The sequence below is a fragment of the Spinacia oleracea genome, chromosome 6 (assembly GCF_020520425.1).
Source record: "Spinacia oleracea cultivar Varoflay chromosome 6, BTI_SOV_V1, whole genome shotgun sequence".
Lineage (NCBI taxonomy): Eukaryota > Viridiplantae > Streptophyta > Magnoliopsida > Caryophyllales > Amaranthaceae > Spinacia > Spinacia oleracea.
The window spans coordinates 14,077,327-14,199,222 of record NC_079492.1 but is presented as its reverse complement, the minus strand read 5'-3'; the positions used below and the strand labels follow the sequence as shown (position 1 = coordinate 14,199,222).

At 36.5% G+C, this 121,896-nt stretch overlaps 3 protein-coding genes, 2 long non-coding RNA genes and 2 pseudogenes across 18 annotated transcripts; 3 read left to right on the top strand and 4 right to left on the bottom strand.

The window, feature by feature from the left end:
- Window positions 1–22,208: 22,208 nt before the first annotated feature.
- Window positions 22,209–28,314, bottom strand: LOC110790715 (cysteine-rich receptor-like protein kinase 10; annotated as a pseudogene).
- On the top strand, window positions 28,314–31,106 carry LOC110790713 (cysteine-rich receptor-like protein kinase 44; annotated as a pseudogene).
- LOC110790717 (F-box protein At3g07870) lies at window positions 28,719–36,394 on the bottom strand. 6 transcript variants are annotated; one of them, XR_008923918.1, is made up of 5 exons: window positions 36,142–36,393; window positions 33,965–35,862; window positions 29,228–29,342; window positions 29,050–29,111; window positions 28,719–28,932 (listed from the first exon to the last, which is right to left on the bottom strand). XR_008923918.1 is itself a non-coding variant. In XM_021995490.2 (2 exons), exon 2 carries the CDS (start codon window positions 35,839–35,841, stop codon window positions 34,345–34,347), a length of 1,497 nt encoding a protein of 498 aa, XP_021851182.2. In that variant the 5' UTR covers window positions 35,842–35,862; window positions 36,142–36,394; the 3' UTR covers window positions 33,777–34,344. The 6 variants fall into 6 exon arrangements, 1 of the variants encoding a protein (XP_021851182.2); XR_008923917.1 differs by having other exon boundaries at window positions 29,228–29,325; XR_008923914.1 differs by having other exon boundaries at window positions 29,050–29,376.
- A 2,580-nt stretch (window positions 36,395–38,974) lies between these two features.
- LOC130462620 (uncharacterized) lies at window positions 38,975–50,254 on the bottom strand. Of its 2 annotated transcripts, XR_008923175.1 has the most exons (5): window positions 49,980–50,254; window positions 48,822–49,685; window positions 45,143–45,236; window positions 40,446–40,637; window positions 38,975–39,948 (listed from the first exon to the last, which is right to left on the bottom strand). It is a non-coding gene; the product is annotated as an uncharacterized lncRNA (long non-coding RNA). The 2 variants fall into 2 exon arrangements; XR_008923174.1 differs by lacking the exon at window positions 40,446–40,637.
- Window positions 41,379–44,360, top strand: LOC110790701 (putative cysteine-rich receptor-like protein kinase 31). 2 transcript variants are annotated; one of them, XM_021995478.2, is made up of 7 exons: window positions 41,379–42,266; window positions 42,572–42,721; window positions 42,823–42,941; window positions 43,014–43,224; window positions 43,312–43,549; window positions 43,642–43,795; window positions 44,043–44,360. In XM_021995478.2, the coding sequence occupies exons 1-7, from the start codon at window positions 41,444–41,446 to the stop codon at window positions 44,319–44,321; spliced, it is 1,974 nt and encodes a 657-aa protein (XP_021851170.2). In that variant the 5' UTR covers window positions 41,379–41,443; the 3' UTR covers window positions 44,322–44,360. The 2 variants fall into 2 exon arrangements, with proteins under 2 accessions (XP_021851170.2, XP_056687272.1); XM_056831294.1 differs by lacking the exon at window positions 42,572–42,721 and having other exon boundaries at window positions 42,134–42,266.
- LOC130462619 (cysteine-rich receptor-like protein kinase 44) lies at window positions 45,695–48,510 on the top strand. The gene is made up of 7 exons (XM_056831293.1): window positions 45,695–46,649; window positions 46,741–46,878; window positions 46,977–47,095; window positions 47,170–47,380; window positions 47,457–47,694; window positions 47,785–47,935; window positions 48,046–48,510. Exons 1-7 carry the CDS (start codon window positions 45,818–45,820, stop codon window positions 48,340–48,342), a joined length of 1,986 nt encoding a protein of 661 aa, XP_056687271.1. The 5' UTR covers window positions 45,695–45,817; the 3' UTR covers window positions 48,343–48,510.
- Window positions 50,255–76,868: 26,614 nt separating the features above from the next.
- LOC130462489 (uncharacterized) lies at window positions 76,869–81,514 on the bottom strand. 7 transcript variants are annotated; one of them, XR_008922789.1, is made up of 7 exons: window positions 81,321–81,514; window positions 80,890–80,943; window positions 80,109–80,274; window positions 79,560–79,681; window positions 79,337–79,475; window positions 79,078–79,228; window positions 76,869–77,595 (listed from the first exon to the last, which is right to left on the bottom strand). It is a non-coding gene; the product is annotated as an uncharacterized lncRNA (long non-coding RNA). The 7 variants fall into 7 exon arrangements; XR_008922791.1 differs by having other exon boundaries at window positions 78,441–79,158; XR_008922792.1 differs by having other exon boundaries at window positions 78,850–79,158.
- Window positions 81,515–121,896: the final 40,382 nt, after the last annotated feature.

The following is a 121,896-nucleotide window of genomic DNA, read 5'->3' as shown; positions in this document are numbered from 1 at the left end:
ATTTAAATTCATTCAAGGTTTAATTTTAGTAAAATAATTAGTATAAATTAAAATTTATAATAATTATAATAATCAAAATTAAATTCCGAGAAAACAATTTAAATTATTAATTTTAAAGTTAATTAAAATTATTTCCGAAGTGAAAATCTCAAATTAAAATCAAAACGTATCAATCGTCGCAAGACGAGGCACTTGGGCTTGCGCCCAAGCCCCATCAAGCCACGAGGCTGCTACGCCCCGCTCGATCGATCGCTGCACAAGGCACACACAGCCACACGCCACGCGCACACGCAGCCATCGCTGGCCACGCTGCGCGCAGCCCTGTGCTGTGTCGCGTCTGCTGCTGCTTTGCTTGGGCTAGCCAGGCGCGCTGTGGCGCAGCACCATCCATGCCCACACGCGTCTCGCTCGCCGCTTGTGCCTTGCCTCGTCGCCCTCGCCCATCGCATAGCACACACGGCAAGCATCAATGCCTCGCGCGCGCGCGCCATGCTATGTTGCTCGCTGCATTTGTACCGCACGGGCGACGAGCTCCCTTGCTCGTCGTCGCGTGCCCGCACTATACAACACCCCTTAAGGGTAACACGTAGCGACCATTTCTTTGTGCGTGCAACATTCATGAGCGATTTTAACGACAAATTAATAAATGATATTAATTTCATAATTTTAGGTCGAAAAATCGAAAATTTATTAATCAATTAATTTCCGATTAACATGGATTCAAATCGAGGCCATAGAAAATTAAAATTTATCACAAATTAACAATTTTTATGGTGGTTTTTAATCATGGATACCTAATTAAATCGTCAATTAATTATGAAAATCAAATCAAATTCTAAATTATTCGAATTTCAACAAATTAATTACAATTACAAATCAGGTTGTATAATTAACAAGCTTAGGCATTCAAAATTGTTAAACATATACAGTAGGTCAATCAAAAATTCAAGATTTAACAACAAGGATCGCAAATATTCAATTTAACATCTTAAAATTACAAACTTTTGCTTTCGAAAAACTAAAACCTCCGAAAAGTCATAGTTAGGCTTCGAATTTGGGAATTCTGGGTTTGGCCGAAAAATGGTAGTTTTGTCAAAATTTTAGAATGCCTTTTACATGCGAAATTGACACAAAAATCACTCGATTTGGTTGAGTAACGAAGAAAATTCCGAAAACCTGCGTACATATAATTAAATAAACGCAATTTACAATTAATTAACAATTACGAAAATTAATCACCCCTTTTTAATTCTTTGCAAATTTGTAAAATTTAACCATGTTAAGCAATAATAGATCATGCAATTAATAAGAGGCTCGTGATACCACTGTTAGGTTATGATACATATGAACAACATAAATCATGTGGAAAATCCTTAATGCCAGGAATCATATTAATTGCACATAATCATATAATTAGTCTAGGATGCATACACTTTGTAGCGTGCCCTCCCTAGTTGCGCCCGAACCGAACAAAAACAAGTCTTTAGGACTCTAAGTGTCGTCCCTCCGTAGAAAGTCCACAGCACGTCCGGATCCGCCTTAAGATTGACCAACTAGAATCGCCCTTAAGGTACTTAGAATTTTTTGCTAATAGGGCAACAATATGACTAAAATTTTGCTCTCAAAATGTCACTCTGAATACTTGAAAATCCATAAATTGTGAACCTAGGCACATATTTATAGGGCTATGGAAAAGGATTTAGAATCTTATTAGGATACTAATTAGTTTAATTAGAATTTCATTAAAACTCTTTTAAACTAATTCTATCTATTAGGATTAGGATTTAATCATAAAACGAATTCCATTAGCTTTAGGATTCGTATCGAATACAAACGTTGCACGAGCACGAGCACCGCACAGCCGCGCAAGCCTTGCGGCCCAAACGAGCAGGCGCAGCTCGCAGCCGACGAGCGTCAGCCCACCCGTGCGCGCGCGCCTTGGCCTTGCTGGGCCTGGCCTTGCGCTGGGCCTGACGTGGCCTTGGCTGCGTTGTGGTGGGTGCTTGGCTTGCTGGATGCGGGCCTGGCTTTGTGCTGGGCCTTCTTCTAGCAAGTCTCGTCCGATTCTAATTCGTACGATGCGCTTCCGATTAATTTCCCGATTCCGGAATTCATTTCCGATACGAACAATATTTAACATTTCCGATTCCGGAATTAATTTCCGTTTCGAAAAAATATTTAATGTTTCCGTTTCCGGAATTATTTTCCGATTCCGATAATATTTCCGATTCCGACAATATTTCTGTTTCCGGCAATATTTCAGATTCCGGCAATATTTCCATTTCCGATAATATTTTCCGACACGTACCATGTTTCCGTTTCCGGCAACATCTACGACTTGGATAATATTTATATTTCCAATACGATCCATATTTCCGTTTCCGGCAATATCATCGTTTCCGGAGTATTCATTGTTTGCCTTTGACGATCTCAGCTCCCACTGAAACCAAGATCCGTCGATTCCGAATATCCATAGTTGGAGTATTTAATGCCATTAAATACTTGATCCGTTTACGTACTATTTGTGTGACCCTACGGGTTCAGTCAAGAGTAAGCTGTGGATTAATATCATTAATTCCATTTGAACTGAAGCGGCCTCTAGCTAGGCATTCAGCTCACTTGATCTCACTGAATTATTGACTTGTTAATTAATACTGAACCGCATTTATTAAACTTAACATTAAATGCATACTTGGACCAAGGGCATTATTTCTTTCAGTAAAAGCCCTCAAAAATCTCCACCCTCGTGCTTCCCTTTTCGGTCTTACCTCCAAAACAATCAGACCCCCATCCCTTATTTCGTCCTTTCCTTCGATGAGTTTGCTGCTGCTTTCCTTGAGATTTTACTCCCTCCTTCACCATACCTTCATCGTCGTTCATCAATCATCCATAATCATCAGCGTCAATAATCATCAACCGTTCATCGTCATCAGCACCGTCCAACGGTCTCTATTGCTGCTGCTCCTCGTCATCAATGAAATCGCAACCCTTAATCTGGAAAACAATCGCTGCCGTCGAATTTCATTAATCCGTACACAAATTCCGCGCTCAATTGTTCGTCCGAACACAAAGGAAGTTCGACCGGACCTCAGACTTACAGGAACTTTTCTCATTTCGGGTACGGTCGAACCAATACGGTGAAGGAAATAATGCCCTTGGTCCAAGTATGCATTCTATGTTAAGTCTAATAAATGCGGTTCAGTATTAATTAACAAGTTAATAATTCAGTGAGATCAAGTGAGCTGAATGCCTAGCTAGAGGCCGCTTCAGTTCAAGTGGAATTAATGATATTAATCCACAGCTTACTCTTGACTGAACCCGTAGGGTCACACAAATAGTACGTAAACGGATCAAGTATTTAATGGCATTAAATACTCCATCTATGAATATTCGGAATCGACGGATCTTGGTTTCAGTGGGAGCTGAGATCGTCACAGGCAAGAAATGAATACTCCGGAAACGATGATATTACCGGAAACGGAAATATGGATCGTATCGGAAATATAAATATTATCCAAGTCGTAGATGTTGCCGGAAACGGAAACATGGTACGTATCGGAAAATATTATCGGAAATGGAAATATTGCCAGAATCGGAAATATTGCCGGAAACGGAAATATTGTCAGAATCGGAAATATTATCGGAATCAGAAAATAATTCTGGAAACGGAAATATTGAATATTTGTTCGAAACGGAAATTAATGCCGGAATCGGAAATATTAAATATTGTTCGTATCGGAAATGAATTCCGGAATCGGAAATTTAATCGGAAGCGTATCGTACGAATAAGCATCGGACGAGGCCTGCCGGACGAGGGCCCAGCACGAAGCCAGGCCATCGCCCAGCAAGCCAAGCGCGCCACACGAACAGCCAAGGCCACGCCAGGCCCAGCGCAAGGCCAGGCCCAGCAGGCCGTGGCAGCGCGCACAGCGCGCGCAGCGCGCGCAGGAGCTACGTGGGCTTGTAGCTCGCGTAGGCCTCGCTGCGTGGGCTGCTGCTCGCACGCACGCGCATGGGCGGCCCATCGTGGCTGCCGTGTGTGTGTGCGTAAGTGTTTGTGTTCATGCACGATTCCTAAAGCATGCAGAGTTCGGTTAATGATTAAATTCCTAATTCTATTTGATAAATTAATTAATTAGAGTTCTTGTAGGATTCTAGGTTTAATTAATTTGTATCTGAATAGGATTCCAATTCCCTTTCCATACCCCTATAAATATGTGGCCTGGGTTCACAATTTATAACGAGTTTCAAAGTATTCAAAAGTGAGTTTTTGAGAGAAAAATTCAATCACACATCTTGCTCAAAAGTGCCGAAAATTCTAGTACCTTAAGGGCGATTCTAGTTGGTCAATCTTAAGGCGGATCCGGACGTGCTGTGGACTATCTACGGAGGGACGACACTTGGAGTCCTAAAGACTTGTTCTTGTTCGGTTCGGGCGCAGCTAGGGAGGGCACGCAACAAAGAGTATGCATCTAAATTATGCTATATGATTATGTGTAAATAATATGTATTCCTGGTTTAATGGTTGTTTCCGCATGATTTATGTAATATCATATGTATCATAACCTAACAGTGGTATCACGAGCCCCTTATTATTTTCATAATCTAATTTGCATGAACATGGTTAAATATTACAAATTTGCAAGAATTAAAAGGGGTGATTAATTTTCGTAATTGTTAATTAATTGCAAATTGCGTTTATTTAATTATACGTACGCAGTTTTTCGGCAGTTTCTTCGTTACTCATCCAAATCGAGTGATTTTTGTGTCAATTCCGCATGTAAAAGGCATTCTAAAATTTTGACAAAATTAGTATTTTTCTGCCGAACCCAGAATTCTCAAATTCGAAGCCTAACTATGACTTTTCGAAGGTTTTAGTTTTTCGAATGCAAAATTTCGTAAATTTAAGATGTTAAATTAAATATTTGCGATTCTTGTTGATAAATCTTGAATTTTTGATTGACCTATTGTATATGTTTAACAAGTTTGAATGCCTAGCCTTGTTAATTATGCAATCTAATTTGTAATTATGATTAATTTGTTGAAAATTAAAATAATTTAGAATTAATTTGATTTTCATAATTAATTATAATTTAATTAGAAACCTATGATTAAAAACCACCATAAAAATTGTAAATTTATGATAAATTTTAAATTTTTATGACCTAGACTTGAATCCATGTAAATCGGAAATCAATTGAATAATAAATTTTCGATTTTCGCCCTAAAATTATGAAATTAATATTATTTATTAATTTGTCATTAATTTTAAAAATAAATTTTAAATTTTATGCGATTCGTTCATAAAACTTGCACGCACAAAGCAATTGACGCTTCGTGTTACCCTTAAGGGGTGTTGTATAATGCGGGCATGCGACGACGAGCAAGGGAGCTCGTCGCCCGTGCGGCACGAATGCAATGAGCAAGGGCGTAGTGCACGAGCACAAAGCAGCAGCCCTGCCTTGTGTCATGGGCCACGAGCAATGGACGAATGGGCATGGGCGAAGGGCGAGCCAAGGCAGTCGCGTGTGGGCAGCAAGCGAGCTGCGCCACAACGCGCACTGCCTCGCGCAAGAGAGCGCAGCCTCGCGCGCAGCCAGCACAAGCTCGCGTGCCACGAGCGCTGCGCCCAGCGTTGCTCGCGCGCACAGCGAGCGATGTCGCGCGCCCAGCGAGCGATGTCGCGCGCCCAGCGAGCGATGTCGCGCGCACAGCGAGCGATGTCGCGCGCCCAGCGAGCGATGGCTCGCGCGCACTGCGAGCGATGGCTCGCGTGCGACGAGCGCTGGCGCGCGCGCAGCAAGCACCACAGCGTGCGATGGCTTGCGATGGAAATGCAGCAGCTATGCGACGAGCGCATGGGCTGCGCGCACATGGCCAGCGATGGCTGTGTGCGAGCGGCCCATGGGCGTGCAATGCGTAGGGTGTTTGCGTTACGATTAGATCGTTTTGAATGTTTAATTTGAAAATTTCAGTTCACGTAATTTTAATTAATTTTAAAATTAATAATTTAAATTATTTTCTTGGATTTTAATTTTGAATATTGTAATTATAATAAATTTTATTTATTCTAATTATTTTACTAAAATTAAAATCATGAATTAATTTAAACACGACTGAAATTAAATTAAACTTTTGGATTCAATTATAAATTTATATGAGCTTTAAATTTTAATTAAATTTGTATGTTTCCAGTTAGACTAGAAATACATTTTTATGTTTAAAATTAGTAAAGCATATAAAGTTATTGGTTTAAGTGGGAGCGCTTTTTAGTCAAAAACTCTTGATTAGGTCTACAAATCCTTAAGGTTAAAACAACTTGGTTAGAATTAATAAGGACTGAATAATTGGTAGATTATTGGTGCCCTTGATTAATTGCTGCAAATGTTTACGTGATGCATAATGTGTTTTACTAACCAGCTATGTGGGCCATTCATGATAATGAATGGGTGAATGGTATATATTGTATATGTACTGTTTTGCAGGTTATGAAGTGACTAGTATGGCCCAAATAGGATAGAAAATATGGTCTGCGTACCATTAATTTGAATGTAATTGGTCTGAAGTACCAAAGTTATTTTTCAATTCAAATATGGTCTGCGTACCATCAAATAGTTGTAATTAGTTATAGCTTATCCTATTTGAAGAAAATGGTGCCTCCCACGGAGATTTTCAAGACGGACTTTGAAGTTAAAGCTTCAAGATGAAGTCGGGCCATACTAGATCACAAATATCTTATGCATGTTTTAAGTTATTTATTGCTTTTAAATATGTCTTAAAATGCATGAGATCAAAAGCTTGATTATGTTGCATGATTAAGGATTTTAGTTCACTTAAAATCTAACCAACATAGTAAGAGCCTTAAGTTCCAAACTTAAAAATTGAGTTAAAAGGTGCCATGCCAAAATATACACTTGCTTGGATATCCTTTACATCAATCTAGTAATAGTTTTCGCTCAGCGAGGTGTTACTTATTGGTCCTAAAGGGGCAAGGTACACAAATAATTGTGAGTACATGTTAGTTTTGGTGAAACTCAACGATATAAGTAAGGAGTCCTTTTATGTCGTGGCAAAATCGATAGGTCTACCTAATAAGTTCTTAGACGTACCTATCAACCAAGAATAGTTTCTAGACTATTAGCAAAAGGCTTTTGCTTACCTAAGATGTTTTAGAATTGAGTCGACAAACTGTGCTTAATTCTTCAATGATTTTAGGATTTTGGAATCATTTTATTCTCACCTGCCGGAACAATAAAATTGAATAAAATGCTAATAACTTGTTTGAATTGCATGGTTGCTTTAATTTCAAGTTATTATTCATGATAAATGTTTAGACTTTGCATGCTTCAATGTATGTTTTAATTATTGTTTATAATTAAATATCTTGCACTGCAATAAATCCTTTTAGAAAGGTAACAGTAAATTTCCTTGATTGGTAGTGAATCCAAGAACGATTCACGGAAAAGAGAGAAAGTGAGCAATTTAAAATGTACGTTTCTTATATCGACTTTTATGGTTGTTTTCGAATATCAAAATCGAATGGCAAACCAATTGGTGCTTGTAAATTCAAAATACACTGTAGTTTTGAGATCATAAAGCATTGAGCTTAAACGCTCAGCTTTACCAATGGTTAACAACCTAATATCTTTGTCCATTTAATTCTCGAATGAGTCTAGTCCCTAGACATTCGAATAGATCGATGCTTAGAGAACTTTAGAAGCTTCTGGTAAGATCATCTAGTTGAAACTTAATATTCAACATAAATTAAATGTTAAGAACCTTGTTGGGGTGACATTGGACATGTCTAACAAAGTATAAAAGTCAACACTAAAGAATTCAATTCTTAAGACTATAAGAAAGGGTACAACAAATAGGAAAACAAGGAACAAATGAAAGGAATTTACGATTCCGTTTCTACCTATAAGTTTATGTTTAAAGAGAAGTGACCTAGCAATCAAACTTCCTTGGTATCATATACCGCTTGAGGTTCTTACTTCGGTAATAACTCAAACAATGGAAGCTAGGATACACTAATGACCTACAAGTGGGAAATGAAGCATGGCAATGCTACATTTGTTGTAGGGTCATCTAGTTTGTTTTGAGTCCTTTCAAAGGCTGGAACTTAATGGCTATTTTGTTCCATAATCAACATACCTAAATTTCTGTTTTCAAACACAGAAAGACTCACATTCAAGAAAAACAAAAACAATGTTTGTTTGTTTATTTGAATGAAATGGTCAATTACAGGTTGAGTCAATATGCTTGATTAAAACAAACAACTCTTTAAAGAACTTTACTAGGTTCAAATCAACCCCTTGATTTGAGTTCCACTAATCTTTGGCATTGTTGCTTATACCATATCAACAAGTTAACATTGATAAGCTCTATTTTGATGGACTTTTGAAAATTGATTGATTTCTAGATCAATTTAAGACAACTAGTCTTATTTGTTGAAAGTAACAAAAGATATGAACTATTGTTAGAACGCCTAGACAATAGAGTTCAAAGCTAAAGAAAGATTTTATGACTTTATTATTTCACATGGATTTGAGTGAATATAGGTTTATTTACTCAAATGTGATATAAATTTGAATCTGTTTGGCTAGTTCAAAGATTCAGAAGTATAAAATCCACTTGGCAAGAAATCATAAAGATCTAGGTTAGATCATGTTCATGATTACTTGAGACCAAATATGATCATCAATGATTGTGTGTTCACAATCTAGGTCCATAAGATATGGCATATCTTAGTTGGGATAATCGAAGTCAATTAGTACTTGATTCGATTAATGATGAATCATAAAGACTTTTCCTATAATTTCTAAAACAAAATGCTCAACTACCACCAAACTAAACCAAATTCGTCAAAGCTATTGAAAAGTAATTTCAGGATATCTTTTCAATTAGTAATTGAAAAGTCAATTAGTAATTTCAGGATATCTAAAGAGTTGCTAAACTCAGTGGGAGCTTAGTGTTTGTTATTCAACAAACTAAGGCCCAAGTCTAGATATATGTTTCATTGTGATTTATTCAAATGAGACACAAGGGTATTGTTTCTACCACGAATATTTGAGAACATAATGTTTGTTTGCTCGAAATAATGTCCTTTTGGAGATTCGTTTCCAAAATGACAAGTGGGAGAAAATAGACCTCGAAAGTTTTCGAGGCGAACAACAAACATAAACGGACATTCCGGAGGCTTTTCGAAGTGCTTCAGAAAATCCGAACTTATTCTTTAAGGACTTTAGAAGTAGCTTTTAAAGAATAGACATCTCTTAGAAGACTTTACAAGTGCTTCAAGGAGAATAGAATATTCAAAGGACTCTCAAAGTGCCTGTTGATATTCTATTGTTTGATGTTCTATACCCAAGTAGGCATAGAGTTCAAGTCACTGGAACTATGAGATTCTTCTATTAGATAGTAAGGAAACATAGAGTTCTGGTCAATGAAACTATGAGATTCTTGTATTCGATAGTGAAGAAACCTACAACTTGCAGTCAAACTATTATCATGTAGATTAATGAGTTTGTGACTTGTAAGAAAGCTATGAAGAAACCTAGATTCCCTAAAATGGTTAGAGGCCATATATAGACTCAAATGTTTTAAATGGTTAGAGGCCATAAAACATACTCAATGTTTTGATGACAAAATTGAAATTTTGTTGATTTGCAAGAATAGTTTCACACCTATTGGTTGCAAGTTTGTTTTAAGGATAAAAACCATCAAACATGAAAGTGTGTTCACACACAAAGCTAGATTAGTTGCTAAAGGTTACAAGCAAATTCACGGTGTGGATTGTGTTGAAACCTCATGCATAATCGTAATGCTCAAGTCTATAAATCAAGCAATGATTGCATATTGGTACATATAGCAATTGGATGACAAAACGTATTCCTCAATCAAATGTTGGAATAAAATATGTACATGGTATGTCATAGGATTTGTGGATCCAAATAAATGCTTGAAAAGGAAAGCTAGCTTATAAAATCTAAGTACAGATTTAAGCAAGCAATTGGGAATTGGAAGTGTATTTTAGTGAAGCTAATAAGTATTTTAGTTTCATAAAATGTACATAAGTTCTTATATATGTATAAGAAGTTTAGTGGGAGTACGTGAAACTTAATTGGTCCTATGTGTATCACACACATATCTCTCTATTGTGAAATAACATTCAAATGCTATTAACTTAGGTTTGAAATTATTCATCAATGATGGACCAAGGAGAAACTTAGTACATAATGGGTATTAAGATCTATTTACAAAGATCTTATTTTAGATTAAGTAATGGCATTTACTAAATCAAACACGAAAGTCTCCATTGGAGATATTCGACCCATGTGAATAAATCTAAGTAAAGGATGTTTGAACTATGTATAAGCATTTACTAAGTTAAACATCAAAGGATCTAAATAAGATTCTTAACCTATATTATATGTCAAAGAATTTAGCTGAATTTAGTATCTACTGAAACTAGATAAGCTAAAGTTACATGAATAGAATTCAATTGGGAATTATTCTGCAAAAGAATTTATCATGTATGATATAATATGAGGATCGCCAAAAATGTATCGTATGACTTTAGGCATGACGAACATATACCAATCTCTATTGATCTAAGTGAAGATCAACTAGATTGAGATCAAGAATACTTATGGTACTTGAAAAGGTACATAGGAATAGTTCTTGATTCAAGGAAATAAAGATATGCTAAATATTGATGCTACACGCATAAACACTGGCAAAGGATCAAGCAAGACCCTTTGGAGTTAATCATTGATAAGAACGAGCTATAGAGCATCGTGTTTTGAAATGGCAACATGGATTGGAGACCATGAGTTGTTACGTGGGAAATTAAAATAATAATTTCTATGTTCTAAGATATAGTTGGAGAATCTTCCACATATCTATGAACTGCCTGGATAGGTAAATCCAAACAAAGCATCACTAGCAACCTATACAGTTGAAGTAAAAGTAATTATTGCCTAAGAAGCAATAAAACAGGGTTGTTTAAAGTTCTTCACTGAACTTGGGTAGATCACCTATCTGCTGGCTTGATGGTTCTTCATTGAAAAATGCGTAGAACCACTCTTGAAGCAAGAAAAACGTCTGCTAACTTGATGGTTCTTCATTGCAAAATGAGTAAAACCACCATCGAAGTAAGAAAGACTAGATCACATAATAAACAAACTCGAAAAGATCTTATCATCATATCTCGAAGAACATTCGATGAAAAGGATATTAAGATTGGCAAAGCATGATAACTAAACCTATGCAACAAGTGAGAAGCAACACTCACGTTGTAGCACTGGAAATCAAGCATAGCTTTGAATTCCATGAATTGTTTTAGAAGATGGGTTTGAGGCCCATGGTTATAAAACATTGGGGTTGAACATTTATCATATATGAAATGTATTTTCATATTCCATTTAATCTTGGTTTAGTATTAAATGATGAGTCCCTTCAAATTTGACGAAATATTCAAGATAGACTGTCAGGACCAGTCCTGTGACTAAGAAATGTCTATCAAGTGAACTTGAATGTCAAAGGTTGAAAATGGTCCCTAGTCGGAGTTTTCTATAAAATTGGACGCATAGAAAACGTTAGACGATTAGAATGCAAGATGACTAGTAGTTCTGTTTCTTGAACTATGTGGACATGGCAATGTCATAATCATTTGCATAGATACTTACTTTGGGAAGACTAGTATCGGTCAAGACCTATGAAACTTTACTGTAAGAGATGAAAGTCTGTCATAAGTAAATTTCATTAAATTATTAGACACTAAATCCTCAATACCTGAGTGATTTGAGATTACTTGTTTGAGAACTGGTTGCTTTGACGTTGACCAACCGTCGCACCGTAAAAGGAGGCTATAAAGGCAACGCTCAGGTAATCACCTATCAAACGAAGTCTAATCTCAAGATCGCAAGATTGGGATTGTCCTCCCATAAATCGGGATGAGATGCTTAAAAGTTGTACAAGGCCACTCGGAGAGCTAGAAACTGTGAAATGCATGGCCGTGCTCGGATGAATCATAGGCTATGATTATCTGTTTATTTGATCAGTTGAACTCTGAAACCGAGGAACACCTCTGGACATAATAAGGATGACAGCTCTTACCTTATGTTCAAGAGCAAGCATCGAGCGACAAAGGAATTAGGAAATGCACACTTGTCCCTAAGGACAAGTGGGAGACTGAAGGAAATAATGCCCTTGGTCCAAGTATGCATTCTATGTTAAGTCTAATAAATGCGGTTCAGTATTAATTAACAAGTTAATAATTCAGTGAGATCAAGTGAGCTGAATGCCTAGCTAGAGGCCGCTTCAGTTCAAGTGGAATTAATGATATTAATCCACAGCTTACTCTTGACTGAACCCGTAGGGTCACACAAATAGTACGTAAACGGATCAAGTATTTAATGGCATTAAATACTACATCTATGAATATTCGGAATCGACGGATCTTGGTTTCAGTGGGAGCTGAGATCGTCACAGGCAAGAAATGAATACTCCGGAAACGATGATATTACCGAAAACGGAAATATGGATCGTATCGGAAATATAAATATTATCCAAGTCGTAGATGTTGCCGGAAACGGAAACATGGTACGTATCGGAAAATATTATCGGAAATGGAAATATTGCCAGAATCGGAAATATTGCCGGAAACGGAAATATTGTCAGAATCGGAAATATTATCGGAATCGGAAAATAATTCCGGAAACGGAAATATTGAATATTTGTTCGAAACGGAAATTAATTCCGGAATCGGAAATATTAAATATTGTTCGTATCGGAAATGAATTCCGGAATCGGAAATTTAATCGGAAGCGTATCGTACGAATAAGCATCGGACGAGGCCTACCGGACGAGGGCCCAGCACGAAGCCAGGCCATCGCCCAGCAAGCCAAGCGCGCCACACGAACAGCCAAGGCCACGCCAGGCCCAGCGCAAGGCCAGGCCCAGCAGGCCGTGGCAGCGCGCACAGCGCGCGCAGCGCGCGCAGGAGCTACGTGGGCTTGTAGCTCGCGTAGGCCTCGCTGCGTGGGCTGCTGCTCGCACGCACGCGCATGGGCGGCCCATCGTGGCTGCCGTGTGTGTGTGCGTAAGTGTTTGTGTTCATGCACGATTCCTAAAGCATGCAGAGTTCGGTTAATGATTAAATTCCTAATTCTATTTGATAAATTAATTAATTAGAGTTCTTGTAGGATTCTAGGTTTAATTAATTTGTATCTGAATAGGATTCCAATTCCCTTTCCATACCCCTATAAATATGTGGCCTGGGTTCACAATTTATAACGAGTTTCAAAGTATTCAAAAGTGAGTTTTTGAGAGAAAAATTCAATCACACATCTTGCTCAAAAGTGCCGAAAATTCTAGTACCTTAAGGGCGATTCTAGTTGGTCAATATTAAGGCGGATCCGGACGTGCTGTGGACTATCTACGGAGGGACGACACTTGGAGTCCTAAAGACTTGTTCTTGTTCGGTTCGGGCGCAGCTAGGGAGGGCACGCAACAAAGAGTATGCATCTAAATTATGCTATATGATTATGTGTAAATAATATGTATTCCTGGGTTAATGGTTGTTTCCGCATGATTTATGTAATATCATATGTATCATAACCTAACATACGGGTTCGAACGAACCTATTTACTCTTAGCTCTGTTTTGGCTGCAATTTTTGTTGTGTTTAATGTTGTTGGGATGTATAGACTGCTTGTTGAGGTGGAGATGGCTTGCTGTTATGATTGGTTGCTGCGTGAAATGGTGGTTGCAGGTGGCGGCACGGGATTGCGTGTTGGGGTTGAAGATGATGGTGTTGGTGTGTTGCAGCGCATCATTGGCGAGGATAGGAGAGGGAGTTAGAGGTGTGGTGTGGGTTAAGAGGAGAGTGGTGTAGGTTAAGGTTTCCTTTTTGTCTTCACCAAATATGACAATCAACCGGTCTTGAGACTCGTACTCCGAAACCCGAACATGTACCTAACACAAAAACAAAGAAAATGAGAGAAACAAGACATAAAAAAAATAAAACGAAGGCAAATAATAATAATAATAATAATAATAATAATAATAATAATAATAATAATAATAATAATAATAATAGAAATAAAAAGACAAAATTAATAACGAAAACTAAAATAATTAAAAAATAAATTATAAAATAAATAAATTACGGAATTAAGATCTAAAACTAACAAAAATTGCCAAAAATGCTAAACTAAGCTATAAATAATCAAAATAAGAAATTAAGGGAAATAAAGATTAAAAAAATACTAAAAATAGGATAAAACGACTCAAATAATTGCCTAATCACTACCCTATGAGCGACATAAATGTCACACATCAAATTCCCCCAAACTTGAGCTTTTGCTCGTCCACGAGCAAAACAATGAAACACGAAGGGAAATAAGATAGAAATTTTGAGCAAAATGAGTTATTGAGAAACTAATCTAAGGAAACATAGAAAATAGAAATCAAGGAAGAATATACACTAACTCACTGTCGTAGGAATCACGATTGCATTTAAGCACATGCAACAAGCTCTTTAAACCCCTAAATTGCTCTAGAGGGCGAGTGAGATCTCGCAAGGGTTTCCAACAAGATTAACCCATAACTCTTATTAAGCACAATTAAGACAATCCGCCCAAAGTCATCTCATCAAGCACGGTTCACCAAACACGGTCGATTTAAACAAGCTTTCAAAGCATAACCATCTTAAGATGCATCCACAAATTAGGAATATAGGGGATAGACTAATCTAAGGTGCAAAAGAATCACAATCAAAGCATCGAATCATCAATTAGGTCCACTAAGGCATCAAAAAGTCAAAATTGTTCTCAAATAGATAAATATGATCACGACCACCTAAAATGCACATTGACTCCCCCAAACTTGACTTATGGTAAGAGAATCTTGGATTGTAAGATTAAGTAACTTGAGTAATGGGTCTAGAGTCTCGATTCTTGAGCCACAATGATATTCATCATCACTAGGGAAAACTTTACTTAATAAATCTTCAAGCTCCCACTCAATCATCTAAATTAACCCACTTTCTCAAGGACTTGTGGTATTTACCACTTATTGACTCTTTTTTTTTATCTTTTTGCAAGCTTTAATAGGCTTATTATGCCTTGCGGGCTCATTGGCGCCACTTATTGACTCGGACTTGACACTTTGGCTTTCTCCTTGTGGGCTCATTGGCACCACTTATTAGACTCAAAATATAAATCACAATCTTTTTGTTCTACAATCCAATTAACTCTAGCATTGGTCTTACCTAAGGGAATGAAGTGTGCACCAAAGGGAATTAAGGTAGCAATGAATTTCCAAAAGAGAACAAAATAGACTCTTTTCAACCTAAAGCTTATCATTTAGAATCATCGAAAACTTTTTCAAGTAGAGACTCAAGCAACAAAGATTAAGCTATCCCTAATCGCCCTAACTCACACATGCAAATATTCAACGGAAATACATCTACTCAATTATCCAAGTGACAAGTAAGGGAATCCACATTAAAAATCATCGAGATTCTTCCTTTGGACGAGCAAATCATTTTTAGTGCTTTTATACAATCACTTGGGGCTTTTTTTTTTGGATTTTCTAAACTTTTTTGGATTTTTTTTTTTTTTGATTTTTTTTAAAAGTTTGAAAGAAAAAAATAAATAAAAAGAAATTAATAAAGAAAATATTTTTGGATTTTGAATTTTATTAAGGAAAAGAAAATAAAGAAACGAAAAGAATGAAGCCTCCCCCAAGCTAGCAAAAAGCTATCCCCGCAAGCTAGAATTAAGCATTGTCCTCAATGCTTTAAACAAATACTCAAGGGAAGGGAGGGGGAAGAAAACACGAGAAAAAGAAATGGAAATGAAAACACGCATTCAACCAATATACATAGTTCCGCAAATCACAACACATTAGAGAAAGAGAAATGGAGGCAACCAAATCGACATTTCAACCATCCAACCTCATGCTCCAAAAAGTCATATGCCAATCATGTTAGGTTATAATACATATGAACAACATAAATCATGCGAAAAACCTATATGCCAGGATTCAAATTAATTGCACATAATCAAATAATTAGTCTAGGATGCATACACTTTGTAGCGTGTCGTCCCTAGCTGCGCCCGAACCGAACAAGAACAAGTCTTTAGGACTCCAAGTGTCGTCCCTCCGTAGAAAGTCTACAGCACGTCCGGATCCGCCTTAAGATTGACCAACTAGAGTCGCCCTTAAGGTACTAGTGATTTTCGGCTAATATGGGGCAATAATATGACTGAATTTTTCTCTCAAAAAGTCACTTTGAATACTTGAAACTCGTCCTTAAATTGGGAACCTAGGCCACATATTTATAGGGGTATGGAAAGGGAATTGGAATCCTATTAGGATACTAATTAGCTTAATTAGAATTTTATTAAAACTCTTATTAACTAATTTATCTATTAGGATTAGGAATTTAATCATTGAACAAATCCCTTTAGATTTAGGATTTGTATCGGACACAAACACACGCATACGAGCATGGCGCTCAGTCCACGCAAGCCTTGCGGCCCACGCGAGCTTTGCAGCCCACGCGAGCAGCGCAGCTCGCAGCCCGCCGCGCACGCGCCTTGGCCTGCTGGGCCTGGCGTGGCCTTGGCTGTGTTGTGTGGCGCACTGGCTTGCTGGACGCGGGCCTGGCTTCGTGTTGGGCCTTCGTCTAGCAAGTCTCGTCCGATGCTAATTCGTACGACGCGCTTCCGATTAATTTCCCGATTCCGGAATTTATTTCCAATACGAACAATATTTAATATTTTCGATTTCGGAATTAATTTCCTTTTCGAACAAATATTTAATATTTCCGTTTCCGGAATTATTTTCCGATTCCAATAATATTTTCGATTCCGACAATATTTCCGTTTCCGGCAATATTTCAGATTCCGGCAATATTTCCATTTCCGATAATATTTTCCGATACGTACCATGTTTCCGTTTCCGGCAACATCTACGACTTGGATAATATTTATATTTCCGATACGATCCATATTTCCGTTTCAGGCAATATCATCGTTTCCGGAGTATTCATTATTTGCCTTTGCCGATCTCAGCTCCCACTGAAACCAAGATCCGTCGATTCCGAATATCCATAGATGGAGTATTTAATGCCATTAAATACTTGATCCGTTTATGTACTATTTGTGTGACCTTACGGGTTCAGTCAAGAGTAAGCTGTGGATTAATATTATAAATTCCACTTCAACTAAAGCGGCCTCTAGCTAGGCATTCAGCTTACTTGATCTCACTGAATTATTAACTTGTTAATAAATACTGAACCGCATTTATTAGACTTAACATTAAATCCATACTTGGACCAAGGGCATTATTTTACAACTATTTGATGGTACGCAGACCATATTTAAACGCAATAAAATTTGGTACTTTAGACCAATATTACATTCAAATTAATGGTACGCAGACCATATTTTCTATCCTATTTGGGCCATATTAGTCACTTTCAATAACGTGCAAAACAGTACATATACAATATATACCATTCACCCATTCATTATCATGAATGGCCCACATAGCTGGTTAGTAAAACACATGTTATGCATCACATAAATATTTGCAGCAATTAATCAAGGGCACCAATAATCTACCAATTATTCAGTCCTTATTAATTCTAATCAAGTTGTTTTAACCTTAAAGGAATGTAGACCTAATCAAGAGTTTATGACTAAAGGCTCCCACTTAAACCAATAACTTTATATGCTTTACTAATTTTAAACATAAAATTGTATTTCTAGTCTAACCGGAAACATACAAGTTTAATTAAAATTTAAAGCTCATATAAAATTATAATCGAATCCATTTAATTTATTTTCAGTTGATTTAAATGAATTTAAATTAATTCAAGGTTTTAATTTTAGTAAAATAATTAATATAAATTAAAATTTATAATAATTATAATAATTAAAATTAAATTCCGAGAAAACAATTTAAATTATTAATTTTAAAGTTAATTAAAATTATTTCCGAACTAAAAAATCTAAAATTAAAATCAAAACGTATCAATCGTAGCAAGACGAGGCACTTGGGCTTGGGCCCAAGCCCCATTGAGCAACAAGGCTGCTGCGCCCCGCTCGACTGATCGCTGCACAAGGCACGAGCAGCAACGCCACACGCACACGCAGCCAACGCAAGCTACGCTGTGCGCAGCCCCATTGCTTCGTTGCGTCTGCTTGCTACACAAGGCAGCGCGCGCTGGGCGAGGGATCGCTCCCTGCATGCGCGTTCTGTCTTTCTTGCTGGGCGAGCCAGGCGCGCTGTGGCGCAGCCCCATCGCTGCCCACTCGCGTCTTGCTTGCTCGCTTGTGCCTTGCCCCATCGCCCTCGCCCATCACACAACCCACACGCCCAGGCGTTGGGCCTTGCGCGCGCGCCTTGCTTGTTGCTCGCTGCATTCGTACCACACGGGCGACGAGCTCCCTTGCTCATTGTCGCGTGCCCGCACTATACAACACCCCTTAAGGGTAACACGTAGCGTCCATTGCTTTGTGCGTGCAACATTTATGAGCGTTTGTCATAAAAATTTAAAAAAATTTAATTCAAAATTAATGACAAATTAATAAATCATATTAATTTCATAATTTTAGGGCGAAAAATTGAAAATTTGTTAATCAATTAATTTCCGATTAACATGGATTCAAATCTAGGTCATAAAAATTTAAAAATTATCATAAATTAACAATTTTTATGGTGGTTTTTAATCATGGATACCTAATTAAATCGTCAATTAATTATGAAAATCAAATCAAATTCTAAATTATTCGAATTTCAACAAATTAATTACAATTACAAATTAGGTTGTATAATTAACAAAATTAGGCATTCAAATTTGTTAAACATATACAGTAGGTCAATAAAAAATTCAAGATTTAACAACAAGAATCGCAAATATTCAATTTAACATCTTAAAATTACAAACTTTTGCATTCGAAAAACTAAAACCTCCGAAAAGTCATAGTTAGGCTTCAAATTTGGGAATTCTGGGTTCGGCCGAAAAATAGTAATTTTGTCAAAATTTTAGAATGCCTTTTACATGCGGAATTGACACAAAAATCACTCGACTTGGTTGAGTAACGGAAAAACTGCCGAAAAACTGCGTACATATAATTAAATAAACGCAATTTGCAATTAATTAACAATTACGAAAATTAATCATTAACCATGTTAAGCAAAAATTGATCATGCAATTAATAAGAGGCTCGTGATACCACTGTTAGGTTAAGATACATATGAACAACATACATCATGCAGAAAAACCTATATGCCAGGATTCAAATTAATTGCACATTATCAAATAATTAGTCTAGGATGCATAAACTTTGTAGCGTGCCCTCCCTAGTTGCTCCCGAAACGAACAAGAACAAGTCTTTAGGACTCCAAGTGTCGTCCCTCCGTAAAAAGTCCACAGCACGTCCGGATCCGCCTTAAGATTGACCAACTAGAATCGCCCTTAAGGTACTAGTGATTTTCGGCTAATATGGGGCAATAATATGACTGAATTTTGCTCTCAAAAAGTCACTTTGAATGCTTGAAACTCGTCCTTGAATTGCGAACCTATGCCACATATTTATAGGGGTATGGAAAGGGAATTGGAATTCTATTAGGATACTAATTAGCTTAATTAGAATTTTATTAAAACTCTTATTAAATAATTTATCTATTAGGATTAGCAATTTAATCATTGAACGAATCCCTTTAGATTTAGGATTTGTATAGGACAGAAACACACGCATACGAGCATGGCGCTCAGCCCACGCAAGCCTTGCTGCCCACGCGAGCAGCGCAGCTCGCAGCCCGTCGCGCGCGCGCCTTGGCCTGTTGGGCCTGGCCTTGCGATGGGCCTGGCATGGCCTTGGCTGTGTTGTGTGGCGCGCTGGCTTGCTGGACGCGGGTCTGGCTTCGTGTGGGGCCTTCGTCTAGCAAGTCTCATCCGATGCTAATTCGTACGACGCGCTTCCGATTAATTTCCCGATTCCGGAATTTATTTCCGATACGAACAATATTTAATATTTTCGTTTCCGGAATTAATTTCCGTTTCGAACAAATATTTAATATTTCCGTTTCCGGAATTATTTTCCGATTCCAATAATATTTCCGATTCCGACAATATTTCCGTTTCCGACAATATTTCAGATTCCGGCAATATTTCCATTTCCGATAATATTTTCCGATACGTACCATGTTTCTGTTTCCGCCAACATCTACGACTTGGATAATATTTATATTTCCGATACGATCCATATTTCCGTTTCCGGCAATATCATCGTTTTCGGGGTATTCATTATTTGCCTTTGTCGATCTCAGCTCCCACTGAAACCAAGATCCGTCGATTCCGAATATCCATAGATGGAGTATTTAATGTCATTAAATGCTTGATCCGTTTACGTACTATTTGTGTGAACCTACGGGTTCAGTCAAGAGTAAGCTGTGGATTAATAAGCTGTGGATTAATATCATTAATTCCACTTGAACTGAAGCGGCATCTAGCTAGGCATTCAGCTCACTTGATCTCACTGAATTATTAACTTGTTAATTAATACTGAACCGCATTTATTAGACTTAACATTAAATGCATACTTGGACCAAGGGCATTATTTCCTTCAAATCAACCCATGGATTAACGAAAAAGGGAGAGGGAGGACACTACCGGATAGTAGGTGGGTGTGAATACCCGCAAATGATCCAATTTCTCCATTTGAAGTCAACTTTATCCAAATTTGTGTTTTGCTTTTCTTATGCAATCGAGAATGAGCGCTTATTCCACTTAAGTACCTAAAACAAAATTAAGAATTGAAAAGAAAAATAAGTAAAATTCAAATGAAATAAGAAAATGAATGCAATAAAACACGGGTTGCTTCCCGAGAAAGGCTTGTTTAAGGTCCCAAGCACGACCTTTCTAGTAAATAACCCGACAAAGAACGCAAGAGTTTGTCAAATGCATCGTCACACATTTCAAGGAATAAAGCATATGCAATGCTCAAAAGAAAAGCATGCACAAAGATTAGTGTCATTCTATGCCAACAAGGAGAAGGATGCCGAAAAGAAGTAGGATCAAAAGGGAAAACAAGAAAATAAGAGGAAGAAAAATCAAAAGAATTAGAAAAAGAAGAAATAATCGGCAAACTCTCCTCAACCAACTCTTTTTGGGGGGGCAATCTCACTCTTTTCCTTAAACATGATCGAATTGGGAACTTTTAGAACAATGGAGGCAAGATGATCATCTAATGGAGATGGTTTGAGAAAAGAAAAAGGGTATGAGATGGGAAATGAGGGAATTAGGCCAAGCTTTCTTGAAAATGGAACATAAGGGGAAGGGGTAGAAACAAGGGCTTCACAAGCAACTTCTCCCGCATCACAAGACTTCAAAACATAAGCTTTTTCGACCAAAGGGTCCTCAATCAAGGATCTTTCCTCCAAATCACCATCATTTGCCTCAAAAACATCCTCAACCATCAAATAAGATGTCTTACTTCCACATTGACCAAAGAAATCACTCAAGGAAGAGGGGATATGAGAGGATGGGTGCTCTAAAGATAGCGGAAAGGGAGTGAATTTAAGGTCACTTGAGTTAGGAATAAAAGACTCAAAAATTGGATAATCGATCAACAAAGGCTCATTATTCTCTACACCATCAACTTTGTTGGATTTTGGCTTTGAATTTTCATGTTTGATTTCGTGGATTGAATTAGTTCGATTTGCTTAATTAGTTTCATGATTAGGATTCGTTTTAGTTTAATCTTAGTTTTAATCATGCTATTTGAATAGTCATAATTTAAAGAAAAGGGGTGAAGATTGGGATTAATTAGGGACTTTTGAAGGGAATTCATGATGATGTTGTGATTAAACTTTGATTTGGTAATTAGGATATCCATGTCTAGTTAGATTAGTAGTTGCAAATGCTAATTCTAGTTGGTTGATTGGAATGTTTTATGCTAATTTGTCAAGAAATTGAGGATTAGTATAGGCATATGGGATGAACTAGTTCTAATCGGCAGGTGCCTAGTCTAGAGGTCATGCGAGAGCTCTCCTTCGGATTAAATAACCCAATGCACTCTATCCGGGAGGTGGCGAATGCAATACTTGTTGGTTTTCCCCCTAATTATCATTTCCTTGCAATGTTGATTGATTGAACTTCGACCTTTCCTAATGAACCCAAACCAATCCCCAATTCCCTAGATTATCCCATTTACTTTTCTTTGATTTCAATAGATTCATACATACATACTTTCATTTTCCGCTTGAGCTAGCTTGTGAATACAATTAGTTCGAAAAATCGAACATTCAATCTCTTGGGACGATCCCGAACTTGCCGCTATAATCAAATAGTTGGTTAGTTAGGTGTTCTTATAAATCTTGTTTGATTATGTGGTTTTCATATAACGACACGAAAATCGCTTGTCAATGACCCAGTATGCAAGCGATGCAATACCAACCAAGAAGAGAGCCTCCTACATATGCTACGTGATTGTCCAGTGGCCAAAAGCATATGGGCTAGTGTGGGCGGTACAGCACTCTACCCTTCCTTTTATACAGGTGATCTCCAAGCCTGGTTGATTCGAAACATCAACGCTAAAGAGCTAATCCACTCTGAGAAATGGGTTGTGTGCTTCGCCAGTACGCTATGGTGGAACTGGAGATGGAGAAATTGCTTTAGCTTTGGCAGACATGCTGAAATTCCAGTGGATACAGGTACTTTCATTCGTAATCGAGTTGAAGAATCTTGGGAAGCCATCTTCACAGGAGACAACTTTAACACCTTGTTGAACAAACCCAAAACCAGAACAGAAGTGATGATTCGATGGCTAACCCGACATGTAGACTGGATAGCACTGAACACTGATGGGGCTTCAAAGGGATCGGCTGGCCTTGCAGGAGGAGGAGGAGTACTTAGAGATTGCAGGGTACATTCCTTCGTGGGTTTGCTACAAATTTTGGGGTATGCATCCATATCTCAGCATGTCTGTGCTAAAACCGGTTGATAATGTAGTATCCACCACATTCCAAGGTGTGCCATTTACCAGATTCTTCCAAGCCTATATTTGAAAAAATTAACAAAAATAAGAAGTGACATGAGTCATTCCTGATGTCTGTTTTAGTAGAAAGATATATACTACCTCCGTTTCATAAAGATTTTTACAGTTACTATTTGCACAAATATTAAGACAAAAGTCGAAAAGTTGGTTAAATATAATAAAAATATGGATAAAGTAAGAGAAATGTGTAAAAAGTGAGTGGTGTAAGAAAAAAATGAATATAGTAAGAGAAAATGAGTGAAAATTATAAATATTGTGTGGTAAGAAATGTAAGGTAGTAAATTTTCATGTCCAAAAATAGAATAAAGCAAAGTGTAAAGAACATTATAAAACAGACTAAAACGGAAAGTATAAAGATCATTTTGAAACGGAGGTAGCATAGATTAGTAGTGGAGCAGAACTTACAAAGCTAAGAAGGTTTTCGGGATTCTCTCTGAAAACGAGCTAATCCTTTGCCCGCTTACAATCTCTAGGACGAGTACACCAAAGCTGAAGACATCGGTCTTCATTGATACTTGTCCATGGAGCACGTACTCTGGTGCCATATATCCACTGAACATAGAAATATTTTAGTAGAGGATAATAAGGGTATACTCGTAATTGTATTAGTGTACGATATTATTAGTATTATTATTATTATTATTATATATATATAAACGAAAATTGATGTAGCTGAAAGTTCAGGACACTTACTAGGTACCGACAATTCTACTTGCAAATGTTTGAGTTTGATCAATGTTAAATAGCCTTGCCGTACCAAAATCTTTTAGGGTTAAATTCTTCATCTAGGAGTACATTCCCTGCTTTTAGGTCACGATGTATGATTCGTGTTCTTGACTCTTCATGGAGGTAGAGTAGCCCTCTACTAGTGCCATAGATGATTTTGTAGCGTGTTTCCCATCCCATAGACTCACGCTGCACAGGATCTAGTTAACATATCACCCAAAAAGACAAACCCAAGAACTTTATTAGGCATATTTAACTCGAAAATATCATTTTGGATAACGTTTTAATACATATTTCCTCCATTCTTATTTAGTTGACACAGTTTGACTTTAGCATTATTTATACACCCTAATTTGAATGAATCTTGTTAAATTCGTCTTCATAAACATTTACAAAATATCAACTTTTTATAACTTTTTTCTTTTACATAAACAAAGATATTTGTAATTAAAAAAAATGTGCATTGGCAAACGTACTACAGAAATGTGTGTCAGCTAAATAAGAACGGAGGAAGTATTTACTTACCGAATATGAAGTAATCAAGGCTTCTGTTAGCAACAAACTCATAGATGAGAAGCATCTCTTCTTCCTGAAGGCAAAATCCTAGGAGCCTCACCAAGTTCTTGTGTTGGAGTTTTGCCAGTATCAAAACTTCGTTTTTGAACTGTAAGTCTCCGTGCACTGAATTCCTCGACAACCTCTTCACTGCTAGCTCTTGCCCGTCAGCAAGAACACCCTGAAATTGTAATTAGGCATACACAATTAGAGTTCGTAATTATCTCCTTAACAATGTAGTTTTCACTAGGCAGTATTTGACAAACTTCCGAGTTTTACCTTGTAAACAATGCCAAATCCACCTTCTCCGAGCTTATTTTCATCCGAAAAATCCCATGTTGCATGTTTAATAGTCCCCAAACTGAATTGCAGAGATTGAAGGGTCTCTATTTCATCTTCTGCACTTTCCAAATAAGATAATTAAATACATTCATATGAAGCAAGTTACATTTGATGAGGAGGATTTTGTTAGATTTCTAGACTTACTGGTAAACTTCACCTTCCAGTAGTTGCTCAGCTTCTTTTTCCTTATTGTGATGCAAAGGACTACCGTGACAATAAGTGTTGTCGCGACAACAATTGGGATGGAAATAACACTGGGATTGATAGGTTTTGTGCTTCTCCTGGCTACAAACACAGAATTACATTCAAAAAGAAAATAAGAGATTATCTCCCATCCTAGAAAAACAACAAATCTAAGAATATACACAATCTTTACCCTGTCAAGCAGAGTAGGTTATATACTTTCTTACAACTAGACCCTTCCAATACTCGATTGTCTGACACAAACTCAAATTGCATCTACCCAAATTACTCGTATTAAACCTGGTTATTGAACAGGGTAGTCCACAAGGTCCGTATAGGGTTAGTGTGAAGTTAATAGGGTTCTTATTGTGCAGAGCTCTTATTGCACAAGGTCAATATAGAGTCAAACTTATAACACAAACTTTGAAAACCAAAATAGTTACGTAGTATGATATACGAAATTGTGTTTATAGATTCGTATTCACTTGCATTCGGCATACGACCTTTTGTTTCATTTTTTCTTGCTCATTTATTGAACCGCCCACTCACAGCCCGCTTAGACCTGTCCATAATTTACCCCTAAAATGTTTTTCCATTATCCGACCCGCACTAATCCTAGCTTGACCCTCCCAATAACTAAGTCCACTCTGTATGGCCGGATTTGGGTATATGATCTGACCCAACCAGACTTCAAAAGGCTGAATTAAATTGCCTATCTTCCACAAATAACTCGAATGGAATTGTACTGAACTGAACAACAACAATATCTTCAGAATGTTAAAGAAATGAAAGGGTTTCATATATACCTGTTGTAGTTGTTGTATTGCCATTGTTTGGCGGTAATGGAGGTCCTGGTGACGGAGGTAGCGGCGGCGGAGTTAAATCAGGCACATTTGCTAAGAAGTCGAAGAGTTCATACCGAACAAAGCAACTTGGAATGACAATGGTTACCCCTGAAGCAGTATAAGTCGGCTGAATACAACATGTTGGGAGCAGAGAAAATGACCCTTGAATGCATTGTTCACAACTTAGTCTACACAAATCTGGAGTACACTGCACAATCCCATATAACCTCTGACCTCCACCGCCGGTAAGATTAACCGCTCCGGTAGCAAATTTCAGCTCTGAATTACCTGAAGCAGCTCGATTTTGTAAGGAAACCATTAAAGAAGAGAGTGTTTGGTTAAACCCAACAACACCGGTCACGTTTTCGCTTCTCGTTAGATACCTGTAAAGAGTAAAAATTCACATGTGAGTATTAAACTAGTTATCGAAATAAATAAATAAATAAATAAATAAATAAAGTAGATTGACTAACAAATAAGATTGGTGGGTTGCTCCATCTATTATCAATTGGTTTTAGGATGGAACCCATCAGACTTATATGTGGTCAGTTTCTTCTCTTGTACTACCTACGTGTCATAAAGATTTTTACGGTTACTATTTGCACAACTATTAATACAAAAGTAAAAAGGTTGGTTGAATATAATAAAATAGGGATAAAATAAGAGAAATATGTGAAAAAGTAGATTGTGAAAAAAATGAATAAAACAAGATAAAGTGGGTGTAAAATTATAAATACCTTTGGGTAAAAAAAGATTAGTTAATAATTTTCATGTCAAAAAATAGAAATAAAACAAAGTGTAAAGAATACTACATTACATATGAACAAACTAAAACGAAAAGTGTAAAGATCATTTTGAAACGGAGGTAGTACAGGCTTGTTTATGAACCGGTGAGTTTATCCATACCATTGCGGCTCGTCTTGCACAATGCCATATATAGCGCGATTTGAGATATAAATTGTGCAGTATTGACTATACCCAAGTGCCTCTCTTTGGTTAGGACAACTCTGAGGGATTGAGCTAGCTGAGTCTCTTACACAAACCCGACACGTCCCTACTGGAACGTCGCCTCTGCATACGACTATGGAGTTCACTCGATCGAGGCCTCGGCCAGCGGTGAAGTTGTAGAAGCCGTACGTGATTCGATTGTCTGTGGATAGAGAGTTTAGGACTTGTCTGAGGTTGGATTGGTACGTGCTGTTGGCTGCGTAAGTCGCGCCGCCGCACCAACCGTGGCAGAATGCGAACTGAGGTGTGACTAATTTGGGGATCGAAATATTGAGGATGAGATATAGAATCAAGTAAGAAGTCTTTGATGGCTCCATTTCTTTGAGTTGCAAGTGAAGAAAAGTAATAGTATACAGAATAATTGAGGATTACCAACCGAACAAAAGGTAGAGTTGGTACATGAAATCTAAAAGAAATAGATTTGTAAAGCTTAGGACATGATATTGTAATAACGGACATGAAATATATTGTTTTTTCACATAGGAGGTGTTTGGTTATGACTTATGAGACAGGGGTTTTGGAAAAAAAGAGTTTTTTTTTTAAGTGAATTAGATATTTGACAATTTTAAAAGGTGATTGAACGTGTTTAGTTGTAAGAGATTTTGAAGGGAACTTTCAGATGAAAAATCTAATTTACAAAAAGGCTCAATATGTTACTCCCTCTGTTCCACATTACTTTGTTACATTTTCTTTTTTTATGTACTTTCAAATTAGGAATTATCCCACATCTATTATATTGTACTTCCTCTGTTCATAAATACTCGCAACATTTGGTATTTTTACACTATTCACATATTCCACTTTGACTATTGTTGGTGATTTATATCTATTATCTATTACTATATACTTAAATAGACACCAGAAATTACACGTGTCAATTCCTGGTACGATTTTTTCCCGCCAAAAACCACTTTCCCAAAAAAGGGTATCTCTGTTTTATTTTATTCTTATTGTTTACCTTTTTTTATAAACTATTTATGTGGAAACAAAATTTAGTTTATAAATTAAGGCAAAAATAGATACAACATAATAATAATTTTTCTAAATTGGTAATATTTTAGTCAAATCGCTACATTAATAATGGAAAATATATCACTTAATATTTTGGTCAAATTATCATATTAGCATTTTAAATATGCATATTAGATTAATAAATTTAAACGAGTATGTTAAAAATGTTATAACTATGCAATAGTTTGGGAGATATTGAGTTAAGTATTTTGTGAAAAAATAATCAAAATCCGTGCGTGCACATGATCTAATCTAGTGTCAAATAAAACATAGTCGTGTAGGATCTTGTTAGATTCGTCTCAATACGTATTTTCAAAATATCAACTTTTTATAATTTTTGCTTGAAGGGTATTTAAGATATGGACGATCTAAATCGTGCATTGGCATGCGTGAAACTGACAAACATTGCGAGTATTTATGAACGGAGGAAGTATATCTTATACCACTAACAAAAGTTTGATCCTCACAGCCTCTCTCATTCCATTAAAAATATATTTCATTAACTCTTATCACATCTACTTTTTCAATAAAATAAGAATTGATAAAATTTATAGAAATACAAGCACTTATCACCTAAAATTTTATGCAAAAGTAGGTGCAACGAGTAATGTGGGACAGAAGGAGTAGCTTTTATGCATTATAGATTTGAAAAAATTGGCGTAAAATAACAACTTTGTCCTAATATTGTCTAAAATTTCAACTCTTATCAACCTACATCACATTTTTTATTCTTACGACCTTCAGAGTTGTTGGCAAAGGAAATTAACATATAATTCACAGATTCAAACAAATAACACCATTAACAAAAGTTATCAAGAAATGGAGTTACCAACAAAACTCATATTATTAGTGCTCCAATTCATCCTCATTTCTTTCCTTCCAAAAACCTCAGCTCAGTTTCAATTCCTCTACAGTAAATGCGGAAACATCAGCTATTACACCCAAAACAGCACTTACCAATCCAACCTCAAAACAGCCCTCAACTCTCTATCCTCAACCCTTCGACTCACCAATGGCTACTACAACTTCACCGCGGGTCAAACTCCTAACAAAGTCAAAGCCATGGTCCTATGCAGAGGTGACGTACCTTACAACACTTGCCGGCTATGTATCCGTGACTCGGCTGCCACTCTTCCGATGTTATGTCCTAACCAAACAGAGGCTTTCGGGTACACTGACAACTGCATAATATTTTACTCAAACAATTTCAGTTTTCATGCTGTAAGAGAGAGACCAGGTTGGGCTCTGTACAATAACAAGAATGTTTCAAATATCACGGGGTTTAACGACACGCTTACTTTTTTGATGAGTACCTTGCAAAATAAGGCTTCATTGGGGAATTCTGAGCTGAAATCTGCTGCTGCACAGATAAATATTACTAGTACAAATCAAACCATGTATGGACTTGTTCAGTGTAATCCAGATTTGTCAAGGGTTGACTGTGTGATATGTGTCCAAATATTTTGTTACGCCTACATTTATTGCCGCAGGAGCAAGGGTGATTACACCTAGCTGCAATCTTCGGTATGAAATCTACTCCTTTTATGGTAATGTTAATGATGTTGGTCCACCACCTGCACCACCACCACAGCTACCAACGACACCTGCATCAAACAGAAGTACTACTGCACAAGGTACAAGGCACACAAAAGTTTTGAATCAAGCTTTTGTTTTGTTTCCAGATTTCTGATGTTTGCATGATATTCCACAAATAACATCAGTATTTCAAAATTCTCCTGTTAGTTGAAAAGAGGAAGAAGCCCAATAGCTCCATTGTCATTGTTATCCCAATTGTCAGGTCACTTGTACTCATCATGACTATAGCTTCAATCTGCATCTTACTAAGGAGGAAGAAACAGAAAAAGTCTACCACAGACCTAAACAGTAAGCCACTCCAGAATGTTAACTTTTTACTGTCAAATTCTTCTGGTTCCGTGGTTCATGATTATGTACTGTTCTTGTAGAAGAAGAAATGGAAACTCTCCGATCCTTACAATATAGCCTCGGGGCTATAAAGGTTGCAACAACCGATTTTTCTGATGACAATTATCTCGGAGAAGGTGGATTTGGCACCGTTTATAAGGTAACAAACATGTGTTCCAAACCTATGAAATAATTAGTTATGACTTCAAGTTACTGGATCGTCATCTCTATTGCAGGGTAAGCTACCTGATGACCAAGAAATAGCGGTGAAGAGGCTGGCAGCAAATTCTGTTCAAGGGGATGTACAGTTCAAAAATGAAATTCTGATATTAGCGAAACTTCAGCATCGAAATCTGGTGAGGCTATTAGGTTTCTGCTTGGAAGAAGATGAAATGCTTCTGATTTATGAGTTTGTGATCAACAAAAGCCTTGACAACTTCCTATTTGGTAAGTAGACGCCTTGACATGAAACTTCTAGAATGTTCTTAATTTGCTAAAAGATATTTCTGACATATGTGTAAACAGATCCTGTACAAGATTCACCTATGCAATTGGAAACACGGTGGAAAATCATAAATGGGATTTCTAGAGGACTTCTATACCTTCATGAAGATTCTAGACTGCGGATTATTCATCGTGACCTTAAAGCTGACAATGTTCTACTAGATTCAGATTTCAATGCTAAGATTGCAGATTTTGGTATGGCAAGGTTGTTTAACATTGACCAGACTCAAGCAGTCGCAAGCAATATTGTCGGAACCTAGTGAGTACCATCTATATCAGTAACTTCCTGCAATATACTTGATTTTGTATCCAATCTTTAACTTTGAGAATTGAGAGATGACACACTGTTATTTTGGCAGTGGATATATGGCACCAGAGTATGTGCTTCATGGGCATGTCTCAATGAAGCCCGACGTCTATAGCTTTGGTGTCCTTGTCCTAGAGATTGTAAGTGGTCAAAGGATTAGCTCTTTCCATATTGGAGAAAATTCAGAAAACCTGCTTACTTTTGTAAGTGTACATGATTACTTATTCTTGCATTCAGTACTGATTATTGACACAGTATACACAACCTAACCATGGAATTTTGATGTTACAGGCATGGAAAAACTGGCTAGAAGGCAAGGGTTGGAATCTAGTTGATCCTACATTATCTCCTGCATTTAGTACAGAGATATTGAGATGCATACACATTGGTTTGCTGTGTGTCCAGCATAACATGGCAGACAGACCTACTATGTCTTCAGTTGAACTTATGCTAAGTAGCTCTTCTCTTTCTCTACAAGTGCCTTCACACCCGGCATTTTTCACACGAAGCCATACAACATTGAATGCAACTTCCCAAGGGAATACCTCAGATCAATCTAGTAGTGGATTGCTTGCATGTTCAATAAATGAGGTTTCTATGACACAAGTTTATCCTCGATAATACTGCTTAATGTAGCTAATAATTAAACCTCCGCCATCAATATGAATGAAGTTTCAATTTCTCTGTCCATACCCCATACAACTATGAAACAACACAGTATGAGAACAAGAGAACGAGGACTTCTGGAATTGGAAGCCATTCACTTCAGAAATTTCAGAAGAACAGAAGCTATAACAGAAGAAGAAATTCAGCATCCATCTGGGGAAAATGATTTTGGCACATCAAAAATTGATTTTGACACACCATTGTGAGACACAATTTTCCGTGCTTTCCACAAAATGTGGTGTGCCAAAATCAATTTTTGGTGTGCTAAAATCAGTTTCCTCCATCTGGGGACAGGATCTGATCGGTTTATAAGATATAAACTTAGGTGTAGATTCTTAATAACCTTCTGTTTTTTAAGCATTTAAACAAAATAAAGAGAAGTTTATAAATGCAACGGTTCATTTGATCATAACTTAAGTTTTTGATATTTTTTAAAGGACGCGGTTTTCCGTACTTTACTGGATATGTGGTGTGCCAAAATCAGTTTCCTCCATCTGAGGACAGGATATAATCAGTTTATAAGATATGAACTTAGGTGTAGATTCTTAACAACCTTCTGTATTTTAAGCATTTAAACAAAATTAAGAGAAGTTTACAAATGCATCGGTTCATTTGATCATAACTTAAGTTTTTGATATTTTTAAAGGACCCTGTCATCGACTCAGATCGTAAATCTAAAAAGTAAGAACTGCCTGCATAATCTCAATGCAGAAATTCAGAATCAAAGATGCAACAAATAGAACTATAGGAGATAATATACTCTGATATACCCAAAAAAAACCCGATTTTTAAACAGGAAATATACAATGATGAAGTATTATTTTCTAAAGCAGACGTAATTTTACATCAAACAGAACACTTAATACGGACTTACGGAGTAATTGTAAAATGGAGGTAGCAGCCTCTACCTACTGAACATTTAAACATAAGCGTATCTAAAATGCATGTTTTTATGCCAAATACTTTAATTTTTCTAAAATTACACCAACTCCACCATATTCTCTCTTTTTCAATTCATATTTATATACTGTGATTGTTGTCTTTACAAAGGAATTTTTGTTGCCTAAATCACAACAAATGGAGTTACCAACTTTACTCTGCTTAGTCCTCTCATTGATCCTCATTTCTTTCCTATCTAAAACTTCTGCCCAGTTTCAATTCCTTCATAGCAAATGTGAGAACATAACTTACACCCCAAACAGCCTTAACAATCCAACCTCAAAACAGTCCTCAATTCTCTATCCTCCAATACTCATATCACCTATGTTACTCAGATACGGGTGTCGGTGTCGTGTCCGACACGGGTGTCGGAGTATCCGACACTCCGATTCAAATAATTGCAGACACTCCGACACGGTCAAAGGAGTGTCTTGACTTAATTTTTAGACACGGCTCCTATACAAAGTGTCGGATAAAAAAGCGACACTTTTTATAAAATAACAAAATTAGTTGTCAAATAAAAAAAATATGAAGATAGTGAGGTACAAAGAATAGTTATGTTTTTTTGAGGGAAAGGTACAAAGAATAGTTCTTTAAAAGTGTTACTACAAATTACAAAGAAATTAAAAAAAATGAAAAAGTTGACTAATGGTTGTCTGCAAACTACAGTAATGGAAAGATTCCCTTAAAAAAGTATTCCGTATGACAGATAGCACGTGGGTTTGTTTCCCACCTGGCACACCTCCCAGGCTCCCACACGGGCCACACTTACCCTTGTTTATTTTATTTTTTTTAAAGGTTAAAAAAAAAATTGTGCAATGAGTCAATGACCAGCAGTTTTACCATTTGACCAACAACCACAAAACAACCGACGGGAAAGAGAAACCTCTTCAGCCATGACTATGGCTGATTCTCAAGAAAATAATCAATGAAAACGAAAATTGAAGAGTTCATTATGCTTGTTTTTCCTTCTACAGCAAAAGCCCCAACATATTTTTTCTTCTCTCGCCTTCCCCGACCATCAATTGTTAGATCTAGGGTTTCGAATTCTTCAAGATCCATTGTTTTTTGGTCCGGGTAAGACTAATTTTATCATCTACTACGTATATCTTCATCTCGAATGCATTTTATTTTTATTTTTTTAGTTCTTTTCTTTTCTCCTCCCGATTTCGACACTGCAATTCGGACCCTTTTCCGACACCGGTGTCGACACCTCCCCGGACACGTGTCGAGTGTCGTGTCGCGGGTCGGGTCGTGTCGACACCGACACACACCTTCCACCGGAGTGTCGGAGTAACATAGCATATCACCCATGGCTACTACAACTTCACCGCAGGCCAAAACCTAGATAAAGTCGAAGCCATGGTTCTCTGCAGGGGCGACGTCCCAGAAAATACTTGCCGCCTTGCCGGGTTTGTATCCGTAACTCGGTTTCCACCCTCCCGGTGCTATGTCCTAATGAAAACCAGGCATTTGGATATACTGAAAATTGCACAATATTTTTTTTCAAATAACTCTAGTCTTCCTAGTTCCTACAATTAGAGATAGGCCAGTTGGGACTCTGGAATAATGAGATTTGTCTAGGTCTGATTCTGTTAAGTGTGTCCGAACCTAACCTTTAGCATGTTTCCCAAATACTTTTTTACGCCTACATTATCCTCGTAAACAACTGTAAGGTTAATCAGCTAAGAAAAATATTCCATATGACAGAAAGCATAGGAATCACATACTATAATTTGACACAAATTTGTCTAAAAGTACAAGAGATCAGTTTCCAGAACCCAAATTTCTAACCAAAGTCTTTCCACCCTCTCAGAAAAGGATTCTTAGTGCAAATACATAAATAAACTACTTGTAATTAGAACCATACTTACAAGCATAAGAGAGGATATCATGGACAATGAACAAACATGATCTTCCTTTACATCATCAGTGTAACGCCAGGTTCAGCTGCAAGTTACCAGATTCCAACTCCTGAATCAGAATGACAAAATCCGAGTTAAAACAACCCTCACACCTCTGACTGCACATCCCCAAAAGATCTCCTTGACAACTCCAATCCTGTTTTTGCTGTCTATTGTTACGCATCAACTGTCTACCACTTCCAAAAGACCCACTCTGTTTACTCCATGTAGTCCCAAAGAGAATTAAAAGATCCTAAAAGCAGTAATTGATCCATTTAACAACTCACTGATGAGTAATCATAGATAGAACTACAAATATAGTTCGATTGCAGAAGCTACAAAGAAATCTCCTATAAACTCAAAGTCAAATTAATGCCGCCACCACCATCTTCTTCATCTTCATCACCACCCCCATCATCATCGTCGTCGTGGTCATCACCATCATCGTCATCATCACTGTCATCACTATCACCCCCATCATTGTTATGGTCATCACCATCATCGTCATCACTATCAGCCCCATCATCATCTTCTTCTTCATCATCATCATCATCTGTAGCATCAACATTTACACCACCACTTACGGCAATCCATGGGCAAGGAGGAAGCCGAAAGCTCGTTCGAAGGCATGAATTCCCACCTGGTTGCTCATCATCATCAACAACAAAAGGAGAGGAAGGGGAAACAAGACTCCTCACATAACTGATCAACTTGTAAACCTTTGCACAATTCCCAACGATGACATGTGAAGGTGGATCCCAACTTGGGTCAATAAGCACAAGTCTGTCATGCACATTTAGAAAACAAAGAAGGCCACTATATGTGATCCCTAAAAATTGGGTGCAACGTCTAGCAATCTTTTCCTGCAAGTCAATGTTGTACAACTTTTTCCACGAACCCCAGTTGTTATATTCCTCTAACATCCACAACTCGAACATCCATTTATCACCCTCATCCCCCTCAGAGTCGTCATCAGATACTCTCTGGACGTTTTTCTTGGAGTGATGTACAAACCCAACACATAGACAATCATATTCTCCAATGACACTAAGATACGTCTGATATGCATTTGAAAATAATTCTGGCGCGAATGAGATGGATATCCTCTTCAAAGTCTCAGTAACCAAATCAAATTTAAATATGCATTGGCGACGAATGAGGTAATGCAGTGCTTCATCCATGAAAACTGAGTCAGATTGCGAAATGGAAGACAAATCTTTATCACATACACGAACTTCTTCCCATCTTTTATTCCTTAACGAGTATAAATACATGTGATCTGCATACGCCGGCTTATACACTGTGTAAACTAACAGGATCTTATAGTCATTTAAGGAGGGAAGAAAGCCAAACCAGCAAGAGTCTACCTTAACATAAGTTAAACTCCGTTCTACAGGCAATGAGATTTTTCTGGATTCGTTGGTGGTAGGGTTCCAAAGATACATCAAATCTTTGCCACGTTTCTTCTTCTCCTTAATGTAAAGACACAAAAGGCCATGACATGATCCAACAATAAAAAAGTAACACCCATCAAAAGAGTTGTCATCATCAAATTGTCTGTCCAATCCAATTAAGTTTACGCCCTTAGTAATATCGGTGGAACTTCTAAACTTCAGAGAGGAAATGGTATTATATTTCTGCATAGCAAGGGTTAAGGGTGGAGTGGTAGCGTTCGAAAAATTGAGACGAGATATGGCAAAACCGGGGTTTGAGATAAGGGTATCCAACTTTTTGGAGACACAACAGAGTCTTCCTAATGATCTTATGGTTGATCGAAATAGGATTTCAAGGATCAGATCTTCTGACAACCCCATTAATGGACCCTCTTCATGTTTGAGTCCTTTCATAGTAGATTAGGGTTTGTACTTCTGTCAGAAATTACAAAATTCTACAGTCAAGAACAACACTTTCACACAATTTCCCCCAAATTCACAACAATTTCACACTACAATTTTGAAGAAGGAAGCAAAAACTACAAAATTGTGTAATTGAAACAGAATCAAATAAATAAATTGTACTGCAATACTGAAGAATTAGGAGAATTACGCCTAATCATGGTGAAAGTTCACAGAAACAAATTGAAGAATACATATTAACAAATACTATAATTACATGAAAATAATAAAGGAAATGGGGGAAGATTTTACCTTCAGATCTGAACTTCTGATGGAAATAGAAAAGCGAACACGGTGGCTGCGCTAAGGGAGCGACGGGGAATGCGGTGGCCGGCGACTGAATGACACCAGTGTACAGTGATGTGTCTTAGGGTTTCACTGTTTGAGTGCGGTGTGGAACGCGCGACTAAAGATGGTAAATTGAGAAATGGCTTTGAAATTTAAAATTTTAGGGGGGAAGGTGGAGAGAGAAACCAACTAACCAAGGGTATATATTACCATCTGCCTTTGTTACATTTAAACAAACTGAAATAAGTGTTTAGTTTTGGTTATGGAGAAGGGAGTGTCAACCATTTAGGGAGGGCGTCAAAATCGCAGCCAGGCATGTATTATGAAATACATGTTATGGGTTTGTTTGTAATTTCTCAGCCATTTTGAAATTGTTGAATAGTCAACCCCGTTTGCCAACTTGGATCCCATATAGAAAAATTGAGTACCAATTTTGTAATATGAATACCATTTTAAAATATTTAGCACCATTTTTGTGATATTAATACCACTTTATAAAATTTAATACAAAATGAGTACCATTTAAGGAAAATGAATTTCATTTAAAAAATGTTTAGTACCATTTTTGTAATACCAATACCATTTTTGTAATACCAATACCAACTCAGCACTGCCAAATCACCACCCCGTTTTACAAATTTACAATTATGTTATACATTTCCCCCCAAAAATATTTAAGATTTACATTTACCTTTTTATTTGGGGTTGGCATGTTTTTGCAAATACATGACAGGCATGTATTTGGACTTGCCTAATAGACAAAGTGAATTTATAGTACTGAATGTAACTTGTGTCCAACCTTTTACAATTTTTACCGTTTAGGATTTATATATATTTTTTTTCATCTTTTGGGACCTACTATTCATTTTCCGGCCATAATTAATCAAAACAAACAAAAGTTAGTTCCTTGGTTAAAAATTGAATCCCTAGATTAAGGTTACACGTGACGTTGTTGCATTTGTTAGTTTGTTTTACTATGCAAGCCCAACAAAAAATGAGAAGAAGGGAACTAATGAGCAACATGAAGAAGAAAGCACATTCACCGGTTGTAATTTGAATTAGGGTAATTTTAGTTATAATCTATTTGATTTTAGGGTTACGAATTTTGGTTTTTCTGATTTTGATGAATTGGTATATTAAGAGTTTCAGTATAGGATTTTGAGTTTTGAAGGATTTGCGATCAGACTATATATGTCCCGTTTTGAGTTTCGAAGGATTTGTGATAGACTATATATGTTTGTCTTAAAAGACAAAGAATAGGAAAGAAAGACCAGAAAAAGAAAAAGAAAAGAAGGAATGCCTATACGGTGCAAAGATCAATGGAATGAGGTAAAACTTTACTACATTTTTTAACTTTGATTATTTTCATACTATTACGGAGTATAAGATTTACCAATAAAATTGAGTTTTGTGTTATATATTAGATTTAAAAAAAAATTTAAAAAAAAATCAGATGCAAATATTTCTAGTTGACACCGGACTTTCTTTTTTACATAAATGGTACAAACATATTTATAAAACCAAAACAATCCAATTATTCATTCATCCAACATAAATATTTCAGAGTATAAAAACTGTAATGTTTTAAAAGTGCTTAATGTTTTGTCCAACCTTCTCCAAAAGGAAATACAAAACTCTAAAATTAAAATGACAATAATAAATCAACTACATATCAGCATCTTCATAATCCATATCATCTTCAGATTCCTCATTCATCATTTCTTAATGCTTTGTCACATAGGTAACCGATAAGTCCCTCAAATCTTCAATCTTTGCTTGAAAGTAAGTAGTAGGTACTCCACTATAGTACAACAAAGCATCAAAAATTTGTATCAAAAATAAATATTACAATATATGACCAAATACTCTACTATATGTGGTCAAAGTACTCTATTGACAACATAGGAAATATCAACTGCTCTACTATCGTATATTTGTTATGAATATTACAATGTAGATAGAAGAATAGTCCAAATTCTACTTGAAACTACAGTAAGGCAGAGTAGCATAATATTATGCATCCAAATTCCATTTGAAGAGCATACCTACTATCAATATTACCAAGTACAGTAGATACATAATCAAACTTATAGCTTGGTCGATATTTGGTTCAGAATATTGGAATGAAATGGTATGGGAATCCCTTAGGTATGAATTGAAACTCTATTTGATGTCACTTGTTTGGCTGCAAATTTTATCATCCAAGTACAGATCCAAATACCAATATACCATAATTTGATTCCATATAGGTTGCTTGAAATTTTATGGTTTGCATATTTAATAATTTAAAGCCTCTTCTAAACAAGGTCTCTTCAAAGTGATCCTTATCGTTTCCTCCCTCTTCTATGTCTCACATCCTCTCCCCCGCCCGTCCTCTATGCTTTTAGAAGTTTTAGGAAAATTCTTTATATGTGTGCGATAATAAAACAAACGGATATTTCATGAAATACCTCCGAGTTTTGAAGTAATTCACCAAGTGCTCAAGTTCCAATAATTCACCAAATACTCCTGACAATTGACTTAATGCCCAAAATACCCTTACTGATAACGGTCCGTTAGTCCGCCGTTAGCCTAGTTTCATAATTCACCAAATGCCCCTTTTTTTAAATTTATTTCACCAAATACCCCTATTATTAAAATTATTTCACCAAATGCCCAAAACTTAAAAATGGTTATTCTGATGTTCCAACGGCTAGTTTTTTCGTTTGAAAAGTAGTCGTTGCTTATTGTTTGCTTATGCCTTCTTGATCCACTAAAGTCGTGATAATATCTAAAGGCTAATTATGAACAAACGTAGTAAGAAGAGAAAATAATAATGTTGATTGTGTGTTCCATTCAATACAAAGCTACGCAATTTATAGGTATCAAAATAACAAACTAAGCCTAACAATAAGGGAGAAAGATACTTATAGAAAGAATCCAAGCATCAAAGAAAATCAATGTTCTGATTAACGAGTGGGATATCTTGAAATGACAATTTGTACATTAAACCCAAGGCATAATCCAAAGAGAAGCTAGTAGGAAAACTTATTCCTGATTTACAGCTACGATGCCAATTATGAGCTATGGATATATTGATGTCACAAGGAAATTTGACAAGCATCGACTCATCGTACACAAATTCAACTCAACTGCTTCAACCCAGGGACAGGAAACACTCGAAGAGAATCTCAGAACCTGTTTCGAGCTCCTGTTCTAATATGGTCAGTGGAGGAACCAATCTCACTAATTCCTTTTCCAGCAGTTAATATTAACAATTTAACATTCCTGAATTTCGACAAGCATCAACCAGCAGGCCAGCTTGTACATCAAACTCTATACCAATAATAAGACCCTGCCCTCAGACTTCTTTCACATGTTGGTTGTCTCCCAAATTCTTTGCTAAGAGTTCTTTGAAGTCCTGGCCTTTTTTTTGCTAAAAGTACTTGCGTGCTCTCCTGAGTCCTAAGTTCTGCCTGTCCATCCCAAACCATGACATAAATAGGATTAGCCTTTCTTCATTACAAAATCAAAGCAAGATGCCTTGTATTGACATTACAGTATCAGCTTTTTCTTCATTTGCTTCAAGTGCTATTGCATCTTACTTTTTGCCCTGTTTTCAGTACTTTAACTCCTTCGTCTAAGCTTCCCCTGTATTGTCCTTCATGCTGTTGCCCCCTGTTTTCTTGCTCAACTACTCCCTTGCACCATCTCAGATTGTTGCAAGGATCACACTTGTAGTACAACCTTTGTGGATTGAGTGTTGTATCGGAGATTCGGATGGCAAATTTCCTACCACAATAGCAAAATTGGTTAGGTACGTACTCTAATATATTTGGACTCATTGTGTGTGGATGATGATTTTGAAACAAAACTCATAACACAAATCTAATGAAATTAGCAAAGCAAAACAACATCTAAATTACAAGAAACATTCAGAAAATGGGTTTTTATATATAGCCAAGCAAGACCAACGGCTACTTTTCAAACGAAAAAACTAGCCGTTGGAACATCAGAATAACTATTTTTAAGTTTGGGGTATTTGGTGAAATAAATTTTAAAAAAGGGGCATTTGGTGAATTATGAAACTAGGCTAACGGCGGACTAACGGACCGTTATCAGTAAGGGTATTTTGGGCATTAAGTCAATTGTCAGGGGTATTTGGTGAATTATTGGAACTTGATGGGCATTTGGTGAATTACTTCAAAACTCGGGGGTATTTCATGAAATATCCGTAAAACAAAATAAGGTTTAGTGAAAGGTATAAAGACTATCTAAAGCGAGAAAACCTTTTTATCTCTTGTATCTTGTCTGGCAACACTGGTTTCCATCTTTTCTCTCATACTCATAACAAGGCTTGCAAACTGGAAAAGCACATTCATCGTAAGCGACAAAGACACCATCATTCGAAGTAACTCCCACGGTATCCCCATAGATCTGATAGTTTTTTCCATCCAAATAAAATTCTTCAAAAATTTGAACTGCAATATATTTACAAAGCGGACGTTGATCACAATGAAACAAGGCTATAAATTTGGAGTGCAAGGGACTCATCAAATGACTATAAATTTAGAAAGCAAACGTTGATCATAATGAAACAAGGCTCACATCAATATATTAAAAAAATCATGAATTGACATGACAATGGAATATAATTCATACCTCCCTGGTATAGTGGTATGAGACTTCATACCATTCCATTCCAATTCAGCGAACCAAACAACCCCTTAATAGTTACTCCCTCCGTCCCGGAATCTTTGACATGTTTTCATTATCGGGTCGTCCCTTAATACTTGACCTGTTTCTAAAAATGGAAATATTCTAACAATATTATATTATTTCTCACTCCACCTCTATTAACCCACCTACCCCCTACTCCATACAAAAAATAATTAAAAATTCAACCCCTACTCTCCCCCAACTCCACCTCTTAACCCACATCCCACTAACTACATTAAAATAATACCCCACTATCAACTACTACCTATTAAATTAAATAAGTCAATTCAAGTCCCTTAAACTCTGTGCCGGTCAAACCGGGTCGAGTATTCCGGGATGGAGGGAGTAATACGGAGTAATTGTTAAATGGAGGTAGCAGCCTCTACCTACTGAACGCTTAAACAAAAGTGTATCTACAATGCATGTAAGCTTCCAGCTTTTGTCTTAATGCCAAGTATATTTTTCTAAAATTACACCAACTCCACCATATTCTCTCTTTTTCAATTCATATTTATAGACTACGATTGTTGTCTTTACAAAGGAATTTTTGTAGCCTAAATCACAACAAATGGAGTTACCAACTTTACTCTGCTTAGTCCTGTCATTGATCCTCATTTCTTACCCATCTAAAACTTCAGCCCAGTTTCAATTCCTCCACAGCAAATGTGGAAACATAACTTACACCCCAAACAGCACTTACCAATCAAACCTCAAAACAGTCCTCAATTCTCTATCCTCCAATACTCATATCACCCATGGCTACTACAACTTCACCGCAGGCCAAAACCTAGATAAAGTCGAAGCCATGGTTCTCTGCAGGGGTGATGTCCCAGAAAATACTTGCCAGCTTTGTATCCGTAACTCGGTTGCTACCCTCCTGGTGCTATGTCCTAATGAAAAACAGGCATTTGGATATACTGAAAATTGCATAATATTTTTTTCAAATAACTCCACTTTTCATACAGTTAGAGATAGGCCAGTTTGGGCTCTATGGAATAATGAGAACGTTTCTAATATCACGGGGATAAATAATACGCTTACTTCCTTGATGGGTACCTTGCAAAATCAGGCTTCATTAGGCAATTCTGAGCTGAAATATGCTGCTGGAAAAAGTGATCTTACTAGTACTAGTACAAATCAAACACTGTATGGGCTAGTTCAGTGTACTCCAGATTTGTCTAGACATGATTGTGTTAAGTGTGTCCAAAACTTAACCTTTAGCATGTTCCCTAAATACTTTGTTACGCCTACGTTTATTGCTGCAGGAGCCAGAGTGATTGCGCCTAGCTGCAATCTTCGATACGAAATGTACTCTTTTTATGGTAGTGTATCTGATGTAGCTCTACTACCACCACCAGTACCAGCATCAAACAGAAGTGCTACTCCACAAGGTAACATCAGGCATAATAGTCTTGAATCTACCACACCTACTACATAGTATTAGGTTCTGATTGGTTTGAAGGAAAATATTGTAACCCGAATTACATACCATAAAAAGTATATTTCAGTTCAAATTACTGAAACTAGTTTTGAAACTTCATTTTCCGTCCTTGGTTCCTTGGAAAAACTATTTTCAAACAAGAATGTTTACACAACAAACAAAGGAAAATGAGAAAGCTAGTTATTAGAAAATGATTTTATATCAAATGTATGCATGACATTACATGACATGTATTTTCCATTTTTCTCTTATTAGTTGAAATAAACCAGAAGTCTCATAGAAGTCATAGCACCATTGCTATTGTCATCCCGATTATCGGATCACTAGTACTCATAATAAGCATAGCTTCAATCTGCATCTTATTAAGGAGGAAGAAACATAAAAAGTCTGCAACAAACCTAAACAGTAAGAAAGAACGCTAGTTCTTCATTATTAAACTTTGTTGGTTTCAGGACTAATTAATTTACTTGTGTTGTTTAACCCTTAAATTCATGTAATGTATGTAGAAGAAGAAACTGAAAATTTCAACTCCTTACAATATAGTTTTGATGCTATCAAGGTTGCAACAAACGATTTTTCCAATGACAATTATCTTGGAGAAGGTGCATTTGGCGCTGTATATAAGGTAACAGGTTCTCCCAAAACCATTCGAAAAATTGGTTATGACTTCAACTAACTGATTATCTTCTCTTTGAAGGGTAAGCTACGTGACGAGCAAGAAATAGCGGTGAAGAGACTGGAAAGGAATTCAGTTCATGGTGATGTACAGTTCAAAAATGAAATTTTAATATTAACCAAGCTTCAACACAGGAATCTGGTAAGACTTCTAGGATTCTGCTTTGAAAAAGAAGAAATGTTGCTGATTTATGAGTTTGTGATCAACAAAAGCCTAGACAGCTTCTTATTTGGTTAGTACTTTTTAGCAGGCTGTTTAACTTTAAGCTTTCTTGCATATTGTTTTCTCAAAATATCTTAAGACATTTGTGTAAACACAGATCCTATACAAAGTTCATCTATGCCATGGGAAACACGTTACAGAGTCATTAATGGCATTGCTAGAGGACTTCTTTACCTTCATGAGGATTCTAGACTGCGGATTGTACATCGTGACCTCAAAGCTGGTAATGTTCTGCTAGACACAGATTTTAATCCAAAGATTGCAGATTTTGGCATGGCAAAGCTGTTTAACATTGACCAGACTCAAGCAGTGGCAAGCAGAATGGTTGGAACCTTGTGAGTATCTTTGTACCAATATCAACCTTTGATTTGAATGATTTTGTTTTCCATCTAACTTTGACCCTTGACTTTATTTTTGTTTCGGGCAGTGGGTACATGGCACCCGAATATGTTCTCCATGGTCATGTGTCAAGAAAATCTGATGTTTTTAGCTTTGGCATACTTATCCTAGAGATTGTAAGCGGTCAAAGGATTAGCTCTTTTAAGATAATTGGAGAAAAGCCCGAAAACTTGCTTACTTTTGTAAGTGTGATTAATCTTGCTTTTATGTGATACAAGGAATGGATCATTAACAATTGCAAGTTTCTAAGTACAACCAGTTGTACCTTGAGCATGATACCACCAAGTCTATTTCTTTGCCCATGTGCTTGTACGTTTTAAGCACATGGGCAAATAAATAGCCTTAGTTTTACCTTACATGTACAACAGTTTTACAGTGAAGACCCACATTAAAACCTAATTACCTAACAATGGGATTTCGATGTCACAGGCATGGAATAAGTGGCTAGAAGGCAAGGCTTGGAATATTGTTGATCCTACATTACCTTCTGCATTTAGCACAGAGATATTGAGATGCATACACATTGGTTTGCTGTGTGTCCAGCACAACATGGCAGACAGACCTACAATGTCTTCGGTTGAACTGATGCTAAGTAGCTCTTCTCTCTCTCTCCAAGTACCTTCACAACCAGCATTTTTCACACGAAGCCATACACCATCAAATGCGACATCTCAAGGGAATACCTCAAATCAATCTAGTAGTAGATAGCCGGCATATTAGTTATTAGGTTACTATGACACAAGTCTATCCTCGTCATTTATATGAATGAAGTTCCGATATATCTGTCCATGAGACTCTGAAATACTAGTAAGATACAACAACGAGACAGGAGCAACTCACTCACCAATATTTGTCATGAACGATTTATGGTTGTATTTAATGGCAGCAAAATTTTGATTGCCGAAACAAAAGAAAGTATACAAGCTAAGGTATTCTCGAACTTAAGTTTCCCCAAAAATAACCTTAATTATCTATAGCCCAGAAAGTAAATCAGCAGCTACTAGGGTAGAGGTTCTCATCAGTTTCTAAGAACTGAACTGTAACTGTAGGCTTTTAACAACCTTCTGTTACAGTTTAGGCATTTTAGAAAGATTTAAAGAAGTGTATTAAATATATTGTTTCGTTTTATTATAATCTAAGTATTCTGATATACTCCGTTTCAAAGGACCCATTCAATGACTGGAATTCTAAGTATGTATTGTAAGAAGCTAGCTACACAGTTTGAAACTTTGAATCAGTTGGGATGTAGTGAGAAGCATTCTAAGAATCTAAGAATAAAATACAGTAGTTCAATATCCAAAGATGCAGCAAACAGATGAAAACAACAAATCTAGAACTTTGATCATATTCTAAAAGGGAGAATGCTTATCTGTTAACCCTGAGACGGGATGAAGGACTTTATTTTTATAAGATTATGTCACTGATCAAAACAAGAATATATTCATGTACTTCTAAGTTCTAATCTAACCATTATATCAGATAAAGATAGAAATACATATAAAAAGGATAACAAAAGGGAAGAAAATAACCTGAATTATCTTGATTCTTTCCTAGCAGTGAGATATGAAACCAAATCTTGATGCATCGGCAGTGTCAAACAATCCCCCACATCTCTACACAATGCTACAATACACAAGCCAAATAGTGGATATAAGAAAATGCACTTTCTTTAAGTCCATGGGATGATGATTCCATCCCCTGCCTCAGCTACGGAATCAAAGAATTTAAACAACCTATATGAGAAATTGGGAACCAAAATAAACAACGTAACCGGTTGTAGTAAATTGTTTAAATAGCTAATCACGGTAGTTGGTTACGGAAATTTTTTAAACATGAAGAGAGCACCAAGAGGTTATATCAGCGAAGATGTGGCGTCCATGTCATCTATTGAACTTTGAAAATAAAAAATGCCCTTAGAGGCTTACACCCTAGTTAAAATAGACTTGCTAAAGCATCACCTACTTTACTTAAAGAGAGTACTCAAGAGTTGAGTTGCTAGTAGTCATAGCAGCCTCTACTGACCAAAACTAAAATCATATTTAAAACAAGAAATGTTAGCTTTCTAATTAAAGAATTCAAAGCAGCCCACCCAACTTGATGGCTCGATAATTCATATTCTATTTCATTTAAACACCTTCTAAATCTTTTTTTCATAGTTTCCACCAGAAGAATATTTGCAGCCTAAATCACAAGATTTACAACAGATGGAGTTACTAACTTTAGTCTGGTTAGTCCTCCAATTCATCATAATTTCTTTCCTTTCCCAAATTTCTGCACAGTTTCAATTCACCTCTAGCAAATGTGGAAACATCACATACACCCCAAACAGCACTTACCAAACCAACCTCCAAACAGTCCTCAAGTCAATATCCTCGGATACTCGAAGCACTAAAGGCTACTACAACTTCACTGCTGGCCGAAGCCCCAACAAAGTTGAAGCCATGGTCCTCTGCAGGGCCGATGTTCCAGTGAATACTTGCCGGCTTTGTATGCGTGACTCAGCCGCAAATCTCCCGGTGGTCTGTCCTAACCAAAAACAGGCCTTTGGGTACGCTGGAAACTGCTTGATATTTTTCTCAAATAACTCCACTTTTCATGTTGTAAGAGATTATCCGTCATGGGCTGTGTGGAATAACAAGAATGTTTCTAATATAGCAGGGTTTAACAATACGCTTACTTCCTTGATGAGAACCTTGAAAAATCAGGCTTCATTAGGAAATTCTGAGCTGAAATCTGCCATTGGACAGACTAATATTACTGGTACAAATGAAACTGTATATGGGCTTGTGCAGTGTAGTCCTGATTTATCAAGGCTTGATTGTGTTGCCTGTGTCCAATACCTAATCTTTAGCTACTTTCCAAAATGGCTTGTTAAGCCTACATTTATAAGTGCAGGAACGAGAGTGTTATCTCCTAGCTGTAATCTTCGGTATGAAATCTATCCCTTCTATGGTGGTATAGCTGATGTAGGTCCACTGCCAGGACCACCACCGCGGCCACAACCACAAGCGTCAAATAGAAGTACTACTGGACAAGGTACTGAAGTACTCTTTGATCTGTTCGAGATTTCTGGTGTTGGCATGATATTGGAAATATAACACAGGATTTCAATTTTGTATTCTGATAGTTGAAAAGGGCAAGAAGTCTCATAGAGCTATTGTTGTCATTATCCCAATCATCGGGTCACTATCACTCATCATAGTTATAGCTACAATATACACTTTACAGAGGAAAAAGCAGAAAAAGTCTGCTAAAGACCTTAACAGTAAGACAGAATGCTAATTTTTGTTTTGCAGTGAATTAAAACATTTTTATTTCATTTTTTTGTTATGTAGCTAACCTTTGTTATCTCTGTGAACTCAGAAGAAGAAATTGAAACACTCCAGTCCTTACAGTACAGTCTTGGAACCATCAAGGTTGCAACAAACAGTTTTTCTGATGACAATTATCTCGGAGAAGGTGGATTTGGCACAGTTTATAAGGTAACATATTTTCCTACAATCTATCAAATAATTTGTTATGACCTGAAGTTAATTGATCATTTTTTCTGGTTTAGGGAAAGCTACCTGATGGGGAAGAAATTGCGGTGAAGAGACTAGCAAGGAATTCAGTTCAGGGAGACTTACAGTTCAAAAATGAAATTCTGATATTAGCTAAGCTTCAGCATAGAAATCTGGTGAGGCTTCTAGGATACTGCTTGGAAGAAGAAGAAATGCTTCTGATTTATGAGTTTGTGATCAATAAAAGCCTTGACAATTTTTTGTTTGGTACGCAGGCACGTAGCATTCCTTTAAATACCAAACCTTCCTGCTCAACTACTATCTTACAGTTTTATAAATGCAGATACTATGCAGACTTCATCTATGCCATGGGAAACACGCTACAAAATTATTATTGGCATTGCTCGAGGACTTCTTTACCTTCATGAAGATTCTAGACTACGCATCATTCATCGTGACCTCAAAGCGGGTAATGTTCTGTTAGATGCAGATTATAATCCTAAAATTGCAGATTTTGGCATGGCAAGGTTGTTTAACATTGACCAGACTCAAGCAGTTGCAAGCAGAATTGTTGGAACCTAGTAAGTATAATAACAACAGCAAATATATTCAATAATAATGTTTGTTGTCATCTTTTTTTAACTTTGAGAGATGCCATTTGTTTTGGGTAGTGGATATATGGCACCCGAGTATGTGCTCCATGGTCATGTGACAGTAAAGTCCGATGTCTTTAGCTTTGGGGTACTTGTCCTAGAGATTGTAAGCGGTCAAAGAATTAGCTCTTTCCAAATTGGTGACAATCCCGAAAATCTGCTTACTTTTGTAAGTGTGCTTACTTATTGACTGATTCTTGCACTAACCTTATTTGATAAAAAAAAAACTAAATAATAACATGATTCAAACAACTGAAAGATGGAATTTTGATGTCACAGGCCTGGAAAAGCTGGATAGAAGGCAAGGCATGGAACCTAGTTGATCCTACATTATCTCCTGCATTTAACACTGAGATATTGAGATGTATACACATTGGTTTGCTGTGTGTCCAGCATAACATGGCAGACAGACCTACAATGTCTTCAGTTGATCTTACGCTGAGTAGTGGTTCTGTTTCTCTCCAAGTGCCTTCACAACCAGCATTTTTCACACGAAGTCAGACACCAACAAGTAGCAGACTTGCTGCTGAATGTTCGATAAATGAGGTTTCTATGACAGAAGTCTACCCTAGATAGGATTGATTGAAGCTGCAATCAAACCTCCATTTGTTGCATCAATTATCAATTCAAATGAGCTTCTAAAATAAATGTATAAGCCTTAATGAAATGATGCATGAGAACAAGACGGGAGGTAGTTGGCATGGTCAGTTGAAGAAAAAGTAAGGCAATGGAATTTGTTTTCTCCTTGTTTTTCTGCCATGTCATTCAAACTAATTTGATTTCTCTAACGAGATTATTTTGACTTCCCTTGTTTTCATATAAGCGTTCATCCAAAGCTATGTATTCCAGAAAATATTTGATTTTCTTAGAGGAATACCGACGCTCGAGGATTCATAATTTGTTTGCTTACCAATCACTCAATCATTAGTTCACAGAAAGAACATTTATGTAAGAGAACAATTCAGAGTGCCTTGTGAAAAACTGCTAGACAAACCATGGAAAGATCTATATAAACAATAGCAGTCAACACATATGTAACAAAACAATGCACTAACCTGGGGTATGTAAGTATGTTAGATCATTCCAATCGCATTTGAGTAGCTTATTTCCACAAGTTCTTCTTTATCTCAAGTAAGGAAGCCACCCAGGTCAACATTATATTAGCTGGATGATTCAACAATTCGTTTGACCATTCTGGTATTCGTTCTCAGCTTCTGGCATGCCACTGTTATCCCTCAAATGGATTCTCTCCTAGTGCCTGAAGCTAGGATCACCTTCCACCAAGTACAAATCACCCAAATTCAGCTTTCGCAAGTCTGAATAGGATCCTGTCAGAAGACACTGCAAGTGTGCAACACCTTCTTTGACTTCTGTGATTTCATTGGCACAAGGTATCCAGAGAAAGAACAATTAGCACCAAGCCTGCTAATTCAGGAACCATCTCAGCAGATCCCAAGTAAAAGTGAAGAATTACTCCATCAGGAAACGGCCCAATCACCTTCATCACACCAAGAAGTTCACCAAAGGCACGAACACAATACGGTAAACAAATCTACCGAACAGCTGCATAGGTTGCAAAGTGCAAACTGCAGACTCAAAATACTGTCTCAAAACAACTCTCAGGAACAGCATAAAGATGAGAGTCATTCATCTGCTTGACTAAATCCCAGTCCTCAGAAACCCCATTAACCGCGAAATGAGCAATGCCAGAATCAAAAGACAAACATATTAATCGTGGGGCGAGGCTTAAAATTCTCGGGCCGTGGAGGTCACAATCAACATCACAGAGTTTCATTGCCTCCCTCCAACTTAGACAACCTATCCTAATCACAATCATAATCTGCTGTCCTTAACAAATGAACTTTCTGCTTCCTAAGAAAGAATCCATCCAACTTGGGAAACTTGCTAGGAGTATTACACTGCCAATTAAGTTCAACAAACACTTTAATTACTTAATAGTTATGCGCAATTTAATGTAATGTAAATTATCGTCACCTAATTTTCAAGAAAGCAAAAATTAATTAAATTGAAACTCATCAGCACAATAATTATAAAAAAGAAGTTGAAAAACAAAAGCCCAATTCTTTATATTTGGGATATCCTTATATTTGGGACTGAACCAGAAATTTCAGTTCTTTAGCACACTAGAAATTCAGTTGATAATTGATTGAACTAGTTTACAGAAATTAAGCAGAAATAGGTGAATTTGATACCTGAGAAATCTACAGATGAATTGGAATATACTCGATGAAAATGATTTTCAGGAACAAGGACGAAAATCAGCCCTAATTTCAGATTCCCTTGTACACTCCAATTGATTGAAGGGAAGAACTAAAAAAGAAAATGGAAATATCGCCGTTGCTGCCTTGCTAGGATCGAACCGTGAGACAGCTCAAAAAAATTGGTGGAAGGAAGAACACAACAGAGAGAAATTTTGGGGATTTTTTTTTTTGGATTTTTGGCTCCAAATTAGTTTTATGTGGGAAAAGGGGAGGGAAAGAGGGTGTAAGTAGCAAATTGGGTAAGTTAAGTCTGAAAATGTTGGGTCAACGCCTTAAAATTCATTGAGGTTGTCTTTCGCAAATTTAATTTAATTTAAGGTCTGTTTTCGCAAAAAAATTATGAAAGGTTGTTTTTCACAAAAAAAGTGGTTATAAAAGGTTGTCTTTCGCAAATTTGCCTTTATTTTTTTTATCTAACTGTGAGTTAGTGACCTGAACTGACCGAACACATAACCGACCATGATCCGAAATCTTGCTAAAAAAACGATAATCGATTTTAACTCGATGTTGTATGACCCGAACCCGACATCCAACCGAAAGATGACCGTTAACCGAACTAACCCGACCGGACAATGACCCAAACCCGATTATATGCCCGACCCGACAATGGCCTTAAGCTGATTATTACCCGACATAACATGTTAGCAACCGACATGTGGAGTAAATATTTTACGCTTGAATATTTTGAGATGACCAAATCAGTTATTTACTCAAAATCCATATTAACTTTATTGTGTATTGACTTGACAAGAACACACGATGACCTTATTTGAATTAAACTCAAATTTGAAGTAAATTGAACAATAATTTTAAAATATAAGATTAAAATAATCGCAGGTTAAAATCTTGACCATACTCAATAGTTATCGGACCAGATCTTGGACCGTGTCGAGGAGTGAACATCCCCTGAATTTTGATCAACCCAATAATTAACCGATCCAAATTTGACCCGGACCCAAAATTATCTGCTACAAAATCGATTTAAACCCGACTAGATAAGACATGAACCCGAAATTGAACCCGACCTGTACGTAAAATGGAAAAACACAAATTTAGATTCCAAAGTTTTTCTTTTTTTACATAATCGCTAGATCAAGTTTTTTACATCTCGAATGGTATCTAAAAGCAGCATTTGTTCTCAAACCCAAAAACGATTGCCCACAACCTTCTAATTATCGACTTTGTTCTGATCGCCCGACTGAATCCAACCCGACCGAATCCGACCTGAACCTGGGTGACAAAGTGACCCGACACGACCAGGCCTAATGAAGACCCAAGACCCAAGGTGATCCGACCCGAACCCGACTCGTGTATGTAACCGTTTTGACAACTCTAACTATGGGACTCTATACCATATCGTCGATACGTCACAGGTGCAAAGTTTCTCATTTTCATTTGTACTTTCAGATTTTAATATGAGTTACACTTAGACCGACATAAAATTTTGAGTTGACTTTAATAAAACTATCCCTGTATTTAGCATAGAGATATTGAGATGTATACACATTGGTTTTTTTGTGTGTTCAACATGTTAGATAATGTCTTGAATCGGTCAAGCCCCTCACTGCAACGCCCCAGCACTGTCAACACATTGTTATTCTGGACTAGGGTTATCTGTTTTGGGCCTATTTTCTGGGCTTTTCCGCATCTGTCTAGAGAGTACTATATAAACTCTCTAGGTCATAACCTAGTTGTATTATGTAATATGTAATCCTCAAGATCAGTAAAACTTTCCTCCCCTCGCCTGTGGACGTAGCTAACACATTGTTAGTAAACCACGTTAAATTCTTTGCGTTCTTTATTACGTTATTTATTCTTTCTTTGCATCCGTTATAACAAACTGGTATCAGAGCCGGATCTGGTCTAGGGTTTGAAAGTTCGTTTGAGAAAGATGTCTGGTATTAACGTGAAGGTCGAGAAATTTATCGGGAGTAATAGTTTCAGTTTATGGAGAATCAAGATGCGAGCTGAGCCTTGTTGAAACAACAAGGACTGTGGGCGCCGCTTGCTAGGAAGTCGGCGGATCCAATCACCGATGAGATGGACGTTCTGGAGGAGAAGGCACACTAGACGATTTTGTTGTGTCTTGCTGACGATATCATCACCGAGGTCGCGGAGGAGGAAACCGCACAAGGTCTGTGGGTTAAGCTCAAGAGTCTGTATATGACAAATTCCTTAACCAATAAGTTGCTTCTGAAGCAACGTCTGTTCAATCTGCGAATGCAGGAAGGTATGCCTCTCCTAGATCACTTAGATCAATTAAACACAATTTTATTAGAATTGCGTAATATTGATGTTAAAATTGAAGATGAGGATGATGCTTTAATTCTGTTAGTTTCTTTACCATTATCGTATGAAAATTTTGTGCAACCGTTTATTGTTGGTAGAGATAATATTTCTCTAAAGGAGTTTAGATCGTCCCTCCATACTAGAGAATTGCGCCATAGGGCGACTGGTATAGGTACAGATAACCAGGCTGCTGGGTTAGTAGCCAGTGGGAGTTATGGGCATGGAAATTCGGGGAGAAGAAATTCAAGAAACCAGTTTCTAAGGGTCCTAAACCTAATGATGTCTGTAATTACTGTAAGGAGAAGGGACACTGGAAATCTGATTGTTCCAAGAAGAAGAGGCAACAGGATAAATCGTCAGGTACTGCTGCGGTAGCTGATACCAATTCCGGAGAGGATATTGCTCTAGTTGCTGATGAGCACACGCATCACAGTGATGTGTGGATCCTTGATTCTGGAGCGTCTTACCATATATGTCCGCGCAGGGAGTGGTTTACAACCTACGAGCAAGTAGACGGTGGCGATATTTCTATGGCTAATAGTTCTGCTTGTAAGGCGGTTGGAGTAGGCTCAATTAAAATTCGGACACATGATGGTAAATTCTGCACATTGAATGATGTTAGGCATATTTCACTTATGACAAAGAATCTGATATCTTTGAGTATGTTAGACAACAAGGGTTTCAGTTTTCAGGGTGAAGGTGGAGTTTTACATGTCTGTAAGGGTTCGAATGTGGTTCTGAAAGGTGTAAAACATGGTACCTTGTAATTTCTTCAAGGATCTACGTTATCAGGTTCTGTTGCTGTTGCATCCTCGAAGATTGATAAGGAGAACATGAACAAGTTATGGCATATGAGGCTTGGTCACATGAGTGCAAGAGGGATGCAAATTCTGTCAAAAGCGGATCTTCTTTGTGGTCACAAGGTCACGGATCTTGAATTCTGTGAACATTGTATTTTTGGGAAACTACATCGCAGCAAGTTCCCTAAAGGTATACACAGAACAAAGGCACACTTGATTACATCCATTCTGATTGTTGGGGTCCTTTCCGGGTGGAGTCTTTAGGGAGTCACAGATATTTTGTGTCAATGATTGATGATTTCTCAAGGATGTCTTGGGTGTTCATTATGAAGCCTAAAAGTGAAGCTTTTGAGAATTTCATACAGTGGAAGGCATTAGTGGAGAATCAAACATGGAAGAAGATCAAAAGGCTACAAACTGATAATGGTCTGGAATTTTGTTGGTCTGAGTTCGATGAGTTCTGCAAGAATGAAGGGATTGCTAGGCATCATATATTCAGGGATACACCACAACAAAATGGTGTAGCAGAACGTATGAATTAGAAACTTCTGGAGAGAGCTAGGTGCATGCTTTCTAATGCTGGACTAACTAGAAGATTTTGGGCATAAGCGGTTAGTACAACTTGTTATCTGATCAATCGTGGACCTCACACAGGTATACATCTCAAAACCCCTATTGAGGTGTGGGCTGGTAAGCCTGCTGATTACTCTAGTTTAAGAGCTTTTGGTTGTACTGTTCATTATCATGTAAATGAGGGTAAATTAGAGCCACGAGCTAAAAAGGGAGTATTTGTAGGCTATGGGGATGGGGTTAAAGGGTATAGAATCTGGTCCCCATCTGAAAAGTGGGTTATACTAAGTAGAAATGTAGTCTTTAATGAAAATTCTATGTTAAACCCTACTGTGAAGTCTATTGTTGTGTCAGAAAGTGATAGTGTTACGAAACAGGTGGAGCAGCAAGTCACTCTAGATGAGAGTGAACCACAAAATGAAGGTCAACAACCACAGTCAGAATCAGAACCATCAGTTTCTTCATTACCAGTAGCGATTCAGCACAGTTTGGCTCTTGATCGATCAAAGAGAGCTAATTATGGGATGCCTCCCAAGAGATATGGTTTTGAAGATATGGTGGCCTATGTGTAGGGGAATACAGTTAAACATAATAACATGCGCGGAACAATCCCCAAAGCCAGGAAACATGTATAAAGCACAGATTAAGCAAACTTACATTCGAAGCGTGTTTTCCACAATAATATGTCAACGAACACGAACAAAGAACTCCACTTGTCGTTCCTTTACTTGGTTCACCGACACGTTCAGATCCGTCTTGATTATCGTAGCTTAGACAATTATCAAGATACTTTGCCTTTTGGGATGAACACACTATGGAGGCACAGAGAGAATTAGGGTTCTCTGTTTTCTCCTAGGGTTGTGTGTAATCTGAATTGTGATTGTACTGAGTTGGAAAATTAGGTTGTAAGGTTATTTACATAACCTTACTAACCGACCAAGCCAAGAGGCAAGGCCGGCTAGCAAGCCCGCAAGCCAAACACACGGACACGCATAGCCAGTGGGCCGTGGGCCGCGCTGCTGCTGTGTCGTGGTCTCAGCCCGCACGCACGCGCACAGCTCCGCGCCACAAGGCCCTCGCTGCTGCTGCGTTTCTTTGCTTGCTCACCTAGTCGTATGCGCGCCCATGGGCCTCGAGTGCTCCGTGCACTCGGCTCATGGGCCGCTCCTCGTATTCGTGATTAAATATATTTCCGATATATTATTTATCGTTTCGTATACGACGAATCACCGTCATACGATACGATTTATTCGTCTCGCCTAGCTTACGAATATTCGCGATACCATATACGATTCTGATGCAAGGTCGTATCGTATAATACGTTTCCAACTTAAATCCCGAAAAGCTATTAAATGAATTTCCGATTCATTTAATTCGATGATCTGTTACATGCCATTGGTGTGACCTTGTAGGTTCAGTCAAGAGTAAGTTGCGAGCTTAATATTCATTAGAACTCACTGGTCGGAAGCATTGCTCCAGCTAGCTGTTCCGATCACTTGATCTCACTGAATTAATTGTTCGCAATTAATCTGAACCTTGGTATTAGACTTAATGCACCTTGAGTGAAGGACATATTTCCTTCAATCTCCCACTTGTCATTCAGACAAGTGTGCATCCACATTCCTTTGTCACTTAGTGTTACTTACTGAACATAAGGTAAGATCCAAGCCATCCTTATTAGGTCCAGAAGTGTTTCTCGGATTACAGAGTTCAACTGTCAAACTTTTGCAGAAGGTTAAGCCTAACCATTCTGAGCACGGCCATGCATTTTATAGTATCTAACTCTCCGAGAGGCCTTGTTACACAACAAACACCATATCCTATCAAAGATAGGAGGACAATCCACTCTTGCAATCTATGAATACTCACTTTGATTCATAGTACGCCCAATAATTGCTTTTATAGCCTCCTTTTACGGTGCGACGTTTAGCTAGTATCAAAGCGAACTAATTCTCAAACGAGCAGACATAATCGCTCATGTTCTGAGGAATGGTTCTAATCACCATTAATGAGAACTACTTATGACATGACTTAATCTCTTAAAGTGTTCTCATGGTCAATCCGATACAAGATCCAATAAGTATCTATGCAAATGATTTCTGACATCCAGTCCATCTAGTTCAAGAAACAGAACTATAAATCAACTTGCAATCTAATCTTCATTAGTCATTGGTTGTCCACCTTTCAATGACCTGGATTAGGGATCCTTTGTGACTTCAATATTCAAGTTCACTTATGGGTGTTTCTTTGTCGAAGAATCCATCTTGACATCCCATTTGAATGATTTGAATCACATGGACTTATCATTTAATACTAAACCAAGATTAAATGAACTATGAAATATAATTTCATAAATGATAAATGTTTAAACCAAATGCTTACCAATTTGTGGGCCTCTAACCCAAAATCAAGCATTTAATGTTTTTTACAGATATAGGCCTTTCACCCAATACTTAAAACATTCATGGAACTCAAACTTGATTCCATATCTGCATATGAATGTTGTGTATCATTCAATGCAGAGGTTTAGTTTATCATACTTTGCTATCCTTAGCATCTTTTCTATCGAAAGCCTTTCGATGTAAGATGAAAAGATCTTTGAATATGTTCTAGAATGATCTAGTCTTTCGTTGCTGTTTAGAATGATAATCATATCTAAAATAGAAAATCATCCAGGTAGCAGACTTGTGATCAACCTGAGTTCATTGAAGAACTCCCACTAAAAATAATTCCCTTTTATTGCTTCTTAGGCAACAATGAATTCATTTGAATTATGTAGAATTTAATGATGCTTCCCTTTTGGAATGCTCCAACCAATTCACATAGATGTGGGAGATACATCTTTCAACTGAGAACTTGGAAACTAATCATTGATTCAGTTTCCCATGCATCACGTATGGTTAAGAACCTATGTAACCACCTTTTAATCACGACGCCTAATTGCCCGCGTTTGTTTGTGGTTTGCCTAACAACAAGATTCAACTTTTGCTTAGGCAAATGCATGTAGCATCAAAACTTTAGTTATCTTCACTTCCTCTTATCAAGTGTTCATCCTACATCTCCAAATGTATTGGATGTTCTTGATACTGTTCCAATGATCTTTAATCCAGATCAATAGAGATTGGTATAAACTCGTCACGATCCAATGTTCACGAGTTATCTTGGCGATCTATATATCACATTATACATGATTGATTGTAATGCAAAAACCATTCGCATTTTAAAATCCATCCATGTGACTTTTAGCTTTATTCTGTTTCAAGAGATACTGAATCTTGCTAAAATCTTGGCATTGCCATGTGATATAAGGTGAAGGTACCTCTTCAAGGTCCTTCATGCTTAACTCTAGTGATAACAGCCTAGCTTTATACTTAGTTAAAGCATTCATAACTTAGACTTACTCATATGGGTTGAGAGTCTCTTTTGAGTCTCTCCATTGTGTTTGATTTAGTAATTACTTTTACAGAATCCAAACAACGCTTTAGATCCTATCCAATAGATCTTTAACCTAGTATGTTCTAAGTTTCGCCATGGTTCTAATATTGACAAATACTTTCAAATCTAACCATTTGAATGTCATTTTCAATAGAGAGATATGTATCTCATTATAGAACCAATAAACATGACTTAGATCCCACTAAACTCCTCATCTATAAGATGATCCATATTTTCATAAAGCTATGATTGCTCAATAGCCTTTTAGACAAATATTGTCCAATTCCCACTTGCATGCTTTATTCTACGAATAGATTTCTTAAGCTTGCTCTTTTATCTAGCATCCAAAACTTTTACATTGTGTGATGTACACAATTCCTTTCTACAAGTCCAATTGAGTAAGGTGTTTCGTTTTCCAATTGCCATATTGCCATATGCAATGATTGCTAGATTTATCCAAAATAGTTCAAGCATTCCGACTTGGTGAAAAAGATTTCAACATTATCAACGCCGTGAAGTTGTTTACAATCTTTTAGCCACCAATCTAGCTTCTCTTTTGTATGTGAATACAATATCATCTTTGTATGTTTTGAAAACATGTTTGCAACCAATGGGAGTAAACCCTTTATGCAAATCAACGTTGTATGTTTAGAAAACATGTTTGCAACCAATGGGAGTGAACTCTTTATGCAAATCAACCAAATCATAGATTTGATTCTTCAAGATGAAGGTACTTTGGATGAAATGACCTCAAACCATTTTGTATGGCCTCGAACCATACTTGGGAATTTTAATTCGTTGTAGCTAACCTGTAAGTCATATGTTTTTGAAGCACTTTCCAAAGTCTTCATAGTTTTCATTCCTCAAGATATCTATGTATCTATCTTGGTTGAATTCTATTTCTTATACGATTTACCTAGGTATTGAACATCAAACGTTAGTGTCTATAAAGACATTACTCAAGTCCTTTGAGTATTAGGATTCTCTTGAAGCACTTCTAAAGCCTTCATGAAGCTCTTCCAAAGGCTTCTAAATACAGAGCTTTTCCAAAGACTCCTAAGTATCCTACATTTGTTTGTTGCTTGACTCGAAGTCCATTCGAGGTCATTTTTCTCCCACTTGCCTTTCTGGAAATATGATAGTTTCCTAAAAGACATTATCTTAAGCAACAACCATATGTTCAGATTTGTGGTAGAATCAATACCTTTTGTTTCTATGAGTCGCTCATAAAGAAACATATATCTATCCTTGAGTTTGTTTGATGTAAACACTAACTCCCACTGGGTTCGACAACCCTAGATATATATGTACTGAAAAGATGTACTGAACCGAAGTTCAATCCTTATGACATCTTATCCTTAGCTTTGACAACCTTGTTTAGTGTGATAGTCACTTGAGAGTGTAATTAGAAACTATATAGGAAAATAGTCGTGATTATCGTTAATCGAAATAGATTCCGATTTCTCCATTTGGACATACCATATTCTTATGGAGCTTCGATTGTTATAATGCCATATAAACAATCTAGATAATCTTTCTTGGCTCATGCAAACATCACCTTGACCCAGCCTAGATGTTCCAAAATTCTTGCCAAGTTGATTTTATACCCTTTTGTGAATTACATTGAAGCATTTCACACATTTCACTTTGAGTAAATATAGCCATATTTTCTCAAAAGTCATAAAATCCATCTTTGGCCCATGAACTTCATTGTCTAGAAACTTCTAACAATAGTCCATTTCTATGTCATGTTCAACAAGCAAGACCCACGTGTCTTAAATTAACCAACTTTCAGAAATCCATGCCATGGAATCTTAGAATGTTGACTTGTTGATATGGTCGTATGACATTGCCAAAGATATGTGGAACACAAATCAAATGTTTGATTTGAACCTTCTGAAGTTTGAGTGTGAAGAGATTCGTTTGTTTATTAATCAATCATATGACTCAACCCATAAATGACCATTTCATTCAAATAAACACTTAACGAATGTTTTTGTTTACTTTGAATGTGAGTCTTTCCGTTGTCCAAACAGAAATTGATTATGATGATTAATGGAACATAATACCATTAAGTTCCAGCCTTTAGAAGGACTTTAAAACAAACATGATGACCGTACAGTTAATGTAGCATAACTTTGCTTCATTTTCCACTTGTAGGTCAATTACCAGACTTAGCTCCCGGAATTTGAGTTCTTAACAAGAGTTTAGAACCTCAAGCGGTAATCTAATACCATAGGAGTTTATTTGCTAAGTCGTTTCTCTTTAACACAAACTTTTAGGTAGAAATTGAATATTGAATTCATTTCTTTTGTACCCCTTTCCTATCCTTTCTAGCACGTTTTCTTATAGTCCTAAAGATTTTACTCTTTGCTTGATCTTCGTACTTTGTTACGCTTACAAAGTCCCTTTCTTTTGTTCATTTTGAATGCCAACATCCAATGAGTCTAATTCATCATCGAATCAAAAGAAAATTGGTTGTTAACCATTGGTTATACATGAGTCTTTAACTCAATACTTCATTATTTCAAAACTACCCAGTATTCTGAATATATGAGGTCCAATTGGTCTACCATTCAAATTCTAGTTCGAAAACAACCATGAAGATCACTATAAGAAAATAGCATTCAAGATACGCTCCCACTCTCCTTTTCTTTGAGAATCGCTCTCAAAATAGTTACCAATCGATCGAGGAAATATCGCAGTTCTATTGTCCGAACGCAATAAAGTTGAAGATTTACGCTTCTACAAAATGAACTAGCAAAGAAAAACATTTACCATACTTTAATAACTTGAAATAAAAGCATTCACGCAATCATCAAAGCTATTAAACATTTCATTCATGCAAAAAAAAAAAAACATGGTCCAAAATGAATGAAACGATTCCAAGACCCCAAAAGTCCTAAATCCTTAAGCAGCTTTAGCATGTCTTAAGTAGTTTAAGATTTTAGGTAAGCAAAACCTATTGCTAGTAATCTCCAAATTACTCTTGGTTAATAAATTAATGTCATAATTTATCCCATTGCCACAACATAATGCCATTGTTGTTTGAGTTGAAACCACAATCAATGTGCTCCTTTAGGACGCCCTACCACCTAAGTCAACTAAAATAGCACCTCGCTTTAGCGTAAACCTACTGTCTTAGATCCCTAGATTTTTGTAAGTGTTGATTTGGAAGGCAATTTTTAAACTCAATATTACTTGGACCTAGTTGTTTCTATGTTGGTTCGATTATTTAGTGAACTTAAAACTAATCGATTCATAGGAAACAACCTGTTCATGCAAAGCATACATACATTCATACATTCACGCATAATATATATATATATATATATATATATATATATATATATATATATATATATATATATATATATATATATATATATATATATATATATATATATATATATATATATATATATATATATATATATATATATATATTAAATTGCATAAATAAATGGTGATCTAGTATGGCCCAAAACATCTTGTCTTGAAGCATCCAATCTTCATCACCTCCTTGTTAGCTTGGAATCGTCTTGAATCTTCGTTCAAATGCTAACTTAAAGTTCTAAACTTAGAAATACTTGAAAATAATAAATTACATCAAAATTTCCATGGTACGCAGACCATATTTAAAACTTTACATTCAAAGATAGAACGGTACGCAGACCGTATTTAACTATCCTAAATTGGCCATACTAGTCACTTGGAGTACCTGCATTACATAAAATAGATATTCTATGCATTCACCCATTCGTGTGCTAAAAAAAATGGCCCATATAAATATGCAAGTATTTACGTGAATTAATTAAAATTCACGTTCACATAAACGCGTCCTAAAAGATTAATCAATTTCAAATTATTAATCCTTAGACTTTATTCTAATTAAAATTGAATTTAATTAAAATAATGCGACCTACGAAAATAATTAAAAAATAATTATTTCATTTTAATTTCATTTAGTGGCTCCCACTCAAACCAATAATTATTCCGGATAATTAATTATGAAATATTAAATTAAAACTCGCGGCCCGGCCCAAGCAAATAAAATATTAAATTAAATATCCCGTTAGCCCAAATTAATGCAAATATACAAAGCCCAACGAATTAAACGACTTTTAACAAAAAAAGTCCAATTACTTAGTCGGGCTAGGCTTGCGCCCAACCCTTGCCTTGCGTGAGGCCCAAGAGCGCACGAGCAAGGCTCGCACACCCCCAGCCCCATCGTGCTCGCGCGCCGCGTCCCTGCAGCTATGCTGCCCCTGCGCTGCGTGTTGTGCATCGTGTGTGTGCTGGACGTCGCAAGGCTTGCGCCTCGCTTCGTCGCAGCCCCGCAAGCTCCCGCGCCTGCCATTTCCTCGCCTAGCGCGCACGGGGCACGCAACATAGCTGCTGCTGCCCGTGTCGCATGTCTCGGCCTGAGCATAATGGCCTCGTATGGCTCGAAGAGCCATACTTCCACCATGCTCATGTTCGTGCCTTTGGTTCGTAATACGGACCAACTTAATTAAAATTAAATTTAATTCACGAACTTGCATTAATTTTATTTTTCAAAAAATTTACGATTTTTATTTTCGAAAAACAACGATTTTTAACGATTCAATAAACTTTAACGACAATCCAATTTCGTAAAATTATTAAATCAAGGGCTAACAATATTCAAACTTTTAAGAACGATCGAATCAACATTAAAGTTTGAACTTTTAATTAATAAAATCCGAAGCTTTAAATCGTTCATAAACAATTAAATTTCAGATTTTTAATAATTTGGTTTAAGTGCGATTAAAATTAACGAAACAATTCAAAATTTTAATCCAATAATTTTTACAATTATCCACTGACCCATGAAATTATATCCCCTTTCCCAATTAACCGAATTATTAAACCAAAATTAATTAAAATTCAATCAGGGTTTCAAATTTTACGAATTTGGGAAAGGCAAAATTAGGGTTTATACTTATTGGAAAAATCTGAAAATTTTACCATAGATCAAGCATGTACCCAGAAACATTGTGTCAAAATTTCAAGAAATTCCGAGTAGTTTAGGTCGACCTTTTAATTGAATTACTGTCCGACACTTTTAATTTTTAATGAAAAATTAACAAAAACGCCCAAAAAACGATACTTTGAGGCCTGTTTTCGCAATTCTATTCCCATGAGTTGATCTTAGAAAATTGTTTTCCATCAGATTAGGGTTTTAAAAATCGAAAAAGCGATGATTTTTGATTTCGGACCTGATTATACGCAATTCATCCAATAATTCGTAAAAAATTCCGAAAAATCAACAAAGTTCCAAATTTTCGACAGATGCAAAAACAATAATAATCATGCTAATTCATGCTTTGAATACATAAGGCTCATGATACCACTGTAGGGGAATACAGTTAAACATAATAACATGTGCGGAACAATCCCCAAAGCCAGGAAACATGTATAAAGCACAGATTAAGCAAACTTACATTCGAAGCGTGTTTTCCACAATAATATGTCAACGAACACGAACAAAGAACTCCACTTGTCGTTCCTCTACTTGGTTCACCGACACGTTCAGATCCGTCTTGATTATCGTAGCTTAGACAATTGATCAAGATACTTTGCCTTTTGGGATGAACACACTATGGAGGCACAGAGAGAATATGAGTTCTCTGTTTTCTCCTAGGGTTGTGTGTAATCTGAATTGTGATTGTACTGAGTTGGAAAATTAGGTTGTAAGGTTATTTACATAACCTTACTAACCGACCAAGCCAAGAGGCAAGGCCGGCTAGCAAGCCCGCAAGCCAAACACACGGACACGCACAGCCAGTGGGCCGTGGGCCGCGCTGCTGCTGTGTCGTGGTCTCGGCCCGCACGCACGCGCACAGCTCCGCGCCACAAGGGCCTCGCTGCTGCTGCGTTGCTTTGCTTGCTCGCCTAGTCGTATGCGCGCCCATGGGCCTCGAGTGCTCCGTGCACTCGGCTCGTGGGCCGCTCCTCGTATTCGCGATTAAATATATTTCTGATATATTATTTATCTTTTCGTATACGACGAATCACCGTCGTACGATACGATTTATTCGTCTCGCCTAGCTTACGAATATTCGCGATACGATATACGATTCCGATGCAAGGTCGTATCGTATAATACGTTTCCAACTTAAATCCCGAAAAGCTATTAAATGAATTTCCGATTCATTTAATCCGGTGATCTGTTACATGCCATTGGTGTGACCTTGTAGGTTCAGTCAAGAGTAAGTTGTGAGCTTAATATTCATTAGAACTCACTGGTCGGAAGCATTGCTCCAGCTAGCTGTTCCGATCACTTGATCTCACTGAATTAATTGTTCGCAATTAATCTGAACCTTGGTATTAGACTTAATGCACCTTGAGTGAAGGACATATTTCCTTCACTATGCATTACAGGTTGCTGAAGAGGTGGATCCTGACTCTCTGATGAGCCATCCACCTACAAAGAAGCAGTTACATGTACGGAGTCTACCCAATGTCTTGCTGCAATGGGAGATGAGATGGAGTCACTTCATAAGAATCAGACTTGGGAATTAACCAAGAGACCTCGAGAAAGAAAGATCGTCACTTGCAAATGGCTCTACAAGAAAAAGGAAGGAGAAACTCTGTTGAGGGTATCAAGTATAAAGCTCGAGTAGTAGCTAGAGGGTTCACTCAGAGAGAGGGAGTAGACTATAATGAGATTTTTTTCACCAGTGGTCAGACACACTTTCATCAGGGTGCTACTAGAAACAGTTGCACATCAGGATCTGGAGCTTGAACAACTAGATGTGAAGACGACTTTTCTGCATGGAGAGTTGGAAGAGGAGATATACATGACTCAAACAGATTGTTTTCAGGTTCCTGGTAAGGAAGATTATGTTTGCAAGTTGAAGAAGTCCTTGTATGGACTAAAGCAGTCTCCGAGGCAGTGGTATAAGAGATTCGACAGCTATATGATAGAGATTGGCTACACCAGGAGTCCGTATGATTGTTGTGTTTACTATAGCAAGGCAGCAAATGGTTAATTGATTTATCTGGTCCTGTATGTAGATGATATGTTGTTAGCTGCAGAGAACAAGTCTGATGTTCAGAAGTTGAAGGATCTCCTTAGTGCCGAATTTGAGATGAAAGATTAGGTGCGGCTCGGAAAATTCTGGGGATGGAGATTTATAGGGATAGAAGCAAAAAGAAGCTATTCTTATCACAGAAGGGATATATTCAGAAGATTTTGTCAAGATTTGGCATGTCTACAGCAAAGCCCATAGATACTCCTAATGCTGCAAATGCACATCTGTCTGTTGATTTTGCACCTAAGTCTGCTGAGGAGAAGGAGTACATGTCTCGAGTTCCCTATGCTAGTGCAGTAGGAAGCTTGCACTACTACAAAATAGCCTAAGAAACCGAGCAAAACAAGGCAAAGAAACCTCACTTTATACGGTGCCTAGGTAGTAGGTCTCTTAGCATAAGAGACCGGAGTTTTCGCCTGGTTTCTTTGATATATCTAAGAAACCTAATTAGATAGAAAACAGGTTTCTTAGATCCTTTCCTGTGAATTTAAATGCAAAGGATAGGAGACCGAATTGATGAAATATGTGGTTTCTTTGACTGTACTAGGAAACCACTTCCTTACAAAGTGCGGTTCCTTTGATTTTTTTAGGAGACTGTATTTTAAGCATCTACGGCTTCTTACTCCTGTGTGTGTGCAGTCTAAGAAACCAAATTTATTAAATATCTGGTTTCTTTGATTTTTATAAGTTTTTTTAATTAAAATTTATATGGATGCTACAACCCATAAATTATTGGCATATAATATATTTTCAAATAGAAAGGTACCTGTTAGATTCCATCCAATATCCAAATTGGCTCAATGGTAATATAATCCATCAACTTTATATATGCGTAAAAATAAATTCTCCAACCCTACTTCTTGTTCTCAAAATCAATAAATTAAATAAAATTACTGTAAAACATTTTCCAAACTCCAATCACAAGTTCAAATCCAAAGTACTTCACATGTATTAACTTGCCACAAGATTCCCAAAATATTTAATTTGTTATAATGTTTTCAATATGCACTAGGTATAAAGATCATTCATAATCAACGTCCAAAAGATCATTTTCTTCATCTTCATCAATATGATCATTGATAACTTGTTTTTGCTTGAAAACATATGTAACCAAAGTACGGGGTCTTGTCAATCATCGCTTTAGAATGAGTGGTGAGGTAAGTACTGCATACAAGACATAAAGACGATTAGAATATGTATATGTTAAAAGATATAAATTAGGTGAAATTCATAAAAACAGTCCGAACTATTACTCATCTTCTTTAAACAGTCCCATCTATTCAATAACTAACATACTGAACTTTGAGGGTTGTTTTACTAAAATAGTCCCGACCTTGATGAACCTGATTAGCACGTAAAACTGACCAGGTGGCACGTTGTGGTTGGTAGTTGGTACTTTTATTTATTTCTGATTATTAAATTAAGTCCAACCCCTTTCCTCTCTCCAATTCTCCATTCTCCACCGGAACAGAGTCAACCCCAAAGCCCATCATAACCCCTTTTTTCTTCTACATTCCTCTCACCAGTTACAATTATAGCCACCAGGGGGCCAAACTTCATCAAGCTTCCTCTCTCTCCACCACATTCCCAATCACTACCATCAACCAAATAATCCATCCCACATAAATGATTGTACATTTGTACCTTCTCGAATTCACTCACAGAAATTTCAGTACTGTGAAAGGAGATGAAAATTCGAGGGGCATATGTCTGCAATGACTTAAAGACCAATTAAGGTTTTTGTAATTTTGTTGTTGGTGAGTGCAGGGTCATAAAGAATTTTGAATTGTATTTATTTTTAAAAATCCAACATTTGGATGTTTACTTGAACTGAAATTCCTCACTCTTTGTGGTAAATAACTTTACTCATTGATCATTGTTTTGTATTAAAAGTTAAATTAAACCGCATTAACTTGAATCTTGTTTTGTTCTTCTCTATCTTGGATGGCAGGATCATTGTAGTGGAGTAAGATGATGATGAATGGGTATCGTAGACATCCCCTTGATATTTTAGTAAGTTTGACATCTTTAGTTGCATTGAAAATCTTTAGAATTAAACATGTTGTCACATGTATATTATTTTTGAATCTGTAGTTTGAGGTTTAGAGTTCTATTTGCTAGTTGTTCCATGCATTTTATCTTTTAATCTCCAAGTTAAATGAGGTTTTTGATAGTAGCAAGTCTTAATTATTTTTACTCTGCTTATATGTAAGTTTTCTGTAAATTTCATGTACAATTCTTTGAGTTTATACTTTTCATTTGGATAAAATGCCTAAGTGCATGAATAATCAAAAGAAGTAAACAATCACCCTACGGCGTACATTAGGCATTCAGGTGACGACTTCATTTTGGACACTTCCACGTCAGGTACACTCTACCCTTTGCTTGAGAACCATGCCTATCTTCAACTTGTTGGCCTTAGAATCCTTAAAGAGTAGACTGGTCCTATACCACCTCAACTAGGTAATTAAGTTGTCTAACCTGAACAAGCTTTTCTTAAACACTAATAAACCATGCTAAGTGGTTCACTATACTTTTCTATTAGTGGTCTACATAAGTTTGAAAAATCTATATCTTACCCAAAATAGCTTATGTGACACTACGTAAAACTCAATTTTTTGGTCATTGACTTTAGAATTTGGCTTTTCAGAGAATCAACTATTTGCGAAAAACTATCTTCGCTTGTTTTATGATTTCACTAAACTTGATATTCATAATAACGTACTCTCAAGTAAGATTCTTAACAACATTAAAAAACTAAAGAGTCTTACAAATTTGGATTTGTCAATGACGTTATTTGTCCCTCGACTATAAGGTCTGTGACAAAGTCACAGAACCAATTTCTTCTTTGATAGGCCAGCTTGTTTCTTTGTAAATCTTAGGTCAGGCTAACATGAGAACCAAAACATAAGTGTAAATAATCTCTTACTCTTTACTTTTGATTTTAAGTTCCTAGTTTTATGCGTCTCTAATTTAATATTGTCAGTAGACGCGTGCTCTATAAATTGGGTATATCTGTAACATCAATTTGTACTAATGAACTTTTGAGGTTGTGACTTCTTGAACTAAATGAAAGTCACGAAAATTTCTTTTTCCTGCGTTGACTCATTTGACAATCCTTTTTTTCTCTTTGTTTTTGCAGCATTGAAGTAACTTAGCTACCCATCCGCTGTTAGCTTCAAACCCTCTTTTGTGTTTTCTCAGTTATTTACTAAAGGAATTGTTGTCTTGGTTTCTCTTTTGAACTATAGTGTGGCTGCTCTTCCATGGCGGCATTGAAAAAACCAATTATCAATAAGGTAACATTAGACTATAGACACCATTACCTAGTAGCTGATACGCTAGATTTGTTTCTAAATCCGTCAGTGGCCTTGAGAACTTTCATTTGTTTAATTGAGGTTTTAAAATGTTGGTAGACTTTTTATTCTGGTCCGAGTTTAAAGTTCGGCCAAGTGCAATTGGAATTCGACAGTTATTGGGTGCTAGTCTGCTAGTTTCCTCAGTAGTCATCCACTATTTTGATGATTTTTTTAACCAAATTCATTGTGATGCAAAATTTAATATACAGACAAACCTGATTTTTCTTAATATTGATTGGTACACTAAAGATATTACTTGTCACATTTATCTGTATTTTTATACTCCAAGTCATTCTCTTTTATGCTAAGGTTTACTTCGATTTAAGGACCTTGCGTGATAATTTAAGTATCTTAATTAGTTTCTTAATTTTTGTTCATTGAATGCCTTAGGTATGATTTTATTGTTATTATATCATTCATGTTTTGGAGGTGGATTTGTTGTTAATTATCGAGGGTTAGTTTTTTAGTGGTGGATGTTTGATGAGCTCACAGGTCACGATATTGAGAGACACGAACTAGTGTTCTTGGTGTATTTAACTTTTTACAATTGTTTGTCTTAATGTTTTTCTAAAGCCTATTGGCTCAAAATGGTAGAGTAATGTAGGTTCAAGTCCTACATAGGCTGGAATAGTTTCACCTAGATAAGAAAAACAAGCCTCACATCTACCATGAACTTTATCAGGAAGGATAAATGAGAAATCCATAGAAAAAGGAAGGTAAGATGTAAGAATTCAGACATAAAGCCTTTTAATAAAGAAACAGAAAGAGGAGAGATGAAAGTTCACAGAGAAAAAAATCATTATATTCTTAATAATCATGAAACATAATGACTATTTGGCTAGCTAATTCATTCAAAATCCCACAAGACAAGACATGCACAGAGAGACATAAATAGAACTTCCTAGAAAAATTTAGTTGCTAGACACAGAAAGCAATTGTTGAAGACTGAATATCACAAACAGAACTAGTAATAATCTTGTTTAGTTCAGCCCCCAAAACATCACTATCAAGCAATTTACAAATTCAGTTGCAGACTTTGGAAGTGCTGCAAAACAAAACCTTGGTAGAATACATGGATTTTGAAAAGAGATAAATAATGTAAATGATTTACAGAACCAAGAAATAGATGCAATGCCCAATGTCAGTCTTCCTTCACTTATATATACAAATATCAAATTCTGAAAGATAACGAAATCGAAAAAAAGTAGTACATTGTGGGCCTTGTGGCACACAAATTCTACCAGTAAAATTTAATAGTGAAGGCATGGAGCTGAATCCAAATTTTCAGAACAGTAAATGAACGCTAGGTTAAACATGATATGACATGGAAATGAATATAACCTCGTCTGAATTTGGAATAAGCTGACTAACTGAACAAGAGTTACTTTCGTCTTCTCCCACCTCTAGTTTTGAAGCAGCTGGCTCGTCTGCACACACATGCACATGACAGTGTGAGCAACATGCAGGTATGAAAAAAGGATAGCTACAGAGAGAAGAGAAATCACTCCCTTTTCTTTTCTGTTATATTCATTTCCAGCAAATGCTTGTTAAACTAAACAGTTTAGTTTCTATTTTTTACAGAATCAAAGTTTTAATTCTTTGTAACATGGTACTATCATTACGAAATAATTTGTAGCGTCTTAAATTAAAATATCTTGCCAACATATTTTATTAATTTACATATCCACATGGAAAAAATATTATACTACTTATCAGTTATTTGCAGGCATTATATGAAAATCTTTAAACTGACTTTTCAACAAAGTTAACATTCGAAACATCACTCGCGGGATTGTCCATAATACTAGATTCTTGTGAAGAAAAAAAAATCTTCCACTTATGTTTGTCTGTGTGTTTTTAAACTATATACTCCTATACCTCATAGAAAACAAAACTATAGAGAGAGACCTGTTGATATTTCATCTGAAAGACCAAAGAGACAAGCAAGTGTACAATTAAAAACAACTGCCCGCTTAAATATCTAAAATGATCTGGATACTAACCCTTTCAAGAATATATGAGTACAAAAGTTGAGGATGTAGTTCTATAAACAGGAGATATGTTGCCCTTCTCCACATTTAGATTGTCCTTATCAGGATCACAAAGGCCAAATTCCTTTTGAGTTGGGATAATGACAACACCAAACAAAAAGAGAAAAAAAGAACACCGTATCATTAGTGATCAATATCATATAGCAGATGGTGAATAACCCAATGAATTGAGAAAAATAAAATTAATCTACAATGAGATGAATATGATTGAATTTGGACTGATACACGATACTTCATATGTTAATTTTATTTACTATTGCTAATAATTATGTTCATTTCAAATAAAGTGAATGAAAGAAAAAGGTTCAGACAGAAATTTGAAACTTTGGAAGAGTGATATCATTGACACTGTAGATTAAAAAATGAAGTTGCCACAAGAATTTGTTACAAAATCTTTGTAGAGCAAATATATTTAGAATCGGCAATGTACGGATGTCAAACCATTAGGGATCAAACTTCAATATGACCTCGAAATTTCAACCAAATTAAAATTATCACTCAAACACAAATTATTCATTGAAAATAACTTTGTCGGTCTTACAGGAAAATTCTCTAAATTAATAAAATAGTAAAATTATAATTAGGGAAAAAGGGTGAGAAGAGGGGAAGAAAAATTACCTAGAATCACAAGAGCTGAAGAGCCGGCGACGGAGACGGTGGATGTACGTGGTGGTGGAGACTGTGGTTGTTGTAGCGGTGGAGACGATGGTTGCAGTGGCGGTGGAGACGTTGGTTGCGGTAGAGGTGGAGAATTAGCAGATGGAGAAACGATCGGGAATATGAAGAGCGGTGGTGAAGGATTTTTTGGTGTGGTGAGGAGACTAATGTGGTTTTCTGGGTTCTTGGTGAATTGAAGTTAAGTTTTTTTTTGGTGAGATCGTGGGTTTAGGAAGAGGTTTCTCTTCCCTAATTCTGCACAGATAAAGGATTCCCGCCTATATAATTAATATGTAGCATATGAGTAAGAAACTGGTTTAGAAAGATCTCCGGTTTCTTTGATTCTTTTCTAAATATAATATTATCTAAGAAACCTTATATTTTAGGTATGAGGTTTCTTATATTTTTTCTAAGAAACCTCACTTCTAAGATAATTGGTTCCTTAATCTAAGACACCTAATAAGTGACTTATGCGGTGCCCTAGCAATGGTTGCTTAGCCCATTTTTGTAGTAGTGTTGATGTATGCAATGGTCTGCACTAGACCTGATTTGGCACAGTCTGTTAGTGTTGTTAGTAGGTTTATGGGTGAACCTGGAAAGGAGCATGGCAAGATGTGAAGAGGATTTTTCGGTACCTAAAAGGTACATCTGATGTTGGTCTCATTTATGGAGGTGATACAGAGTGTTTGGTGACAGGGTTTTCAGACTCTGATTATGCTGGAGATGTTGATAGTAGAAGATCTATGACTGGTTATGCTTTCACTCTTGGTGGTTCAGTTGTCAGTTGGAAAGCTACTTTGCAACCTACGGTGACTTTGTCTACTACAGAAGCAGAGTACATGGCATTGACAGAAGCAGCAAAAGAGGGAATATGGTTGAAAGGGTTGGTCAGTGATTTGGGTCTACATCATGATCAGGCTATAGTGTACTGTGACAGTCTCAGTGCAATATGTTTAGCTAAGGATCAAGTAAATCATGAGAGGACTAAGCACATCGATGTAAGGTATCATTTTCTGAGAAGTGAGAAGAGAATTAAGGTGAACAAAGTGGGTATTGCTGATAACCCAGCCGATATGTTCACCAAGCCGGTTCCACGTAGCAAGTTTCAACACTGTTTGAACTTGCTAAATGTTAGGAGGTGTTGATTGTCTTTTTGAGGGCAAAATCTGAGGTAGAGGAGTTTCTGGTACATCTAGCATTATAATGGTGCACCTGGTACATCTATTTGTGAGAGGATTCAAGTCAAGGTGGAGATTTGTTAGATAATGCCTTGAATCGGTCAAACCCCTTACTGCAACGCCCCAGCACGGTCAACACACTGTTATTTTGGACTAGGGTTATCTGTTTTGGGCCTATTTTCTGGGCTTTTCCGCATCTGTCTAGAGAGTACTATATAAACTCTCTAGGTCATAACCTAGTTGCATTTTGTAATATGTAATCCTCAAGATCAATAAACTTTCCTCCCCTCTGCCTGTGGACGTAGCTAACACATTGTTAGTAAACCACGTTAAATTCTCTGCGTTCTTTATTACATTATTTATTCTTTCTTTGCATCCGTTATAACACAACATAACAAAGCAAATAGCGACAGTACGTGATTATTGTTACAAATTAAATCACATTTTTCATTGGTCGATTTTTAATGATTTTCTATGTGGCGCTCTAATAATTCAGCAATTATGTCCATGTAACAATCTAATGTTATCTAAGCTAATCTAATATGAGCATACCTAGTTTTATAACCTTTTAGATAGAGAAAAGTCCTTCCTAGAACTATAGAAGCTTTGTTTTCATCTATTAAAGTTGATAGGATGTAAATGATTCTTGAGCAATACAATTTTCACTTGCCAAAAAAAATAAAAATAAAAAAAAATTGAGTTATGTGTGTGCATGATACGGGTTGCTTTCTAATTTTAATAATAGTATAGAAAGCATAGATAATATGTAACGCCCCGACCTCTAATTCAAGTATTAAAGCATAATTAGCAGCGGAATTTACCTAATTCGGTCGGGACATTACTGTCGTAACTCCCTCTTGGGAATTACAAGGCAACATCATAACATAAGCCATTAAATCCTCCAAATTAACATAATAATCTTTTACATTCCCAAAGTAAAAGTACATAACTTACTGAAAATCTTGAATTAAACTCTTAAAACTTAAAACATAAACTAGGTGGAAATTATTAAAGTGAAATTCCTCGCCACTACTCGTGTCCATTGTCCCCATCAATACCTAAAACAGAAAACAAAACGGTGAGCCGAACACTCAGTAACGAACTACTCTAGCAACGTAAATTATTTTCGATCAATTCATTTTATTTAATAACACAGGGAGAACAGAATAATGTAAAACATTTTATAAAGCCATTTATTTAATTCATTCATAACTTTTGGGTGCACATGCTAGTCGTGGCAAGTATGACATGATGGAATGTCTTCCACGATGGGCCGCTGTCCAAAAAACATGGGGCCTTGGCCCGAAAACATAAGAGCCTTGACTCAATGGGCGGATGCCCCATGGGTACATGCATGACCGAGAATCGTAACCTGTGAACATATACTGTCAAGCGGACTAGGTCTTTCGCTTTTATTTATCATGTTTCGTTTAATTTTACATTTTAGCCTTTTTACTTCAGTTGAAGTAACATAATTCCTTTAGATCATGTGATCAAAATAAAACATCATTTCTTTCATGGTTTCTCATAAACATCATTTAGATCCTGGGATCTATAAAATATCATTTCTTTTATGGCATCACATAAACATCATTTTATGAGAAAACTCAATCAAATCATATTATAAAGAATAATTCAATCAAATCATAATTCATTTCCCGCAATTCATAAAACATGTCAAAACATTTAGTTCATAAATTCAATCATATCGTCATAATTTCATAATCACATTTATAAGGGAATTGCGGGTACTAGCAATAGCCGTTACCTAACTCCGCGATTTCCTAGGGATTTTCCTTGGTTCGTTCGTCCTGAGCTCCGAGTCCAATTTCTTTCAAATTATTAAATCATTGAATTAATATCTAAACGATAAATAATTTAACATCAATATTTTATAAATAATAAATTTATAAGTAATGATTTTATAAATAACAAATTTTAATATAAAAATATAATTTCATGGTTTAATAAAAATATTATTAATTGAAATTTTAATCAAAATATATATATTTCATAAATAGATCTACATGAAAATATGTTATTTAAATTCCGTTTTTGTCAAATCAAGTTAGTAATTTATTTTAGTAAAATCGATACGTAAACCTGAAAAATAATAACAATTTATTAGTAAATCATTATATCATAACAATTATTAGAACATACAAATTCATAATTTGAAAATCTGAAATTATAATTTAATTTTAATTTACCAAGGCCCAAATTAAAATATCCCAACTCAGATATGGGTTTTGGAAGGGAATAAAACCAAGTTTTAAAACCAAATTTTTGTTTTGGTTTCTGGAAAGGAGACATGACAGGGGAAGGAGGAGGGCACGAGGTGAAGGGAATAATGCCCTTGGTCCAAGTATGCATTTAATGTTAAGTCTAATAAATGCGGTTCAGTATTAATTAACAAGTTAATAATTCAGTGAGATCAAGTGAGCTGAATGCCTAGCTAGAGGCCGCTTCAGTTCAAATGGAATTAATGATATTAATCCACAGCTTACTCTTGACTGAACCCGTAAGGTCACACAAATAGTAAGTAAACGGATCAAGTATTTAATGGCATTAAATACTCCATCTATGGATATTCGGAATCGACGGATCTTGGTTTCAGTGGGAGCTGAGATCGTCAAAGGCAAGCAAGTGAATACTCCGGAAACGATGATATTGCCGGAAACGGAAATATGGATCGTATCGGAAATATAAATATTATCCAAGTCGTAGATGTTGCCGGAAACGGAAACATGGTACGTATCGGAAAATATTATTGGAAATGGAAATATTGCCGGAATCGGAAATATTACCGGAAACGGAAATATTGTCAGAATCGGAAATATTATCGAAAATCGGAAAATAATTCCGGAAACGGAAATACTAAATATTTGTTCGAAACGGAAATTAATTCCGAAATCGAAAATATTAAATATTGTTCGTATCGGAAATGAATTCCGGAATCGAGAATTTAATCGGAAGCGTATCTTACGAATTAGCATCGGACGAGGCCTGCCAGACGAAGGCCCAGCACGAAGCCGGGTCATCACCCAGCAAGCCAAAGCGCAAACACACGCCAAAGCCAAGACCAGGCCCAGCGCGAAGGCCAGGCCCAGCCAAGGCCTTGGGCGCGCGCGCATGCGTAGCAAGGGGCTGCGACGAGTGGGCCGTGCGCTGTGCGTGGGCCGTAAGGCCTGCGTGCGGTGCATTGCCACTCGTGTGTGTTACTCGGAATCTTAAGGCTACCAGGATTCGTAATATGATTAAATCTAATCCTAATAGATAAAGTTTGTTTAATTAGAGTCCTAGTAGGATTATAATTAAATAGATCTGAATTCTAATAGGATTATAATTCCTTTCCATAAACTCTATAAATAGGTGCCTAGGGTCACATATTTACATAGAGAATTGAAGTATTAAAAGGTAAGATTTTGGAACAAAATCAGCCAAACACTTGTAGCCTATTAGCCGAAAATTATTAGAACCTTAAGGGCGATTCTAATTGGTCAAGCTTAAGGCGGATCCGGACATGCTGTGGACTATCTACGGAGGGACGACACTTGGAGTCCTAAAGACTTGTTCTTGTTCGGTTCGGGCGCAGCAAGGGAGGGCACGCTACAAAGTGTATGCATCTGAAATATGCTAAATGATTATGTGTAAATAATATGTTTCCTGGCATTAAGGTTTTCCGCATGATTTATGTTTTGTCATATGTATCATAACCTAACAGTGGTATCACGAGCCTCTTATTATTTTCATAATCTAAATTGCATGAATATGGTTAAATTTTACAAATTTGCAAAGAATTAAATGGGTGATTAATTTTCGTAATTAATTGCAAATTGCGTTTATTTAATTATAAGTACGCAGTTTTTCGGCAGTTTCTTCGTTACTCAACCAAATCGAGTGATTTTTGTGTCAATTTCGCATGTAAAAGGCATTCTAAAATTTTGACAAAAATAGTACTTTTCGGCCGAACCATTAATTCCCAAATTCGAAGCCTAACTATGACTTTTCGGAGGTTTAAGTTTTTCGAATGCAAAAGTTTGTAAATTTAAGATGTTAAATTGAATATTTGCGATTCTTGTTGATAAATCTTGAGTTTTTGATTGACCTACAGTATATGTTTAACAAGTTTGAGTGCCTAGCCTTGTTAATTATACAACCTAATTTGTAATTATGAGATTTGTTGAAATTCGAATAATTTAGAATTGATTTGTTTTTCATAATTAATTAATAATTTAATTAGGTAACCATGATTAAAATCCACCATAAAAATTGTTAATTTATGTTAATTTTAAAATTTTTATGACCTAGATTTGAATCCATGTTAATCGGAAATTAATTGATTAATAAATTTTCGATTTTTCGCCCTAAAATTATGAAATTAATATGATTTATTAATTTGTCATTAATTTTAAATTAAAAATTTTAAATTTTTATAAAGCACGCCCATAAATCTTGCACGCACAAAGCAATTAACGCTATGTGTTACCCTTAAGGGGTGTTGTATAGTGCGGGCATGCGACGACGAGCAAGGGAGCTCGTCGCCCATGCGGTACAATGCAGCGAGCAAGGGCCATGGAGCAAGAGCACAAGGCAGTACGCTGCCCTTGTGTCGAGTGCCGTGTGCAGCGTGGGCGAAGGGGCAAGGGTGATGGCATTGGCGCAAAGCCAGGCGAGCAGTCGCGTGTGGGCAGCGAGCATGCTGCGCCACAGCGCGCGCTGCAGCGCCTAGCGAAGCACCCAGACGTGTCGAAGTGAGCGGGCTGCGCGTAGCGTGGCCTGGGCTTGCTGCATTGCGTGTGGCCTGCTCGCGTATGCCATACGATTAGTCGTCGGGGCGATGCGGCCTCGTAGCTCGATGGGGTTTGGGCGCAAGCCCAAGTGCCTCGTCTTGAGACGATTGATACGTTTTGATATTAATTTAAGAATTTCAGTTCGGAAATAATTTTAATTAATTTTAAATTTAACACTACTACAATTTCCGGTGTTTGGAGACGCTGTTTTGGCATATTTTCGACATCAGAAGGCGTCGAGAAATATCTCCTCGACACCTTCAGAAATCGACGACAAAATGTTAGTCGAAATTTACCGACGCTTTAAGGCGTTGAAAACCTCGACAAATTAAGTGGTCTCCAACTGCTATCGGGCGTCGAGAAGTGATGGTTTTCTGGTGTCCCTTTCAAATTTTGAGACGCTGGTAGGCGTCGAAAATGCCGACGCTTTTTGTTGTCCAGCCGCTTTGGTGACGCGTTCTAGCGTCGATCTTAGGAATATTGCGGGAAGCGTCCACAATTCTTATGTAGGATTTAAAAAAAATATTGTGCAATATGTATTATCATAAGCTTTTTCATTTTAATGTTGAATAAAGATTTAGTAGTAATATACAATAGATAAAAGCAACTGCACGTGCAAAATTTGCAAAATTTTTATAAAACTTCTTAAACATTATACCTTTAACATCCCTAAATAAGAAATGTTGTCAACACCATCATAAATACAAATAGTAGTTATTCCGTACTAACTAAAGCTTAAATCCTATACAAAAATAACTAAAGCCTAAAACCAATCCAAAAATAACTAATGCCTAAACCCTTCTTTCGACTTTTCTGTAATACTCGACTGCATCATTCTTTTGCTAACTGAACTACGACACTTGACTTCTTCCTTAACAGTTTTATCACAACAGGCCTTATTCATAACAATTGTCTTCTTGGATTCTTTAGTTCCCCGGAGAAGCAGCATGCCAGTATTACTAGCAGGCATCATCTGGCAAATGACAGCATAGCCAACAAGGGCTAATTCTAGAACTAGTAGAGAATGATATGATTACATTTTCGACAATTGTCCTAGAGGCTTTCTAGGATATATCTGAATGGCTTCTGGTATCTTTCTGATGGTCGTTGGACTTTTAGAATTAGTGTCCTGTATCCATTGCGAGTGCAAAACCTGACAGTCCAAATGAAATTCCGATATCAGTTGTAGCTAAAGCGAGTGCATCGTTTATTCTATCTCAAGGAGTATTTTGTAGTATGCATTGTCAAAATTGATAAGATTCTCCATAACTGTTGGTGTTGAACCACTTGGTCATCTTCGTAGCTGCACGAGGCATTTCCTTTGACCATGAAGAAATGACTTGACAGTTTCATCAATCTGGAGAAGAACAAAATACAAAATGCGATTTGACCAAGATTAGCGGGCATGGAAATTAAGTGAGAGGAAACCTTAGCACTTTAGCCACTGCTTACTAAGAAGCTTGAATCTCTGTTAACAATCATGAAATCTAAGGACCTAATCAGTAGAAAAATTAAACATATGAAAGTGCGAACAATTTCAATTCCAGTTCTTTGAATGAAATTTATAACCAAACAGCTAACAAATAATTTCAAGAATATTAAACATAAGCAGTAATTAGCATAGCAACAAGACCCCTAGGCACTCTCTAGACCTGATTGCCTAGTCTATAGCTATACTTCCCTTTTTGGTTTGTTCTGTTATAATTAATCAAGCTCTATTGCAGAAAGACCTTATAGTGTATTGCGTCTTGCCTAGCCAAGGAAAAAAAATTGAACATCACCCAAGTTACAAATAATAGAGCAGTAACACAGACTATTCCAGCAATGATCTGTGCATCATTGCATATTTGCACCCATGCCACAACCTGACAACACCATCCTCTCACAGACACTTTTTCTCTCAAGCACCAATACAAACCCTTTCAAACAATGTCCTGTATGAACTTTACCTAGAATTTGAGAAAATAAACCAGCAACATCTAAACATTCTCCATCTACCATGTATTTCAAACTATCTAGAAATATGCCCTTATATTTCGCGAGTAAAATTATACAACATAATCAAGGCATGATTTTGTAAATAACATGTGACCCTTTGTCCATGCACAGAAACTCGTTAAATTGCCTTCAAATTTAATTTGTTCACAAGTATGCCAATTAAGACAACCAATCAATCATATCTTGAAAAGGAGCTTGTCAAACCATGTTCGAAGTAGAAGCTTAAATCATCTAGAAAAATGAGCCTAAGTGCCCAACAATAGAGTTGCTCAGCCAGAACCTGATACGTCCATAACAAAAAACCTAAGTCAAGTTTCGCTTTTTACTGAACACAAAGCTACAAAGAAACAAAGTACATGGAACATACACCTAAATGAGAAAGCCACACCACATCTGAACTAAAGCAAAGCATAAAAGTAATATCAACATATATAAAATATGTGTGACCTTAAACAATAAATATCTTAGTATTTGACCATAAATATATAGAAAAAACACCAGAAAGTGAAAGTTATGGGAGAAGCAGGCTAAGTGAAATAATCTGCTAGGGAATTCACAAGCTATTATTGCTAATGGAATAATCATTCATATTAAAATTCTCTATTGAACTAACCTTGATATTATAACATGTTACTCCACCAAATATCCAACTTCCAGGTCTAAGATATGGCAGTTCAATCAGAAGGGAACTTAGATAGAGAAAAATTCAGGATAATGAAAGAGGATTAGTAAATTTCTCCTCACAAGGACCAACAATTACATTAGAGTATCAGATTGAGAAACCCACTTGTAGTACATCTTAATCAGGATAACAAAGAGGTCAATGGACTATAACACTCACCCCGTATGTTTTCCACCACCAGCCTTTTTGGTCCGAAAGCTCAACATTGGCTGCATACCCATCAAGGCGAAATCATCGAATCTGTGTATGATGTTCCATTAAAGGGAACAGTAAAGTGAGCCAACTCAATATCATCATCAATCATTCTAACCTGATTTTATATAAAAACACAGATATGCATACATAAAAACTATGTTAAGGAGAAAGTCAAATACTACTTCAAACAACTAAATATAGTACTGAAGAAATATACACGCACCTCCGAACCAGTGAATGAGGTTGGTTCCTGGACAACTAATTGAGCAACGGTGGTTGGATCTGTTGAAAACTTTGTAAAAAAAAGTTTCTACAAGCGCTACAACATCCGCGTGTTTAACAATTCCAGAGGCGGCAATGACCTAAAATTTCCAGCACCCTCTAAAGTATCAGCAACAACGGAACAAAAATTATATCTCTATAAACATCAGTTAGTAAGAGTATACCATTATAGAGATGAGTTTTAATGATAGTCTTGACATTCTCAAGAGGTCCAACAATGGTTCTCCCTAGAGGAGTGTACTGGAAAGGTCTTGCATGCAAATGATCAAAGATCATTTCTTTCAACCTATATCATAAACAAAAACACAGATCAAACACACTTTAACAATTAAATATACCCAGTGTGTAGTTACAACCCCAACAAAATATAAATTCCCAAATTAACCTAATTAGCATTTAGGACCTGATAGAACAATTTGAAGTTGAGTTTACTTTTCAAGCAGGTGATTACATGTTTGCATTATCGTTTCTAAATTAGATCGAGTTAAATCCTCGCTCAATAAATAGACTCCAAGAAATTGATTTAATATTTTACCCAAACTACAACTACAAAGTGATCTAATTCTATATCACAAAAAAACTAGGACTGTATTTCCTTTAGTTAATTCACCAAGACAAGCTATTTTAATTACAAGCGAACTATATTTTAATTGGCATAACACATCAAAAGATTTAACAGTGAGAGCAGTATTTGGAAACAATATATAACATACTACATAACCCTGTATATCCCTTGTAGGATAGTCAATGCTTATACATTGAGCTCAGGCGGTCTGCCGACAACAACATGTTGTATGTAAGGGCATAAGGCTGTTCGGGATACGTTTAGGATCTTCACCAAGTTTCTCACTTTCATGAGCATCAACAGAGTTGAAGTACCTAAGAAAAATGAAAATTTATGCTCCATTAGTCGTTTGCACTTGATTTATCTTTACCTGATATATATATATATATATATATATATATATATATATATATATATGCACTTCATATATCTCAAGGCAATTTCTTCAAGGAACAACTACAAATTGCAATACACTCGACCTAGTTGACAAGGAAACAATCTCCTCTTCTGAGAAACACGGGGAGGTTAATGATCGAGATACTCCTGTAGATATCTCTATAGTCTAAACTGGTATGGTATAACTGTATAAGATATATTTTCATAATTAAACAACAATCTCTAGTTTACTCACTATTAAAGAACAATAACCCTGATTTGCAACTCAAGAAGTTCACAATATCAAGTTATACTTTCTAGAACCAGATTAGATTGAAAGCCTACGTAAAATTAACCAAACTAATAGACATTTCCATAATTCCAAAAATGGTAGAACTGCAGTATATTCCATGGTATCAATACAACTAGAAAATCACAATTTGTAGAGTACATAGCTTGAAATTGCTAGAAAACAATGAAAGACAAGAATTTAAACTCGATAATAATCGAAACAACCACTAAACCTAACATGAGAAGAGGGAGAAACAAAATACCTTGGATCTCAATTCACACGAACAACTTTGCAGCGGTGGTCGCGTCTGCCGATCCTATAGAAATCAAAATAACCTCTTAGACAAATTAATCAACACAAATCAAATTACTAGTCATAAATTTCCCTAAATTCAATCAAACAACAATCTAAACCTAAAATACAAATTAGATAAATTCATATCAGTAAAACATAATGACCAAAAAGATATGAAAAGTGTAGAAAACCTAAAATGTACCCAAAACAAAACACGACATTAATCGAATATGAAGTCCAGAGAACTAATCTGACAAAGAACTAGACAGAGATAAAATAGGCGATTACGAAACAAATGTAAACAGCGTAGTTCAATTCACATACCATAACAAAAAGTTCTAACTAGAGGCAAAAACCTAAATATCCAACAAATTCAGAACAATGGAGGCCAATGAATACCTCAAAGTCTTTGAATTTCGTTTTCAATTTGTCGTATTTCTTAAAATTGAGCGATAATCTTCGAGAGTGGGAGTAGATCTCAAAATTTCTTGATGAGAAGGGAGAGAGTGGTAGGAGTTAGGGTTGAGATGAGAGGAGAGGAGAGCAGAAGAGGGTTAAGACTTAAGAGAGAGAGAAAGAGTTGTGGGGCGGGTTTTTTTCCAAAAATGTGAACACTGACCCTGCTTAGTGAGGCCACGTGCAAAGCAGGTGACATTTCGACGCTGAAAACTATCTAGAATTTAAGTAGACAGCGAACGACGTCGAGGAAGAGCGGATAATATAATATTCGCCTAACGCTGTACCTCATGCGTCGAGCCCTAAGCGTCGAAAAAACATGCATTTTGTAGTAGTGTAATAATTTAAATTGTTTTCTCGGATTTTAATTTTGAATATTATAATTATTATAAATTTTATTTATACTAATTATTTTACTAAAATTAAACCTTGAATTAATTTAAATTCATTTAATTCAACTGAAAAATAAATTAAACAAAATGGATTCAATTATAAATTTATATGAGCTTTAAATTTTAATTAAATTTGTATGTTTCCGGTTAGACTAGTTTTTATGTTTAAAATTAGTAAAGCATATGAATTTATTGGTTTAAGTGGGAGCAATTTTAGTCATAAACTCTTGATTAGGTCTACAAATCCTTTAAGGTTAAACAACTTGATTAGAATTAATAAGGACTGAATAATTGATAGATTATTGGTGCACTTGATTAATTGTTGCAAATATTTATGTGATGCATACAATGTGTTTTTACTAACCAATTATGTGGGCTATTCATGATAATGAATGGGTGAATGGTATATATTGTATATGTACTGTTTTGCAGGTTATGAAGTGACCAGTATGGCCCAAATAGGATAGAAAATATGGTCTGCGTACCATCAAATAGTTGTAATTAGTTTAATTATAGCTGATCCTATTTGAAGAAAATGGCGCCTCCCACGGTGAAATTCAAGACGGAGTTTCCAATCCATTTTCAAAGACGGACTTTGAAGTTGAAGCTTCAAGATGAAGTCGGGCCATACTAGATCACATTTATCTTATGCATGCTTTAAGTTATTTATTGCTGTTAAATATGTCTTAATTATGCATGAGATTTTGGCTTGATTATGTTGCATGATTAAGGATTTTAGTTCACTTAAAATCTAACCAACATAGTAAGAGTCTCAAGTTCCAAACTTAAAAATTGAGTTAAAAGGTGCCATGCCAAAATAACACTTACTTGGATAACCTTTACATCAATCTAGTAATAGATTACGCTCAGCGAGGTGTTACTTATTGATCCTAAAGGGGAAGGTACACAAATAATTGTGAGTACATGTTAGTTTTGGTGAAACTCAATGATATAAGTAAGGAGTCCTTTTATGTCGTGGAAAAATCGATAGGTTTACCTAATAAGTTCTTAGACGTACCTACCAACCAAGAGTAGTTTCTAGACTATTAGCAAAAGACTTTTGCTTACCTAAAAGATTTTAGAATTGAGTCTAAATACATAATGTGCTTAATTCTTCAATGGGTTTTAGGATCTTGGAATCATTTTATTCACACCTGCCGGAACAATAAATTTGAATAAAATGCCAATAACTTGTTTAAGTTGCATGAATGCTTTAATTTTCAAGTTATTACTCATGATAAATGTTTAGACTTTGCATGCTTCAATGTATGTTTTAATTATTGTTTATAATTAAATATCTTGCACTGCAGTAAACCCTTTTAGAAAGGTAACAGTAAATTTCCTCGATTGGTAGTGAATCCAAGAACGATTCACGGAAATGAGAGAAAGTGAGCAATTTAATGTACGCTTCTTATATCGACTTTTATGGTTGTTTTCGAGTATCAAAGTCGAATGGCAAACCGATTGATGCTTGTGAATTCAAAATACAATGTAGTCTTGAGATCATAAAGCATTGAGTTTAAACACTCAGCTTTACCAATGGTTAACAACCTAATATCTTTGTCCATTTATTTCTCGAATGAGTCTAGTCCCTAGACATTCGAATAGATCGATGCTTAGAGAACTTTAGAAGCTTCTGGTAAGATCATCTAGTTGAAACAGAATATTCAACATAAATAAAATGGTAAGAACTTTGCTGGAGTGACATTGGACATGTCTAAACAAAGTATAAAAGTCAACACTAGAGAATTCAATTCTTAAGGCTATTAGAAAGGGCACAAGAAATAGGAAAACAAAGGAACAAATGAAAGGAATTTACAATGCCGTTTCTACCTATAAGTTTATGTTTAAATAGAAGTGACTTAGCAATCAAACTTCCTTGGTATCATATACCGCTTCAGGTTCTTACTTCGGTAATAACTCAAAAAATGGAAGCTAGGATACATTAATGACCTACAAGTGGGAAATGAAGCATGACAATGCTAAATTAGTTGTAGGGTCATCTAGTTTATTTTAAGTCCTTTCAAAGGCTGGAACTTAATGGCTATTTTGTTCCATAATCAGCATACCTAAATTTCTGCTTCAAACGCAGAAAGACTCACATTCAGAAAGACAAAAACAATGTTTGTTTGTTTATTTGAATGAAAATGGTCATTTACGGGTTGAGTCAATATGCTTGATTAAAACAAACAACTCTTTAACAATAATAACTTTACTAGGTTCAAATCAATCTCTTGATTTGAGTTCCACTAATCTTTGGCATTGTTGCTTAGACCATATCAACAAGTCAACATTCAAAATCTCTATTTTGATGGACTTTTGAAAGTTGATTGATTTCTATATCATTCAAGACAAGCAAGTCTTACTTGTTGAAAGTAACAAAAGATATGAACTATTGTTAGAACGCCTAGACAATAGAGTTCAAAGCTAAAGAAAGGTTTTATGACTTTATTATTTCACACAGATTTGAGTGAATATAGGTTTATTTACTCAATGTGATATAAGTTTGAATCTGTTTGGCTAGTTCAAAGATTCAGAAGTATAAATCCCACTTGGCAAGAAATCATAAAGATCTAGGTTAGATCATGTTCACTACTACTAAAATAGCCTAAGAAACCGGGCAAAACAAGGCAAAGAAACCTCACTTTATACGGTGCCTAGGTAGTAGGTCTCTTAGCATAAGAGACCGGAGTTTTGGCCTGGTTTCTTTGATATATCTAAGGAACCGATTTTGGCAGAAAACTGGTTTCTTAGGTCATTTCCTGTGAATTTAAATACAAAGAAAAAGAGACCGAATTGAGGAAATATGCGGTTACTTTGACTGTACTAGGAAACCAATTTATTACAAAGTGCGGTTCCTTTGATGTTTTTTTTAAAGAGACTGCATTTTCAGATCTACGGTTTCTTTGATGCTCCTCTGTCATAAACGTGCAACCTAAGAAACCAGATTTATTAAATTAATAAATCTGGTTTCTTTGATATATTTTTTTTATTATTGTTAAATTTTAAATGGCTGCTACAACCAATAAATTAGTGACAGATAATATATTTTCAAATTACATGGTACCTATTAGATTCCATTCAATATACAAATTGGCTCAATTTAATGGTAAAATTCCATTAACTCTATATTATATATATGCATAAAAATACTCCAAACCGACCAATGTACCTTCTTGTTCTCCAAAACAATAAATTAAATAAAACTAATGTAATATATAACATTCTTCAAACTCCAATCACAGTCTTAAATCCAAAAGAATACTTCAAATGTATTAACTTTCTATGAGATTCGCAAATCATTTGTTAAAAAGTGTCAATATGCACTAGCTACAAAGATCATTCATGATCAACGTCCAAAATATCATTTTCTTCATATTCATCAATCTGATCATTGATAACTTGTTTTTGCTTGAAAAAATATGTAACCAAAGTATCACGTATCTCATCAATCATCGCTTGAGAATAAGTGGTAGGAACTTGAGGAAAGTACTGCATACAAGACATAAAATCGATTAGAATAAAAGATATAAAGCCGAATGGAAGTAAAGCCATCAGTAAAATAGAAGTTGAAATTTGTTATGGTGTATTAGCAATGATAAATTTATTTTCCCTTGTTTATTTTTCAAAAAATTAAACATAATTTTTTTTTTATTGAAGCAAGAAAAAGAATAGTACTCTGCTAAAGTAGAGGGAGAAATAATGCAGAGGAATTTAAAGCATTGCATCAGTGTGTACTCAACCTAACTATTTCACATTTGTATCTTAAACTCTTAATCTGATACAGGATCAAGTTTGAGCATATCACTTGGCAGCAGAAATTTCAGCTTGAATCTGTCCTGCTTGCAACAATCTATCCTATTAACTCATGCAGTGTACTGATTTTGCAACACGAGATCGCACAGTAAACAAGGCCATGGAGGTCTTTAGAATGACTTAATAATGGAAAAATGGAAACTCACTGCCAATTCACATAAGCAACCACCTTTCATTTCTCACCCATATCCAGTGGGACCTGTCTGAATTATTATATCTGTCAAAGTGTTTGGTGTCGTAAGCTAATAGGAAAGGCCCAAGTGTGCTGACAAGTGAACTTATGGCGATTAATGAAGGTCTTCTGATTGTGGTTGAGAAAGGGGGGCAGAACATGCATTGTCATCCATTCAGATTCTCAATTTGCTGTGAAGCACTTGCTAGAGGACACACAAGTACCAGATGCTAATTTTAATCTAATATTTCAATGCAGGGAGCTTGTTACGCGGATCACTAACATTCAAATTCAGTTTAGTCCCCGAAGAACCAATGTAGCTACTGATATCTTGGCCAAGACTTGTAGGGTGGAGGACAGTTATTATAATAACTTCTGTCGTAACCCTGTAGTTTTGTTTGGTAATCCTTGTGATTTTCTTGTAACTGTAATTCAGGAAGATACATCCCTGATTGACATGGTTGTACTTTGGTAACTTTTTAATTTTACGGTTTTGCCTGGCTTTGCATCAAAAAAAAAAGCTAATAGGAAAGGTTATCTCGTGCTACTGGTTAGCTAAGGGTGGATAGCTATCATCCTATACGTCAGGGACATAGAAAGACTGCTGCTTCAATCAGATAGGCTATACAACTTATTCGACAAATTGTTACAGAAGTTAAGTGGTTAAGTCTTGGTACTCGGATCTCCTATGTTAGATGCAAACACTGATTATGAACAAGCAGATGAAAGGCTTACCTTACTCTTTCCCTACAACATCGACACAAGGCCACCAGTAGAGGAGACAAATCTCGTTAACTGGAAGTTCCAACTCGAAGATGACATGAAAACAATCCAGTTTCAGGATAACAGGAACCAAATTGCTGAGGTTTTAGCAGCTAATGATCTTGTTTGTGATGATTTGGGTTCTATTTGTCATTCAGATACTTTAACACTCAGTGATCATATTCATGAAATTGTTATGTCTGCGATTTCGTTCCACTTGATGAAAAATCATTAGCCTGAGTACAGAAATGGGAAGCTGGTTATTTCTTCTGGGAGTTTGTCCCATGGGTTGATTATTTTGGAAAATTGAAATGAACTTATTATTTTGTGTGGAAGTGACTTATTTTGTTTGAAATGAATTTGTGTGTGATATTTGTCTGATTTTTTTTCGTTCCATTGTTTGAAATTTATTTGAACTAAAGTTATTTTGTTTTAACTTATCATCCACTTTCTATGGAAAATAACAAGTGGAAGATCTTTCTATGGAAAATCCTCAATAACAGTTTGCCTATTGGGAAGGAGTTCATTAAAAGAAGAATTATAGTGGAGTCCATGTGCAGATTCTGCGAGAAGGAGATCGAAACCCTGGAACACCTATTTCGTGATTGTTCAATAAGTAGGCACGTATGGGCTGGAGGAAGACTGGGCTTGAGAACAGACCAACAAACAAATATTTCTATATCTATATGGATCTGGAACTGGTTTAGAATGTTTAGGAGTTTGAAGGATGGTGATAGCAAAGATTTAGCTATTTCACTGCATTAACTTTGGTCAGTCTGGTGCATGAGAAATGATATAGCCTTCAACAACAGGAAGTTCAATGCCATTGTTATTTTGGAAAGAATAGAGAGTAATTACAAGTTGGAGATTCTAAGCTGGGAAAAGATAAAGGATTTCAGGGACAAGGTTAGGATTGATGAACCTTTGGAACCCCCAGGATTTGAAAGAGAGCAAAAACTAGAAGAACCACCTGGATTCGAGAGGATCGTCCAAAACCAAGGAATTGACACCCAGCACCTCATTGGAGAGGCTAACAACTGTGCAAGGAAAGTCATCAACACCCATGGAGAGTTTAAGGAAGGGTATGAAGGAACAGTTAGCTGGTACTACGAGAACGAAGATATGAACACCAGGTCGTCTAAAATCTATTGCAGCAGCAAGGAGCAAGCGTGATTGAAGGCAGTACTTGAAGGCATTGCTGAAGCTAGTGCTGAAGGAAATAATGCCCTTGGTCCAAGTATGCATTCTATGTTAAGTCTAATAAATGCGGTTCAGTATTAATTAACAAGTTAATAATTCAGTGAGATCAAGTGAGCTGAATGCCTAGCTAGAGGCCGCTTCAGTTCAAGTGGAATTAATGATATTAATCCACAGCTTACTCTTAACTGAACCCGTAGGGTCACACAAATAGTACGTAAACGGATCAAGTATTTAATGGCATTAAATACTCCATCTATGAATATTCGGAACCGACGGATCTTGGTTTCAGTGGGAGCTAAGATCGTCACAGGCAAGAAATGAATACTCCGGAAACGATGATATTGCCGGAAACGGAAATATGGATCGTATCGGAAATATGAATATTATCCAAGTCGTAGATGTTGCCGGAAACGGAAACATGGTACGTATCGGAAAATATTATTGGAAATGGAAATATTACCAGAATCGGAAATATTGCCGGAAACGGAAATATTGTCAGAATCGGAAATATTACCGGAATCGGAAAATAATTCCGGAAACGGAAATATTAAATATTTGTTCGAAACGGAAATTAATTCCGGAATCGGAAATATTAAATATTGTTCGTATCGGAAATAAATTCCGGAACTGGAAATTTAATCGGAAGCGTATCGTACGAATTAGCATCGGACGAGGCTTGCCGGACGAAGGCCCAGCACGAAGCCGGGGCCATCGCCCAGCAAGCATGCGCGCCACAAGCCCAGCCAAGGCAGCGCCCAGGCCTACCGCAAGGCAGGCCCAGCGCGCGCCAAGGGCCACGGATGCGTGGGCCGTGCTGCGTGGGCTGCTGCTCGCACGCGCATGGGCAGCCCTTGTGGCTGCCGTGTGTGTGTGAGTTTGTGCTCATGCGTGATTCCTGAATCTACAAGAGTCAGTGTATGATTAAATTTCTATTCCTAATTGGATAAATTAATTAAATAGAATTCATGTAGGATTCTAATTTCAATTAATTCGTATCCTACTAGGATTACGATTCCTTTTCCATAACTCTATAAATAAAGGCCTAGGGGTCATAATTTATACACAAGTTTCAAAGTATTCAAAAGTGAGTTTTTTGAGAGAAAATTAAAACACACATCTTGCTCATAAAGTGCCGAAATTTTCTAGTACCTTAAGGGCGATTCTAGTTGGTCAATCTTAAGGCGGATCCGGACGTGCTGTGGACTATCTACGGAGGGACGACACTTGGAGTCCTAAAGACTTGTTCTTGTTCGGTTCGGGCGCAGCTAGGGAGGGCACGCAACAAAGAGTATGCATCTAAATTATGCTATATGATTATGTGTAAATAATATGTTGTCCTGGGTTAATGGTTGTTTCCGCATGATCTATGTAGTGTCATATGTATCATAACCTAACAGTGGTATCACGAGCCCCTTATTATTTTCATAATCTAAATTGCATGAACATGGTTAAATATTACAAATTTGCAAGAATTAAAAGGGGTGATTAATTTTCGTAATTGTTAATTAATTGCAAATTGCGTTTATTTAATTATATGTACGCAGTTTTTCGGCAGTTTCTTCATTACTCATCCGAATTGAGTGATTTTTGTGTCAATTCCGCATGTAAAAGGCATTCTAAAATTTTGACAAAAATAGTATTTTTCTGCCGAACCCAGAATTCTCAAATTCGAAGCCTAACTATGACTTTTCGAAGGTTTTAGTTTTTCGAATGCAAAATTTCGTAAATTTAAGATGTTAAATTAAATATTTGCGATTCTTGTTGATAAATCTTGAATTTTTGATTGACCTACTGCATATGTTTAACAAGTTTGAATGCCTAGTCTTGTTAATTATGCAATCTAATTTGTAATTATGATTAATTCGTTGAAAATTAGAATAATTTAGAATTAATTTGATTTTCATAATTAATTGTAATTTAATTAGAAACCTATGATTAAAAACCACCATAAAAATTGTAAATTTACGATAAATTTTAAATTTTTATGACCTAGACTTGAATCCATAACAATCGGAAATCAATTGGATAATAAATTTTCGATTTTTTCGCCCTAAAATTATGAAATTAATATTATTTATTAATTTGTCATTAATTTTAAATATAAATTTTAAATTTTTATGCGATTCGTTCATAAAACTTGCACGCACGAAGCAATGGACGCTTCGTGTTACCCTTAAGGGGTGTTGTATAATGCGGGCATGCGACGACGAGCAAGGGAGCTCGTCGCCCGTGCGGCACGAATGCAATGAGCAAGGGCGTAGTGCACGAGCACAAGGCAGCAGCCCTGCCTTGTGTCGTGTGCCACGAGCAATGAACGAATGGGCATGGGCGAAGGGCGAGCCAAGGCAGTCGCGTGTGGGCAGCAAGCGAGCTGCGCCACAGCGCGCGCTGCCTCGCACAAGAGCGCGCAGCCTCGCGCGCAGCGAGCGCAAGCTCGCGTGCCACGAGCGCTGCGCCCAGCATTACTCGCGCGCACAGCGCGCGATGTCGCCCGCCCAGCGAGCGATGTCGCGCCCCAGCGAGCGATGGCTCGCGCCAGCGAGCGATGGCTCGCGCGCGCAGCGAGCGATGTCTCGCGCCAGCGAGCGATGGCTCGCGCGCGCAGCGAGCGATGTCGCGCGCCCAGCGAGCGATGTTGCGCGCGCGCACTGCGAGCTGAGCGCTGGCGCGCGCAGCGAGCACCAATGCGTGCGGAAGGGAAGCAGCAGCTATGCGACGAACGCATGGGCTGCGCGCACATGGCCAGCAATGGCTGTGTGCGTACGGTCCATGGGCGTGCAACGCGTAGGGTGTTTGCGTTACGATTAGATCGTTTTGAATGTTTAATTTGAAAATTTCAGTTCACGTAATTTTAAAATTAATAATTTGAATTATTTTCTTGGATTTTAATTTTGAATATTATAATTATAATAAATGTTATTTATTCTAATTATTTTACTAAAATTAAAATCATGAATTAATTTAAATACGACTGAAATTAAATTAAATTTTTGGATTCAATTATAAATTGATATGAGCTTTAAATTTTAATTAAATTTGTATGTTTCCGGTTGGACTAGAAATACATTTTTATGTTTAAAATTGGTAAAGCATATGAATTTATTGGTTTAAGTGGGAGCGCTTTTTAGTCATAAACTCTTGATTAGGTCTACAAATCCTTAAGGTTAAAACAACTTGATTAGAATTAATAAGGACTGAATAATTGGTAGATTATTGGTGCCCTTGATTAATTGCTGCAAATGTTTACGTGATGCATAATGTGTTTTACTAACCAGCTATGTGGGCCATTCATGATAATGAATGGGTGAATGGTATATATTGTATATGTACTGTTTTGCAGGTTATGAAGTGACTAGTATGGCCCAAATAGGATAGAAAATATGGTCTGCGTACCATTAATTTGAATGTAATTGGTCTAAAGTACCAAAGTTATTTTTCAATTCAAATATGGTCTGCGAACCATCAAATAGTTGTAATTAGTTTATCCTATTTGAAGAAAATGGTGCCTCCCACGGAGATTTTCAAGACGGACTTTGAAGTCAAAGCTTCAAGATGAAGTCGGGCCATACTAGATCACAAATATCTTATGCATGTTTTAAGTTATTTATTGCTTTTAAATATGTCTTAAAATGCATGAGATCAAAAGCTTGATTATGTTGCATGATTAAGGATTTTAGTTCACTTAAAATCTAACCAACATAGTAAGAGCCTTAAGTTCCAAACTTAAAAAATTGAGTTAAAAGGTGCCATGCCAAAATATACACTTGCTTGGATATCCTTTACATCAATCTAGTAATAGTTTTCGCTCAGCGAGGTGTTACTTATTGGTCCTAAAGGGGCAAGGTACACAAATAATTGTGAGTACATGTTAGTTTTGGTGAAACTCAACGATATAAGTAAGGAGTCCTTTTATGTCGTGGCAAATTCGATAGGTTTACCTAACAAGTTCTTAGACGTACCTATCAACCAAGAGTAGTTTCTAGACTATTAGCAAAAGGCTTTTGCTTACCTAAGATGTTTTAGGATTAAGTCGACAAACTGTGCTTAGTTCTTCAATGATTTTAGGATCTTGGAATCATTTTATTCACACCTGCCGGAACAATAAAATCGAATAAAATGCTAATAACTTGTTTGAATTGCATGGTTGCTTTAATTTCAAGTTATTATTCATGATAAATGTTTAGACTTTGCATGCTTCAATGTATGTTTTAATTATTGTTTATAATTAAATATCTTGCACTGCAATAAATCCTTTTAGAAAGGTAACAGTAAATTTCCTCGATTGGTAATGAATCCAAGAACGATTCACGGAAATGAGAGAAAGTGAGCAATTTAAAATGTACGTTTCTTATATCGACTTTTATGGTTGTTTTCGAGTATCAAAGTCGAATGGCAAACCGATTGGTGCTTGTGAATTCAAAATACAATGTGGTTTTGAGATCATAAAGCATTGAGTTTAAACGCTCAGCTTTACCAATGGTTAACAACCTAAAATCCTTTTTCCATTTAATTCTCGAATGAGTCTAGTTCCTAGACATTCGAATAGATCGATGCTTAGAGAACTTTAGAAGCTTCTAGTAAGATCATCTAGTTGAAACAGAATATTCAACATAAATTAAAATGGTAAAGAACCTTGTTGGTGACATTGGACATGTCTAACAAAGTATAAAAGTCAACACTAAAGAATTCAATTCTTAAGACTATAAGAAAGGGTACAAGAAATAGGAAAACGAGGAACAAATGAAAGGAATTTACGATTCCGTTTCTACCTATAAATTTATGTTTAAAGAGAAGTGACCTAGCAATCAAACTTCCTTGGTATCATATACCGCTTGAGGTTCTTACTTCGGTAATAACTCAAATAATGGAAGCTAGGATACACTAATGACCTACAAGTGGGAAATGAAGCATGGCAATGCTACATTAGTTGTAGGGTCATCTAGTTTGTTTTAAGTCCTTTCAAAGGCTGGAACTTAATGGCTATTTTGTTCCATAATCAGCATACCTAAATTTCTGCTTCAAACACAGAAAGACTCACATTCAGAAGAACAAAAACAATGCTTGTTGTTTGTTTATTTGAATGAAATGGTCAATTACTGGTTGAGTCAATATGCTTGATTAAAACAAACAACTCTTTAAAGAACTTTACTAGGTTCAAATCAAACCCTTGATTTGAGTTCCATTAAATCTTTGGCATTGTTGCTTAGACCATATCAACAAGTTAACATTCATAAGCTCTATTTTGATGGACTTTTGAAAGTTGGTTGATTTCTAGATCAACTTAAGACAAGCTAGTCTTACTTGTTGAAAGTAACAAAGAATATGAACTATTGTTAGAACGCCTAGACGATAGAGTTCAAAGCTAAAGAAAGGTTTTATGACTTTATTATTTCACATGGATTTGAGTGAATATAGGTTTATTTACTCAAATGTGATATAAGTTGAATCTGTTTGGCTAGTTCAAAGATTCAGAAGTATAAAATCCACTCGGCAAGAAATCATAAAGATCTAGGTTAGATCATGTTGATGATTACTTGAGACCAAATATGATCATCAATGATTGTGTGTTGTAATTTCACAATCTAGCTCCATAAGATATGGCATATCTACGTTGGAATGATCGAAGTCAATTAGTACTTGATTCGATCAATGATGAATCATAAAGACTTTTCCTATAATTTCTAAAACAAAATGCTCAACTACCACCAAACTAAACCAAATTCGTCAAAGCTATTGAAAAGTAATTTCAGGATATCTTTTCAAATATATATATCTAAAGAGTTGCTAAACTCAGTGGGAGCTTAGTGTTTGTTATTCAACAAACTAAGGCCCAAGTCTAGATATATGTTTCATTGTGATTTATTCAAATGAGACACAAGGGTATTGTTTCTACCACGAATTTTTGAGAACATAATGTTTGTTTGCTCGAAATAATGTCCTTTTGGAGATTCGTTTCCAAAATGACAAGTGGGAGAAAATAGACCTCGAAAGTTTTCGAGGCGAACAACAAACATAAACGGACATTCCAGAGGCTTTTCGAAGTGCTTCAGAAAATCCGAACTTATTCTTTAAGGATTTTAGAAGTGGCTTTAAAGAATAGACATCTCTTAGAAGACTTTACAAGTGCTTCAAGGAGAACAGAATATTCAAAGGACTTTCAAGTGGCTATTGATATTCTATTGTTCGATGTTCTATACCCAAGTAGGCATAGAATTCAAGTCACTGAAACTATGAGATTCTTCTATTAGATAGTGAAGAAACATAGAGATCAGGTCAATGAAACTATGAGATTCTTCTATTAAATAGTGAAGAAACCTACAACTTGCAGTCAAACTATTATCATGTAGATTAATGAGTTTATGACTTGTAAGAAAGCTATGACGAAACCCAGATTCCCTAAAATGGTTAGAGGCCATATATAGACTCAAATGTTTTTAAATGGTTAGAGGCCATAAAACATACTCAATGTTTTGATGACAAAATTGAAATTTTGTTGATTTGCAAGAATAGTTTCACACCTATTGGTTGCAAGTTTGTTTTAAGGATAAAAACCATCAAACATGGAATTGTGTTCACACACAAAGCTAGATTAGTTGCTAAAGGTTACAAGCAAATTCATGACATGGATTGTGTTGAAACCTCATGCATAATCGTAATGCTCAAGTCTATAAATCAAGCAATGATTGCATATTGGTAAATATGGCAATTGGATGACAAAACATATTCCTCAATCAAATGTTGGAAGAAAACTATGTACATGGTATGTCATAGGATTTGTGGATCCAAATAAATGCTTGAAAAGGAAAGCTAGCTTATGAAATCTAAGTCCAGATTTAAGCAAGCAATTGGGAATTAGAACTGTATTTTAGTGAAGCTAATAAGTATTTTAGTTTCATAAAATGTACATGATTCTTATAGATATATAAGAAGTTTAGTGGGAGTACATAAAACTTAATTGGTCCTATGTGTATCACACACATATCTCTCTATTGTAAAATAACATTCAAATGCTAATGACTTAGATTTGAAATTATTCATCAATGATGGACCATGGCGAAACTTAGTACATACTGGGTATTAAGATCTATTTACAAAAATCTTATAATATTGTTTTAGATTAAGTAATGGCATTTACTAAATCAAACACGAAAGTCTCCATTGGAGATATTCGACCCATGTGAATAAATCTAAGTAAAGAATGTTTGAACTATGTATAAGCATTTACTAAGTTAAACATCAAAGAGTCTAAATAAGATTCTAAACCTATATTATATATCAAAGAATTTAGCTGGATTTAGTATCTACTGAAACTAGATGAGCTGAAGTTACATGAATAGAATTCAATTGGGAATTATTCTGCAAAAGAATTTATCATGTATGATATAATATGAGGATCGCCAAAAACGTATCGTATGACTTTAGGCATGACGAACATATACCAATCTCTATTGATCTAAGTGAAGATCAACTAGATTGAGATCAAGAATACTTATGGTACTTGAAATGGTACATAGGAATAGTTCTTGATTCAAGGAAATAAAGATACGCTAAATATTGATGCTACACGCATAAACACTGGCAAAGGATCAAGCAAGACCCTTTGGAGTTAACCATTGATAAGGACGAGCTATAGAGCATCGTGTTTTGAAATGGCAACATGGATTGGAGACCATGAGTTGTTGCGTGGGAAATTAAAATATTAATTTCTATGTTCTAAGATATAGTTGGAGAGTCTTCCACATATCCATGAACTGCTTGGATAGGTAAATCCAAACAAAGCATCACTAGCAACCTATGCAGTTGAAGTAAAAGTAATTATTGCCTAAGAAGCAATAAAACAGGGTTGTTTAAAGTTCTTCACTGAACTTGGGTAGATCACCTATCTGCTGGCTTGATGGTTCTTCATTAAAAAATGCGTGGAACCACTCTTGAAGCAAGAAAAACGTCTGCTAACTTAATGGTTCTTCATTGCAAAATGCGTAGAACCACTAATGTAGTAAGAAAGACTAGATCACATAATAAACAAACTCGAAAAGATCTTATCATCATATCTCAAAGAACATTCGATGAAAAGGATGTTAAGATTGGCAAAGCATGATAACTAAACCTATGCAACAAGTGAGAAGCAACACTCACATTGTCGCACTGGAAATCAAGCATAGCTTTGAATTCCATGAATTGTTTTAGAAAATGGGTTTGAGGCCCATGGTTGTAAAACATTGGGGTTGAACATTTATCATATATGAAATGTATTTAATCTTGGTTTAGTATTAAATGATGAGTCCCTTCAAATTTGACGATATATTCAAGATAGACTGTCAGGACCAGTCCTGTGACTAAGAAATGTCTATCAAGTGAACTTGAATGTCAAAGGTTGAAAAAGGTCCCTAATCGGAGTTTTCTATAAAATTGGACGCATAGAAAACGTTAGACGATTAGAATGCAAGATGACTAGTAGTTCTGTTTCTTGAACTATGTGGACATGGCAATGTCATAATCATTTGCATAGATACTTACTTTGGGAAGACTAGTATCGGACAAGACCTATGAAACTTTACTGTAAGAGATGAAAGTCTGTCATAAGTAAATTTCATTAAATTATTAGACACTAAATCCTCAATACCTGAGTGATTTGAGATTACTTGTTTGAGAACTGGTTGCTTTGACGTTGACCAACCGTCGCACCGTAAAAGGAGGCTATAAAGGCAACGCTCAGGTAATCACCTATCAAACGAAGTCTAATCTCAAGATCGCAAGATTGGGATTGTCCTCCCATAAATCGGGATGAGATGCTTAAAAGTTGTACAAGGCCACTCGGAGAGCTAGAAACTGTGAAATGCATGGCCGTGCTCGGATGAATCATAGGCTATGATTATCTGTTTATTTGATCAGTTGAACTCTGAAACCGAGGAACACCTCTGGACATAATAAGGATGACAACTCTTACCTTATGTTCAAGAGCAAGCATCGAGCGACAAAGGAATTAGGAAATGCACACTTGTCCCTAAGGACAAGTGGGAGACTGAAGGAAATAATGCCCTTGGTCCAAGTATGCATTCTATGTTAAGTCTAATAAATGCGGTTCAGTATTAATTAACAAGTTAATAATTCAGTGAGATCAAGTGAGCTGAATGCCTAGCTAGAGGCCGCTTCAGTTCAAGTGGAATTAATGATATTAATCCACAGCTTACTCTTAACTGAACCCGTAGGGTCACACAAATAGTACGTAAACGGATCAAGTATTTAATGGCATTAAATACTCCATCTATGAATATTCGGAACCGACGGATCTTGGTTTCAGTGGGAGCTAAGATCGTCACAGGCAAGAAATGAATACTCCGGAAACGATGATATTGCCGGAAACGGAAATATGGATCGTATCGGAAATATGAATATTATCCAAGTCGTAGATGTTGCCGGAAACGGAAACATGGTACGTATCGGAAAATATTATTGGAAATGGAAATATTACCAGAATCGGAAATATTGCCGGAAACGGAAATATTGTCAGAATCGGAAATATTACCGGAATCGGAAAATAATTCCGGAAACGGAAATATTAAATATTTGTTCGAAACGGAAATTAATTCCGGAATCGGAAATATTAAATATTGTTCGTATCGGAAATAAATTCCGGAACTGGAAATTTAATCGGAAGCGTATCGTACGAATTAGCATCGGACGAGGCTTGCCGGACGAAGGCCCAGCACGAAGCCGGGGCCATCGCCCAGCAAGCATGCGCGCCACAAGCCCAGCCAAGGCAGCGCCCAGGCCTACCGCAAGGCAGGCCCAGCGCGCGCCAAGGGCCACGGATGCGTGGGCCGTGCTGCGTGGGCTGCTGCTCGCACGCGCATGGGCAGCCCTTGTGGCTGCCGTGTGTGTGTGAGTTTGTGCTCATGCGTGATTCCTGAATCTACAAGAGTCAGTGTATGATTAAATTTCTATTCCTAATTGGATAAATTAATTAAATAGAATTCATGTAGGATTCTAATTTCAATTAATTCGTATCCTACTAGGATTACGATTCCTTTTCCATAACTCTATAAATAAAGGCCTAGGGGTCATAATTTATACACAAGTTTCAAAGTATTCAAAAGTGAGTTTTTTGAGAGAAAATTAAAACACACATCTTGCTCATAAAGTGCCGAAATTTTCTAGTACCTTAAGGGCGATTCTAGTTGGTCAATCTTAAGGCGGATCCGGACGTGCTGTGGACTATCTACGGAGGGACGACACTTGGAGTCCTAAAGACTTGTTCTTGTTCGGTTCGGGCGCAGCTAGGGAGGGCACGCAACAAAGAGTATGCATCTAAATTATGCTATATGATTATGTGTAAATAATATGTTGTCCTGGGTTAATGGTTGTTTCCGCATGATCTATGTAGTGTCATATGTATCATAACCTAACAAGTGCTAGTAGGTGGAGACACCTAAGGATCAAGCCCTTTGACAACAAAATCTGTTCGTGGTTGTATTAACTGTTCTTAAGGGTTTTACGATAAAAGCATTTCAGATGCTGCTGGTAGAAAATTAGAATAAAGGACATATATTCATTAATTGATCAGACTGGCTACCTCATTAATCTGAAATCTAGCAAGAACCCTAAAACTAGTTCTTACGCAAAACAATTAGTTGCCTGTAGAGAAGTTTATTGTTCACTAGACATCAGCAATCTAGTTCCATCTAGGCAAACAGATTAGGATATTGGTTGCAGGGAAGTCTGTTGTCTAAGAGCCTGCTTACTCAATTGAAAAGTGTATTATTATACCTAAACAATCACAACCAAGAGAACAATGTCTTAAACTCATCTCTTCTAAACTAAAAAACTGCCATGTTCCTATGCGAGGAATCAATCATGACATGCAAGAAAATAGCAGTTCGGCTATTGACAGTAGCAAAGTTTCACCAATAAGCAGTGACTGTTTTTGAGGAAGCACAGAGCCACAGAATGAAAATTTTGAATTACAATGCCAATTTCTCATCATGATAAAAAAAATTGTGCAAAAGAGTTTCGGGGAAGTACTGAAAACTTGGCAGTGAATGGAAACAAAAGGAAACATATATAACTAAGAAAAAACACATCAATCTTAAACCAAAGTGAGATATATCTTTATTTGGCAAAAAAATGACGGTTACCTTTGGAGGAACCAGTTGTTGTCTCTTTGATATTGTCTCTTGCATGTAACGACATACATAATATCTAGAATCATTGGTTCCTTGAGCTTGACGATGACACTATTTCATAATGAATTTCAAATCAATAATTCAGAAAATATTTGACTGTTTTAAGGAAAATATATCATATTGTATTAAGAAGAACTAAGTTTAAGGTATGAATTGCATACTTGTGGTTGAATCCACATAATTGCTGGATTTTTTTTCATTTTGATATCCTTTCGATGAACAACGGAAAATTTTAACATTCCCCTGCAGAATTTGACAAGTTAGATAAAAAAAGTATGAGCAAGTATTATTTATAATTGGAATAATGAAAGATACATACGCCAAAATGATCCCCTGAACGAATTCTGGAATTTCATTTTCCTGTCCTGTTGGATCAAGCCAAAACACTGTTCCTTTCCACGGACTAATGACAGCTAACATCCAATGTCGTCTATATAAAATGTATTAGTGAAACCAACAACAAACAAAAAAGTATTAAGAAAGTTCATGAAGTGAACATAACTAACCTTTCAATGTACGCAGCAAAAAATATTTGATTTATATTTTTGCCTCCATTGCACCCAAAAACATTACTCAAATAGTCGATCAGATCGATCTTTCTCTTCTGCCGGGGTTAACGGAGAAAGAATATTAACATCGCAAAATACATACATTCCCGATACACTCTCCTTTCTACACCCCTCGCTCAAGTACCTTACACATCAAAGTATATATATTAAGTGTTGGTTCTTAGTTTCAAGACAAGGGATATTTTACACGGTGGTGCCTATGTGCTTTCAGGATTTCAGGACAAGTCGGATATATGCACGCATAATTTTCTATATACTAGTCATTTTAAGTTCATACTGCATAAACCAAGTACATGAGATGGACCAAATGGCAGCAACAAAAATAACAGATACAACAACAGCAACAACAACCAAAATGGCAGCAACACAGCAAAAGCAGAACCAGCAGATCAGAAGCATTAGAAGCAAACCAGTAGCATCATACGCATATCAGAAGAAGTAGATCAGAACCTTGAAGAATATTCGTGACTTACTGATAGAATCAGACGCATATCAGAAGCATTAGAAGCAGACCAGTAGCAACACACATTAATCAATTTGTGACTTACTAATAACATAGGTACAAGTGAAATTTAGTTAAAGAAATACAGAGTATGTAGCATGATACATACCGCATGAAAAGCGACATGTGAGATAATCTGACATCTCTTTGGAAGCACCAATCAAAAATAGCTTCATAATCAAACGTAGCTTCTATCTCCTTGCAAAGCACAAAAAATGGTATTGGTAATGCGATTCATTCTTCTTTCTCATTCCCATAGCTTCATTCTTGAAAACTTCTAATAGACCGGAGGTCACCTTGGCACGATCCTCATCAGTGATCTTATACTTTTTTGTGGATGTAGCTTGTGATGATGATGGCGATTGCGAGAAGGGGTTGCTTTCTTTTTCTTTTAGTTGCTTAAAAAACAAATAATATAAATTATTAGTGGAATGCACATAGAAAATAATATAAATTATTAGGAGAACAAGTGTGAATACCTTTTTCTTTGGAACTAACACACTGGAGTTCACTTTGGCACGATTCTCATCAGTGACCTTATACTTTTCTGTGGATGCTGCTTGTGATGATGATGGCAATTGCGAGAAAGGGATGGTCTCTTTTTCTTTTGGTTGCTTTAAAAAAGATATAAAAACTATAAGTGGAATGCACATAGAAACTTATAAACACTTTATTAGGAGAATAAGTGAGGATACCTTCTTCTTTGGAAAAATTAAGTGAGTCGGCCATGGAACAAAACTATCCTTTGCTTGACAAACGAAACTGAATTGTTCAGTAGGACACGGCAGTAGTGCAGTAGACACAATATCTTCCTTTATAGAGACTCGGCGATTATTAGGGGACACATCAAAAAAATGATTCTTAACCACTAATGATTCCCCTGGTATGTACACTTGTCCCGTTGCAACAATCTGGATTACTTTGTGTTCCTCAATCGCCAAACAACAGTCATGCGCACCCTTGTCATATTAAATACATAAGAAATGCAGTTAGTGTTAAGATCAGTAGAGTAGAGTAGCAATGCAGTTAGTGTTAAGATCAGTAGAGTAGAGTAGAAATGCGTTCTTGTTTAAACTTAATGAAGTCAGGAGTTGGGTTATGGGAGCTAGCTTGGTAGGTCTTAGACTCGCATAGGCATACACGGATGAGGAGATCACATGTGGTGGTCACAGGTTAGTCCTGTACTCATGTCTAATGGAGAACTAGTTATGGACCGGTCCAAGGTCTTGCACTTAACTAGGCCAGTCCATGTTGATCTCATCGTTTTCTATTTATTGGGATTTTTGTTGTAGGAAGACAGAAGCCTTCTGTTATGTCAAGCCATGTTCTGTACATTTTTTGTGGTCTTGCTTGTTGGATTTAGAAGACAACATGAATATAAAGTTCTTTAGTATTCTGCTTGTTTTCCTACCTTATGGAGTTATGGGTAATATGGTTGGAGAGGAGAGAGGATTTTTAGAATCAGAATTCATCACTGAGTTTCTTTGTTGCCCTTGTTGGATAGGGTTGTGTTGTTAACCTACTGGTTCTGTAATTAGAAATAATTCTAGACTTGGAAAAACATCTGATTTAAGCTCTTATTAACTAAAGTTTTGTTGGAGTCTTTTACATCCCGTTTCCACTTAAGGTTTTCCGTGTTCCCCAAACATTGAGCATATCTTTGTACTACAGTTATTCTAAATAATCTGTATTTCAGAGTTGGGGAGAGAACTTAAATAAGTACAACGTGTTTTGTAATTAGACTTAGAGTAAACTCTAAAAGAGAGAAAAGAGTAATTCAACAGAAGTACGGGTGCAATTGTTAGAAGTAATAGTTGTGTTGAATAAAGATTTCTAGTAGTTTTCTAAAGTTTGATTGAATCAGTGTCACTTAATTCAGCATTTATAAGCTTGATTTGAAGATCAATAATTGTTCTTCTGATCAATTTGTGCACTTACAGGTTTATGAAGAGTCTTTCCCAACATTTCATTAGATTTTTTGGGAGGATTTTTGGGACTATAGTTTCTATGCAATTAATAAAATATGCATTCAATACTTTCTATAGATAAAGCTGGTCTTAATACCTCAGGATGGTCAGCACTAATCGGTTGAGTGTCGTATGTTTCGGGCCAAGGAATACCACCGTTCTCGTGTTGCGGAGAGTAAAGTTGATGGTCTTCATGCTCAAAGGACTGTTCTGAGTGTGATAATGAAACATGGTAGGGCCGAAGTTCTTTCTCTTGCTCTTGAGCTTGAAGTCGAGTGTCTGGAAGAGGACTTATGACACCTTGACATCCCTGATGAGTACCTCCAGCAAGTAATTGGGTAAAAGAACCAATAGGTTGGGCACCACTCGACCATTGAGTTCCAAGCTCAAGGGAATGTTCTGATTGCGGCCATGAAACATGGAAGGGTTCTTCTGACTGCGGTAATGAAACATGATAGGGCTGAAGTTCTTTCTCTTGTTCTTGCGCTTGAAGTCGAGTGTCTAGAAGAGGACTTGTGATACCTTGGCCTCCCTGATGTGTACCTCCAGCAAGTAGTTCGGTAAAAGAACCAGTAGGTTGTGCACCACTCAACCATTGAGTTCCAAAACTGCCAGATTGGCCACTCCCTTGACCAATGGAACCACCAGATTGTCCCCTAGCACCACAAGCTATCAATTTCTTCAACTTCTCCTGTGCCTCGGCTTGGTTTTGGCCTGACATTAAATAAGATATTAAGAGATTCTGTTGGTTTCTCATCATTTCCATCTCTGTCCTCATACCAGTGAGTTCGGCACGCAATTGGCTAGGTGGTGTTGGTTTGGCAAACCCAAAATACTGCTTATTTGTGATACCTGATCCAACGCCCCTTACACTTCCACCATGCTCCGGCTTCTTTATTGCTCGTGCCAAAATATCATCACGGCGGCTCTTGAAAGAAATTTCACCTCTTTCAGCTTGAGCTTTCAGTGCATACTGAAATCAACAATGAGCAACCAATCTATTTAGCTATACGATAGCAACACAAGTTTACATATATGATTAAAAAAAAGGATATATACAAATCGTTACAATTGTTTCAGCAGTCTCTTGATCGATTGGATTCTTAAAGGTATATTTTCCATCTTTGAAATGTGAATGAGCTCGCAACCAAGTCTCATGTCGAGGCACCTGATCGATATGAATCCCTTTTTTCATAAATTCTTTTGCCTGACAAAAAAAACACGCAGCGTATAATTAATTATATATGCACTAAGTAAGAGGTTGGATTATATTGAACTTGAACAATAGTGTAAATGCTAATTGCTAATCACTGGACATTAAAGCAGCCTAAAACACAGATCCGGAGCTTTCTGTCTCAGAATGAAGACTAAACAAACTTTTACTAGATCAGGATAAGGCGGCCTCTAAACTTTACAGTGAACCGTTGGTTGTTCAGTAACTGAAGATTCAACTGTTTGCTGTTTTGTTACTAGATTTGTTCCCCTACAACTGTTACTAGATCAGGATACCCTTAGTTTTACACCCTAACCTGAGACTTTTACGATCAAAATGATGTACAGAGCTCAGAAATAGACAGTACATAAGACCCAATGGAATCATTTTGTTCATAATTATTTACCAACTTTGATTAACTTCCTCCACAAAGTAGCTAGGAACAAAACTTACTATCTGGTCTTGATAGTACTGGTACCCTAGAGGGCCTCCACAGTAGCTTGAAGTCTTCAGCATTGACCTTGCTCGACTATCTTCACTCACCTCCTACAAAATAAACTAGGTCAAAGTTAGTAGACGCAAATTGTTTTACAACAACTAACATCATAACCAGTGGCAGGTGTTGATATAATTTAATTTAAAAGCAGAGTACTCCATATTACAGTAGATATCTTATTAAATAAGACATTTTATTTTACTCACGTTTTGGTCTGAATTAGCATTGTACTTGGTTTGATGTTAGAGCAAGAAATATTAGTAGAATCTGACAGCAAGTACAGTGGAGCAAATGATGGTGTGGCTGTAGGTAAACCTGCCACTGATCGTAAAAGGATAATAAACCAATACCTTGAACTTTTCAGAAGTACTCTGTGCAACAAATTTATTCCAAATTTCTTGAGTTAGCCAAGGATATTTCCAATCCGGTGGCCTTGCTCTCAACCTTCCAGATTTATGGTACAACCATTTCTTCCTTAATCTGGTCTTGTATGCTCTCCATCTGTCATCAGCTTGCTGCAAGATATACTTTTTACGCTCTTCTAACACAATGAATTCCTTCTGCATCAATAATCATTATTATTAAAAACATACAGTAACAAGCAATGTAATAATAAAATTATTCAAAGTTACTTATTGTGTACAAATATACTTACTTTTATGCACTCGTACAATCCATCTAATGTTTCTTTTGGAACATCGTTCCACCTCTCATATGTTATGCATACTCGCTCCCGAGTCACTACACCAATGTAAGTCGTAAAACTGAGCTTGTATTCCCCGCATGGTATACCCGAAATTGGATCCCATTCTAAAGGGATTTTGGTCCCATTTTTAATAGCTATTCCAACCGCATTAACTACTGTACGACCCCTCTCATCCTCACGTCTAACCCGTTCTGCATCAGAATCATCCTCGTCAGTAAGATCGCCTTGAGGTGGGGCCATTTTCCTTTTCTTTCTCGCCATAAACCTACAAAAATTCAATGTTGTAAGTTAATAAGCTATATAATTAAAACTAATAAAGAGAAATGCAGTAATAAAACTACATAATTATTAGATCAATATTAAAACTACATAAACCTAAAAAGATAGCAATATTATAAGTTAATAAGCTACTTAATCAATAGTAAATTGCAGGTATACATGCATACATGCTGACCAATCATCACAAAATATAATGTCCACCAGCAGCTCAAACACACAAATACACAATCATGCAACGGAAGAATTAGATGTATCCAGCAGATAATTGAAGGGCAGTTTCATGCCCTGACACTCTATATAATTAAAACTAATAAAGAGAGATGCAGATAATAGTTCTTATGTTTGCACCTCATTTCTCTTTCCGTCGACGCTTCCGTGATGCACCCTCATTACTAGTGTCATCAACCCATGTTCCTTCACTATGGTCATCACGTATATATGTTACTGAATTATCTCCATAATCGTTGATGACATCTTGGACTTGTACCCCATTAGTGAAATGGATTTCCTCTTCTTCAATATCATCATCTTCATGGTAGTCAACAATTTCATCGATTTCAAACCGAGACCTTGGCTTTATAACAGCAGACCTTTTTTGATCGGATGGATCAGTCATGTAGAACACTTGTCTTGCTTGACTAGCCAATATGTAAGGATCTTCCTTATGACCAAGCTTGTCAAAATTAACCAAAGTAAACCTTATATCTTCATAGTCAACTCCGTTGTTGTTATCAACCCATTTGCAACCAAAAACTGGTATCACAAAATCATTGTATTGCAACTCAACAATTTTTTCAATGACACCGTAATACCACATTTTACCATGGGCAGGAGAACTATCTTTAGCACTTGCAAAATACATAGCTTCGACTTCAACAACAACTCCACTATTCTGCATAGTGCTAACTTCATCTTGCTCCTTAGTATAGAATGTGCAACTATTATATACATACCCAGAATAAAAAGAGGCTCTAAAATTGGGTCCTAATGCTAAACTCTTTAGTCAATCAGAAACAACATATAGTGGATCATTAAGATCTCTCATCACTTTATCTTTCAACCAAGTTCTAAATGAATTGTGATGTTGACTAAGAAGTGATTTCTGACTTGTCTTACGATTGAACTGCTTAAGGTGATCAATGTGTTTGTTAATATATGGTGTAACTTCATCCTCATTAAACAGAACATATGTGTGGGCCTTGTGCCATTCTTCATAAGACAAGTCACGTTTCTTATGACCTATGATCCCCTTTCCCTCCATTCTACCACTATGTCTTGATATTGGTGAAGGAAATAATGCCCTTGGTCCAAGTATGCATTCAATGATAAGTCTAATAAATGCGGTTCAGTATTAATTAAACAAGTTAATAATTCAGTGAGATCAAGTGAGCTGAATGCTTAGCTAGAGGCCGCTTCAGTTCTAGTGGAATTAATGATATTAATCCACAACTTACTCTTGACTGAACCCGTAGGGTCACACAAATAGTACGTAAACGGATCAAGTATTTAATGGCATTAAATACTCTATCTATGGATATTCGGAAACGACGGATCTTGGTTTCAGTGGGAGCTGAGATCGTCACAAGCAAGTGAATACTCCGGAAATGATGATATTGCCCGAAACGGAAATATGGATCGTATCGGAAATATAAATATTATCCAAGTCGTAGATGTTGCCGGAAACGGAAACATGGTACGTATCGGAAAATATTATTGGAAATGGAAATATTGCCGGAATCGGAAATATTGCCGGAAACGGAAATATTGTCAGAATCGGAAATCTTATCGGAATCGGAAAATAGTTCCGGAAACGGAAATATTAAATATTTGTTCGAAACGGAAATTAATTCCGGAATCGGAAATATTAAATATTGTTCGTATCGGAAATGAATTTCGAAACCGGGAATTTAATCGGAAGCGTATCGTACGAATGAGCATCGGACGAGGCCTGCCGGACGAAGGCCCAGCACGAAGCCAGGCCATCGCCCAGCAAGCAAGACGCGCGCCAACGCCCAGCCCAAGGCAGCGCCAGGCCCACCGCAAGGCAGGCCCAGCGCGCCAAGGCGAGGCTGCGTAGCGTGGGCTGCGTGGGCCGAGCGCACGCGTGCGGGTGCCCTCGTGGCTCCGTACGTGTGTGTGTTTGTGTCCATGCACAATACCTAAATCTATTAGGATTTGGTGTATGATTAAATTCCTATTCCTAAAAGGATTATTTAATTAATTAGAGTCCTTGTAGGATTCTAAGTTTAATTAACTCGTATCCTACTAGGATTCCAATTCCCTTTCCAATTCTCTATAAATAAGGGCCTAGGGTCATAATTTATGGACATGGGATTGAATTATTCTAAGGGTAAGTTTTGAAAGAAAAATAAGCCAAACACTTGCAAACACTTAACCGAATTTCCTAGTAACCTTAAGGGCGATTCTAGTTGGGCTAACTTTAGGCGGATCCGGACGTACTGTGGACTATCTACGGAGGGACGACATTTGGAGTCCTAAAGGCTTGTTCTTGTTCGGTTCGGGCGCAGCTAGGGAGGTCACGCTACAAAGTGTATGCTCCTAAATATGCTAAATGATTATGTGTAAATAATATGTTTCCTGGCATTAAGGTTTTTCCGCATGATTTATGTTTTGTCATATGTATCATAACCTATCAGTGGTATCACAAGCCTCTTATTATTTTCATAATCTAAATTGCATAAACATGGTTAAATATTACAAATTTGCAAGAATTAAAAGGGGTGATTAATTTTCGTAATTGTTAATTAATTGCAAATTGCGTTTATTTAATTATATGTACGCAGTTTTTCGGCAGTTTCTTCGTTACTCATCCAAATCGAGTGATTTTTGTGTCAATTCCTCATGTAAAAGGCATTCTAAAATTTTGACAAAAATTTTTTTCGGCCGAACCCAGAATTCTCAAATTCGAAGCCTAACTATGACTTTTCGGAGGTTTTAGTTTTTCGAACGCAAAAGTTTGTAAATTTAAGATGTTAAATTAAATATTTGCGATTCTTGTTGATAAATCTTGAATTTTTGATTGACCTACTGTATATGTTTAACAAGTTTGAATGCCTAGCCTTGTTAATTATGCAATCTAATTTGTAATTATAATTAATTTGTTGAAAATTCGAATAATTTAGAATTGATTTGATTTTCATAATTAATTAATAATTTAATTATATACCTATGATTAAAACCCACCATAAAAATTGTTAATTTGTGTTAAATTTTAAATTTTTATGACCTAGACTTGAATCAATGTTAATCGAAAATTAATTAATTAATAAATTTTTAATTTTTCGCCCTAAAATTATGAAATTAATATGATTTATTAATTTGTCATTAATTTTGAAAATAAAATTTTTATTTTTTATGCGATTCGCTCATATAACTTGCACGCACAAAGCAATGGACGCTACGTGTTACCCTTAAGGGGTGTTGTATAGTGCGGGCATGCGACGATGAGCAAGGGAGCTCGTCGCCCATGCGGTACGAATGCAGCAAGCAAGGCTATGGTGCACGAGCACAAGGCAGCAACCCTGCCTTGTGTCGTGTCCTATGTGCGATGGGCGAGTGGGCAAGGTCGAGAGCAAGGCAGCGACAGTCGGAACACATAATTTGAATAAAATGCTTAATGAACATTGAATTATGCATGTATGCTAGAATTTAAGTTTATTAAGAGAAACTGTGAATGGTTATTTATTTGTTTATTCTTTTCAATTGTAGTTTTAAACTATGGCAAACAACAATCAAAACATCATCATGGGTTCTGAGCTTATGGTCAAGCTGAACCTAACAAATTTTCTTGAATGGGAAGCTAAGCCAGTTGAAATAGTCAGACTCAATGGACTTGAGTATGTACTGTTACATCCCATGCCAAGCTACTATGCCAGAGACATGATCCCTGAAAGATTTTTCGCCTGGGATGCGGATCTCAAAAAGGTTATGAGTCTCATGCTGAACAATATCTCTGATGAATGGGCTAGAAGGTTTGTAGCTTATGAACCCTTTACGCTCATCAAAAATCTGAGGGATATCTGTCGTGGAAGCACGGAGGACAGAGACCTGAACGTCCATGAGTTGATTGAATCAATGGCTGGACTAAAGGTCAGTTCTCCCAACAGGTGTTATAGGATGGAAGTCCAAGAAACACATGTTTAGCTCCTTCGCACTAAACAGAGGGTAGGCGTCTCACTGAGGTTCCATGTGGATCTTATGCGTTCATATTTTGATCGCCTAAGTCTACTAGGAACACCAATAAGCAAAAGGATGGCAGTCTCTATCTTGCTCAATTCACTACACAGTGGGTTTGGTCGCTTCAAGCAAATATACCTAAGTGAACCAAGAGAAGAAACAGTTGCAGAATTTGTTCACCTTGTCAGAAAGGCTGAGATAATACTGGACTGTGAAGCCAAAGATGTACTCAAGGCTAGAGGGAGACCGTTCAAGAAAAGTGGAAAGTCCAAAGGCAATGCTAAATCAAAGCAGGACAAGTCCACATCAAGCTGTCTTTATTGTAATGGAATAGGCCATTACAAAAGAGAATGTTCAAAGCTAAAGGACGATCAGAAGAACGGAACAGTCGTTCCATCTTCAGGTATTTTCGTTATAGACTGTATACTTGCTAATTCAACTTCTTGGGTATTAGATACAGGTTGTGGCTCACACTTATGTTCCAATTCACATGGACTAAGAAGAAGTAGAAAGTTAAGCAAGGGTGAAGTCGACCTACGAGTGGGAAATGGAGCACGGATTGCTGCATTAGCTGTAGGAACTTATTATTTGTCGTTGCCCTCTGGGCTAGTTTTGGAACTGGAAGAGTGTTTCCATGTTCCAAGCCTTACTAAAAACATCATTTCAGTTTCTTGCTTAGATGCTAAGGGATTTTCCTTTTTAATAAAAGACAATAGTTGTTCGTTTTATTTTAAAGAGATGTTTTATGGATCTGCTAGATTAGTAAATGGACTTTATTTATTAGATCACGACAAACAAGTTTATAATATAAATACCAAAAAGGCCAAAAAGGATGATTCAGATCTCACTGTGAGGGGGTCGAAAAAGCACGAGGCTAATGCGTGACCTCGTCCCTCGTGGGTGTGACGATTCTTTTTATTCAATCAAGTGTAATTGGATTTCCTGTGAGTATACACCCAATTGACTAGTAATATAGGAGTCGCCATTCAGTTTTTAACGACAATGAGAAAAACTGACAAAACCCGGTTACGTGACATAAAGGGAGTGCAATTATGTTTGACCACGACGGCCGTAGGTTCCCTTGTGATCCCTGGTGTGGGGATCTCTCAACATACACCCGCAAGGTAGAGATTGAGGGTTCGGGGGACTGTAACTACCGAGAGGAGTACTTCGCTCGTCGATAACTCCAGAGGCAGGATATCTTTACTAGCTCAACATAAATAATTGAAGGGATATGCGTTAACTATTAAACTAATCTGAATTGATTTTAGCAAGATGCAACATATAATACTAATTCGGTCGTGATTATCTAATTTAAATAGCATTAAGGGACCTAGCATGATAATCCGATTTCCCAAAAATATTATATTTGTTAGGCGTGATAGAACAATCATATTAGGTTAGTTTAACAGTTCATAAAAAGGGCGAGGAAAGCAGTTAAATCATCGAAAAGGGACACATTACGACGCACCCTTGAGAGGTGCGTCACGGTTCTCAGAAAACTAACCACTTTGACTTTGCTATTTCTCCTTTTTATTTAACGAATCTCAATTATGGGACAGGATACGTTCTGTTCGATTTATGGATCAATTGCGACAGAACGCGTGAACAATTTCGCAGCGAGAGGCTTAGGCTAAGGGGTTTAGAGTCAATACTCAGAATATAATTATGTGTTGTTGTGTGTCTTTTCACGTCGAATTTAGGGGTCTATTTATAGGGAAGAGTTCGTGGAAAGATAGAATTGCAGAGTTCTAATCCGCAAATAATTAGGAAAAAACACGTACCCAGGTATTTTCAGCGCCCAGGTCTGGGCGCCGAAGATTTCGGCGCCCAGAGCCAGGCGTTGAAAATAGGGTCTGGGCTGTTTTCTTTAGTCAGATTCGGATTCCTGAAATCCGTAGAGTTTGAGATTTAATCGAGTCTTTTAGCGCGTATCACTTTTATGACGGAATGCGTCTGGGCCCGTTACGAACTCTAGGCTCGTTAGGATTTTAATTAATACGTAACTCTTATTTCCGAATCCTATTAGGAATAGGATTCTCGCGGCTTTCTATCTCATTTAGGATTTATGTTGGAATGCAACACCTAATTCTGACAGGTTTCTATCCTTTATGATTTGCCACATTTAGAAGCTACTTTTTACGGCAGTTACTATTTTTAACAGGTTTCCATAAATAGCAGGTTTCGGGTGAAATGAAATGGGGAATCGAGATTCGTTTATTTTATAGGAGATGCGTTGTCAAGTGGAGATTTATGCTTTCATCATCGAACCTTTCCCTTTCGGGAATGGGGACAAAAGCAGGTGTCTACAGTTAGCCCCCACTTTGACTGAGTCTTGGAGTAAGACGATGGTCAAAGTATTAGACGGAGTGCGTCACACAAGCCATGGTGTATGTGACCTGTTTTGCGAGGGTCTCACGAGCCCCCGAGTGATAACATTTGACTTAAGGGTCATCACTTGAAGTGTCGACATATCCCTCACGTGTCATTGGGATTTGTCAACTGATAGTATAGAAACTTCCTCACTTTGTCATTGGAAGGATCTAAAGGTGCGTAGAAACTCCCTCACTTTGTCATTGGGAGTAGCTACAGATGTTTTCGAAATCAAAGCTATAAAGTGTAATTGGGCCTGGCCAAGCCCAATCACGAGGTAAAAAATGTTTTTAAAGATTCTCATTTTCAAGGCTAGTTAAACGAGAAAACCCCCTTGTTTTTATTGGACGTAAAACGAAGGAAAATCCAACCCCCTTTGTTTTTATAGGACGTAAAACGAAGGAAAATCCAGCACCCTTGTTTTTATAGGACGTAAAACGAAGGAAAATCCAGTACCCTTGTTTTTATAGGACGTAAAACGAAGGAAAATCCAGCAAAAGTTATCGCTGCAGCGACTAAGGACCTGCGCGGTTTAATGGCGCAGACCCCGCCGGCTAAAGATGGCGAGCCTGTCCGCTAAGGGTGGACACCCCGTCCGATAGAAGTGGACGAATCTGTTTTTTGAAATTTGAACATAAGGACCTACGCGGTTTGTGACGTAGACCCCGTGTAACATCCCGCTCTCTACGAGCTGCTAATTATAATAGCGTATTAATCATTAATCAAACTTAAATCTTAATTCACCAAGAATAAACCAATCTCATCAATAACTTTCATAATTAACCTAAGAATATTCACAAAAAAAAACTACTACAACCTTATTCAATTCATACAATCCAGCTAGCACATCTCTTTCCCCATTCACGATCCTTGAATCAACTTCGGCATTTACTAAACCTGCAAAATCACTGCATAGGAAACTGCCCCCACCAGGACAGGTTCAAAGAACAAAGTCAGGGAAACTGAGTACACACTGTCCAACATAAAATAAATTTTTGGTGGCTTAAAACATGATTACGGGATTTATTTATTTATTAGATAAAACTGATTCAATATGAATAAAATCATATATCAAATGAAGCTCGATAAACAAATTGCAATAAGTCTCGGCATTTCATGTGAAAACTTTAAATCACAACTTACATATTTGATCAAAGAATCAAAGCAAGAATATTGACTTATGCTTAAGTACTTTAAAGATTATATTTGTCACTACTTCCACAAATTTAAATTTACTCTCGAAGATCTCCATCTGACTTAAACTTAGAAAATAACTCACTAGGGTTCTTAACTCGCTTTTCACAACTATTAGCAGAATCTGGCATAATCTTTAGTGTAGCTCAATTAGCATTATCCATCATAAGATGTGAAAATACTATTCCCTATATTGTATATCTCACATCCCAACATGTATTTTCCTCGAACATATATCCTTTTAAAAATACTGATACTCTATCTCTTATTCATCACAATATCAATTCTCCAAATTGATTACATTAACTATAACTCTTCGAGAAATAATTCTTATAAAGTAGATAACACATCAAAAATATACTTAGGATTTCGCAAACAATATATGTTTGATATTTCAAAACACACATACACTAATACTCTCACAATATTTGCTTATTCTAGCAAATTGAACATATTTTATCTTTAAAACTTATATACTAATTAGGGGAAGAGAACACGAATAGAGACGGATTGAATAAATCACTGTCTCTAGACTTTTAGGGGTCGTCACCCCACACATATACACATGCTTGCAAGACTTTTAGGACATGTCCCAACACAGATGTACATATGTACATTTACACAGATGCACAAATGTGCATATACACAGATCACACACGAATACACAAATGTTGTTCATGGCCGTTGTTAACGGCTTCTTCCCCACTAAAACACATTTGAAAACTTATCCAATAAATTTAGGAAATATATATAATCACACTTACTCAAAGTCGTGTGTCACAACAAAACCTCATCTGAAATCATAAACACAATTGAAAATCTTGGCACAAACCATACTTATACAAAGTGATAAATTTGTCCAAAATATTTGCTTAAAGATCATAATGTATTACTCATAGCTTTCACAAATTCCGTACACACGATTCTTGAAAAACAATTTTAACATAGTATATATATAAGGTTTATATTCTTAACGACACTCTCGAATACAGATACTTCAAGGCAAATCGTATTTCTTAAGCTTATCACAAATCATATTCTCCAGCTCAAATTTCCAATTCACTATTAATCCATCGAAATCCTTAATCTGAATTACACAATTGCGCATTCAATTTGATCTGTGACATAAAGATCACACCTCCAAACCATTAGCTTATAATCACAATAGCATAATAAGCTCATATCCTTTTAATGCGTAACCTTCATAACTCCAAGTATAATAACCCAAAATCTCCCTTATAAGTAACTCCAGATGCATATAGGTTATACCCAAGTTAGCTTAATAGCTCAATTAAGACTAGTGAACTTAATTTTCTCTTGATCGTACGTGGTTACAGACCCAACACTGTAATTTAGATCTTAAAATTAATTCTCATTAAGAATAATGTATAAAATGATGTATAAATACACATTCTAATCGTATCAAAATATATATCATTTATATTATTTCATCTTAGTCAAAGAATAATCTTGGTCTTTTAAATTCAAACATACTCTTTACAGAAACCATATAAAGATCTCAAATAAAATAATTTAATAAACGACGAGCTTCACAACTCGATAAAGGATAACTTGGTAAATATAGGCCATAAATCATAATTCGGAAAATCAAAATACATTATATGTTGAGTTGCTCAAAACTTGATTTTTAGAAGAATAAATTAGTTTATTTTTATGGTTACCCAATTCATAAAACTTATTTCAAAAAGCCCTTTTCCGTTGTAACCAATCCTTATCGTCATATTCGAGTTAAAATTATACAATAACTAGTATGTTGGTAAAACTACCGTTTAGTGATAACGTTAACTATAACATAAAGAAAGTAATTATTTCATAAAGATAATTTATAGATCTTATTATAAAATTATATGGCTCAAATAATAGTTCAAGAAAAACAAAATAATACAAAGGAAATATGTCTGTCGCTTACGATTCAAACGATAGTTCTTGCTAAACCTTATTAATCCAAACATAGGTTAATATATATATGAGTCACACTCATAGTTCTCTGTACTCCATACCTTATTTCAAAATTTGTCATATCTATAACTTGATTACCCAGAATGATATTCAATTGTATTTCTTGAAATGTACTAAATATAAGGAAGTTAACATAAGCCGACTTAGAGTATGGAATTCCGATCACAATACAACCCATTTCATTCTTAACAAGTATATGTATCTTTACAAATCTCACATTGGTCACATTCTCCAAATACGTAACCAAATTTTAATAAATCTTGCTACCAAATCTTCACAAGTCTCACAATCGAATTGGCACAAGTCTCATGTTCAAATCTATCAAAATGCCTCACAATCAAAATTTCAAGTCTCAAAAATCGAGATTTCACAATCCACATGTTTAAATCAATTGGGATATATAAATTAAAAACACAAATTATTAAACTCACTGAAATTCTAAAAATGTTCATCTTCACATCATATTTGGGCTTTCCAAATCACAATAGTATAAGTAAAACTTAAATCAAAATTCATATTGTTATACGTAAATCACATTCTTAAAGTAAAGATAATTAGCACAAGCCATAAATTTTCATCAAAGTGGATGGACAATGTGTACCTCAATTATTCACACCAAAATTCCAAGAATACGAACTCAATATCTTAATTCGACCACCTCCATGATTCCACCAAGACCGACTCGTTGCTTGATCTCCAATTGTTGCCCCAAATATCACCTTCACAATTCACTTGAAGAGAAGGCTATAGGAGTATCTAAAGGGGAAAGGAAGCTAAACATCAAAAACACTTCAACTCTATAAAACTCCAGCTACAGAGAAGAAGCGGCGGTGCGTAAAGGGGAAGAGCAGCAACTGTCAGTTTCAGAAGACCATATCTCCTAGCTCAACGTTCCGATTTTATTAATGCTTGAGCATAAGTTCATCAGGTTGAAAAGATATACATTTCTTATTTAGGGAAGAGATGCTCAAAATGATTGGAAGATTACTGAAAATACAGAAACAGAAGCTGGTGCTGACATTACAGCAACAACAGCAACACTTAGTTTCAAAAGGGGTTATATCCTAGTATACTGCTTCAAATTGAGCGATTTTTGAGTCTAAATTTATTAACTTTTCAAGGGCTATAATATTTGTGAAGGAACTATGAGCAAAATATGAATTGATATTGTAGTAATTGGACGAACAGGAGCAGAGGTTTAAAAAAAAAAAAAAAAAAACTAGAGGATTGAAATGTAAAGAGATTGATCAAGAATTATGATGATGCATGATATTATTACAACAAGGAAAAGTAAGGAGCTCTTTGGCTCATTTCCAACAAGACACGTAGAAAAGAGGAGAAAAAAATGTGACTAATCAATAAGGGCAAAATGGTCATTTCATTATTCAAATCATTTATTTATTTATTTTTATTTTTTTATTTTTTTTTAACTTTTGTTTAACATGTATTAGTAATTAGTAATCAATACTCAACTTTAATCTAAGACCATATCAAAACATAATTAAGCTAATTAATAGCATTTTGTTAAGGACTACTAAAAAAAAAATCGGGCTATTACATACTACCACCCTTAAAAATAAATTTCGTCCTCGTAATTTCAAAATGCAAACTTTAGATCATTTGAATAAAATATTACTTTGAAATCATATCTTGAAATCCAAGTGTAGGAAATAAACCAAGATAACTCGATTTTCTTGAAAGATATGAGTCGAAGTGAGCAACAATGGATATATTGGAGATTAATGCATGATACTATACTCAATTCAATTCAGGAGGATGGGACTGGGTAGATTGATAATGACAATATGCTAAAACACTCGATCAGGAGATGGTGAAATGAAACAATATATTTTACAATGAGCCTAATCTTTTCGTTAAGACTCTAATTTCCAAGATCAAACAATCTATTCCATAATGTAATTTTAGCAATTCAAAACAACCAATGAAATCTATAATACTCAATCCATTATCTCCAAATGCATAACCATACTAATATCTTCAATCCTCGACACTTCTCTCCACATGGTTGAATGAAGGTTCACCAATTCCCAAAACATATATATTTATGTTTCCAATCTTCATACCCCTAAGATATTTCACCAGCAAGCTATCATCACTACAAATCTTCCTTTCATTTCCTGACTCATTGATAAGACTTTGAGCTAAACATCCCAAATAAAACTCACATACCTATTAACTCTTAATCAAATCAATAAACTCGTTTTCAACTCATATACTATGATATGAAGATCATAGAAAATCCAAAACCAACCTTGGCTCTGATACCACCTGTAACATCCCGCTCTCTACGAGCTGCTAATTATAATAGCGTATTAATCATTAATCAAACTTAAATCTTAATTCACCAAGAATAAACCAATCTCATCAATATCTTTCATAATTAACCTAAGAATATTCACAAAAAAAAAACTCCTACAACCTTATTCAATTCATACAATCCAGCTAGCACATCTCTTTCCCCATTCACGATCCTTGAATCAACTTCGGCATTTACTAAACCTGCAAAATCACTGCATAGGAAACTGCCCCCACCAGGACAGGTTCAAAGAACAAAGTCAGGGAAACTGAGTACACACTGTCCAACCTAAAATAAATTTTTGGTGGCTTAAAACATGATTCCGGGATTTATTTATTTATTAGATAAAACTGATTCAATATGAATAAAATCATATTTCAAATGAAGCTCGATAAACAACTTGCAATAACTCTCGGCATTTCATGTGAAAACTTTAAATCACAACTTACATATTTGATCAAAGAATCAAAGCAAGAATATTGACTTATGCTTAAGTACTTTAAAGATTATATTTGTCACTACTTCCACAAATTTAAATTTACTCTCGAAGATCTCCATCTGACTTAAACTTAGAAAATAACTCACTAGGGTTCTTAACTCGCTTTTCACAACTATTAGCAGAATCTGGCATAATCTTTAGTGTAGCTCAATTAGCATTATCCATCATAAGATATGAAAATACTATTCCCTATATTGTATATCTCACATCCCAACATGTATTTTCCTCGAACATATATCCTTTTAAAAATACTGATACTCTATCTCTTATTCATCACAATATCAATTCTCCAAATTGATTACATTAACTATAACTCTTCGAGAAATAATTCTTCTAAAGTAGATAATGTCAGGTTATGATACATATGACATTTACATAGATCATGCGGAAAAACCATTAACCCAGGAAACATATTATTTACACATAATCATATAGCATAATTAGATGCATACTCTTTGTTGCGTGCCTTCCCTAGCTGCGCCCGAACCGAACAAGAACAAGTCTTTTAGGACTCCAAGTGTCGTCCCTCCGTAGAAAGTCCACAGCACGTCCGGATCCGCCTTAAGATTGACCAACTAGAATCGCCCTTAAGGTACTCAGAAAATTCGGCACTTTTGAGCAAGATGTGTGTTTGATTTTCTCTCAAAAACTCACTTTTGAATACTTGAAAACTTGTGTATAAATTATGACCCCTAGGCCTTTATTTATAGAGTTATGGAAAAGGAATCGTAATCCTAGTAGGATGCGAATTAATTGGAATTAGAATTCTACACGAATTCTACTTAATCAATTTATCCAATAGGAATAGACATTTAATCATACACTGACTCTTGCAGATTCAGGAATCTCGCATGAGCTCAAACTCACACACACACGGCAGCCACAAGGGCTGCCCATGCGCGTGCGAGCAGCAGCCCGCGCAGCACGGCCCACGCATGCGCGGCCTTGTGCGCGCTGGGCTGTGGCGTGCGTGCTTGCTGGGCGATGGCCTGGCTTCGTGCTGGGCCTTCGTCCGGCAGGCCTCGTCCGATGCTAATTCGTACGATACGCTTCCGATTAAATTTCCATTTCCGGAATCTATTTCCGATACGAACAATATTTAATATTTCCGATTCCGGAATTAATTTCCGTTTCGAACAAATATTTAATATTTCCGTTTCCGGAATTATTTTCCGATTCCGGTAATATTTCCGATTCTGACAATATTTCCGTTTCCGGCAATATTTCCGATTCTGGTAATATTTCCATTTCCAATAATATTTTCCGATACGTACCATGTTTCCGTTTCCGGTAACATCTACGACTTGGATAATATTCATATTTCCGATACGATCCATATTTCCGTTTCCGGCAATATCATCGTTTCCGGAGTATTCATTTCTTGCCTGTGACGATCTTAGCTCCCACTGAAACCAAGATCCGTCGTTTCCGAATATTCATAGATGGAGTATTTAATGCCATTAAATACTTGATCCGTTTACGTACTATTTGTGTGACCCTACGGGTTCAGTCAAGAGTAAGCTGTGGATTAATATCATTAATTCCACTTGAACTGAAGCGGCCTCTAGCTAGGCATTCAGCTCACTTGATCTCACTGAATTATTAACTTGTTAATTAATACTGAACCGCATTTATTAGACTTAACATAGAATGCATACTTGGACCAAGGGCATTATTTCCTTCAGTCTCCCACTTGTCCTTAGGGACAAGTGTGCATTTCCTAATTCCTTTGTCGCTTGATGCTTGCTCTTGAACATAAGGTAAGAGTTGTCATCCTTATTATGTCCAGAGGTGTTCCTCGGTTTCAGAGTTCAACTGATCAAATAAACAGATAATCATAGCCTATGATTCATCCGAGCACGGCCATGCATTTCACAGTTTCTAGCTCTCCGAGTGGCCTTGTACAACTTTTAAGCATCTCATCCCGATTTATGGGAGGACAATCCCAATCTTGCGATCTTGAGATTAGACTTCGTTTGATAGGTGATTACCTGAGCGTTGCCTTTATAGCCTCCTTTTACGGTGCGACGGTTGGTCAACGTCAAAGCAACCAGTTCTCAAACAAGTAATCTCAAATCACTCAGGTATTGAGGATTTAGTGTCTAATAATTTAATGAAATTTACTTATGACAGACTTTCATCTCTTACAGTAAAGTTTCATAGGTCTTGTCCGATACTAGTCTTCCCAAAGTAAGTATCTATGCAAATGATTATGACATTGCCATGTCCACATAGTTCAAGAAACAGAACTACTAGTCATCTTGCATTCTAATCGTCTAACGTTTTCTATGCGTCCAATTTTATAGAAAACTCCGACTAGGGACCATTTTCAACCTTTGACATTCAAGTTCACTTGATAGACATTTCTTAGTCACAGGACTGGTCCTGACAGTCTATCTTGAATATATCGTCAAGTTGAAGGGACTCATCATTTAATAAACCACAAATTAAATGGAAAAATGAATTTCTTTCATTTATTGTGAATGATTAACCAATAATGTTTTACAAAGATTTAAACTCTAAAACTTTAAAACATTAAACAGAGACATCAAAGCCATTCTCCAATATGCTTGATTCCCATAGCTGCAGTGTGCGAGTTGTGCTTCGCTTGCGGCAGAGGTTTAGTTAATGGATCTGATATGTTGTCATCAGTTCCAATTTTGCTTATCTCGACTTCTTTTCTTTCAACGAACTCTCGTAGAAGGTGAAATCTACGAAGTACATGCTTGACTCTCTGGTGGTGTCTAGGCTCTTTTGCCTGTGCAATAGCTCCGTTATTATCACAATACAGGGCTATTGGTCCTTTAATGGAGGGGACTACACCAAGTTCTCCTATGAACTTCCTTAGCCATATAGCTTCCTTTGCTGCTTCATGTGCAGCAATGTACTCCGCTTCAGTTGTAGAATCCGCAATGGTGCTTTGCTTAGCACTTTTCCAGCTTACTGCTCCTCCGTTGAGGCAGAAGACAAACCCAGACTGTGATCTGAAATCATCTTTGTCGGTTTGGAAACTTGCGTCCGTATAGCCTTTAACAATTAATTCATCATCTCCACCATAGACCAGGAAGTCATCTTTGTGCCTTTTCAGGTACTTCAGAATATTCTTGGCAGCAGTCCAATGTGCCTCTCCTGGGTCTGACTGGTATCTGCTCGTAGCACTGAGTGCGTACGCAACATCCGGGCGTGTACATATCATAGCATACATTATTGAACCAATCAATGATGCATATGGAATCCCATTCATTCGTCTACGCTCATCAAGTGTTTTTGGGCACTGAGTCTTGCTTAGAGTCATTCCATGAGACATGGGTAGGTAGCCTCGCTTGGAGTCCGCCATCTTGAACCTATCAAGCACCTTATTGATATAAGTGCTTTGACTAAGTCCAATCATCTTTTTAGATCTATCTCTGTAAATCTTGATGCCCAATATGTACTGTGCTTCTCCTAGATCCTTCATCGAAAAACATTTCCCAAGCCAAATCTTGACAGAGTTCAACATAGGAATGTCATTTCCGATAAGCAATATGTCGTCGACATATAATACTAGGAAAGCAATTTTGCTCCCACTGACCTTCTTGTATACACAAGATTCGTCCGCGTTCTTGATGAAACCAAAGTCACTGACTGTTTCATCAAAACGTATATTCCAGCTCCTGGATGCCTGCTTCAATCCGTAGATTGATTTCTTTAGCTTGCATACCTTTTTAGCATTCTTTGGATCCTCAAAACCTTCAGGCTGTGTCATAAACACAGTTTCTGTTAAAACGCCGTTTAAGAAAGCAGTTTTGACATCCATCTGCCATATTTCGTAATCGTAATATGCAGCGATTGCTAACATTATTCGAATAGACTTTAGCATTGCAACTGGTGAAAAGGTTTCATCGTAATCCACACCGTGGACTTGCCTGTAACCTTTCGCAACCAATCTAGCTTTGAAAACTTCAAGTTTCCCATCCTTGTCCTTTTTCAGTTTGAAAACCCATTTGCTTCCAATGGCTTGGTAGCCATCTGGCAAATCGACCAAATCCCATACTTGGTTTTCAGACATGGAGTCTAATTCAGATTGCATGGCTTCTTGCCATTGCTTGGAGCTAGGGCTCGTCATAGCTTGCTTGTAAGTCGCAGGTTCATCACTTTCTAGTAATAGAACGTCATAGCTCTCGTTCGTCAAAATACCTAAGTACCTTTCCGGTTGAGATCTATATCTTTGCGATCTACGCGGGGTAACATTTCTAGATTGACCATGATTCTCACCAGATTCTTCTAAAGATCTCTGAGTTTCATCCTGAATGTCATCTTGAGCATTCTCTAGAGTTTGTTGTTCGACTCGAATTTCTTCGAGGTCTACTTTTCTCCCACTTGTCATTTTGGAAATATGATCCTTCTCCAAAAAGACACCATCTCGAGCAACAAACACTTTGTTCTCAGATGTATTGTAGAAGTAATACCCCTTTGTTTCCTTTGGATAGCCCACAAGGATACATTTGTCAGATTTTGGATGAAGTTTGTCTGAAATTAATCGTTTGACGTATACTTCACATCCCCAAATCTTAAGAAAAGACACATTTGGAGGCTTTCCAAACCATAATTCGTATGGAGTCTTTTCGACAGCTTTAGACGGAGCTCTATTTATAGTGAGTGCAGCTGTATTTAGTGCATGTCCCCAAAATTCTAATGGAAGTTCGGCCTGACCCATCATTGA

Excerpts from the sequence above, each read along its gene's own strand:
- LOC130462619 (XM_056831293.1), top strand. The coding sequence starts at position 45,818 with ATGGAGTTACTAACTTTAGTCTGGTTAGTCCTCCAATTCATCATAATT. Across the intron at positions 46,650-46,740 it reads TAGAAGTACTACTGGACAAG|TTGAAAAGGGCAAGAAGTCT; the intron begins GTACTGAAGTAC and ends GTATTCTGATAG. Across the intron at positions 47,381-47,456 it reads CCTTGACAATTTTTTGTTTG|ATACTATGCAGACTTCATCT; the intron begins GTACGCAGGCAC and ends TTATAAATGCAG.
- LOC110790717 (XM_021995490.2), bottom strand. The coding sequence starts at position 35,841 with ATGAAAGGACTCAAACATGAAGAGGGTCCATTAATGGGGTTGTCAGAA.
- LOC110790701 (XM_021995478.2), top strand. The coding sequence starts at position 41,444 with ATGGAGTTACCAACTTTACTCTGCTTAGTCCTGTCATTGATCCTCATT. Across the intron at positions 42,267-42,571 it reads CAGAAGTGCTACTCCACAAG|TTGAAATAAACCAGAAGTCT; the intron begins GTAACATCAGGC and ends TTCTCTTATTAG. Across the intron at positions 43,796-44,042 it reads CCGAAAACTTGCTTACTTTT|GCATGGAATAAGTGGCTAGA; the intron begins GTAAGTGTGATT and ends TCGATGTCACAG.